At 44.6% G+C, this 143,852-nt stretch overlaps 3 protein-coding genes across 7 annotated transcripts; all 3 read right to left on the bottom strand.

Annotated features, from left to right (window-relative positions):
• Positions 1–69,228: 69,228 nt before the first annotated feature.
• Chst14 (carbohydrate sulfotransferase 14) lies at positions 69,229–71,424 on the bottom strand. The gene has a single exon (XM_046461227.2). It carries the CDS (start codon positions 71,213–71,215, stop codon positions 70,046–70,048), a length of 1,170 nt encoding a protein of 389 aa, XP_046317183.1. The 5' UTR covers positions 71,216–71,424; the 3' UTR covers positions 69,229–70,045.
• Positions 71,425–73,840: 2,416 nt separating this feature from the next.
• Positions 73,841–99,394, bottom strand: Bahd1 (bromo adjacent homology domain containing 1). Of its 5 annotated transcripts, none has more exons than XM_046460758.2 (7): positions 99,254–99,394; positions 81,361–82,803; positions 79,251–79,633; positions 78,283–78,442; positions 77,750–77,826; positions 76,591–76,691; positions 73,841–76,095 (listed from the first exon to the last, which is right to left on the bottom strand). In XM_046460758.2, exons 2-7 carry the CDS (start codon positions 82,787–82,789, stop codon positions 75,906–75,908), a joined length of 2,340 nt encoding a protein of 779 aa, XP_046316714.1. In that variant the 5' UTR covers positions 82,790–82,803; positions 99,254–99,394; the 3' UTR covers positions 73,841–75,905. The 5 variants fall into 5 exon arrangements, with proteins under 5 accessions (XP_046316714.1, XP_046316713.1, XP_046316715.1 ...); XM_046460757.2 differs by lacking the exon at positions 99,254–99,394 and adding an exon at positions 97,934–98,107; XM_046460759.2 differs by lacking the exon at positions 99,254–99,394 and adding an exon at positions 97,934–98,107 and having other exon boundaries at positions 76,591–76,682.
• An 18,910-nt stretch (positions 99,395–118,304) lies between these two features.
• Ivd (isovaleryl-CoA dehydrogenase) lies at positions 118,305–132,185 on the bottom strand. Its single transcript, XM_046460755.2, has 12 exons — positions 131,993–132,185; positions 130,394–130,483; positions 130,163–130,214; positions 126,772–126,941; positions 125,487–125,580; positions 125,173–125,309; positions 123,672–123,768; positions 121,902–121,995; positions 121,301–121,382; positions 120,616–120,720; positions 120,442–120,514; positions 118,305–119,264 (listed from the first exon to the last, which is right to left on the bottom strand). The coding sequence occupies exons 1-12, from the start codon at positions 132,143–132,145 to the stop codon at positions 119,131–119,133; spliced, it is 1,281 nt and encodes a 426-aa protein (XP_046316711.1). The 5' UTR covers positions 132,146–132,185; the 3' UTR covers positions 118,305–119,130.
• Between the last annotated feature and the right edge of the window lie 11,667 nt (positions 132,186–143,852).

Raw genomic sequence — 143,852 nt, 5'->3', positions numbered from 1 at the left:
TCCAATGTGATGGTATTTAGAGCTAAATGAGAGTGGAGTGGAGCCCTTACCAATGGCATTAGTGCCCTTATAAGAAGAGGCTGGAATGCTGGGTGTAGATTACAGTGCACACCTGTAACCTCAGTGGCGCAGGAGGATCACAAGTTCAAGGCCAGCTTCAGCAACTTAGCAAGGCCCAAAGCAATTTAGTAAGACCCGGTCTCAACACACACACACACACACACACACACACACATATGGCTGGGTATGTATCTCAGCAGCTAAGAATTCCTGGGTTCAATCCCTGGTACAAAAAAAAAAAAAAAGGCTGGAGAGCCAGATAGTTCTCCCTCCACTATGTAAGGATACAGTGAGAAACTGACAGTCTGAAACTTGGAAGAGAGCCTTCCCTAGAACTTGACCCCACTGCACCCCTAATCTAGGACTTCCACCTTCCAGAACTGTGAGAAATAAATGCTTATTCTTTAAGCCATCCAGTTTATGGTATTATGATAGAAGATGGCTATGGATGCAGCAAAGATCCTCCAGAGATCTTTTCTCTTTGGGGGGGAAATTTCCTAAGGACAAATTCCTAGGAGTGGGATTACTTGGTCTAAAGAAATTAATTTTTTTTTTTCCCAGACGGGGATCAAACTCAGGGGCACTCACCACTGAGTTACATTTTCAGCCCTTTTCATTTTCTTATTTGAGACTGTGTCTCACTAAGTTGTCAAAGCTGGCCTCAAATTTGTGTTCATCCTGTGTCAGCCTCCCAAGTAGCTGAGATTACAGACTTGTGCTACCATACCAGACTAATACATTAATATTTCTAATGGTTATGTGAATTGACACAATGCTTCACAAAAGGGCTGGGTTGGTTAATGTTTGAGCCAGTGATGTATATAGATACATGTTTCACCAGACCCTCTTCTCCACTAGGGTTTACCTTTGAACAAATTGCTAATTCAATAAGGATTTTCTCTGTTTTCATTCAGATTTCTCTGACGATTGAGGTGGAATATTTTTACTGCCTAAGTATACTCTTGTATGAATATACTCTTGTGTGCCTTATATGAATTTTGTGCTTATATTTCTAATAACAATTGTAAGTATTCATGTTTCAGAAGCTTCAATTTTAAGAAAAGAAAAGGCAATCTTGAAGAACTGATCCAGTAGACTCTGAAATCAGAGCAGAGATCCCTGTCTGACAAAGTCATATATAAAAACTCTATCTCAAGGTAAGTCTTTAAAAAGAACAAGGTCAGCCAGGGGTGTAGCTCAGTGGTAGAGTGTTAGCCTAGTGTGTGTAACTTCCTGGATTCAATCCCCAGCACTGCAAGAAATAAAACAAGAAAAAATGAGGTCAACTAACTTAAAATACTAGTCTAGGCTTAAAGGAAAAACTTTGGAGGAAAGCACCATCCTAGAATCAGACAATACATTTTCTGATCCTGTCAATATTTCCTAACATTAGCATTTGTTACTTCATAGTTGTTTCAGTGACTACATAATTGTACTGAAATAGCAATGCTTTATTTTTTTACATTGTGTTTTAAAATATTTTACTTATTTCTATCTTATCTATTTATTTAATGGTATTGAGAATTGAACCCAGGGGTGCTCTACCACAAAGCTACATCCCCAGACTTTTTTATTTATTGAGACAGGTCTGCTAAGTTGTCAATGGTGGACTCTAACTTATCATCCTTCTGCCTCAGCCTCCGGAGTAGCTAGGTTTGCAGATGTGTATCACCATGCTTGGAAATATTTTACTTTTTGGTACTGGGGATTGAACCCAGGAGTGCTTAACCCCTGAGCCACATCCCCAGCCCTTTTTATTTTTTATTTTGAGACAGGGTCTCACTAAATTGCCTAGGACCTCACTAAATTGCTGAGGCTGGCTTTGAACTTGTGATCCTTCTGTCTCAGCCTCCTGAGTCGCTGGGATTACAGGAGTGCACTGTCATGTGTAGCTCAATAGTTTATTTTTTGACTAAATAATATATGCTTTACAAAAGCCAAAAAATATAAAAGGATAGAAGGTGAATACAATGTCTCCGGCTTTTTATTTTTTTAGTTGTAGATGGATACAATACCTTTATTTTGTTTATTTTTATGTGGTGCCAGGGAATGAACCCAGTGCTTCATGCATGCCAGACAAGCGCTCTACCACTGAGCCACGACCCTAGCCCTCTCTGGCTTTTCTTGTCTTTCAGTTACCTTATTTCTCTTCCTGGAGACAGATGCTATTACCAATTCCTTTTGTGTCTTTCCAGGGATGTTCTATGCATATATAAACCTTCATAGTAGAAATGATAGCACATAATATGTCCTGATCCATACTTTGCTGTTTTGGAGAACACTTCCATTAGTACATAGAAAGCTTAAATACATTTTTAAAAACTGTAGTGCTGTATGAGTGTGTTCTATTCTAGGAAAACTCAATGAACAAAAATGAAGTCCATATGAACAAAACAAATTTTCAAAAAGAAATTTATTTCACAGAGTATTTCTGTAGACATTCTCTAAATATTAAGCCATATTCACATATTGCAGTTAGAATTCACTTTACTGAAATTATGCTTATATATTTATAACAGAAATATTCTATGAAAAGCAAAGGCCATTTAAGCTGGAAATTATTTATTAAGCAAGTTGACTGGTAAAGATTATGCTTCAGTCAAAATGATGTATCCCAGACTGGGAGCGGTGGCGCATGCCTATAATCCCAGCGGCTTGGGAGACTGAGAAAGGAGGATTGAGAGTTCAAAGTCAGCCTCAGAAAGCAATGCACTAAGCAACTGTCTCTAAATAAAATACAAAATGGGTCTGGGGATGTGGGTCAGTGGTTGAGTGCCCCTGAATTCAATCTCCAGTACAAAAAAAAAAAAAAAAGATGTATCCCAGCTTGGTAAGTATCTATATGCTTGAAAAAGTTTATCCTGTGTAATTCTTGTATTTTTAAAAAGCCACAAACCCAATAATTCTGCCAGTTCAGTTTGCATTTTGTTTAACAAGTATCAGAAGTGTGAAGTCTAAAGGAAAGTACTTCCAATATTAGTTGTTTGAAATACATAGCCCAGGGTCATCTGGATCACTGGGTAGAACCTAACCTACCAAGATTGTGCTTCCTCACTTGGCATAAGATGTGTGTTTCTGCAGAGGTGCACCTTTAACTCTAAATTACAACAAAAGGAATAACCTTCAAGTATCCTCCACATCTTTCTATCACTGACCCCAGGAAAAGTTTATTGAATACAGACCTGAGCTTTCAGCCTATGCCATTCTTAGGGGTATGAGTGTCATTCCTTTACTACTGTTGTGTAAGGAAGCAGTTCCTTTCTTTGTCCCCAAATTATTTGGGGGCAATAAATGCTACTATTGTGAAATAAATCATTGTTCACCCCCTCTGCACTTTGGATGATCTTTAAATTCTAATCTCATTTCTCCTTGGAAGTGTCTTTTCAAACTTGAGGTCTTTGACCCTCTCATGCCTTTTAACGACAGCGTTGCAATGTATCATCAAAGCCTTTTTAGTTGGTCATGTGTTACTCATGACTCACTCTCATCTCCTCCAATGCTCAAAAGTTAGTACCTTCAGCCAGGCACAATGGTGCATGCCTGTAATCCCAGCAGCTCAGGAGGCTGAGGCAGGGGGATCGAAAGTTCAAAGCCAGCCTCATAAAAAAAGTGAGGTGCTAAGCAACTCAGTGAGACCTTGTCTCTAAATAAAATACAAAGTAGGGCTGGGTATGTGGCTCAGTGGTCAAGTGCTCCTGAGTTAAATCTCCAGCACCAAAAAAAAAAAAAAAGTTAATACCTTCTACCCAGACTACTCTATGGAAAGTGGAGACATCCCCTCCTCCTGCACCCTCTTAATCTTCTTATCCTGCTCCATTTTTTCATATTATTTGGCACCTTCTAACATTAAATATGCTTTTGATTTATTATGCATATTTTTATTGTACACATACACACACTACTAGAATATAAGATCCACTTTGTTAATTTGCTGATAATTTCCCAAGTTTCTAGGTTATAGCAGGATTATGAGGGTCAAGTAAGTGCCTGTACATAGCCTGCAGTAGGCAGCACCTGGTACAGAGTCTATGATGAACTAATAGCAATTCCCTTCTTCATCTGAATGTCAATCAACAAAACATAAATTATGACAGATAATGGAATATTAGAAATCATTAAAATGATAATTACAAAGAATGAGCAGTATGGAAAACATGTAATAACTAACATTAAGTGCAAAAAGGCAGACTACAAAATTGCCTATAATTAAAACTGGATAAAAATAACTCAATAACGCTATACAAAAAGTGGGAGACAAGATGGTGGGCTCACAGTGAGGAGCTGTTAAGCAGGCATGAAAACTGGTGCACCCAGAAGTAGATTTTAAGAACAGTTTCTCTTCAAAACATCTTTCTTTTTCTATACCGCTTGATAAGTATCTTGCTACATAAATGGCAGTAAAATGGATGATATCAAAGAGAATTATCTTGAAACACTTCTTTATGATTCAAAACAAAACTTTTTTTTTTTCCCAGTGCTGGGGATTCAACCCAGGGATGCCATACCACTGAGCTACACCCCCAGCACTTTTTATTTTTATTTATTTATTTATTTTTGTTGTTGCTTTTTGAAACAAGCTCTTACTGAATTACTCCAACTTTTAATCCTCCTCCTCAGCCTCCCAAGTAATTAGGATTACAGGTGTGTGTGTTAGCTTTTCCTTGCTGGGTCCAAAATGCTGATATAAACATCTTACAGGAGGAAAGATTTATTTCACTTCATGGTCCAGAGGTTTTAGCCCATGTTTGATTGACTCCATTACTCTGGACCCAAGGTGAGACAGAACATCATGGCAGAAGAGAAGAGTATGGCTACTCAGTTCATGGCAGCTGGGAAGGAGAGAGAGAAAGAGAAAGAGAGAGAATCAGGAACAAGATATATTCCCCCCCAGGGCATGCCCCAGTGATCTACTTGCCTATAATTCCACCACTTCCCAGTAGTCCATTCAAATTATTAATCCATCAAATAGAGTCTTCAACTGATGAGGTTAGAGTCTTCATGATCCAATCATTTCCTAAAAGCCCCATCTCTGGGTATTGCTGCACTGGGGACCAAGCTTCTATACATGATCTTAAGGAGTATATTTCAGATCCAAACTATAACAGGTGTATGCCACCATATCTCGATAAAACAAAGCTTGCTTTATACTGTGTCTGTAATAATTCTGCATGTTCTCTTCCAGATTACTATCATTGCAAAGTACAGCTTGCTTTGACATCTGATGGCAAGGTAACAACATGTCACTACCCTTCTGTGGACATTTCCCTTAACATGGAACTTATCCCTTAACCAAATCCTGTGCATCATAATAAAGAAATACATTATCAAGTGCTGTAAAACAGATCAGGGGCTGGGGATGTGGCTCAAGCGGTAGCACGCTTGCCTGGCATGTGCGGGGCGCTGGATTTGATCCTCAACACCACATAAAAATAAAAAATAAAGATATTGTGACCACCTAAAAAAATAAAAAATAAATATTAAAATAAAACAGATCAGAAGGAAAAGGCAAGCACTTTGAGCAATGACCCATGATTGGACAATTTAGCAAATACTCTTCACTATTAAGCTGCATTGGTATCCTCCTGGACAGTATCACAGACATCATAGGAAACCAGATCCTCCAAAAGACAGATGATATTGAGGTTCTTGAGGAATCAAAGAGAAATATTATCTTGTGCCTTCCTTGCCACTGAAGAAATTGCTATCTGGTGTATTCACTAATATGTCAAACTGTAAAATAAAAATAATAAAATGTGGACATTTTTGTATAGACTTTAAAAAGTCTATACAAAAATTAAGCCCATTCTTAGGTTAGTCTGATGGGAATGAGGATTGATTTACCTAAATGCTTCTTCAATTTTTGTAATTCTTTTTTTTTTTTGTCACATTGTATTTCGATACAATTTCAAACTTACAGAAAAGTTGCACAGTTTGAGACAGATTAATCAAGTTTGCCATATATTTTTTTTCTTTCTTTCTCTTTTCTTCATTTTTCAGGCCTCTTACATCTGAAAACACTGACAAACCACCCACCCAGTCATCTTGCCAGTGGACAGCCTCTTTTAAAACATCTGGAGAGGGGAAGTAGTACATTGTGCCCTGAGATTGTGTAGTGAAGGGGTTGAAATGGAGCCACCCTGAGGGGCAGCTGCTTCTACCTTTGGACTGAAATCCTGCATGCATAAGTCCACTGAACTGTCCACGGCTCTGCAAGCCTGTCCCCCTGAGTTGAGTTTCCCTGGGGAACAAACTCAAGGGAAGGCACTTAACTGCCTCCTGGTTCCCCATCCCAAGTCTGTTTAAAATGATCTTTTAAATTGCTGAGTTCTGAGGTGGTTAAACGATAGTCTATTGTGGGAACTCCTAGTCTTAGAGCCACCATTATACAAGGATTGTTTGTGGGGATGCTTTATTTATTGGGAGGGGAACAGGTCTGTGCTGGGGCTCTGGGTAGTGACTGTTACAGTAGCAGCCAGCTAGGAGGATGAAAGAAGTTTCCCATTAGCTTGTAAGCAAGGCCTGCAGGCATACGACCAACTCATACACCACCCCCCCAATGCCACACACACAATCACCAGTGTAACAGCTCTCTCACTCTTCCCTCGCCCTTCTGAGATAGCAGACAACTAGGTTACTTCTCTACTCTTATCTGGGGCTGACCAGGACAAGCCCTGAGGACAGAACAAATTCTACATGTTGCAGCCTATGGGAAGGAATTGGGAATTTCAAGTCATCCTCCTCCCCCACTGGCCTTGAGACCCAGCTATAGCCTCAATCAAGCCCCAGGGTTAAAGATGACCTTGCCCTTGCTACTCTTCCCACTGGACTCCCCTTCCTCCCAGGGTGTTATTTCTTAACTCTGTGATTTGGAGGAGTAAAAATCTTTATAAAAATGAGATAGTGAGCCAGGCATGGTGGGGCACACCGTAATCCCAGCAGTTCAGGAGCTGACACAGGAGGATTGTGGGTTCAAAGCCAGCCTCAGCAAGAGGGAGGTGCTGAGGAACTCAGTGACGCCTTGTCTCTAAATAAAATACAAAATAGGGCTGAGTTCAATTCCCTGTACAAAAAAAAAAAAAAAAGAAAGAAAGAAAAGAAAAAAAGAAAGAAAGAAAGAAATGGTGAAGCTGGGCACGGTGACCCATGCCTGTAATTCCAGGGGCTCAGGTGGCTAAGGCAGGAGGAATGAAAGTTCAAAGCCAGCTTCCACAACTTAGCAAGGCCCTAAGCAACTCAGGGAGACCCTATCTCTAAATAAAATTTAAAAAGACTGGGGATGTGGTTCAGTGGTTAAGCCCCCCTGAGTTCAATCCCTAATACCCCCCCACCAAAAAAAAAAGAAAAAGAGATGATGACTTTCACCTTGAGAGGTGGCACTGAGGAAGAAAAGACACCTTGCATGTGAAACAAAGTACAAAACTACCCACAACAAAGGGAGACAAGTCTGAATCTCACCTATAGGAGCCAAAGTTTTACCTTTCTTTATTTATATTTTAGATGTACCCTGTGTTTAAGGCCATAAGTTGCTCAATCAATACTGACTGCTGAGGCTGATTTCTGTTGAAAAGTTTGTTTCCCATTTTTACCTATCAGATTAACAAAATTACTGAAGATAGGCCACTGTGGAATGGAAGGAAAGTCCCTCTCATGAACTAGTAGCAGTGGGTAAATGGGTACAATCTTGATACTTGGGTACAACAGTTAAGAATATTCAGGGGGCTGGGATGGTAGTTCAGTGGTAGAGTGCTTGCCTAGCATGTGTGAAGCACTATGTTCCATCCTCAGCACTGCATATAAATAAATTAATTAAATAAAGGTCCATCAACAACTAAAAAAATTTTTTTAAAAAAATATTCAGGACTCTTGCTTTGATTAAACAGTTTCCCTTGTAGGAGTCTGTTAGAAATATCCAAAAAGCCAGATGTGGTAGCATGTGCCTGTAATCCCACAGACTCAGGAGGCTAAACCAGCCAGCCTGGAAAACTTAACAAAATTCTATCTCAAAATAAAAATAAAAAGGGACTGGGAGTGTAGCTCAGTGGTAGAGTGCTCCCGTGTCTAATCCCAGTACCACCAAAAAAGAGAAAGAAAGGAAGAAAGAGAGAAAGAAAGAAAGAAGAGGAAAAAGAGAAATAAGCATAATGATAAAAGCATTCATTGTAGCATTATTTGTAATAGAAAAGTACATGGAGGGGCTGGGGTTATGGCTCAGTGGTAGAGCACTCATCTGGCATGTGTGAGGCACTGGGTTCAAACCTCAGCACCACATAAAAATAAAAATAAATAAATAAAATAAAAGTATTGTGTCCATCTACAATTTTAAAATATTAAAGAAAAAAAAGAAAAGAAAAGCACATGGAGATGATCTGACTAGAAATAGCTGGGTATGGTGGCGGCTGCCTATAATCCTACCTACTTGAGATGCTGAGGCAGGAGGCTCTCAAGTTTCAGGCCAGCCTGGAAAACTTAGTGAGACCCTGCTTCAAAAAGAGAGAGAGGGGCTGGGTTTGTAGCTCAGTGGTACAGTGCTTTGCTGGGAGCCATTAGCCAAGTAGGTATGACAATTTCCTTGCCAGCGTACCCCATGTTGCTTAGTGGAAGGACTCGTGGAAATAGGACATTTTGCAGTGACATTGCATCTAAGGTGACCTTGCTCAAGGACCAGGGTGGATCCGGGTTTAGGGCGTTCCTGGTTTAGGACTATCCGGGTTTAGGGTGGTTCCAGGTTTAAGGTTATTCCTGCTGGTTAATCCTGCTGCCTGAGTTCCCCTTGAGTTCTCACCGGATTCAGACAGTATTTTTTGGGAGACAGAAGCCCAGTGGGGGTGGATTTGGGCAGAGAACATGGATTTCCCCAGAACGTGATTGTAGACGGCTGGTGTGAGTTCGGGAATAAAGAGTTGCTGTTTGAATCTACAAGCTGTGTGGTGGCTCGTGATTTTGTGCCCAGCCAGACTGCGGCGGTGCTTGCCTAGCATGTGTGAGGCACTGGGTTCGATTCTCATCACTGTATGTAAATAAATGAATAAAATAAAGGTCCATCAACAACTAAAAAAAATTAAATTAAAAAAAAGAGAGAGAAAAAAGAATGTCTAGAATTAGGAAATTAGTTAAAGAAATTGTACAATTGTAATGTGACCGTGCTGGAGGATACCATGTAATTTCAAAAGTAATGATGATGGAGATTGTAAAATACCAACATGGAAATATTTTATGCTTTTAAGCAAAAAACAGCAAGTAGAAACATTCTTTTCAATGATCTAAAACAGTGCCTAGTGTATATTAGGCAATCAACAATTACTTGATCAGTTGAAGGAGTATGAACCCAGCTTGTTTTTTTAAAAATACCACTGCATACAGACTTATAAACAAGTTCCCTATTTTCATGTACCTAGAAAAAGTTCTAGAAGGCCAGTGGCCATGGTGCTTACCTCTGGGGCATAAATAGTTCTCACTTTCCCTGGTTCTGTTCTACACAGCACACACTGTGTGAGGAGGCTGCACCAGGCAGCTCATAAGAGGTGTTAGAGGATCTTGTGTTCTGCTCTTTCATGGGAAAGCAAAGTAAAGCCCAAACTTCCCCAACCACCAATCAAGGTAACTTGCAGAGTCAGAGAAAGCCAAGAGCAAGATGTGCTATTCTTGAGGACACTGATTAATACCTAAGAAAAGATACCACAACATGAGCTCCCAAGGACCTGGACCTTGGGCAGCAGGCCAGATCTTGGTGGTTTCTAAGGCCTAGAGAATGCAGGCCAGTCCTTTGGGTATAGACCGAGGAGTAGGATAGCTGGGTCAAATGGTAGTTCCATTCCAAATTTTCCAAGGAATCTCCATACTGCTTTCCATATTGGCTACACCATTTTGCAGTCCCACCAAATGGTCTATACCATTTAAAAACAGCATACTACAGGGACACAGCCACATTTATTGCAGCACAATTTACAATAGCTAAATTGTGGAACCCACCTAGATGCCCGTCAGTAGATGAATGGATAAATAAAATGTGGTATATATACACACTGCGGCCCGCCCCGCATCATATACACAATGGATTATAACTCAGCAATAAAATAGAGTAAAATCGTGATTTTTGTGGGTAAATGGATGGAGTTAGAGAATATAATGCCAAGTGAAGTTAGCCAATCCCCAAAAAACAAATGCCAAATGTTTGCTCTGATACAGGGAGGCTGATTCACAGTGAGGTTGGGAGGGGAGCATGGGAAGATTAGACAAACTCTAGATAGGGCAAAGGGGAGGGAGGGGAAGGGAGGGGGCAAGGGGTGTAAAAAAGATGGTGGAATGAGATGGACATCATTACCCTAAGTACATGTATGAAGACATGAAATGAGTGAATATACTTTATATACTTTTCAGAGATATGAAAAATTGTGCTCTGTATATGTAATATGAATTGTAATGCATTCTGCTGTCATATATAACAAATTAGAATAAAAAAATAAAATTTAAAAAAATGAGAATGCAGTCCAGAGCTAGACAGTATTCTCTGAGCTAGGGTTATGGTGCAGCAGCTGAGTCCTGAAATCCCCAGGTCTCTGTGCTCAAAGCTTGAGAAGAAAAAAAAAAAAATCAATGTCTGGCAAGGTTATCTCTGAGGACTTTGTGAGGCCCCAGTGGCCTGCCAGGGTGAGGTCTGAGGAACACTGGGGTCTGGATGAGAGGTTGTAAGGGTCCCGTGAAACGTCGGAGAAAGAGACCACCAAGTGACCACTCATGCAATTGGCAGAAGGGGGGATTTATTGAACCAGCATGCTGGGGCTCCGTGCCCACTCAAGAAGGGAAAGCAGCCCAGAGCCCCGAGCAGGGGCTGAGCACTGCTTAAGTACACTTTTTGGGGAGGGCGGAGGGCTTTGTATACATCAGAACAAATCATCATTAGGCGCGGGAAAATTGAACAACAACTCCTAAACCTGATTAGTTCATTCATTGCCGGGAACAGGTCAGGCTGGAGTGACAGGTCATTCCTAAGGAGGGGGTTACATTTAAACTGATTGGTCCAGGCCCTGCAATGCCTGCGTGCAACCACACAGACCCCTTCAGTTATTAAACAACCAGACAATCAGGGGAAATGTTTACTGGGCGGTTCTAAGCATTGTCTTAACAGCTAACTCAGACCTTGCAGCTTAGAAACTTTTACAACACCCGGTCTTTTACCCTTTAACTTTTACGCTTTAACTTCAATTTCTTTTACCCTTACAAGGTCACTTAAAAATAGCAAAGTCAGTTATAGCAGCTGAGGAGGACTGGCAGGCCTCCCTGAGATTTTGAAAATGGGTACAAACAGTGTGGCTTTGGACTATCCAGAAGGAATTTTTCCAAATGTAGGAGACCTATTTTAGAACGCTTCAAATCACCTGTCATTTGCCAGAATGAGGTCTGTGAGATTGTAGTGTAGTCAAGACAGCACACATGCCCCTAGGTCAGTCAGAGCAAAGAGCACCTGTTGGTGCAGGGTGGGGGGAAGAGGCAAACAAAGGTCAATGTCAACCCCTCCAGGTTTTCAGAGGCAAGACAGATCCCAAGGTGTCACTTTTAGAAGGTAAGGCCTGGAGGTGACTAGAATAAGTCAAGACCCTGCCAGTAGGTCAGGTTAGGAGATTAGGTCAGGATGGCATCGAGGCTGGAAAGCTGGAAGCCTGGGGCATCTCTGACTTACAAGCCAAGAAAGAGTTCTTTGTAAAGCCCATGACATTTGGTCCTCACAACAGTCTTGAGAGGGGTATTGATTGATTGATCAATGTTTTTATTTTCACCATGGAAACCCCATTTCTCACTTTCATTATAATAATTAGCAAAGCATCCAATACCCCAAACAGAGAAAGAGAGATAGCTGAAGCACTTATAATACTCAACTGTAACATATGGACTTTTTTTTTTTTTTTTGGCACCAGGGATTGAAGCCAGGGGTGCTTTACCACTGAGCTACATCCCCAGCTTTTTTTATTTTTTATTTTGAGACAGGGTCCCATTAAATTGCTTAGGACCTCACTAAATGGCTGAGGCTGGAACTAGTGATCCCCCTGCTTCAGCCTCCCAAGTGATATGCAGTACAATACTCTCTTGCAATATGTGGCGGTGGCTGTGAGCTCCAGCTCCCAGTCAGCCAGCTCTCAGATAAGGAGGGCAAACAACCAATACTCTACAGTGTACTGTGTTGCTAAGCTGTGATGTCTAGTGGATTAGGTATATTACATGAATTTTCAGCTTACAGTATTTTCAATTTACTTGGGTTTGTCAAAACAGAACCCCATCATAAGTGGAAAAGCTCCTGTACATTAATTTTATTTTATCATAAATGTATCCAATTTAAGTACATTAATATTAATGTGCATCCAGTACATTAAGAGCAGCATGATATTTCCAAAGGTATACATTGTGTAACCACTATCCCAATAAAGACAGAGCATTTCCATCATTCTAGAAAATTCCCTTCTGCCACTCTGTAGTCAACCCTCCCACCCACACTGGCCTCAGGAAAGCACTGATCTGCTGTCACTATATAACTTACTTTTTGTGACTTTTACAACTTCATGTAAATGTAATTGTAATTTTGAGTCTGGCTTCTTTTCATTCAACATAATGTTTTTAAGAGTCCCACAATTGCAGGTATCAGTAATTTATTTTTTTAATTATTGACTTGTCTTTAATTATATTGGACATATCATGATTTATGAATCTATTCTCTTGTCAATAGATACTTGAATTATTTCCAGTTTGGGGCTATTGTGAATAAAGATGCTATAAACATTCACGTACAAATTTTTCTGTGATAATACATTTAAATTTCCCTTGAGTATATAACAGAGTAGAAATACTGTTATGTAATGCATGCTAACATTGTAAAAATCTGCCAATCTGCCAGGTGCAGTGATACATGCCTGTAATTCCAGCTACTCTAGAAGCTGAGGCAGGAATCTCAGGTTCCACAGCAACCTGGAAAACTTAGTGAAACCCTATCTCTCTCTTTTTTTTTTAATATTTATTTTTTAGTTTTTTTTTCGGCAGACACAACATTGTTGTTTGTATGTGGTGCTGAGGATCGAACCCAGGCTGCACTCATGCCAGGCGAGCGCGCTACCACTTGAGCCACATCCCAGCCCCAATGAAACCCTATCTCAAAATAAAGTTTTAAAAAGGGGTAGGTTTGTAGTCATGGTAGAGTGCTTGCTTAGTATGTACAAGGCCCTGGGTTTGACCCTTAGTACTGCAAAAACAAATCTAAACGAAACAAAAACTGCAAGTCTGTTTTCTAAAGTACTTTTCCCACCAGAAGTGAATAAGAGTTCCAATTATGTCATATCTCCATCAGTACTTGGTATTTTTAGTCTTTTTTTTTTCCTTTTGGTAGTTGTAGATGGACAGCATGCCTTTATTTTATTTGTTTATTTTTATTTGGTGCTGAGGATTGAACCCAGTGCCTCACACATGCTAGGCAAGCACTCAACCACTGAGCCACAACCCTAGTCCCTATTTTCAGTCTTTTTAATTTTAGCCATCCTGGTGTGTATGTATCTCAATGTGGTTTCAATTTGCATTTTTCAGTTGGCTAATATTATTGGGCATGCTTTCATTTGTTTATTGACCATTTGTATATCTTCTTTAATGAACTATCTGTTCAAATTTTATGTGTATTCATTTTTATACTTAAAATTTTTGTATTAAAAATTTTGTGCCAGGTATAGTGGCACATGCCTGTAATCCCAGCAGCTCGGGAGTCTTAGGCAGGAGGATCAAAACCAGCCTCAGCAAAGTCTAGTCACTAAGCAACTTAATGAGACCCTGTCTCTAAATAAAATACAAAATAGGGCTGGGGATGTGGCTCAGTGATTAAGTGCCCCTGAATTCAATTCCCAGTACTCCCCGAAAGAAAGAAAGAAAGAAAGAAAGAAAGAAAGAAAGAAAGAAAGAAAGAAAGAAAGAAAGAAATGGATAAATTGAACTACATAAAAATGTAAAACTTTTGTACTTTAGAGGACACCACCAAGAAAGTAAAAAGACAACTTATGGAATGATAAATGTGTTTGTGAATCAGATATCTGACAATGAACTCCTACCTACAATATGTAAAGAACTCTTATAATTCAATGATAAAATAACAAATTACCCATTAAATTTGGCAAAGAATCTGAAAAGACATCTCTGTAAAGAAGATATGAAAATTACCACTAATCATCAGGGAAATGCAAGCCAAACTATAATGAAATATCCCTTTACACTCACTCAGGATAATTGTGAACAAAAAGACAGATAATAACAAGTGTTGGCTACAACAAGGAAAAGTTGGCACCATTATACATCACTAGTGAGAATGTAAAATGGTGCGGTTACTTTGGAAAATAGCCTGGCAGTTCCTCAAAAGGTTAAATAAACATAGAGTTACTATGTGAACCAGTAATTTGCCTCAGGGATATATACCCAATGTATTAATCTTCTGTCTCTATACCAAAATACTCGAGGCAGTTAAATTATAAAGATAAATGGTTTATTTTGGCTCACAATTTTGGAGATTCAAGTCTGTGATTTAGCGGCCCCATTGCTTTGGGCCTGTGGTGAGGTTGTACATCATGGCTAGAGTACATGGCCCACTTCATTGGCCAAAAAGCAAAGAGAAAGAAAAAGGGCAGAGACCACCACAATCACTTAAAACCTCCCAGAAGTCATCACTTCCTTAGGCCCATAGCACTTCTGAATAGCAGCACACTAGGGACCAAGCCTTCAATGCATGGACCCTTGGGGAATATTCAACATCCAAACTAGAGCACCCAAGAGAAATGAAAACCTCTGTCCAACCACAAAAACTTGTACATCAGCATTCATTGTATTATTCATAATAGTCTAAGCAGGAAACAACTCAAATATCTACTAAAATACATACAATGGAATATTATTTAGCAATAGAAAGGAATGAAGTACTGATTGATATATGCTACAAGATGAACCTTGAGAATATTACACAAGCTGAAAGAAGCCAGTCACAAAAGACTCTGTATCCTACAATTCCATTTACATGCAATGTCCAGAACAGTTAAATATGTAGACACAGAAAATTTGTGTTTGCTTAGGTCTGGGTGGAGGGTTTAGGTAGAAATAAGGGGTGACTGCTAATGGATACAGGATTTCTTTTGGAGGGAGGGTGATAAAGACATTCTACAATTGTGTAAAACTTTGTGAAAATACTAAAAATATTGAATTTTACACTCTTTTAGATTAACTGTTTTTAAAGATGGTACAAATGCCCAGTTTTATAGTTTATTAAACATTTTCTTAATTGGCAAATGACTTTAACATTTTTTATAGACTAAGTAGATTTATTATAAGTCCACAGAACAGAATGCAAGATGATGCCATTTATACAATATGCTTCCTATTGGTTGTTATTTGCTGAAATTAAATCAATGTGGCACATTGATCCTGCTTCAAAGGCAGGGATAGAAAGGATTTCCAATATGAGGAACAATGTATGGATGTAAAAGCAGAAGAAAATAGGCACAGAATTGGATATGAAGTAAATGTGTTTTCCTCAACATTCTGCCCATATTGTTCTAAAATAAAAGAACTTTCTAAACATTAACACACATTTAAAAAAAATAAGGACAATTATACAATAAGTAAAAAAATGCAGAATACATTCCTCAAAACACATTTATGCACATACATGCACACACATGCACACACACACAATCTGGCAACTGATGGAACATATATATAGAGCCAGTTGTTGGGAGAAGCCTTCCTGTTTCCTCTAAGAAAAGGGACATTTCTTGATTTGTCATCTCCACTCTCCTGAACCATTTGCACCCTCAACCCAGGGACAGAGGAGGCAGAGAAGCTGTGGGCACCGGGTTGCCTATTCTCTCAGGGTTGTCTCTGTATGTTGGGGTAGGGGGCTTCTTGGGAAAGGAGGACACTCAGGAATGTGGCACAGGGAGCCAGGCCCAGGAGGGCAGCCTCTGCAAGCAGCACCGCCACCTTGTGGCTAGGGATGGTCTTACCTCTGTCTAAGTGCCCAGTACCCTCAGTGTAGCTCCTTTGTATTCACTAGAAGGAATATTAGATAATTAAATAGCATTCTTTTTTTTTTGGTACCAGGGATTGAACTCAAGGGCACTGGACCACTGAGCCACATCTCCAGCCCTATTTTGTAGTTTATTTAGAGACAGGGTCTCACTGAGTTGCTTTGTGCCTCACAGTGGCTGACAATGGCTTTGACTCTGTGATCCTCCTGCCTCAGCCTCCCAAGCAGCTAGGATTACAGGCATGTACCACCAAGCCTGGCAAATAGCATTCTTTTAAATATTATCTTTATTGTTTTGTTCTTAATATAAAAGTAATTTAGCTGGATGCAGTGATATATGCATACAATCCCAGCTAATCCCAGCTACTCAAGAGACTGAGGCATGAGAATTGCAAGTAGAAGAGTAGCCTGACTGATTTAGTGAGACCCAAAAATGAGGGGAATATAGTTCAGTGATTGCTTACCATGTGGGATGCTCTGAGTTCAATCCGTACTCTCCCTCTCTCTCTCTCTCTCTCTCTCTCTCTCTCTCTCTCTCTCTCTCACACACACACACACACACACACACAAATTCATCTTCATTTTATAAAACTTAAAAAAGTATGATTAAGGAAAAAGAAAATAAGGAAAATTGCCTATAATTCCAAATCCCAGAGATGGCCAAGGTTAGGCACTTTACTGTATATTTCTTCAGTATTTTTCCTAAGTGTTTTTTCTTTTTTTAACAAAAATGGTATTATACAGTACACATTGTTTTTCATAACTAAATATATTGTGTATATGTCTCCCCACTTGTTAAACATTGTTTTGCAACATCTTTTTTAATTTTGGAAAACATTCAAAACATAGTATGATGGGCTCTTACATACAAGTCACCTGGCTTTGACTATTAATAATATAAAGCTGATGTCATTTCATTTTTGATGGCTGCATTATATTCCTTTCTCAGGTGAATAAACCATAGTTTATTTAACCAACTATTATTTGGCTTTTAAATGGCACCTTTGTGGTTTTTTTTTTTAACTTAGATAAACAATGTTAGAATGAACATCCTTGTTGCTGAATCTTTTTTTTTTTTTTTACAGAAATTCATAGTTGTTTGCTTGGTTTAATTCCTAAAACAAAGTAGATACAAAGTTTATAAGGGGCTGCATACAAGATATATGAACAGCACATTCCCATTCCAGAAAGGCTGAACTAGGAATTGTTGTTTTTGGAGACAGGGTCCCTCTAAGCTGTATGTACTCCTAGAAGAACATCTCCCTACATAACTATAAAAACCATTATCACACTTAAGATTAACAATAATCCTATAATATCATCTAATATTTAGTATATATGATGATTTTCCCAACTGTCCCCAATTGTAGCTTTTGGGGGGTACCAGGGATTGAACTCAGGGGCACTCAACCACTGAGCCACATCCCCAATCCTATTTTGTATTTTATTTAGAGACAGAGTCTCACTGAGTTGCTTAGAGCCTTGCTTTTGCTGAGGCAATTCTCCTGTCTCAGCTTCCCGAGCCGCTGGGATTACAGGCGTGCGCCACTGTGCCCAGCATCCAATTGTAGCTTTAAAAAAAAAAAATCAGATTCAACCAAGGATCATGAATTGTTGTATCTTCTCATCTGGAATAATCACTCCTTTCTTTTTCTATGACATTGTCTTTTTCAGGACTCCAGGCCAGTTTTCCTTTAGACTGGTCTGCATCATGGATTTAGCAATTGTTTCCTCTTGGTTTTATTTAACTTACTTCTCTAACCAACCCACCCCGTGTTTTCTATAAAGTGGGAGTTAGTTCAGAGGCCCTCTGTAAAACTGTTGTAGTTGGTATTATTATTATTGGTCCTGATTCTATCCTAGCCTTTCCTGTCAGGTGATTAATACCTCCCCACCTTTTGCTATTTGACTTGCAGAACTTCTTTTTTTACAGATGGAATAAACTTCATTTCTCCATGAACAGCAGGCACTGCTGTATGACTTCATGCTTTGGCCATTGAAATGCGAGTGGCTATGACTCTACTCTTCCCTGCAGAAGCCTAAGAATTGCAGCATGCTTCCACCGCTTTCTTTTTCTCTCTACCATGAGGTTGACATGTTCCAGATGGAGGCTGCGTCTTGTGCCTAGATCCCATGGTGACTGTAATGCAGAGCAGAAACACCAGTGACCACAGCTGACATCCAATGTGCTTGAGAAATAAACCTTTGGGTTGTTTGTTGTATATATATAATTAGGGAAAGCTAATTAAAATATAAACATATATGAGCACTGCTATTTATTTCATCACAGGAAATCCTTGCAGCATCGATGGATTTGAGGACAGGACTTTAACATCTGGGTCCTCTAGATTCACACCAAATGTGTGTCCCTATATACAAACCTGCCTTCAAACATCTCAAGAATTGTCCTTGGGGACCTGAGCCTGGGCCAGTCTGTCTGGGTTGACTAAAGAGGTAATATGGAGAAGATGGGGTCTGGAACAGTGACTGGTACACACAGTGGTCCAGTATTTCATTAGATAAATGAGTGACTTGTTTGCATGTTTGTGTAGGAATTTTCAAGAGCCAGTCTATGGCTTGTTGATGATCTTATAGATATTTCCATTGGTTAAGAGCAAGATGAAGAAAATAAGGATTACATAGTGAATTTTTCAGATTCGATTTTATTTAATTTTAAAGACTTTTACGTGTGGGCATGGGGCATACACCTGTAACCCTAGATACTCAGAAGGCAGAGGCAGGAGGATTGCAAGTTCAAGGCCAGTCTAGGCAATTTAGTGAGAACCTGCCCCAAAATAAAAAATAAGAAGGGTTGGAGATGTAGCTAAGTAGTAGAGTGATGCACCAGGCCCTAGGTTCAATCTCCAGTATAGAAATTTAAAAAAAAGAATTGTTAATTCACTTGACAAATTATTTACTAATTCCAAAGGGAAAAATGATAATTTAACAGTGTAAAGATCCAGTAGCCACCATTTTAACACAAGATGATCAGAGTTAACATCTCTTAAAATAGGACAAATCAATGTCCTGCACCTTCTTATGTTAGGCACTAACAAGGGACATATCATTTTTTGTGGTATTTTTGGCAAAATGCATTACCCAAATATAATCCTGAGAAAATGCCTAACAAACTTCAACAGGGGGACATTCAGCTTTGTAACTGGCTTGCATTTTTCACATCCACACATAATGTCAATATCATGAAAGACAAAGAAAGGCAGAAAGGCAGAACTGTTCTGGATTGAGGGAGACTAAAGAGTCGTGACAACTAAAAGCAATGTGTGATCCCTGAGTAGATCCATGGCAGAGATGAGGAAAAAGAGGAAGAGGGGCTTGAGTTGTGGGTCAGTGGTAGAATGCATGCCATGCATGAAGCCTTGGGTTCAATCCTCAGAGCGTGTGCACGCGCGCGCACACACACGCAAAAAAAAAAAAAAGAGGAAGAGGAGGAGGAGGGAAGGGAGGATGGAGAGATGAGAGAAGACCAAGAAGAAGAAGAGAGGACATTAATAATATGTATATTATTATATTAAAGTGTTAATATGGTACCTAGATTATAATATTGCATAAATAACATTAAATTTCCTGATTTTGATGATAGTACTATAGTACTTTAGGGTAAAGAAGCACAATATCTACAACTTAATCTCAAGTGAATTCTTACAGAATTTTATGTAGGCCTGGGTGTGGTGCAGCATGCCTGTAGTCTCAGATCTCTCTCTCTCTTTTTTTTTTAAGGAGAGAGAGAGAGAGAGAGAGAGAGAGAGAGAGAGAGAGAGAGAGAATCCTTTTTGTAGATGGATACAACACAATGCCTTTATTTTTATGTGGTGCTGAGAATCGAACCCGGGTCCCGCCCATGCTAAGCGAGCGCTCTACCACTGAGCCACAATCCCACCCTTAGATCTCTCTTTTTTAATTGGTATATGTAATTCTAGAGAATAGTGGGTTTCATGGTGGCATATTCATACAAACCTATAACATAATTTAATCAGTTTCACTCCCCAATACCTCCCCTTAACTCCCCTCCTCCCTCCTCCATCCCCGTCCTCTTCCCTAAGGGTCTCCACTCTGCTTTTATGACGTCTTTCCCCACCCATCTCACCCCCAGCTTCTATGTATGAGAGAAAACATATGATACTTGTCTTTCTGAGTCTGGCTTATTTTGCTTAACGGGATACTCTCCAGTTCCATTCATTTTCTTGCAAATGATACAGGAGGATCTCTTGAACCCAGGAGTTTGATGCCAGCCTGGGAACATAGCAAGATTCCGTCTAAAAATAATAATAATGTCTATAGAGACTATTCTTGTATGCATTCTGTGTGTGTGTGTGTATGTGTGTGCATGTGCACATGGAGGGGGGATCATAAACCAAATATAGCAAAATGCTAGTGTAGTTAAGTCTGGGTGAAGAGTATATAGGAGTTCATTTTCCTTTCCTCACAAACTTTCTATAAGTTTGAAATAATTCCAGAGCAAAGGGTGGTGGTGGTGGGGAGAACAAGCCAAAGTTTGTTATTAATCATGAAATGATGTCATTCCCATATTTTTGGAATTAAAATGTTTGTTTATAAATGCAGTGATGATGATTATAAAATGGTAGTTCAATGAACTCACTTGGCAAACTAAAAATATAACCACTCCTGTTGGCCCCTCCCTCAATGTTTTTCCCAGTGCAGGAAATCCTAAAATGCAGTAAGCACAATTTCAAGTGTGTATCCCTGAAAGGATGGACTCCTGCCTTCATCCAGAGTCAGGGCACAGCATATTCCTCAAATTGGCCCAAGAACAGTTCTGTGGAGGCCTCAAGGGGCAGCAGGGACCTATAAGCACACACTTTCTGGGCACCCATCCATAGTGTATATCCGAGTACCCTGGAAAAGTGAGCCCTGTCTCTCTTGGCATATGATTGGTTGTCTAGTTTAAGATGTGGTGGGTGCTCCAGAGGCAACCGGAAGAACAGAGTTGACATCACTGTCTCTTTCTGGAAACAGCAATGACAGGGTGAGAAAACCACAGCAAGTGATAAAGGCAAGCTCTAATTAAGCTCTCAGCTGTGTAGGACTTGGGCCTTTATGGAAGGAGTAGGATTTAGCTAAGCCAGAGGAAAAGGGGATGATCTTCCCTTCTGGGGATTCCTTAATACACGTAGTAGGTACTCAGAATGTGATATTGTCACTATCAATTTCAGGGAACAGGCAGTTTCCAACCTGAAAATCAAATCAGCCCTTGTTTCCTTTACCTATTCTTGGTGGAAATGTTTAATGGATCCAATGGAATCCTTGGGTGTTCTAGAAGGTAGGATGAGGCCAACTCCCCTCCTCCTTCACCATGAAGGCTAGTGTAGCCTTTGAAGAGGATGCAGGACCCTAAATGGCAGGTGAGATTAAGAAACTCCAATCCCCTGGGCAGAAGCAGGAGCCTGAACTTGCTCTGTGAATAGTTGCAGTCCTGCTGTACAGGAAGTAGTGGATCCTGCCAAACCTCTGGACTCTACTGATGGTACACAAGGTCAGGGTGCTGGGGCCTGAGGCCTCACTATGAGGACACCAGCAGAACACACAATCTCCATCAGACTCCATCAGGAGAAGGTTCTCTACTGAGCCTAGATTTGAGGGAGAGTGGGGCCTGCGTTAAAGACAGTGATGATAGCTGGGAAGGCAGCAATTGAGGATGTTAAGGTTGGAGATTAGGGAGGGTGGGGCTTTGGAGCCATAGAACTGTGAACACTGGGAAACGGATGAGAATAAACAGAGTAGAATACTAGAGTCAGAGCTGCTGAAGAAGAGAGGCAAGTTGAACCAAGGCTGGCATCAGGCGGAGCCGTGGGGGCTGATGAAGGGTCTAGGGGAGATTGTGTCACTGCAAAGGAGGGAAGGAAGCTGAAGGATCAAGTCTGCTGGTAAAACTAGAGGCGTAAAAAGAGAGGGTAAGAATTGTGTAGGGCAACCCCAGGTCTGTCCAGACGGACACGCAGCAGGTGTGGGTGTTAGAGCCAGGGAGGCTTATCCCCAGAATAGAGGTTTGGGAAGGGGGGAAGAGGAGCAGGGGCGGGTGGGGTGCACTCGTGGAAACAGGTCAGAAATGCTCTCATCAGAGGGTTTAGAGTGGTGCCCGCCAGATCCTTGCCTACTGAAAGTTTGGCTCTCTTTCACCGCAGAATCACCAGCTTAATGCAAAGAGCCCGTGACCCTGTTTTTGCGCGTGCCTGTCCCCATACGGACACCATCGGGAAAGTCAACTTAAAATTCCATCTAAAACATTCCGTTCCGATCCGGCCAAGCGCAGGCCCCAAGGGCCGTGGTTGACCGCACATACAGCCGGCCGGGAGGTCCACGCGGGCTCCAGTCCCCGCCCCGCCATCGTCCGCAGAACCGGCTGCGCGAGAACAGTGCTAAGCGGTCGGCACGTTCCCGCTGGCTCAGCGCCAGGGGGCGGTGCCGCGAGTTTGACAAGAGCCGAGACCTTGACCCTGACCCGGTCCCAGGAGAGAGAGCTGGGCTGGGGAACAAGCTTTGTGCACTCCGCGGCTCGCACGGGGCTGCTGGCTGGCGTGAGAGCAGAATCACGCACAGAGGGCACGTAATGAGGAAGGACTTCGTGCCACCTACGAGCTCGGGTTAGCGCGGGTGCAAAGCGGAGAATCCAGGTCTTGTCACCCGCGGGGCTATAAGCCACTGTGGCCAGATCCCTAGAGGCGCGCCCTCGACCTATGTGGCTTGGGCGAGGACGCACGCGAGGGATTCACACCAGGCCGCCACAGGGCGGGACAAGTGAGAAGCTGCTTACTGTCCAACGCCTACAGTAGCATAAAGCTGAGTGGAGAGTGTGAAGGAATCATTTGTGACCAAATGAGGAAGATTTGCTAGTCCACAGGCAAGGCAGAACTGGAGCCCACTATAACCACATTCCCACCTCGCGAGCACCCACAGTAAGACGCCACAGACCCCTTTGTTGTTATAGAAACACTTGTGCTGGGTCAGTGACTTGAGCCTACAGCTGGAATGAGACAGGTTCCTTTGCCAGCATGTGTGCACATCTAACGTGACATAAAATGTCTGTCATTTATTAAGCACAGTCCCTGAACCCAGGACATTCATAGGTAAGCCAGATGTGGGTGTTTGTAACCTGCCTTTGCCCCCAGGAAGCAAGACTTAGCAATTCTCCCATTCCTCCTCAGAAACTACTTACACAAGAGTTTTAGTGGATCATATGGATTTTATTGAAGGCTTATAGAGAAGACCAAAGGAAGAGTAGATTTTAAACATGCAGTATAGGGTGCAACATTTCATTTTCCTAGACATCTTTTCTCTTTTTGCCTTTTTGGCTGTTTCTCACATATCCTTCCTCTGAGCACCCTCTGAATCTTGCCTAGCCTTAGGCATTCCCTCCAAGATCTTTCTCTGGGCCTCCTGATATCCCTGCCTTTCCAAAACTGGTACCTTTCTATTCCTGCCTTCCTTCCTTCCTTCCTTTCTTCCTGTCATGATTGGAATTGAACCCAATCACATCCCGCATGCTAGGCAAGCACTCTATCCCACATCCCCAGCCCAATAAATTTTTATTTCCGAAATGTACATCATCTCTTTTTTTTTTTTAAATTTTTATTAGTTATTGACAGACCTCTATTTATTTAATTACTTATATGTGGTGCTGAGAATCGAACCCAGTGCCTCACACATGCTGGGCAAGTGCTCCACCACTGAGCCACAACTCCAGCCCCGGTACATCATCTCTTGACTAAATCATCCAGAAGTCCACATGAGTTATTAGTCCCACTTTGCAGATGAGGAAACTGAGGCTTACAGGGGTTAAGTAACTTCTCCAAAATCACATGTAATAATTGACAGAACCAGCATTCAAATCAGGCAGTCAAGCTCTTTTTCTTCTCTAAGGTGCCTTACAGAGGACCAGTTTGAAGAGTGCAAAACATCTGTTGTGATGTCTATGAGAATCCATGAGAGAATTGTTGCATATATGGCTTCTAAGTCACAAGAATGTGTGATGGCCCTTGCTACATTCTGTGCTGCTTTGGCATCTGGACCTGAAGAATTGTTTCTCAGACGTAGCAGTGTTTGTCAGAAAGTTAAATCAGATGACAACTATCCATACTTGTATTATGTTGCATTAATCAAACAAACATAGCTGAGGCATATGGCCCCATTTGAACCTCACAATTCCCTATGAGGGTGGGTCAGTGGTACATTGATTTCTCTTTCCCCCTTGTAAAATTCTCTTTATGGAAAATTTGGACATATAGTACCTTAAATTATGAGTCTTCCCCACAATGTCTCAGATGTTGGACTAATTATGAATACATATACAAGCACTATATAAATACTACATGTATCTTCTTAGAGTGGTATACAAATACTTGCAGTATCCATGTGCCAGGCACTGCTCTAAATATATATTAACTCACTTAATAATATAACAACCTATGAGGTAGGTACTATTATTTTTCAAAGATTTTTTTTTAGTTGTAGTTGGACAAAATACCTTTATTTATTTATTTATTTTTATGTGTGCTGAGGATTGAACCCAACGCCTCACATGTGCTAGGTGAGCACTCTACTGCTGAGCCACAACCCCAGCCCAAGATATCTTAAAATTGGGATTTAATATATGTGAATTTTGTTTTAGTGTGTGTGTGTGTGTGTGTGTGTGGTGTGAGATACTGGGAATTGAACCCAGGTATGCTCTATCTCTGATCCACATCTCCAGAACTTTTTATTTTTTACCTTAAGTCAGGGTCTTGCTAAGTTGCTGAGACTGGCCTGGAAATTGTGATCCTCCTGCCTCAGCCTCCTGAGTGGCTATAATTTCAGGCATGCACCAACACATACAATTTTTTTTTTCTGATCAATTTCTTAATGATAATTTATTGTTGTCTTTTAGTTTGGTCCTTTTAAAATAAAAATCAATAATTTTTTTTGTAGTTGTAGATGAACAGAATGTCTTTATTTTATTTGTTTATTTTTATGTGGTGCTGAGGATCGAACACAGTGCCTCTCACGTGCCAGGTGAATGCTCTACTACTAAGCCACAACCCCAACCCTGTACATACTATTTTTAAAAAATATTTTTTTAGTTGATGACAGACCTTTATTTTATTTATTTTTATGTGGTGCTGAGAATCAAACCCAGTGCCTCACACATGCCAGGCAAGTGCACTTCCACTGAGCCTGAGCCCCAGCCCCAGCCCCTGTGCATACTATTTTTAAAGTACACTTCTATAAGCTTTGATAAATGTATGTACTCATACAATTACCACCACAACCAAGATACAGAACATTCCCATCACTCCAGAAAGTTTCCCCAGCTCTTCTCAATCCATGCGGTCTAAAGAAACCACTGTTCTGATTTCTAATGCCTTAGTTTTTCTTTTTTTCTAGAACTTTATACGGAATTGTAGACCTGCTTATTTAGTATGAGGCTTTTCAGATTCACTTATTCTGTAGTATGTATCAGTAATTTTTTCCCTCTTGTTACTGAGTAGCATTACTTTGTTTGAATATATCATAATGTGTTATTACCTAACTTGTTGATGGATTGGGTTGTTTCTTGTCTTTGGTTATTTTGAGTAAAGCTGCTATGAACATTTGTGGTCAGGTATTTTGGTGGATGTAGATATTAATTTCTTTGGGGTAAATATTTAGAAGTCGAATTGCCAGGCATAGAATAAACATATATTTAACTTTATAAGATACTACAAATAGTTTTCCAAAGGGATTCTTAAGCATAGTATTATTATACAGCCAGGTTAATTGATTGCCTCCAGAATAATCTGCCTAAGCATATGTGTTCTGGAGTCTTTTTAGTTGGGAATAAATTAGAAAGAGGGGACCCTGGGGCTGGGAGGTGGAAAGGGAGAGACGCTAAACCCAGGGTGGCCAACCTTGTCCTAGGGGAGGGGGCACCATATGCAATAAGGACACAGTGCTGTTCAGGCTGAGCCCTGGGGTTCAGCCACTCCTTGCTGCCTTCTCAAGCCTCCTGGCCTGCTACTTAGCGACCCAAAGAAGCGGCGAGCAGGAGGGCATCCTAGTAAATTGCCCTTTGCTTCGGGCTCCCTGGAAACACGCGGCTGGAAAGCTATGTCCAGAGCAATTCTCCGCGGATCCTGCAGGGGGACCCACTCCCAGCCTCAGAGGCTGTTTCCAGCTCTTGGAGGGGATGTGGGGTGGGGGCTTCTGGCCTTGGCGGGAGTGCCTCAGACGCCTGCTCCTTGCGGCAGACCCCAGCGGACAATATGGCAAGCGCTGGACTCTTAGTCTTTTTTCTTTTTTCTCCTCTTAGTGTTTTTTTAGGAAGCTGCTCACGTGGAGAAACATTTTTGTTGTAAAATCAAACATCTCAGCTGAAGTATCTTTTAGCTTGAATGGATGCACCAACTCGCAGTTTCTAACCATAGAGTGGTCTACATTAAAACAGGAATGGAGGAAATGGATTTTTAAATGTTGGTATTTTACACAGACAACCATTTGAACCAGAAGATACCATCTGACATACAATGGGCAATTGCATAGAAAGTAGACACATTTTCATCAATAAGACAGAAACTGAAAACTGCCTTTTTTTTTTTTTAAGCCTTAAGATATACTCTTTGGTGGCCCAATTTACCTAGCAACTTTGTTTCTTTCTATCTTACTTGTCCTTTTGCTCTAATATTTTTGATTTCTTGAAAGGAAGTAGTGGAAATAATAAGTGCTTATAGTCAAAGAAGATGAAAGCCTAGGAAGCCTAGTCAATCCACCAGTTGTCCTCAGGTATCCACTGTGTTCCCAGGTTAAACACTGTTGAAGCTCCCAAAGAAGCCAGGGCTGGCGATTCCACTGGGGAGACAGGACAGACACAAAAATTTATTAGTGATCCCTAAGGAGACCATCTGTAGCACACAATTATATCACTGGTTATGAAAATTCACTTTCCTAAGACCACCATCATCCTACCAAAGTTGAATTAAAAGTTCAGAAATCTTACTGTTTGAATAGGCAATAAGTAACAAGATTCAAACAGAAAATATATGAAACATTTTCACAAGTCTCCCTCCTTAAGCACATACTATCAGCCACAGGCTCCCATCTGCTTTCCTCCTGTTAGTAGTGTGAGCCTAGACTTTCTTCATGCATCAACAAGCACATAGGACTGTTCTGCATCTTTCTTTTTCCTTTCCTTTTATTTTATTTTAATTTTGGATACTGAGGATGGACCCAGGGCCTTACACATGTGAGACAATCCCTCTACCACTGAGCTACACCCCCAGCCCTTTTCAAAATTTTATTTTGAGACAGGGTCTCACTAAGTTGCAGAAGGTCCTATGTGTTAGCTGGAGATATATATATAAATCCTTCCATATCAGCTCACAGAGAGCTTCCTCATTTATGAATGAACCATAAATTAATTATCCAGGCTCTTATCTATGGATATTTAGGTTGTTTCCACTGTTTTTTTTTTAATTGTAGTTGGATACAATACCTTTATTTTATCTTTTTTTGTGTGTGTGTGGTGCTGAGGATTAAACCCAGGGCCTCGAATATGCTGGTCAAGTACCCTTCTGCTGAGCCACAACCCCAGCCTTCCACTGTTTTTGCTATTATAAACCAAATGCAATGAATAATCTGTTATATGTGTTATTTTCCCAGCAAATTATATCTTTAAGGTAAATTCCTAGAAGTGGAATATTCTGGGTAGGACACGTGTTTTCACTTTTGACAGATACTGCCAAATTACTCTTTGCAGAGGTTGTATCATATTACCCTCCTATTTTCCTCATACTCTCATCAAAGAAATGTTACCAAAGATATAGGTTTTTGCCAAACCCTTAGTGAAAAATATTTTTGGTGTAGTTTTCATTTACTCTTATCTTGTAAATGAGGTTGGACAATTTTTCATATATTCAAAGCTTATTGTGTTTCTTTTCTATGTTTGATTTTTTTAGAGCCTTTGCTCATTTTTTAAATTGTGCTATCAATTTGGAGTTTGGTTTTGTTTATTTCTAAGAATTCTTGATATAAACGGATTAGCTTTCTGTGACAGTTACAAATATTTCCCTAAATTTTACATTGTCTTGTGATTTGCTTTTAGTATTTTTGCTATCTAGGAATATTTTTTCTTTTTTATGTGGTTAAGTGTATCATTCTTTTCTTCTGTGACTGCTGGAACTTAGTTATCGATAGATCTCCCCATTTAGAGGGAGGAGATTGAGCTTATAAAAAACAACAGAATTTACTTTTTTTTTTCTTTTCTTTTTTTGCAGTACTAAGGATTGAACCCAGGGCCTATGCATACCAGATAAGTGCTCTACCACTGAGCTACATTCCCAGCCCCAGAACATATTTTTATAAGATATAAAAATAAGGCATTTATTATATGATGTTGATGTCCCACATTAATACATAATGTAAATAAGTGTTATATGATCAAAATAAGTGGATTGTTTCTTCCCCCTGTAGTGGGGATTGAACCCAGGGGCCCTCTACCATTGAGCTACATCTCTAGCCTTTTTTATTCTTTTGAGACAAAATCTTGCTAAATTGCCTAGGCCGGCCTTGAATTTGTGATCCTCCTGCCTCAGCTTCCTGAGTATCTGGGATTACAGGTATACAGCACAGGGTCTGGCAAAAATTACTGTTATTTTAATCAAATGAATGTCCATATTCAGATATTTTTAGACACTTTTATTTATTATGTTCTAATTAACACAAAGAACCGAAATTTAGTTCTTTGACTAATCACCAAGTTCAGAACTAGATTAGCAGATCTAGAACTAAAGACCTGGGGAAATCTCAACTTAGTATACATTTTTATAGAATGTACCTCTTTCACATCAAAGAAAGAACATTCTTGAAAAGGATTGATGCTTATAATATATATAAGACTATTAAAATACATATTTTAGCACATAATATTCAGGTAAGGCACAATCATAACAAATTCCAGATTCACCTTAATCCATCAAAAATCAATGCATATTTAGCAGGTGCCTGCTGTGGCAAGGCACTGCCAGTCACTGTGAGGAATATAAAGAAATTGAGGGGTCATTGTTCACGTTTACCCTTTAACATTTTACATATTTTTGCACATTTTTATAGGATAGCTTGGGTACTGGGCCATTTTTCCAAGATATTTAGCTGGTAAGTCATCTAGAAACTTTGACTGAGGGAGAGCAATATAAGTAACCAGGTGATTTTTGTTAATAAAATTAAAAGAGGAGAGCTGAGGATATGGCTCAGTAGTAGAGAATTTGCCTAGTATGCACAGGCTCTGAGTTCAATCCACAGTACGGGGGGGGGGGGGGGAAGGGGAAAATAGTTGACACTTAACTTGAAGAGCAATGTGGAGGAGACTAGACTACAGCCTCCCCAACACTGAATCACCATGCCCTCTTCCTGCGTCTACCCCACTCATGGAGCAGAGGTGGATATTGGCCATCTTGGAACTCCCTCTTCATCCCCCTTTTCCCAGCTTACTCCATCTTAGGGGTAGACTTTTTTGAATATTGCTTCTGGTATAATAAGTGATTACACAAATCTTATCACATGCAATGTATTTTTTTAAAATTTTTTTTTAGTTGTAGATGGACAGAACATCTTTATTTTTATGTGGTGCTGAGGATTGAACCCAATGCCTCACATGTGTGAGGCAAGCACTGTACCACAGAGCTACAGCCCCAGCCCACATGCAATGTATTTTTAGTGCTACTTATTTATTTATTTTGGTAGTGGGAATTGAACTCAGGGCCTCATGCATGCTAAGCACATTCTTTACCACTGAGTTATGCATGCCCCCAGCTCTTCAGTGCTATTTTGGGGGTAGTGATAATGGGTAGTGTTGGATGGCTAAGCCTGGAAACATATCTTAACATTTTGCATTCATCCTCCATGAAAATAATTTCCATGTATTTATTGTAGCAGAGGTGGAGAGCTATTTATCAGACCACTTACTCCCCTTTCATAGTAGCGTATGTTGCTGGGAACAGCTTCCCAGGACTTCCCATCCAGCAACTGTATTTGCAGCTTCCCTTATGTCTAGGTTCATTCTTGCAACAAATTCATGTCAATGGAATATAAGTATAAGTAATGGTGTACCTCTTTAAGGCCATTTCAAGAAATGTGAGTGCCTTCTCCAAGTGCTGTCTTTGCTGGTTGGCTCCAGAGGGTGACAAAGCCTTAGGAGATGGCAGAGTCATGTGATGGAGGAATCATCGGAGCCTGGATTACTAGAAGGAGGGAAGACCTACTATCAGGAACGTTAGCAAGGAACTGTTATGGGAGGGAGAAATAAAATTACACTATGAAAAATTTCTGAAATTTTGATTTTTGTGTGATATAACAACTAGTGTTATCCTAACTAAACAAAAATCCTTTCATAACTTGTTGGATTTTTCTGGAATATAACTTTAATGAGATCAGTCCTCTAGTTCAGCTATATAAATTTGATCCCTCTGTCCTTACAGAGGTTTTAATTTAGTTGACTGCTCTGTTTTTAGCCATGTATTCTTTTGGTATTTAATAACCTGAATGAACGATAAGGTCTAAAGAGGAATTTGCAGACAAACTCAAAGCTGAAAGGGATAGCATAAGATTCAATGAGAAAATCAAGATCTGAAATTATCTAAGCTGGAATGATGGGTCAAAAGTAACAAGTTGGGGGCTGGGGATGTGGCTCAAGCAGTAACGTGCTTGCCTGGCACGCGTGGGGCGCTAGGTTCAATCCTCAGCACCACATAAAAATAAAATTAAAATGTTGTGTCCACCAAAAACTAAAAACTAAAAAAAAAAAAGTAACAAGTTGGGCCTGGGCTTGTGGCCCAGCAGTAGAACGCTTACCTAATATGTGAGAGGCACTGGGTTCGATCCTCAGCACAACATAAGAATAAATAAAATAAAGGTATTGTGCCCAACTACAACTAAAAAAATAAATATTTTTTTAAAAGTAACAAAATGAAAAAAAAAGCAATGAAGATGAAATTTGGGCTGGTGTTAAAATGATAGGTTTTCATACACAGTAGTTGGAAACAATTTATAATGATCTAGACATGATTATGAACTGAAATGCAATATCCAATAAGTAATTGAAGGAGGCAAAAGGGTTTTTTTTTTTTGCACTGTGTATTAGGGTAAAGTGATTGCAGTGCTCTGTGGGATGCAGCTTACTCTCTAATTAACGTAATAAGCATCTGGGTCAGGGCAGGGGATGTAGTTTAGTGGTAGAACACTTGCCTACCATGTGTGAGGCCTTGGGCTTGAGGCACAGCATTTCAAAAATAAAAAAGAAGCTGTGGTGGTGTGCACCTGTAGTCTTAGGAGGCTAAGGCAGAGGATCTGCTTGAAACTAGCCTGGGCAACATAGCTTGTCTCAAACAGGAAAAAAAAAAAAAGACTTGAGTCAGGATGTTTTCAATTATCAGGTATATATTTACAGTGGGTTAATTTCTCCAGACATAGAGACTTCCTTTTACTTCTATTTGAATAACAACAGTAAACCACAAATCGTAAAGAATAGATTCAAAAGATGAAAACAAACAGTTTTTTGAAAAATTCATTAAAATTCACATTTATAGAAAAATGAGGACTCATTCTATGTCTGACTCTGTCTCGGTACTGACCTGGGGGCAAAATGGAAAATTGTTCTGAGTGAAATTACCATAACAATAATAAATCATACTTATAGTCCTCTAAGTAGTGCTGTGCAATACAAATACAACGTGAGTCACATATGTAATCTTAAACTTCTAATACTAATAGCCATGTTAAAAGAAAGTAAAGAGAGGAATGGGGGATGTAGCTCTGTTGGTAGAGTGCTTGCCTGGCATGCACAATGCCCTGGGTTCAATCCCCAGCACCACAGGGGGAAAAAAAAAGTTAAGAGAAATACACAAGGGCTGGGGATGTGGCTCAAGCGGTAGAGCGCTTGCCTGGCATGCGTGCGGCCTGAGTTCGATCCCCAGCACCACATACAAACAAAGATGTTGTGTCCGCCAAAAAATAAAATATATATATAAAAAAAGAGAGAAATACACAAAATTAATTTCAGTCATATATAATCCAATATACCAAAAATATTAACATTTCAACATATATTCAATATGAAAAATTGCTGATATTTTACATTCCTTTTTCATCCTAAGTCTTCAAAATCCAATTTATATTTTGCACTTATAGCACATCTCATTCAAACCAGCCACATTCCAAGTTCAGAAACTTCATCCACATGGTCTCATTGAATCATCACAGAAACCCTCTACCATAGGTATTATAAAGTCACATTTGACAGGTAATAAAATTTTTATAGAAGTGACCCCAAGACATACAGCTGCAAAGGAAGAGCCAGAGCTCAAACTTTCCTGATGGCCAATATATCCCAGGGTTAAGTGGGTCCATGTGGAGTTCAATAGAACTGGCTTCAAATCCTGACTCTGACATTTACTAACTGTGTTACCTGGGCACATTTGTTACACTGAACTTGATTTCATTATCTGAAAACTGGTGGTAATAAGAACACTCATGGGCTACTGTGGGATTAGGTGAGGTAATGCTGCAAAAAGCTCTCAGCACAGTGCTCACTGGTAGCAAATGTTCCACTGGAAGGAGTGGTCCCTACCTGGACAACTAGCCCATGTTCTTTCCACCTGACTACTTTGCTGGCCAAAAGTTCCTTATTTTGTATTTTATTTAGAGCTAGGATCTGACTGAGTTGCTTAGTGCCTCGCTTTTTGCTGAGGCTGGCTTTGAACTCACGATCCTCCTGTCTCAGCCTCCCGAGCTGCTGGGATTACAGGCTTGTGCCACCGCACCTACAAGATTTATTCTTTACTAAGAACCAATGACATAGATGATTGTTCCAAGTCCAAGTCCAAGTTTATCCCTCTACATCTCAGGTGTGTTGATTCATCTTTTGGCCCAGCATATTATTGTCATCTTTCAACAGCACAGGGTGTGATGACATAACAAACCACAAAGCAAACCCGGAAATGTTAGAAGTCAAACCACACAGTCCCATTCTGAGACACCTCCCAAGAACCACCTCATGACCTCAGGGATCCTCAGTGGGTTCTGGAACTGTTCACCCCTCTTCTTTAAGCCCTCTGCAGTCTGTCAAACTGAAGGGGGGAAGGTAGGATGTCCCCCAAGCAAGAGCTGGGTGTCCTCAATCCTCCTCCCTGCCTGGAGTCCTCACTTATCTGTAGTGTTGTAATATGATCTCTTCCCTCAGAGCTGGTTTGACTGCCCGCAAGCCAGTAACAGAGTGTTTTTTACCACCTTGAAAGAAATACTTGAATAAAATATGTGGTTGCAGCATCGAACTCCCAAATAGATATACTATGATGCTCTCAGGTGCAATTTTACTGCTGGTTAGTGACTGTCCCCCAAAGCATTTTAAGAAATGGGCTTAGCAAAGACAAGTTCTCAAAAGATTGTCTCAGAATGAAGCGAATCATAGCTCATTCAATCATTCAACAAATATCTATTGGACCAGATGCTGTGCAAGGTGCTGGGGATGCAAGAAAGAGGAAACAAGACAAAATAATAAAAACAAAAAACCGGAATTGCTCCCTTGGATAATCATCTAGAGGGGGATGTAGATTTAAATCAAATATAGAATTATAAACTGCAGTAAGAGCTACAGAGAAGAGGAACACAGTGATCAGGGAGAAAACCACAGAGAGATCTGATCTGGCCTGCAGGTCGGAGGAGGCTGCCCTGAGAAAGTAAGAACAGAGCTGAGGAGACATACCCTGCATGATGAATAGTGGATGGGGGAGAAGTCTGGGCAGAGGGATCATGTCAGAGCCACCAGGATCCAAGACAATGGAGCTTCTTATCAAGAACATCTGAGTTTTGCAGGGCTGGGGACTGAAGCCAGGGCCTCATGCATGCTGGGAGAGTACTCTGCTGTGAGCTGCACCCCTAGCTCAAGAATATCCTTTAAACAAAGAAGTTCCACTCTATGACCTGGGGAAATGGCAGAGAAGATGCTGGTATTCGAGTTGGGCTGTGAAGAGTCTAAAAACAGCTCTCCTATATAATAAAGATGGAAAAATGCCACCCTAAACGCAGAGAAGCAAGCTGGTTGGGCAGCAGATCCTCCTAGGGTAGAGGAAGGCTGGGCAGTGGGAACACCCTCACAGGCTAGACTGTCTGGGGTTGGCCCAGATTCAAAAGAGCTGGGCTTGGTGACAGTGGAGGAGCTATTCCTCCCTCCCCTTGCAGTGACAGGGATGGCAGCTGCAGTTGAATGTCACAAGAGTCAGGGCAGTGGCCCTGGTCTCTTTTTGGCAGTGAGTGGCTAGAGCAATAAGAAAATGTCAGCCACAGAGAATGGTAGAAGCCACGGCCGCTTCAGCTGACAGCAAGTGGAGTCGACCCAGCGCAGAAAGGGCTTGGGGACTGAGATCTCACCCGGTGACTCCAATGTGTTGGGGGCTCGTCATTAGAGATCACTGCCTTCTGTCATACTTACTATCTCACCTCCAGGCTATCAGGTTCTGAAAATATGATGATACATATTGAAAAGTGTCCAGATTGGGAGATATATGTCAACAAGGCTCTAGGGCCTCTCAAACAAGTGGCAAGCTCTTGGAGGACATTTTCAGCAGCACACATGACTAACAAGTGCAATAACCACCTGGCACAATCAAGGTGGAAGAAGGAAGGGACTTTGGTATGTGTAGAGGGGAGTGGGGGAGGGGGTGGGGCTGTGGGGATGGGAAGAAGGATAGAAGGAGAAAGACATTATTACCCTATATACATGTGTGATTACACTAATGGAATGACTCTGCACCTCATACAGCCAGGGGAATGAGCAGTTGTGCTCGATTTGTGTACAATGTATCAAAACACATTCTACTGTAAAGTAAGTAATAAGTAAATTAATTAATTAATTAAAAAGAAAGACTTAAATCATAGGTTACACCTCAGAAGCATCACTTACTTTGGGCTCCAACTCTTTAGGTAACCACCAGTTCCTCCCTTTTGTAGATCTACTGCCCAGTGAAACATCCGTTAAAAGAACATGAGAAGCCAGGAGCAGTGGCTCACACCCGTAATCCCATCAGCTCAGGAGGCTGAGGCAGGAGGATCTCGAGTTCAAGGCCAACCTCAGCAATTTAGCAAGGCCCTAAGCAAGTCAGCAAGACCCTGTCTCTAAATAAAATATTAAAAAGGGCTGGGGATATTGCTCTGTGGTCGAGTACCTCTGGGTTCAATACCTGGTACCAAAAAAAAAAAAAGAACATGTCTGGATGGGGGGCTAAGGCAAGAGGATTACAAGCCCTCGGCAACTTAGTGAGACCCTGCCTGAAAATAAAGTTTAAAAAAAGGGCTGGGGTGTAGCTCAGTAGTAGAGGCTTGCCTAGTACGGGCAGGGCCTTGAGCTCAATCCCCAGTACTGCAAAAAATAATAATGTTAATAATAAATAAATAGAACCCTTTTAAATGTTTATTTATTTATTTTTTAGTTTTTAGTTTTCGGCGGACACAACATCTTTGTTTGTATGTGGTGCTGAGGATCGAACCCGGGCCGCACGCATGCCAGGCAAGCACGCTACTGCTTGAGCCACATCCCCAGCCCCAAATAGAACCCTTTTAAAGAAAAATTTAAAAAGCACTCCTATTGTTAAACAGATAACATTTTAGTGTCTTGCAATAGCTGTCTCCCTAGCTAAACTAAGGATACAAAGGTCAACAGAACTAGAGACTGGGGTTAGAACCCAGGAGCACTCTACAGCTGAACTACATTCTCAGACATTATAATAATGATAATAATAATTATCACTATTATCATTATTATTATTTTGAGACAGGATCTCACTAAATTGCAGAGGCTGGCCTAAAACTTGTGATCCTCCTGTTTCAGCCTCCCCAGTAGCTGGGATTACAGGAGTGCACCACTGTGCCTGGCTACAGCTCCTATCCTCATGAAACTTCTTGGATAATGGAGAAATGACATTAAATAATTATACTTCAGGTATGTAATAACTCACAGACAGAGGGCCATAAAGATGAGGTACATCTCAAGCTGGGGTTGTGGCTCAGTGGCAGAGCACTTGTCTAGCATGTGTGAGGCACTGGGTTAGATCCTCAGCACTAACATATAAATAAAAAAAAAAAAGGTACATCAACAACTAAAAAATATTTTTTTTTTTTTAGAGAGGGAGAGAGAGAGAGAGAGAGAGAATTTTAATATTTATTTTTTAGTTTTCAGCAGACACAACATCTTTCTTTGTATGTGGTGTTGAGGATCGAACCCGGGCCACACGCATGCCAGGCGAGCGCGCTACCGCTTGAGCCACATCCCCAGCCTAAAAAATATTTTTTAAAAAATAAAAGATGGGGTACATCTCATCATGAGCGCTTATGACAGGCCAATAGATGGGCTTACTAGAAAAGGTAAGGGAGGCTCCCTGAGAAAGTAACAACTGAGAAGCTCTGAAGGCCAAGAAGGAGTTAACTAGGCAAAATGAAGAGGCAGGGGAAGGACAGCATTTCAGAGAGAGGGAGCAACTTGTGCAGAGGCCCTGTGGTAGGGAGGGAAGCAGAGGTAGCTGAGGACCAGAAGTATTCAAGAAAGTAGAAAGTATTCCAGAAAATGGAGGTTGGGGAGAAAGATGTGCTGAACCATGTGGGTCTAACTCACCTCATGCATATGCAGGTCTTTATTCCAAGACAGGAAGGAAGCTGTTGAAGGAAGTAAGAAAGTTGGGTTGGAATGTGGACAATAAAGATTTCGGGAGATAGAAAAAAGGCTACTGGAAGCTGGGCCTATAATCCCAGCAGCTTGGAGGCTGAGACAGGAGGATCAAAGCCAGCCTCACCAAAAGTGAGGCATTAAGCAACTCAGGGATACCCTGTCTCTAAACAAAATACAAAATAGAGGTGGGGATGTGGCTCAGTGGTTGAGTGTCCCTGAGTTCAATCCTCAGTACCAAAAAAAAAAAAAAAAAAAGAAGGCTACTGGAGTGTTTGGACAGATGACCTTAGTCATCACCTCAACTGTGTGGCACTAGGGGGATAGAGTAATAGGGAAGTGGAGGCATTCTGGAGACAAAGCAGAAGGATAGATGATTGCCTGGAGAAAAAGGAGTTAAGCAAGATTCCCAGGCCTGTGGCCTATGGAACCAGATAAGTGATGGTCAGTTTCATTCTGACAGATACAGAGCACAAAAAGCAAAATTTCCCAGGTGCAGTGGCACATGCTTGTAATCCCAGCGGCTTGGGAGGAAGAGGTAGGAGGATCACAAGTTTAAAGCCAGCCTCAGCAATTTAGTGAGGCCCTAAGCAATTTAGTGAGACTCTCTCTAAAAATGAAAAGGGCTGGGGATGTGGTTCAATGATTAAGTATCCCTAAGTTCAATTCCTGGAACCAACCAACCAAACAAACAAACAAAAAAGCAAAGCTCCCGTGTTTTTTATTTTCTCCTTCCCTACCTCCTTCCCCTTCCCCTTTCTTCCTTATTTCCCCCGCTTCTCCCACTCCTTCTTTTCCTTGGGGAAAAACAATACATTTGAGACATGTTGAGTTGGCAGTACCTTTGAGACCTCTAAATGGTGATTTAATTAGCAGCTGGATACATGAATCTGCTTGAAGGAAGAGGCCTGGGCTTGAGATCACTGGCATATATGTACTTGAAGCATGAGGTGTGAATGAGATAATGAGATGGCTGAGGGAGAAAGCACGGTGCAAGAAGAGAAAGGGGCTCAGGAAAAAATTTTATTTTGGTACTGGGGTTAGAACCCAGGGGCACTTTGCCACTGAGCTACATCCCCATCCCTTTTTTATTTTATTTTGACTCTGGGACTACAGGCGTGCACCGCCATGCCAGCTCCAAGGAAAGATCTTTCGCCTCAACACCCGGGGACCCAGGTGAGTCCAAAAAAGAGCCAAAGGAGCAGGGATCAGAGTGAGAGGGAACACCAGTAGAGGGGGCTGTTCAGAAAGCTAAGAGAGGTGGGTGATTCAGCAAAGTGTGTGGTCCACAGAATTATGTGCATATGGGAGTTTGAGGGAAGCTTGCAGGTACCCACAGGATCTAGTGAGTCACAGGTCATTGATGACCACAGGGAAAGATGTTTCTAGGAGCAATGGGAGCCAGAGTCAAAGAATGAATAGGAAGTTCGGAAGTGGGGACAATGAGCATAAACAACTCTTTCTGGAAGCTTTGGTTATTCTGTTAGAGCAGGCAATTGTGATGCTGAAACCTTTGCATTAGAATTCACTGAAGCAAGTGTCATATTTCAATGGAAAGAGAGACATCATTTGTCAATGGGAAACCCTACCTACTAAAACAGAATTGGTATCCCCTTAATGAATCTGTGGAGCACTGATTCTGGAGGGATTGCTGCATATATCACCTGCAACAAGACAAATGCTCTCCATTTGGGGTATGCACCTGTAAACCTAAACAGCATGATCAGTATGTGCTGATGGTTCAGTAGACAATGGGAGGGGGGCTTTTTAAGCCCATTGATCTTCTAGGAGCAGGAAGTGGCAGGAAAGTCTCACCACAGTGATGGGTGTACGCATTCCTGATTCACAGAAGGGATCCTATGGGCTCCCAGATCTCTTCAGCATTGCCGTGACACTGCGGACAGCACTGAGGCCACCCTAACGCCAAGAGGAAAGGTCTGCCGTGGAAACACAGGCATGTGGCCTTCGTGCAGTGGACAAATGGAAACTGCAAGGGAAGCAGGGAGTGGGGGACTGAACACACTAAAACCCACAGCTTTGATGCTTGATGTCAGAAGCAGGGTGTCATTTCAGTTATTCTGGATTTCGAACTTCAGACATTTTGACCCAACTGAAGACATTAACAACATTCACTTGGTACTGATTGAGAGTCAGCACATTTTTCTGATGTCTGTGCATATTCTAAAAAATCTAATCCTAATATCTGACACCTGAAGTCTCCGTGTTAGTGGCAGGTTCCCCTCCTTCTATTTTATCCTTTTTACCTGGAAAGAAGCAAGTCCTGAAAAAGTTGAAATACATGTCAGGCGAATAGAGAAGTGTTTGAAACTTTCAAATTGGTGTTCATTAAGGCAAGTACCTGGACGGCACATCACGCTGACAGCAGAGATGCTGCGCAAGGAGAACATTGGTACTTTCTTAAAAACAGCTCCAGGTGCACTTGAAATGGGTTTATTCCTAGACCGCGCATTTGTTAAAGGGAAGAATTTGCAGAGATGGTTATTTGACAGTGACAGTTATCTATCTGGAACTAGATTTTTCCCACTCATGAGCTCCTTCTTGGGTTTAAAAGACACCAGGGCTGCCCAAATATCTGCCTTAGAGTCACTCTAATAAATACCGATGTCTCCAACATACAGCACAGTAACTATAGTTAATAATAACATATTGTACACTTGAAATTTGCTAAGAGAGCAAATCTGAAATGTTCTCACCACATGTGTGTAACTATATGGTGATGAATATGTTAATTAGCTTGATTGTAGTAATCACAGTGTATAAATGTATAAGGTTAGACATATGTACATCAAAATACATTGGTTGGGTGGAGTGGTGCATGAATTGCACCTGTAATCTCAGCAACTCAGGAGCCTGAGAAAAGAGGATCACATGTTCAAGGCCAGCTTCTGCATCTCAGCGAGTCCCTGTCTCAAAACAAAAAAAAAAAATTAAAAGGGTTGGGGTATAGCTCAGTGGTATAGCCACCCTGAGTTCAGTCCCCAGCACCGCGAACCAAAATCATGTTGTACACCTTAAATATATATAATTTTTATTTGTCATCTATATGTCAATACAGCTAGTGGCAGAGATTACCAGTATCTCCCCCAGTCTCTGAAGGAGGATGAAGCAGGTGCGCCAACCCAGGGTATGCCTGTGGATCAGACCAGATGACACTCAACACTGGGAGCAGACTTTAGCCTCCCACCTGGGATGAATGGAGATTAGCAGAAAGGATTCCCTAGCGGCGGGGTGGGGGGGATGGGATTGTAATAAATTACAATCACAAAACTCTCCTGCTGTAAGTCCAGTATCCCTCTAATAGGAGTTACAGATAAAATGTAAATGCTAATGCTCCTAGTCCTCCAGAGGCAATTGGGGGATTTAATTCACTTCCAGGTGTAGACGATGCTTCCAGAAATCTGATTGGGATTGAAAGAGAGTGAGAGAAAAACCTCAAGAGGACAAAGGGTGATGCCAGAGGAGCGGCCCACGCAGACAGAACCCATATTTTTGGCTTTAGCTCAGGGCTGGGTCTGAGAAGGAAGGAGAGGGGGAGAGATTGTGAGGTGGGAGTGGGCTCTTCCTACTCTTGGGGACATGAGCAAAATGGTTGATGATGGAGCTTGCTTGGCTGAAAAACAGACGCATAAAAAAGGTGTCCTGTGGGCAGTGGTGCCCCACATCTGTAATCCAAGTGACTCTAGACTGACAGAGGAGGATTCCAAGTTCGAGGCCAGCCTCAGTGGCTTAGTGAGATCCTGTCTCAAAAATAAAATAAAAAGATCTGGGGATGTAGTTCAGTGGTGAAGTGCATCTGGGTTCAAAACCCTGTACCAGATGGGCGCGGTGGCAAACATCTGTAATCCCAACTGCTAAGGAAGGAGAATTTCAAGTTCAAAGTCAGCCTCAACAATTTAGCGAGGTCCTAAAGCAACTCAGCAAGAACCTGTCTCTAAATAAAATATTTTTTAAAAGGCTGGGGTATGGGCTGGGGATGTGGCTCAAGCGGTAGCGCGCTTGCCTGGCATGCGAGCAGCCCGGATTGGATCCTCAGCACCACATACAAACAAAGATATTGTGTCCGCTGAAAACTAAAAAATAAATATTAAAAAAAATTCTCTCTCTCTCTTAAAAAAAAAAAAGGCTGGGGTATGGCTCAGTGGTTAAGCACCCCTGGGTTCAATCCCTGGTTAAGAAAAAAATGTGGAGCTGGGCGTGGTGGCACATGCCTGTAATCCCAGCGACTCACGAGGCTGAGACTGGAGGATCTTGAGTTAAAAGCCAACCTCAGGGGCTGGGATGTAGCTCAGTGGCAAAGCGTCTGCCTTGCATTTGCAAAGCCTTGGGTTCAACCCCAGTTCCAAAAAAGACAAGAAAAAGAATCCCACCCAAAAAAAAGTAAGATTAAAAAAAAAAAAAAAGCCAACCTCAGCAATGGTGAGAAACTAAGCAACTCAGTAAGACCCTGCCTGTAAAGAAAATACAAAATAGGGCTGGGCATGTGACTTGGTGGTTGAGTGTCCCTGAGTTCAATTCCTGGTTCCAAAAAAAAAAAAAAAAATTGTTGAAAAGTTAACCCGCCATACAATCTTCTACACTGGCTTTCGCAAAGCTTCCTCCAGAGTTTTTTTGTTTATCTTGACAACTTCCATGTCAACACAGGACCTTATAATCATAATCATCCTAGCAAGACACCTCTGTGGAGCATATATGTTAAGGAGTATCAATTCTGTTCATACTGCCTTCATTTTCATAAAGAATAAGAGTGTTAGTTGGTGGAGACCCAAAACAAATTTAGGGGCAGGATCCTACTGAACTCTTCTGACTCATTTCATTCCCCCCTACTGTCTTTTTTTTTTCCCCAATTCTGGGGATCAAACTCAGGGTCTTGTGCATGACAGACAAGCACTTCGCCACTGAGCTACACCCCATCCTATCCCAATTTTAATATTGGGATATAGCATTTATATAGCACATATCTTCTTAAATAACATTTAGGATTTGAAGAGTTTGTGTCTGTGTCTGTGTATGAAAACACTTGCTATTTTTATCTTAGATCTTATACAATTTTTTTAAAGCACACAATTTTTTTTTTTAGAGAGAGAGAGAGAATTTTTAATATTTATTTTTTTAGTTTTCGATGGACACAACATCTTTGTATGTGTTGCTGAGGATCGAACCCGGGCCGCACGCTTGCCAGGCAAGCACGCTACTGCTTGAGCCACATCCCAAGCCCACAATTTTTTTGTTGTTTTTGTTGTTGTTCCAGGGATTGAACCCAGGGGCACTTAATAACATTCCCAGCCCTTATTTTGAATTTTTAAATACTTTTTTTAGTTGTAGATGAATACAATACCTTTATTTTTATTTTTATGTGGTGCTGAGGATCAGACTCAGGGCCTCACGGCGTGCGAGGCAAGCACTCTACCCCTGAGCTACAGCCCTAACCCTTATTTTTTTATTTTAAGACAGGGTCTCACTAAGTTGCTCAGGGCCTTGATAAATTGCTGAGGTTGGTTTTGAATTTTTGATCCTAGCCTAGCAAGCACACAGATTTTAAATAAGGGAGAGGGCCTGGAGCCGGTGGCCAGAATTTTGCTGTGTGTACTTGGACAATTGCTCACCCGCTCTGTGTCTCATTTTCCTCATCTGTAAAATAAGCACGATAGGGGCTGGGGATGTGGCTCAAGTGGTAGCGTGCTCACCTGGCATCCGTGCGGCCCAGGTTCGATCCTCAGCACCACATACAAAGATGTTGTTGTGTCTGCTGAAAAACTGAAAAACAAATATTAAAAAACTCACTCTCTCTCTCTCTCTCTCTCTCTCTCTTTTTTTAAATAAGCATGATAATTGTACCTTCTTCATGGGGTTGTTATGAAAATGAAGTGAGATCTTCATGAAAAGCCAGGACAATGTCTGGCATGTAGTAACACTGAATAAATGGTAGCTACTTCTGTTGGTGGTTCAGGGTTTTACTTCTCACATCTACCCAGCTCTGTGAAATGCATTTCTGGGGCTGGGGATGTGGCTCAAGCGGTAGCGCGCTCGCCTGGCATGCGTGCGACCCGGGTTCAATCCTCAGCACCACATACAAAGATGTTGTGTCAGCCGAAAACTAAAAAGTAAACATTAAAAAAATTCTCACTCTCTCTTTAAAAAAAAAAAAAAAAAAAAAACATGAAATGCATTTCTGTCTTCTGCCCCTCCCTGAAGCTTCAGGTGGTGACATGGAGGAAGACAAAATCTGTCTATTTCAGGTCTTATGATGTCAGTAGCTGCTGATACTCAGTTCCTAGATCCACTGAATTCCACATGAATTCACTGGGCTTGCAAATGGTGATATACTATTCTTCCTCTACCTTCCTTCTTTCTTTCTTTTTTTTTTTTTAACCAAACTGAGGCTTGAACTCAGGGAGTGCATACTAAGCTCTACCACTGAGCTATACTCCCACCCCTTATGGTTGGTTTATTTGTTTTTAATTGGGATACATTATTTAAAAAGGAACCTATCTTCTTTTTGGTTACTTAGAGGTGAAGTTCAACAGAAAGGCAAATGCTTAATTCTTTCCCTAATTAACTGATTTTCAAGATAATGAATATCATTTTCTGAAGATGGCTATTTTTAAATTAACAATATGGACTCACAGATTTGAATGCAGCTCATGGTTTTAAACAGTTACAGTTACTGTGGTTACAATGGTCCCATCTTTGGCTGGTGGAACATTTTAAAGTTGGCTCCAGTGTCTTTGACATGACCCCCAGGGTGGTTGAACACTTTCTTGTTATCTGAAAAAACAAGGTGTCCCAGCTTATCTTGTACACTTCCTGCTGAGACATGGAGTCAACCATTTCTCTAAGAAGCTCTAAGTTCTTTTCTAGGAAATGGAATTTCAAGATTACAATTTGGGTACTTGCTGCTACTGCTTTGGTCATTGTTACTGTGCATCTTGAGTTCAGGTAACTAGGATGGATAGATAGATAGCTCTATATATCACCTAGTAGATACAAAATATCCCATGAGTTCCTACCAATGCTTTTAATTAAAATTCAGGACTAAAGGAGGTTTCTGTGTTGTTGGGGTTGTTGATCTTAGGAAGTTTTGTTAGCCATGTTTATACTTCAGTAAGAATCAGACCCTTTCCAAATTAACAGGTGAAGGGCTAGGGCTGTAGCTCAAGGGTCAAGTATTTACGTGACATGAACAAGGACCTGGGTTTGGTTCCTAGCACTCTCCAAAAAACTGATTTGAGAAACAAGTTTTCAAGCTCGCTTAAGCAGACAAGGGGGATTTAGTGTAAAGACACACAGAGCCCACATACAGAACGCAGCCAGGCCTTGAGAAGAGAGTGGAATCAGGGACAAGAAGGTTGTCAGGAGTTCCTGCAACCCTTTTCTACCAGCATAAACATGGCTACTGGGGTGAGAACTGGGGGTCCCCGAGGAAGGGAAATCCTACAAGGGAATCTCAGTAAAATGGAGCCATGGCATTCTGGATTGAGAGCATAAAGGCTTTCTTGCTTGGGGACTGGGGAAGGAAGCCATAGCTTGTGAGAAGAATGAAAGACTCCTAGGGTTTCACTTAACCTCTCCATCTCTTTTCTGTTTCTTTTTCTCCATCTCTTTTCTTTTTCTTTTTATGGTGCTGGGGATTGAATCCAGGGCCTTCTGTATGCAAGGCAAGCACTCCACCAACTGAGCTCTATCCCCAGCCCTCTTTTCTTTTTTCTTGTTTTGGTTTTGGACATTTAGCCCAGGGGTGCTTTACCACTGAGCTGCATCCCTAGTCCTTTTTGCTTTTTTTTTGTTTTGAGACAGGATCTCACTAAGTTGCTTAGGATCCTGCTAAGTTGCTGAGGCTGGTCTTTTGCCTCAGCCTCCCGAGTCGCTGGAATGACAGGTCTCTGTGCCACTGTACCTGGCTTACATCTCTTTCCTTACATTCCCCAAAACCCTGTTCTCAACTCCAGGGCACAGGGCAAGATAAATCAGAAAATCACTCTGTGTGTGTGTGTGTGTGTGTGTGTGTGTGTGGTACTTGGGATTGAATCCAGGGCCTTATGCATACTAGATAAGTGCTCCATCACTGAGCTGTCTCCCTAGCCTTTTTTTTTTTAATTATTTTGAGACAGGGTCTTGCTAAATTATCCAGGCCTCAAACTTCCATCCTCCTGCTTCAACTTCTATGTAGCTGGGATTATTCTAGTCAGGTGTGTGCCTGACTAGAACATCACTTTTTTGTGTGTTTTTGTCTTGTTTTGCAGTGCTGAATATGGAACCCACAGGCACCTCACCATGGAGCCACATCCCTAACACTTTTTGAGCTTTTCTTCTTCTTCTTCTTCTTTTTTTTTTTTTTTTTCATTTCCTCTTGAGACATGATCTGGCTAAGTTGCAAAACTGGCTTTGAATTTGCAATCCTCCTGCCTCAGCACTCTCTTCCCCGAATACCTGAGATTACAAGCATGCACTACCAAATCCAATTGGAACATCAGGTTGTTAATAATCTACTTTATCCCACATCACACACAAAATAGTTTAAGAATAATGATAAACTACCACCACATTTTCTGACAGCAGTTAAAATTGTTTCTTTTGTATGCTTTCCCTGTTCTCCCCCATTTCTATAGTTATATTATATAAGCATATGGCCCTTACACACATTTTCTTTCTTTCTTTTTCTTTCTCTTTTACCGCACTCAATCTTAGTTCTGAGTAACTATATATTTAATGCTTACAACAACTCCTTAGGTTGTTTCTCTAGCCATCTTGGTTGTCTTGTTTTTGTGGTGCTGGGGATTGAACCCAGTGCTTTTGCATGCTATGCAAGTACTAACACTGAACTACATCCCAGACCTTTTTATTTTGAGACAGTTTCCTTTTTTTTTTTTAAGTTGTGAGTTTTTTTCCCCTGTTATTTTTAGAAATACATGACAGTAGAGTGTATTTTGACATATTATATATTATATATACATGGAGTATAATTTATTATAATTAGGATCCCATTCTTTTGTTTGTTCATGATATGGAGTTTCACTGGTTGTGTATTGAAACAGGTTCTTGCTAAGTTGCTGAGGCTGGTCTCAAATTTGTAATCCTCCTGCTTCAGCCTCTCGAGTCTCTGGGATAACAGGCATATGCCACTCCATTTGGCAAGATTTATTTATTATAATGGATTGGTTTGTGTGATAATAAAGAAAAAAAGAAAAGACAGAATTTCACCATTTGCAACACCCAATGAATGCCAAGATCTATAGTGGACAAACTGGAGACAGGAAAGTAAAAATGTATTTCCAGTTCTAGTCCAAAGGTTTGAGAACCAGGAAAGCTGGTGGTGTGTATTCTAATCTGAAAGCTGGAAGGCTTGAGACCAAAGAATTAATGATTCGGTTGGAGTCGGAAGGCAGGAAAAGAGTCACGTCCCACTCAAGGCAGTCAGGAAAGAAGGAGGAATTTCTTCCTATTTTTGAGGGAGAGTTAGTTTTTTTTTTTTTTTAATGCAGACCTTCAGTTGATTAGAGGAGGCCCACCTATGTTAGGGAAAATAATTTGCTTTACTCTTTATACCAATTCAAATGTTAATCTCTTCAAAAATGTACTCACAGGCATACTCAGAATAATTTTTGTCCCAATATCTGGGCATCTCGTGGCCCAATCAAGTTGACACATAAAATTAACCATCACAAAAACAAAAGGCAGGAAGATTTTTTGCTGCTCCTAAAATAAACAAGTAGTCATTGATTCTGCCTGCTAGTTCACAGTTATTTTCAGTATGGTGATGGTGAGGACTCACAAATGGCTGCAATTTATAGGGCATTACATACACCATCCCATCTGAATCTCCAAACAAATCCCATTCTTAGGATCTAGAACCCGAGGTTGCAAGAAATGAATTACTCAACTCATATAGACAAGTAAGGCATTGGGGATATAAATACAAATTTGATCAATTTCTCACCTGTACTCTTAACTGTTACACAGAAATCTTGGATAGCCAGGTGTGGTGGTGCAGGCCGGTTATCCCAATGGCTCTGGAGGCTGAGGCAGGAGGATTGCAAGTTCAAAGCCAGCCCCAGAAACTTACTGAGGCCCTAAGCAACTTAGCAGTAGCCTATCTATAAATAAAATATATAAAAGGGCTGGGAATGTAGCTCAGTGGTTAAGTGCCCCTGGGTTCAATCCCCAGTATGAAAAGAAAAAAAAATCCTGGAGAGAACACATGCTTACAGGACAAAGGGTAAAGTTTTCTACTCTGTGGTATACAGCTCAACTGCGTGATATTTACAGGCATTCTAAGCCTCCAAATCCCTCTAGGTATACTTGAGAAAGAAAAAAACAAAACAAAACAAAACAAAACAAAACAAAAAAACCCACCAGATTTAAAACACTAGATAAGTGAGAAAAGAATTAACCAATTTTTAGGCTTGTTTATTATAATTTAAAACTTTAGGAATCTCATTTCTCCATTTCTAGAGTCAACAAATAATTATATATGAATTATAAAAGCTTATATACATAGTATTTTGTGGGGGGGCGGTATCAGGGATTGAACTCAGGGGCACTTGACCACTGAGCCACATCCCTAGCCCTATTTTGTACTTTATTAGAGACAGGGTCTCGCTAAGTTGCTCAGCATGTTGCTAAATGGCTGAGGCTTGCTTTGAACTCGTAATCCTCTTGCCTCCGCCTCCCAAGCCGCTGAGAGTACAGGTGTGTGCCACAGCGCCCAGCTTATACATAGTAGAAAAAAACTATTCATACAAAACAGTATGTATGAACTACTTACACATAAGCCAGGCATAGAGGTGCATGCCTGTAATCCTGACTATTCAGAAGGCTGAGGCAGGAAGATCACTTGCGCCCAGGAGTTCAAGGACAGCCTGGGCATCATAGCAAGAGCCCATTTCTCTTAAAACAAACAAACAAACTGGGCCTGTAGTCCCAACTACTTGTGAACCTGAGGCAAGAAGATCACAAGTTCAAGGCCAGACTGAACAGCTTAGTAAGACCCTGTTTCAAAATAAAGTAAAAAGGGTGGGAATATAGTTCAGCTTGTCTAGCATGTGCAACGCCCTGGGTTCAAACCCCGGTATGGGGTGGGAGGAATACACACACACACACAAATACATGAAAAGGTGTGTGTGTGTGCGTGTACAAACCCATGCACAGGGGGAGAGAGGGAGAGATAGGAAAATGTTGATCAATGGGCAATAAATTGCAGTTAAATAGAAGAAAGTAGTTCTGGTGAAATATTATTGTGCAGTAGGGTGATTGTAGATAACACATAAGGTACCTTACATTGCAAAGAACCAATAGAAAGAATTTTGAAAGTTTTTACCATACCTAAATGATAAGTGGGGCATGGTGACATGCACCATAGTACCAGCTATTTAAGAGACTGAGGTAGAACATTATTTGACCCCAGGAATTTGAGGTCAGCCTGGGCAATGTAGCAAGACCTCATCTCTTTCTTTTTATTGTTGTTCTTGCAGTGTGTGTGTGGGGGGACCAAGCTGGGGCCTTGCATATGCTAGGCAAACACCACCACAAAGCTGCATCCCTAGTTTCTAATTTTTTTTTTTTGGTGTGTGTGTGTGGTTCTAGTGATTGAAACCAGGGGTGCCCTATCTCTGAGCTATATCTGCAAACCTCTCCCCCCCCCCGTTTTTTAAAAAAATTTTAATTTTGATACAAGATCTTGATAAGTTGCTAAGGCTGACTTCAAATTTCCTATCCTCCTGCCTTAGCCACCTTGTGTAGCTGGGATGACAGGTGTGTGACAACATGTCTGATTTTTCCTAATCATGATTTTTAAAGAAATTTGTTGTCCCATTAGCGTCTTAAGAATTTAATATGCTGAAGGGCTTGGAATGTAGCTCAGTGGCAGAGTTCTTGTTCAGCATGCACAAGGCCCTGAGTTCTATCCCTGCCCCCAAAATATAAAACAAAAACAAACAAACAAAACCACAAGATTCCAAGGAAAATGTGTCAGCCAATTGTGAAACTGCTCCCAGCCCACTTGGATACCACCAGGGAACATGCATGAAAATAATTCATCACCATAATCCTACACCTAACACAATAAAGGCAGGGGCAGTTAAAAATTATATCATTCTATTCTGAGGGACTGATCATCAAGGATGATATAACACCAGAGACTCAAACAGAAAAGGAGGACAGGTTTTGAGAAAAGCCGACATTTAGGGCAAAACACTGCAATTGCAATAATCTGTTAATGTTCTCTATATGACAAAGTCTTATACAAAGGTATGTATTAAGACAGAAATATTTTCCCCGAGGTGTCAATGATGCTAACTGAAAAATCCAACCGCAGCAATATTAAGTAACAAAAAAGCCCAATTTGTATTCCATGAGCTCCTTTGGATTTTATGTCTATCTGTGATTCCCTCTTGCATCATGACAAATCGACAGCTCAGCTCATGGCCATCACTCTTGACTTTTGTGGAACGTGTGATCAGGAGCTTCATTTGCAGTCTTCTGAGAACCCTCATGTCTAAGCAGGGAGCAGATAAAAATGCAAAATGCTCAGTGGCAGACAGTCAGATTCACAGGGTCCTCAGTGCCCTGAATGCCATCCAAAGACTTTAAGACTATACGTTAAGAAACCCTGGACTATTAATGTCATGTTTTGCAGAAAGAAAAAAAAAAAAACCCTAAAATTCATGTGGAATTTCAAAGGACCCTAAGTAGCCAAGAACCTTCTTGAGAAAGATGAAGAAATTTAGAGGTCTCACACTTTCTCATCTCAAAATATATTACAAGGCTACAATAATCAAAACAGTTTGTTATTGACCCAAAGACAGACTTATAGATCAAGGGAACAAAAGAGCCTATAAACAAGCCCTCACATATATGGCCAAATAATCCTCTACAGAGATAATGACACTACACAATGGGAAAAGGATAGTGATTTCAACAAATGGTGTTGGCACAACTGGATATCCACATACAAAAGAACAAAGCTGGACACTTACTGTACATCATATACAAAAACTAATTTAAAATGGATTACAGTGGGCATGGTGGTGCATGTCTGTAATCCCAGCAGCTCAGGAGGATGAGGTAGGAAGATTGCAAGTTCAAAGCCAGCCTCAGCAATTTAACAAGACACTGAGCAACTCAGTGAGACCCAGTCTCTAGAGAAAATATTTTTTTAAAAAGGGCTGGGGATGTGGCTCAGTGATTAAGTGCCCCTGAGTTCAATGTTTGATAATAAAATAAAACAAAAATTTACATTTAAATTAAAAAAAATTCTTTAAAAAATGGATTATAGGCCTGAATGTAAAATGAAGTCATAAAACTCCTAGAAGTCCACAGAGAAGAAAAGCTTCAGGACACCTGAGTGGGCAGTGGTTTCTTGAATATAAAGCCAGAAGCAAGGGGCTGGGGTTGTATCTCAGCAGGAGAGCACTCACCTAGCATGTATGAGGCCCTAGGTTTGATCCTCAGCACCACATAAAAATGAATAAGTAAAATAAAGGTATTGTGGGGGCTGGGGTTGAGTGGTTGAGCTCTCATGCATGAGGCACTGGGTTTGATCCTCAGCACCACATAAATATAAATAAATAAAAACAAAGATATTAAAAAAATAAAGGTATTGTGTTCCACTACAACTAAAAAATAAATATTAAAAAAAAAACACAGAAGCAGGGAAAAGCAAAAATAAACAAGTGAAACTGTATCAAACTTGAAAACATCTACACAGCACAGGAAGCAATAGAGAGAATGAAAAGACAGCCTACAAATCGGAGAAAACATGTGCATAGCACATAATGGATAATGAAGTAATATCCAGAAAATATTTTTTAAAACTCCTTCCATTCAATAGCAACCAAATAACCTGATTAAAAAGTGGGCAAAAGATGTAAATAGACATTTTTTTCTGTAAGAAGATATACATAGGGTTCAATGAGTTCATGAAAAGATGTTCAATATTATTTATCATCAAAGATATGTAAATCTAAACCACAATGAGATATAACTTCACATGCATTAAGATGGTCACTATTAAAGAGGCAAAAACAAGTATTGGTAAGGATGTGGAAAAATTAGAACCTTTATGCACTATTGGTGGGATTGTAAAATGATGCAGCCACTATGAGATACACTATGAGGTTTCCTTAAAAGATTAAAAATAGAACTGTTCTATGATCCAGTAATCCCATTTTTGGGTGTATATCCAAAAGAATTTAAATAGGGACCTGAAGTATTTGCACACCCATATTCATTGCTTTATGATTCACAGTAGCCAAGATGTGGAAACAACCTAAGAGCCCAGTGTTGGGTGAATGGATAAAGAAAATGTGGTGTATATACACAATGGAAGATGACTCAGCCTTAAGAAAAGAAGGGAAAACTGTCAAATGCACAGTATGGATGAATCTCGAAGACATTATGCTGAGGAAAATAAGCCAGTCATAAAAAGACAAATGCTATATGATTTAATTTATATCAGGCATCTAAAGGAATCAAACTCATAAAATAGAATGGTGGTTGCCAGGGGCTCCAGGGAGGGGGAAATGGAAAGATGTTCAATGGGTACAGAATTTCAATCATGCAAAATGAAAAAATTACGGAGATCTACCATACAACAAGGTGTATATAGTTAACAATACTGTACTGTTTAAAAATTGTTAAGGGTAAATGTATATTTTGTGATTTTATTGTAATTAAAACAACAACAACAACAAAAACTTTCTTGATCCCTGCTCTAGAAACTGCCTCATTGTTGTTCTGGATGATGTTCCTCAAGCAGTGTCTTTCAGCCAGGCCCCAGGAGACTTATTTTCCAAATTCATGATAGAAAAGGAATGTAAAACAGCCTTCTTGATCCTTCAGGAGCTGAATGACAGGAAGAGTCCATCTGACTTCAGAGATTCAGGCTTGGTGGCTCAGGGACTTTCATTTGCAAGTAAGGATGCCACAGCACAATAGTAGAAGCAGGGGGGGGCACACATCCCAGCACGGTGGGAGAAAGTCACCTCAGGAGGGTTTGGGGGGAGGAAGTCACCTCAGGAGGGATTTGGGCCAGATTCCTGAAAGAAAATCCTCAACACCACAATCCTGAATGTTGAAATCCCACGAGATCAATTTTCAGAAAATATAATTCTGAAAAAGATGATTTAAGAATTTTTTTAAAGAAACGTTTATATTTTAAAGGGGAATTTACTTGAGAAACATACAAAAACACAACAGAACACCACAGAGGGCACTTTATACAACAAAATAGGCAATAACAGTATGCATATTTTTTGCCAGTGTAAACACTCAGTTAAACTAGTGATGGCCTTATGGATAATGAGAAGACAAACCATATTTGTAAGGAAGTAGATAAAAAAAAAGCAAACTGAATAAATACATTTTACTATAATTGGTAATCACGTGCATCTGCCTTTATAACTGTGAAAGGCAATCTAGGTGGTTTTTTTTTTAGGTACTGGGGATTGAACCCAGGGCCTTTCCCATGCTAGGCAAGTACTCTACCACTGAGTCACATTCCTAGCCCTTTTAACATTTCCTTTTTTATTTTCAGACAGGGTCTCACTAAATTGCCAAAGCTTGCCTTGAACTTGCAATCCTCCTGCCTTGGCCTCCCAAGTTGCTGGGATTACAGGTGTGTGCTATCACTTCTGGTCAACCTGAGTCTTTTGACAGGGTCAATCAAAATTTATAATGAAGGTCGTGAATGTAACTTAGTAAAAGAATGCTTGTCTAGACCCTGAGTTCATCCCCAGCACCCCGCCCCCACAAAAAAATAGGTCACCATTGCATATTCAGTCACCCAAAAAAGCAGAATTCTCAAGAAATTTTATCTTTCATAAATGCAGATGTTTTAACAAAAAGGACATCTCTTCATTTATTGAGGAAACATTTACATAGACTCACAAGGCTTTCAAAATCAACATTCTGATAATACAGTTTTTCAGCAAAGTCCCCTGTTCTGAAAAAGACAAAAACAAAACAAAATAAACAAACAAATAAAGGAAAAACTCCTGCTCTGCAAGTCTTTACACAATTTATATCCCTGATAATGGAAACAATGTAAAAACGAATTATATGACATAGCTGTGTTATTCAGCTTTCAGTCTCAAGATATCTGAGGTAAAATTTAAAAGGAGAAAGGTTTATTTGAGCTCATGGTTTGGGAAGCTTCTGTCTGTAGTCTCTTGGTTCCATCATTTGGGGCCTGAGGGGAGATAGAACATCATGGTGGGGCTGGGGATGTGGCTCAAGCGGTGGCGCGCTCGCCTGGCATGCGTTCGGCCCGGGTTCGATCCTCAGCACCACATACAAAACGAAGATGTTGTGTCCGCCGATAACTAAAAAATAAATATTAAAATTTAAAAAAAAAAAAAAAAAAAAAAAAAAAAAAAAAACATCATGGTGGGGAAGACATGGTGGAGCCAAGCTGCTTAACTTATGGTCACTGGGAGAGAGAGTAAGAGAGAGGGAGAGAGAAGTGTCAAGGTCCCAGTGTACCCTTCAAGAGCACATTCCCAATGTCCTCTTTTATCCTACTAACCCCAACCTCTACCATCGCCTGTGGACCAAGACTTCCACACGTGAACTTTTGGGGGAAATTTAAGATCCAAACCATAACAACGGAGAATTGTAAAAATGACGCTGATGATTTAAAATAGTGGAGAAAAAAAAAACTAAAAAAATGAAGATAAGAAAAAAAGCTAAAAAGTATTCAACATATAAAAAAGTATATTATGGAGGTAGTCCATAACAGCTACTGACTTCCACAATATTAACTGTATTTTGGAATCTTGTATCATGATGGAATAGCTGCTTTTTTTTTTTTCTTGTAAGGCGTGGTTTTCCTCAGAGAATACATTCATTTTCCATGTGGTGCTCCTCTTTCTGAAATTCTTCTGATTTGATATACACTGACATGAGCATTCCCTATTAAATTTCCCCATCTTCTGTCATCCTTCTATGTTGTTTTGGGTCTGTGGAAATTCATTCCGCATGTACTCATATACAGACCACACATTTGGCAGAAACAAGACTGGAGATGGAACTGCAACTCCATTGCCTAAGTCTCTTCTTATCCTACTGTGTACATAATTATTTTCAAACCATTCAGTAACTTTGCTGGCTTCTTCAGGCAAATGTGGCTTTGATTCATTAAAAGCCCCTGGGACTGGAGCTGCAATTCAGTGGTAGAGCCCTTGCCTAGCAGAGAGAGGCCCTGGGTTCCATCCCAGCACAGCAAAACAAAACAAAACAAAAATTGGAATTTCATCTGTCAGAAGGAATGCCAATACAAAAATATGAAGTTTAATACCAGGTATTGAACCCAGAATGGCTTAACCATTGAGCAACATCCCTAGTACTTTTTTTTTAATATTTTTTTTTAGGTGTAGATGGACACAACACAATGCTTTTATTATTACTATTTTTATGTGGTGCTGAGGATCGAACCTGGGTCCTGCCCATGCTAGGCGAGCACTCTACCGCTGAGCCACAATCCCAGCCCCTCCCCAGTACTTTAAAAAAATTTTTTTTCAAATCAAAACCACCCTAAGATACCATTTCACTCCAGTAAGATTGGCAGCCATTATGAAGTCAAACAACAACAAGTGCTGGCGAGGATGTGGGGAAAAGGGTACACTTGTACATTGCTGGTGGGACTGCAAATTGGTGCAGCCAATTTGGAAAGCAGTATGGAGATTTCTTGGAAAGCTGGGAATGGAGCCACCATTTGACCCAGCTATTCCCCTTCTCGGTCTATTCCCTAAAGACCTAAAAAGAGCATGCTACAGGGACACTGCTACATCGATGTTCATAGCAGCACAATTCACAATAGCAAGACTGTGGAACCAACCTAGATGCCCTTCAATAGACGAATGGATAAAAAAAATGTGGCATTTATACACAATGGAGTATTACTCTGCATTAAAAAATGACAAAATCATAGAATTTGCAGGGAAATGGATGGCATTAGAGCAGATTATGCTAAGTGAAGCTAGCCAATCCCTAAAAAACAAATGCCAAATGTCTTCTTTGATATAAGGAGAGTAACTAAGAACAGAGTAGGGTTGAAGAGCATGAGAAGAAGATTAACATTAAACAGGGATGAGAGGTGGGAGGGAAAGGGAGAGAGAAGGGAAATTGCATGGAAATGGAAGGAGACCCTCAGGGTTATACAAAAATACATATAAGAGGAAGTGAGGGGAAAGGGAAAAATAATACAAGGGGGACAAATGAATGACAGTAGAGGGGGCAGAGAGAGAAGAGGAGAGGGGAGGGGAGGGGAGGGGGGATAGTAGAGGATAGGAAAGGCAGCAGAACACAACAGACACTAGTATGGCAATATGTAAATCAATGGATGTGTAACTGATGTGATTCTGCAATCTGTATATGGGGTAAAAATGGGAGCTCATAACCCACTTGAATCAAAGGGTGAAATATGATATATCAAGAACTATGTAATGTTTTGAATAACCAACAATAAAAAATTAAAAAAAAAATTTTTTTTACTTAGAAACAGAGTCTCACTGAGTTGCTTAGGGCCTCTCCAAGTTGTTGAGGATAGCTTTGAACTCTTGATCCTCCTGCCTCAGCCTCCTGAGAGCTGCTGGGATTATAGGTATGTGCCACCACGCCTGCCCCAAAAAATATGAAGTGTTTTTAAACTGAAGTTTTTCTTGCTGCCTCATCATTTGGTCAAACTACTCATCTGAATTTCTCAAGTGCATTGGGATAAATGGAAAAAACAAACTTCATTGGTAACCTCTAGAAATTCAATTTTAGAAGACTTCATTACTCCTAATTCCAGACCTGCCATGATTTGAGGATTCAAATGAAATTTATTTTCTTCTGCAAAATCCACCAAGTCTTCAAGTAAGCATTTACAATGTGTTTTGCTTTTTCCATTCATTAATACATAAATAAGCTGATAAATTCTAGAGTTTTCAGATCCAACAACAGCTTGAATTATATGTATTTGAAAAAAAGCAGTGGGGGCAGTTTTGAAAGTGTCATCCATTATCCAAAGTGAAACATGAGTTACTTTTTTTCTGTTGGATTTAGAGGTAAATAGTCTTTAGCAGTCAAATTCCTAATCAAGAACCATTTATTGTGCTTTGTTAACACTGGAGGGACCTCTATATCAGCAAGTGTCTTTGGTTCAGAAGATCTCAGAGTTTGTTGAAATTTTTTTTATTCTCTTCAGGGCATTTTTAAAGGTAAATATGGCCCTTTGTGTGAAGGGACAGAAGTATTACACTATTGAGTCTTGGCAGTTATCTTGTACAAAACTGAAGAGGCAGTAATCTCTCCCCAGAATTTGGCTTTCTACCCCTCTTATATATGCCTTCCTTTATTTTCCAGTGGGAGTTGCAGTTTTAGTAATTTTGGCTTTGAGAATTTCAACATTCTGGATTTTAATCTTTGGGGATAGTAATTTTCAGGGTTTTGATCTTTTGGGATTTCAATGTTCAAGGCTCAGTTTTTCAGAATCAGTGCTGGGTCAGGAGGAAACTACCCCCAAAACAGGGCCCAGCCACAGGGCCACTGCACTGGCTACCAAGGCTGGCTACCACCCTGCAGGCTGTTGAGAAGCATAGAAACACACAGTGAGGTCACCAGGACAAATGGAAAAGTCCCACACAGTGAGTAGAAGGGTAATGGAATAGCTGAGATGGGAAAAAGAGGAGTCTGAAGTTCTGGGAATGATGTTGACACACTGAATGGGATTGAGAGTCTGACCAGGGCTGTGCCATTTTAAAACATCAACCCTAATAAATAGTTTGATATTTGATCTTCTACAGGGTCAAAGATAATCACCACTTTTCAACTTCTTTGAGACAGACTTTATAGTTGGACCCTCTGACACATCGTAAGTTTTAAATTTTTCATGCTAAAAATGATAGGCCCTTCTACAGATTAAAATTTTGAGATAACTATGTAACTATAGTAAACATAACTCAATGCTTTCCAGAAGTGGATTAGGAAGGGGAATACTTTGTGTCCACTACTTTCAGCCTGGACCATCCCCTTGACTTCAGGGCAGTATGATCCCCCACCTCATGATTAGTGCTATTCCACCAGGAAGGCATTTCTGGAAAAAGTCAAACAGACCAGTGATGTGAGCCATCAAAAAGCCACCCAGCTTGCTGCAGCCTTTATAATGTGGGAAAGCAACTCTGGACAAACCAGGAGACCACACTTGATGTCATCAGAAATTATCAGGAAATTTGCTACTTGATCCTGTAAAGCTTAGGATATCGTTCTGTAAGTCCTGTGAAAGCTTTGAAGTCATCTAATGCTTGAGACCCTAATGCAGTCATTTTTCAAAAGAAGGAGGGGCCAGGCTTTGGGGAGAGCACCTGTAGTCCCAGCTACTCAGAAGGTGAAGGTGGGAGGGGTGCTCAAATCCAGGAGACCGAGGCCAGCTGGGCAGCATCCTAAGATCTTGTCTCTTAAAAAAAAATAAAAAATGAAAAAGGGGTGAACTACAGAAGGAAATACGAAGTTATCAGTAAATACCAGAGCTCAACATTTCTCACCCTTGAGTGATGTTCCCTGGTTAAAGGGGGAAAATAGCCAAATCTCTTGTGTTGCTTTGTTACTCAAGTAAGTACACATATGAAACTAAGCATACTTATGCTAATCAGTATTATACTACTGTAAAAACAAACAAATTTAAAAATCCAAACACAATTACAAAAAAACAATTTAAGTTAATACCATCATTTTTATGTGACACACAATACTGTGTTTGCTGCAGATGAATTCTGCCCACCTGACTATGGTGCCAACTATAGAGACAGATTCTTTGCATTTAGGCATCAATGGCTTAACTTCTCCACCATTTTTTTATTTTTATTTTTTTAGTATCATTGTCATTTCCACGTCAAGTCTCTCTCTCTTTTTTTCTAATCAGAATTGAGCACTTCTGGGGCTGGGGCTGAGGCTCAGTAGCAGAACGCTCACCTGGCACGTGTGAGGCACAGGGTTTGATCCTCAGCACCACATAAAAATAAAATAAAATAAAGGTATTGTGTCCATCTACAACTAAAAATATATTAAAAAAAAAAGAATTGAGCAATTCTAGTTGGGCTGTTTGGCAATGTGAATTCAGAGACTGAAATGGTGTGTACTCAGTACTCAGTTATAAGTTGTTCAGACTCCTAGGACTACTATGTAATAATTTGTTTAGATACCCTCAGTAGGGGCTGTGGATGTAGCTCAGTGGCCAAGCATACCTTGGTTTAATCTCCAGTACCAAAAGGAAGGAAGGAAGGAAGGAAGAAAGATGCAAAAGATTTCAAAGAAAGTCACTTATATTGAATTTAGTTATGAAAATATTAAAAAATAGAAATGTGATATTGATGTGTACTCCTTTATGAACAGGTTAAGATCTAGCAACAGGTCTGATAATTCCCATAATTTCTAAGTAGTGGTAAGCATAAATGATATTTCAACAATTGTAAAGTGATATAAAAATATCTGTTATTTCTATAGACAAAGTCACAAATTTTACTAATATTTCATAAAACCACATATTTTCTAAAATACCATGATATATTTCATAAATTTCAGAAGAGATTAGTGAAAATGATGTAACTTTCCCTGAATTTCATCCACAGACCCCTAAGAGGAACTGAGGACCTAGGTAAGAACCATTGACCTAACCCAATTAACTAATTAACTTTGACATTAACCTAAGTGAAATGGTTAAAGTTATATACATGCATTCAAGATTAATAGCTTCTTGGCCTTTGGGCTAAGATCCAGGGTAATATCTGTTCTTATCAGCTTGGATGATTAGAACATCAGGCTTGGATGATTAAAGAGTTGCTCAGGCCTTCATAAAGAAGTATGGCTAAGACCCAAACCCAGCACACTTGGCCATCAGTTCTCTGAACCTCTGTGGAACTATTAAGTATGAGAAGCTTCTTTACCCTGGCATGATGAGGCTCTCATCCGGATTTTCACCTTTCTTCTTCGTTTTTTTTTTTTTTTTTTTTCTTTTTGGTACTGGGATTGAACCCAAAGGCATTTAACCACTGAGCCACATCCCCAGCCCTTTTTTATTTTGGTACCAGGGATTGAACTCAGGGGTACTCAACCACCAAACCACATACCCAGACCTATATTGTATTTTATTTAGAGACAGGGTCTCACTGAGTTGCTTAGTGCCTTGCCATTGCTGAGGCTGGCTTTGAACTCTTGATCTACCTGTCTCACCTCCAGAGCTGCTGGGATTATAGGCATGTGTCATAGCAACCAGCTCCCCAGCCCTTTTTATATTTTATTTTGAGGCAGGGTCTCACTAAGTTGAGTCTCACTCAGATGCTTAGGTTGTTTTTTGTTGTTGTTGTTTGTTTAAGTGAGAGTCTTTGTTTTATTTATTTGTTTGTTTGTTTATTTATTTATTTAGTGGTGCTGAGGATCAAACTCAGTGCATGCCTCACACATGCTAGGCAAGTGATCTATCAGAGCCACAACCTCAGCCCCTGAGGCTGACTTTGAAGTCGTGATCCATCCACCTGCCTCAGTGTCCCAAATCGCTAGGATTACAGGTGCTGCTGATGGATCTTCTTTCATTCTTTTCTCTTCACAGTCACTGCAGCAGGCAGAGTGCATCCTCTTCTTAGCTCTTAATCACTCCTCCAGGGGAGAAACCCCACATTCCAGAGAGCATTTTTGTGGCTCCCAGGCCAGGAGGAAGGGCCCTAAAGAGACTGCTCATCCTCTGTGAGGAGGAGAGCGACTGCCCAGACTGCAAGGAGCTAAGGTTGTTAGACCATGAGGAGACCCCCAGAGCAATAAGGGACCAGACAGTCATATGGTTGCCCTCTCCACCCACCCTCTGCCTGGAAAGGGCTAAAATGTCCTAGAGTTGCTAGGCAACGGGACAGAATTCAGTGATGACTGTACCCAGAGGATTGTTACACCCTCAGTAGTGTGTGGCATGTGGTGTGTGTGTGTGTGTGTGTGTGTGTGTGTGATGTGACGCATCACTTCCTTGGAGGTCTAGAAGGGGGCAGAAAAATCAAATTTCTAGAGTGGTCTAAAGGAGTCAGATGGGGCTGACAATGGAGGCCAGGCTCACTGCAGAGAGAAGGTTAAAGGTGTCCTCTCCCCTGGGCAGCCCTCTCCTTATTACACCAGGACCTGACAAAATCTGCTTTTCATTCCAGCCAAGGTGCTAAAAGAGGTTGATAAAAGAATCCTTCAGAAGAAGATGCCAACTGATAAGATTTCACAGCTGCCCCTGCAGCATGGGGTATGAGCACAGGCTTAAGAACCAAGCTCTCTGCATCCAGCCCCCAGGGTAGACTGTGTGACAGGCCTCCTTGAGCCTCGGCCTCCACCTCTGCCAAACTAAGTAATAAAATCTGTCAGAGTCACTGTGAGCATTAATTGTGTAGGTCAACTTGAATCTAACATGAGGAAACCAGCAGAAAATCTAAATTGAGGAATTTTCTGCAAAGCAACTGACTGGAGTACTTTAAAATATTGATGACTTGAAACCACTCCCACCTTCTTAAAAAAAAGTATAGTTTTGTTTTGTTTTGTGTTTGGTTTTTGCTTTTGGTTTGGGAAATTGAAACGAGGGGCACTTTACCACCAAGTTACATCCATAGTCCTTTTTATCTTATTTTGAGGTAGGATCTTACTAAATTGCCAAGGCTGGCCTCAAACTTGTGATCTTCCTGCTTCAGCCTCTTGAGTCAATGGGATTACAGGTGTGTACCAGTTCTCACCTGGCTTAGAATTACATTAAATTAAAGGAGACTAAGAAGCCATGACAATCAAAATGTAGTGCATGATCCTTGATTAAATCCTAGATTTTTTTTTTTTAAGTTATAAAGGACATTTTCAGAAAATTGGAAAAATTTGAATGTGGACTTATAAAATACTGTTGTATTAAGTAAAATGTCTTACTTTTGATGATGGTTTCTGGGTTGCATAGCAGAATGTCTTTTTCCCTAGAAGACACATGCTGAAGTTTTGGGGGTAAAGAATCACAATGTCTCTAATCTATTCTGAAATAGTTTAACAAAACATACATATTCAGGGAGAGGAAACAAATGTGGCGAATGTTAACTGGGGAATCTAGGTCATGGGTATTCATTGTACTATTTTTATAACTTTTATGTAGGTTTGAACATTTCCAAAATAAAATATATATATATATATATATATAAAAAGGTATGCACAGACATCGCTTAGCACAGGGCCTGGCACAAAGAAGCAGTCAGTAGATACTGGCTCCTTATTATGTTAGTTGACTTGTGTGTCCATATGGGGATGATTTTTTACACTAAGAGAACAAGGCTGCAGAATAGTGGAATGACTGGCTTTTGGCGTAAACTGAGGATGCTCGAGCTTCCCTCACTCTGTCTGGCCCTTCAAGAGGTGTGAACAAGGCTCCTGGACAAACAGAGAGGCACGCCCTCACGGATGGCAGCATCATGCTCTCCTCTACTGTCTGGGCTCACTTGGTCCAGCTCATCAGCCAGATCCATCGTCTGGCCTTCAGACTTCTCCAATGAAGATGAGAGATTAGAGCCAGAAAGGATGCTTGAGGGCTGGGGGGAGGCAGCCCCCCAGGTGTGGAACTTGGAGAGCAGATGATTCCTCTGTGAGAATGGGAAGGAGGTGCCCATTCCTCTGGGGGTGCAGCCTCTGTCCTGGTACCAGCCACCCAGCAGCAACCGATACACAGCTGCAATTAATCCTTTCTATTAAATATTGCCTTCTATTTATTGAATGTTAGGCACTTTCAGTGACTTATTTTTGAAATCTTACAATAATAACTCTTCAAATAGATGTTAGGGGATGGGGATATAGCTCAATTGGTAGAGGGCTTGCCTCCCATGCACAATGCCATGGGTCCAATCCCCAGCACCACACAAAGAGACACTGGCAAGATAGATGTTAGTTTTCTCGTTTCACTTGTGGGGAAACAGGCTCAGAAAGGTTTAGCAGCTCAGTTAAGTGCCTGAGCAATACATTAGACTCTGAATCCAGGATTTCCCAACTCCTGAGCTCTCCTACTACTGACAGCTCCATCTTCTGTTTGTGCAATTTGATACTGTACAACTCCCTCCCTTATATGGTCTGCAAGCCCCCCAAAATGATGAAGATGACTTGTGAGAAGACTGAGAAGGGACTTACTCAAGATCATCAGCATGACTCCCTCACTTATGATCATCAGGCTAAGACAAATACACTCTTGTAGAGTGGATGGATTATGAACAAATGAGGTGGCTCTCTTTAACTTCTGCTTTAAGAATCCCCTTGATTGCTGAAAGGTGCTCCCTTGGAGAATTCTTCTGGTCATCTCTTGACTTCTGAGTTCCTCTTTTGATTCCACCACTCATAATATCTGTCTGTCACCTAGTTATGTTCCTGCCAATCCAGGTGTTACCCTCCTGTATCTCAGCAAGGCCAGGACCTAGCCCACTTCTTCCCATCTCAGACCCCAAGCCCCTCCTCTTGCTTCCTTAGTGAAACATCTTCTTCTTTCTAGTGGCTGCCTCCTTTTAAGATGCATTATGACAACTACCATATTCCATTGATTCTTGATTTCTCTTTCTGCAGAAGTTCCTGTACCTTACTACTATCTACCCATCCATCCAATCATTTACCACGTAGCCATCCATCCATTCAGCCATCCAGTTTTCTGATTCAACCTTTATTGAGCACTTACTGTGTACCATAAATAAAGAGAAACAAGGCCTACCTCTTGCCTTTGGGCAAGCCCCAGCCTGTAAGGCAAAGACAAACAAATATTACTGAGGGTTGAAATTTCTAAGGGCTGGAGATATAGCCCAGTTGGTAGAGTGTTTGCCTAGCATACACAAGATCCTGGGTTCAATCCCCAACACTGCCAAAAAAAAAATACTGAAAGTTCTAGAAATATGTATATAGTAGGAAGCATAGGACTTCAGTGGAATAAAGGGCTAACTGGCCAATGGTTGAGAAAGGCCTCAGGGAGGGTCAGCATCTGAGCTATGACTATGAGTCCCCTTCCTTTTCTGTTCCTACTCTATGGCCATCAATCCCCCTGTCCTTCCTCTATCTAGTCACGTTTTTGTTTGTGGATGCCTGGGCTGAGGGTAGTCTCCAGATAAAAATCAAAGATGCCTCCCCAAAAGTTGCAGAGGGGCTGAATTTTCGCTCTTGGGGTTTTCTGCCTTAATTAGACTAACTCACTCTCTCATCTGTCAGAACAGCTCTCTTTTTATTACTAGACACTTGCACTCAGACTGCAGGAGATCTTCCAGGGGACTGGACTGCTACTGTGTCCAGCGGCTTCTGTGGAAGAGTCTCATTAGAACTTCATCAGAGGTGTGCAGATAGAGGAGCCACAACTATGCTGCCAGGGGTCAACTGACTACATAGCCCCTCAGCCAGAAAGCCTTGCCTCCCCCTCTACTCCAAGTGCCTTCCTCCAGGCAATCTGTGGCCCTGCAAGCAGCATGTTCAGGGGCCAGCCTGATCTCTAGCTCACATGGATTTATCTGCTCTGATGGCCCTCTGGCTGCAATGTTTAGACTAGTAAGACCATGCTTCCCCTGGAGTCCAGGGCTAAGAACAGAGAAATAAATAAGGTGGATGGATGCTTGATGGCTTCCTGTTCCTTGGGCTGTTGGGAGGTTAGTATCTGGTTCCCTTCATCTCCAAGCTGGCAGTGAGGCAGCAACCCAGCAGGTGTAGGGACACTGCTGACTCATGCGCAGGAATAGCATCACAGAGGTTTCTCATCTCTTTCTCCCAAAGCTGCACCCCAAGGCCAAGACTGTCACGCTCTCCTGCTGAGGGTTGGAGGACAGTGAGTGACCTGGTCTGAAGTTGGTCTTCTTTATCCCCTCAATGGCAAAATTGGGATTGTGATTCTCTATATCTGTGAGGACTCTTCTGTAGGATTAGCCAGTAAGCAGCTTTAGAGCTGGTAGGAGCATACCATAGTGTGTCTGCCTCTCACTCTCCTATGCATGCAGATCCCTGGGAGCTTCCTTTGGCAAAATTCCCTTCCCTCTCAGCCTCCTTCTGGAGTTTTGGTGAAGCTGGAGGATCATATTGGGAGGAAGCCTGGACTATGTCCCCAGGGAGGTCCACTACACCAGCATCTAGACTCAACCTCTGGGTGAATCTGCCCTCCTCACTCCAGCTGAAAGGTTGTGAGCCTATGAGAAAGGGAAGCTAGATGAAGACCATCATCAATATTGACTAATTAATGACAAAGACAAAAGCCAAACATAACTAAAACCTGCAGTGAGTTGGGTAAACTTGCAGAGAAAACACCTTGAAAATTATCACATGGGCATCCTGGGGAAAACCCAACTGTAAGGCCAGACAATGGTCATGGAAAAATTTAGTTCAGGATCTCTCAGACATCTAGAGGCTCTTGCAAGTTCAACCAATAGCTGTTTTCTGATTGCGCAGGTCCTTATGTCAACAGAACCCAAAGGGGGCCACTGTTCATAAGTCAGCAGCACCTTGGTTCTGTGCGGCAGCCCCGAAGGCATGTTGCTCAGATCTCTCTCTAAGAGAACCTGCAGGGACAATGCAGTGAGCTGAAAGCATCCAAGCAGCTGCTGCGCCTTTCTTCCTGCCTCAGTGTTCTTGTTTCCCTGGCTGCTTCTAGACAAGTGGGAGCATGGCTGGGGTATAGGCTGGGTTGAGCCATTTCTGCCCATGGAGATGGCCTTCTAATAGACTGTTTTCCATGGGATTCCCCACTGGCCTGGCTGAGACTTCCTGGCTGAGAGTCCCACTGGCATCTGATGCTTTTCCCTCCTGATTCTTCCATTCCTCTCTTCTTCCTCAGGTGTAGGTTCTTCCTGCTTCCCCCTGCTTCTTTCCTCTGTATCTTTTTGTTGTTGTTGTTGTTGTTGTAGATGGACACAATATCTTTATTTTGTTTATTTATTTATTTAGTTGTAGTCAGACTCAATACCTTTATTTTATTTATTTATTTTTATGTGGGGCTGAGGGTCGAACCCAGTGCCTCGCACGTGCTAGGTGAATGCTCTTGGCTGAGCCACATCCCCAGCCCCTACTTTGTTTATTTTTAGGTGGTGCCGCGATCAAACCCAGTGCCTCATGAATGCTTGGCAAGTGCACTACCATTGAGCCACAACCCTGGCCCTCCCCTGTATCTTTAACAGTTATTTTCTTGCATGTATAATTGTGTTCACATCTGCTTCTCTAAGGACCCAAACTGACAGTCTAATACATTCATGGTCTAGGTCCAGCAGTACCAAAGGGTTGATTCTTATAGTAGGTAAACCTGGGAAACTTTTTTTTTTTTGGCACCAGGTTGAACTTGAGGGTGCTCAACCACTGAGCCACATCCCCTAAACCTTCGGAACTTTATAATATCTGGAGAGTCTTGTGGATAGAATCATTTTTGTTGGAAAGGAGGCTGGAGGCTGCAAAAATCAGAAAAAATGAACACAATGCTCATCAGCAAATGCAGCGAGCTGGGAAACCTATCATGCATGTTCACTTTTGGGGGAGCACCACATAGGACTGGAGTTTTTTTTGGAGGGTACCAGGGATTGAACTCAGGGGCACTCAACCACTGAGCCACATCCCCAGCCCTATTTTGTATTTTATTTAGAGACAGGATTTATACTGAGTTGTTCAGTGCCTTGCTTTTTGCTGAGGCTGGCTTTGAACTCTTGATCCTCCTGTCTCAGCCTCCTGCTGGGATTACAGGCATGTACCAGTGCACCCGGCTAGGACTGGGTTTTAATTCTAAACCCACCATCTCTTTGGGGAAATTACTGAGGTTTAATTTTCTCATCTATAAAATTGGAATAATTTTACTTACTGTGCTGGTTGTAAGAATGGAGAGGATGGGTTGGGGTTGTGGCTCAGTGATAGAGCACTTGCCTAGCATGTGTGAGGCCCTGGGTTCCGCCCTCAGCACCATATAAAAATAAATAAACAAAACAACAAAAAATTAAAAAAAAGAATGGAGAGAATAATGTATATAAAGCACTGGCACAGGACTCTCAATTCAGAGGAGCTCTTGCTAATTATTAATGTTTCCTTTTGGGAACAGAAAGAACACCATCCCCTTGCTTGAAATCAAGCAATGGCTGGATTGAAAAGAAAGGCAATGGGTCATCCTGGGAGAAATTGGGAGCCTGTCCCCCTCTGGTGATGGGTCCCTGCATTATAGAAGGTGAGTGCTCTTCTTTCACCAGGTGGGGTGAAAGAAGAGCGCTGACTTCTTTCCCCTGACCTTCATGGACCAGTAAGGTGAGGTGTGACCTCCCGAGGGAAGGGCCAGAGGTGGAGAGGAAAGGACCCCAGAATTTAAGGAGCACTAACTACAGACATTATGGGAAATGAATGAGGATTTGAGTCTAGAAGTGGAGGGGCCCCTTGGGGCTCCCCTTCTTTCCCCTGTTCAAGGTCCTGAGCCTTGAGAGAAGTTAAACAATACTAGCCCCATTCCCCTGTGCCCAGGGAAACTGGGCTATCCAGGATGGAATGACTTCTAAATGGGCCTCTTATGCTCTGAGGGGCCAGTCTATAGCATAGGATTTGGCTCTGTGTAGGGGGATCAGAGCACTTAGTGACAAGGAGGAATTCCAAGAGATACAGCTCCAATGTCCAGCCCTGAGAAGGCCCTGTAGCCCACAGCCTGCAACCCCTCCAGCTCTGGCCTGGATGCCCAGTCTAAGGCAAGTCCAGCTGGACCCCACCACTCTCTGCCACCTCCTTGGCAGCTTCTTTTAGTAAGTCCAATTTCTGGAAAGGAAGGGTAGAGAACAAATTAAGTTCCGCAGGGGTTGACCCTATGTAAAATAATGTCCCTGTAGGTCACAGTTTGTCTTGCCAGTCCCTCTTCTTTCCTCTTACTTAAAACCTTCCTGCCCATAACAGAGGTGTCCAGTTCTGGCCATCTGGATACTCTGACCATCACCATTTTTCTGCCTAGGGGAGAATAACCAATAAACTAATCCCATTAAGAGACTTCATTTGTTTTCCACTTTCCCAGGGCAGGAATCAGTTGAGTTGGATTGTATTCTTTGCAAAAGAAAAAGTGGAGGAAGGAAGTTTGTCAGTGCCCCTCCCATTACCCCTTCTACCCTTCATTTAATTTCACTTTCCAAGTCCCTCAGCTCTATTTCCACAAACTCTAGCTCTTTCAGTTTCTGTTTATCTGTGTGTCTATCTCTCCCTTCCTCCTATTTGGGAAGCACACAAACCTGGGTTGGACACTTTGGGCAGGTTACTTACCCTCTGCCAGTCTCCACATTACAAAACAGTATAAAATCTGAGGCATTGGCTTTTCTGAGGATTAAATGGGATGAAACAGGTTCCCCACTGAAGCCCTTGTGAAGGGCCTGATTGGCTGCTATGGATCTGGAGTTGCTATAGTTCTTAGGCAATGAGAATGGAGCAGGGAGTAGGATAGGGCAGAAGGCTCCTGAGGGCCCAAAGTTCATGCACTGGCAAATAAAATCAACTTAGGGGTTAAAGGGGCTCTGTCCAGATGCATCTCCTTTCTCTGGTGCTGGACTGGACAGTCCCCTGGCTTCTATCTGCTCTGTACAGGTCTCTGATGAATCATGTGTTCAACTAGAACATCACTGAGCCATGTCTGGGATGGGCCCTTTTACTCATTTTTTATCTCTTGATTCTCCCAGCAATCATCATAAGATACCAGTTATTCCTGTGATGCAGTGGAAGAAATGAAAACTCAGAATAAGTACTCAGGCACCTTGGAGAAAGACATCTGACCCAGGGAATCAGGTAAGCTCTCCTGGAGAGTCATGGCAGAGTGCTCACAGATACCCCCACCTCCAAATTTGGGGAATGGGGTTAGAGTTCCTCTCCAAAGCCAGGTCAACAGCAAGGCTAGGTACAGATGACATCTACAGGGTGCCCTCCCTCTCTCCCTCTCTTCCTCCTATTCTACCTTTCACAACAGGGTCATCCCAAAAGTACAGCAGTCCCCACAAGGGGTGAGGGAGTTGGGGGGAGTGCATGAAATAGGAAAGATCCATCTCTGACTTTGCACCTCTTGCATGGGCTCTGAAGGCCTAGCCTACTGTTCTTCCTTCTCTGGAGGGCTTGAGATTTCTCCAGGGTAGAGGAGGAATAGGACAGACTGAGGTCTATCCTCTCCTTCTCCAACTGTATTCCTTCTACATTGCCCACAATAACCTCTGAACCAAAATCATCTCCTTGCCCTCCTACCAATTATTTTCAGTGCTGGGGATTGAACTCAGAGCCTCACACATGCTAGGCAAGTGCTTCACCACAGAGCTACACCCCCAGCCCCTTCCTTGTTATTCTCAATGCCAACAAATAACAGTGTTTTTTGTTTTTTTTTTTTTAGTATCAGGGATTGAACCCAGGGTTGCTTAACCACTGCCACATGTCCAACCCTTTCTTATATTTTATTTTGAGACAGGGTCTTGCTAAATTGCTTAGGGCTTCACTAAGTTACTGAAGCTGGTTTTGAATTTGTGATCCTCCTGCCTCAGCCTTCTAAGCTGCTAGGATTGTAGGTATGTGCCACTGCACCTGGCAAACAACCTCTCTTTGCTCACACAGCAATCCCATTTTTGTTTGAAACTGTTCTAGGGCCCTTCTTACTCAAAAAGTAGTTGTAATGCAGCTGGGGTTGTGGCTCAGCAGTAGAGTGCTTGCCTAGCATGTGAAAGGTGATAGGTTCAATCCTCAGCACCACATAAAAATAAATAAAATAAAGGTATTGTGTCCAACTACAACTGAAAAAAATAGTTGTGAGACTGGGGTTGTGGCTCAGTGGTACAGTGCTTGCCTAGCATGTGTGAGGCACTGGGTTTGATGCTCAGCACCACATGTAAATAAATGAATAAGAAAAAAGGCCCATCAACATCTAAAATAAATATTTTTAAAAAAGAGACCTTGAGGGGCTGGGGTTGTGGCTCAGTGGTACAGTGCCTGCATAGCATGCACGAGGCACTGGGTTTGATCCTCAGCACCACCTAAATGTAAAATAAAGATATTGATTGTGTCCACCTAAAACTAAAAAATAAATAGTTTTAAAAAAGAGAGACCTTGAGGGGCTGGGGATGTGGCTCAAGCAGTAGCACGCTTGCCTGGCATGCGTGCGGCCCGGGTTCGATACTCAGCACCACATACAAACAAAGATGTTGTGTCCGCCGAAAACTAAAAAAAATAAATATTAAAAATATTCTCTCTCTATCACACTCTCTCTTTAAAAAATTATTAAAAAAAAGAGAGAGAGACCTTGAAAAAACAAAAAGGAGTTGTGAACCAGACATAGTGACACATATTTATAGTTCCAGCCCAAGAAAGTTACTCCTTGTCTTACTGTCTCTGCCTACAAGCTCTGTCTTCTGACCTGGTTAGACAGACATCTAGGAGATCTACTGGATTCATAGGAGCTCGGAGGGGGAATCGCAGAGAGGCTCACTTTGTATACAAAACAGCTTTATTAAAATTCAGCTATGGGGGTACTTACAAAAATTCTATCAAAAAGTACAAATTTTAAATAAATTCACCAGAAATGTGGCAGCCAGACATACGCCACAGTCACAACTCCAAAAGCCTTGCAGGGAGGGGAGGATTACAGAGGAGGTTCCCAGGGCCCTTGGAAGAGGCTTATCACAGGGGTCTTTGGATGCCTCCAGGGCCTGGTTTTGGAACTAGGAGGCAAGGCTCTGCTTTAGTTTTCCTTTCTGTGGAAAAATGAAAAGAAATCTAGCAGGTGTAGGAACTTCTGGGTTTGGAGCAAAAGGGCACAAAAGCCATTTATAAGGCACAAGTGCTCTCTTTAGTCCTGAGGCACATGGGATGGACAAGTGTGGGGTCAGAGCCACAGGGACCCTGGCTGTGATCATGCTCCTCGCTGGTGTCATATTTGGGGTTGGCCACAGGTAAAATTAAGGTGGACCAGGAACTGTACAATCCCTGGAGGCCTGGGGCCAGTATTTAGATCAGATGTATTTCTTCATGAGCAAACTGGTGTCTGGCTCTGCCAGAGTAAGGATCATTCTGGCCTCCAAGAGTTCCCCCGCTGGGAAGCAGCAGGCTTCCTGTCAAAATCTGCCTTCTGAGCCACTCTAGGCACCCACTCTAGGCAAAGAACTCCTGAGAGCAGCCCCTGACATCCACATATCTAGAGAAGTCCCAAGCCCCAGAGTCAAGGTTTTTCTGAAAGGCAAGCAGAAGCACAAGAAGCTGGAATTGTCAATACCAGCCCCCAAAAGCTGCTGGCCCTGCTTCCAAAGTCATTGGTGACAGGCTTCCCTGGTGACATTAGGCAGTGGGTAGGCAAAGAGAGAGAAATCCAAGATATACTTAGGTAGCACGTCCTGCAGCAGGGACCATGGGGCACTGCACAGGTGATAGTGCAGGCTTTCAGGGCTGGCAGGCCGGTACCAGGCCTGGCGAGCTGGGAATCGGACATGGGGTGGTGCCCGGACCCACTCCAGCACCTGGTTGGCATCCGCCTCCAGCCTCTCATAGGAGCCCACAAAGTCGTAGCGCACTGCACAAGGTTGGCATAGGTGGTACACAGGCATCCAATGCTCATTCATACGCTCAGGATCCTCATCTACCAGGTATCTCAGGAACTCCGGGAAGGTGACATCATCACCTGCTGGGCTGGGTCCAGCTCCAGCCCTGTACCGCTTCACGATCTCGGCTCCATAGCGTTGCTGGTACTCTCGGATCTCGCCAAACTTGTTGCGGTATGCAGAGAGGAGGCGTTCCAAGGGGTCCCGCACAAATAGGAACTTGAAGTAGTGCTGTAGACGGTATCGAATCTCCTCAGGTCGCAAATCTGCCAGGAACACCAGGTCACTGTGGTGGTCCATCTTGAGGCGGACATCTACGCTGTCTAGGACACCTGCCAGTACTTTCAGCACCCGCTTCCAGTTAGAGCAGGCCACTTTAGGGACGTAGCAGTAAAGGAAACGGTAGCGGTCACTTACGAGAATGTGACGCAGCAGGGTGCGACGCTGCCCCACCGGCAAGTCCCAGGGGTCCCGGGGCATGCCAGGTTGTCCACACACTGCCCGCAAGGTCCGGTTCCGGACGTCCTGCCGAACTTGCAAGTCCGAGTCCCCAGAATCCAGGAACAGCCCTCCAGACTTTGGGACTGTCCCGCGCCAGGCCGCGCCCTCGCGGCTGGGAGGGTGCAGGGGAAGGGGCTTCATCTCCGCCAAGATACCCCGCTCGATCATGAGCAGCAGCCCACTGGAGGCCACGATCACGCCAAACATCAGCATGGACGGCAGCAGCAGGGGCGGTCCCCCCAACCCGGCCCGGGCTCTGCCCAAGGGGGCCCGCCTCAGAGCCCGGCCCAGGGGCTCAGCGCCATTTGGGGCCGCCAGAGGGGTCAGTGGGCGGGGGAACATGGTGCTCCCAGTGTGGGGGCCTGCGAAGGCTGGGCCCATCCGAGCGCTGCCGCTGCCGGGGAGGCGAGCTCGGGTGGTTGGGGGCAAGAGGAAGGTTTGGGCCCCAGAGACCCGAAGGCCGGGAAAGGGAAGAGCGGGCGGGTGGCCCCGGCCCACCGGGGTGCCGGCTCCCGGGCTGAGGCACCGGAGCAGGCGGCGGGCGGGCTCAGCAAGGGACCAGGGCCGGATGTCCCGCCCGGCCGCTCTCCGCCCCCGGCCCCGCCGTGACACAGGCGCGAGGGCGGGCCCACGCCAGGGGCGGGGACAGGGGAGAGTGCCCCTGTGGGTAGCAGGCTGGGGAGGGTGCACGCGACCCGACCCGGGAGAGGGCGCCTGAGCCAGGGCCTCCCCAGTCCCCCGGGCTGAGGGACCAAAGCCTGTAAAAACCCCGAAGGCGGAAAAGAGCCAGGTCGCAGTCCCATCCTACAGCGCGTGCCCTCAGGGAGCTGGATCGAGGACCCGCACACTCTGCCTCAAACTCTGGCCTAGCGGAGCCCCTCCTCCAACAGTGGGTCTGGAGGCAGAGGGGCCCGAAGCACTTTCTGCGTGTCCGGACTTGAAGGAGCCTGGCTTTCTAGCTGGAAGGTCTTCAGTGAGCTTACCCACTTAGCCGCCCTCAAGTCCCTCAGCTAGTCAGGTCCTGGCCACTCAAGGAAAGAAAGGCAAGGCTGTCAGGCACTAGCCAACGTCTCCATGGTGACCCTTGGGTTTAGCAATACCTGGGGACTTCAGTGTTTATCCACTACGTAATGCTGAAATGTCTGGAAATGGAACCTCTCCTGTAAGTCTGAAGCAGTGGGATAACTGGGGCACTCTGGGTAAGGGCTAATGACTAATTTGGTGCCTCTGGATACCTAGTATGACCTGTACACATTTTGAAAGGTGAGCTGGAGGGCAGAGAGGAGCAGGGAAACAGCCTCCTTGCCTGGAGCCAAAAGTGTGCTCAATGGCACCAGGCTGTCCCTGCATATTAGACAGATCCTGGAGTGCAGTGAATGTCAGTAGCCAGCCTGTCCCAATCTGAATTGTGAAACTAGATTAAGTATGCCCACTTGACTATCCTACCTATGGGGCACCAGCAAGGTCCTGAAGCAGAGTAGCAATACAATTACACCCTAGTGTAGTGAGGCAGTGCCTGCTAAGTGTATTGTATTCATTATCTCTAGTTGTCACAGCTAGCCTGGCAAGTAGGTACTATGGGCATTCTCTTGTATAGCAAAACAAAGAGGCTCAGATTCCTAATTATGATCCTTCAAAGATTAATGGAGCAAAACATGGAATGGATGGGAGGGGAGGCGAGCAGGGGAAGGGGCTGACCTCAGGACAGGGCAGGGGCTGTTGATGGTAAAGGCATAGAAGATGGAGTATAAAAGAATGAAGTTACTATTGGTCAGATGGATGAGGGGGTTCTGAAGGAGAGCTAGAGAGCTCATGAAAAACCACCCAGTCCTAGCCACTCGAGAGGGCACAAGAGCAAAAATTCAACAAGTCAGGGCAAATAACTGAGAAACTTAGAACACGCTCCCTTCCCCGCCCCACCAGCCTGAATGCTGTCAGGTCACTTTTTAGTCTTCACCACACTGCTTCTGGCTTCAAATGGCAGTAAGTGTATAGAATTCTGGTGGTAGGATTATTTTCTACTGCAATCACCCCCCCATAAGTACATCTTTTATATTAAGGGGGGGAGCCTTTAAAAAGTCTGACAATTTGGCTGCCATGTGCTGACTTCCCTGTTAGAAGGCAGTTTTCTGCGTTAGCAGTCCTTGAGGTAGTCTTATTTACTCTGGGGGGAATCCTTGGGCAAGGTACTTATCTCTATACCAGTTTCCTGCCTGAAAAATGAGGATAGGCTACCACCCATCTCAAGGGACTCTTGTGGGTTAACATACTGATGGTAGTGCTGTAGCCAGTCCATAGTGGTATCCATGCCACTAATAACCTCTAAGGAAAGAGAGCTCGAGGGTTGGGCAGCCTCTGCTAACCAGGAATCTCCACAGCATTACAACTAACTGCCTCACCTTGAGCCAACACTAAGGCTTCAGGGCTATGAATGGGCTGAACCAGGGGTCCAGCAAGTCACGAACCCTTGAGCCCATAATGTGGCCTTTATTCCCCAGCAAGCAAGTAGTGCCTGCTGTAAGACACTGAGCCTAGGTCAGTGTCTGCGAGTCAGTCACCCAAGGTGATGAATGGAGTGTTTTCACCAAACATACTTAGGGACCAGCTCCCATGGCATTGACCAGGTGAAGGTTGGTAACCCAAGGATTTCACACAGACCACAAGTCAGGAAGTCAACTTCATGGGGCTAGGGTTGTAGCTCAGTGGCAGAGCGCTTGCTTAGCATGTGTAAGGCACTGGTTCGATCCTCAGCACCACATAAAATAAATAAAACAAAGGTATCATGTCCATCTACAACTAAAAATATATTTTTTAAAAAGTCAACTTAAAGTTCCTATTCCTGTCTCCTTGCCACAGTCTCCCTTCCCCCTACTTTCCTGCCCTTGTTGCTTACTGGCCTCAGTGAGCATCCATGCTGCAAAGGGTAATTAAGCGGGACTCCAAAATATGAATGGCAAGTCCTTCCATATTTACCCACCAAAAAATGACAGGACACACAGGCGATGATCCTTTTCTAAATCAATACAATTTCTCAAATTTATTTATTTAATTTCTTAAAGAAGTACTTCTAATCTCTGTCAAAAGGGAGGTGAGGAAAGGTTCCCCCACTCCCTTGTAAACACTGAAATACAGATCTGGGAAACCAGGATCGACACACACAAAAAGTGCATTTTACAAAATATCAACTAAAATATATTTTACATGGATTATGTTTCCATTGAAATTCTACCAGCTGCATTTTCAGGTTCGAAAAAATATTTCCACATCTAAGAGATTTCAAAAGCATTTAAGTTCTGGGCAGCAGACCCTGCCTCCTGAGAGGAGGGGCCCTGATCTCCTCTCCTATAGATGAGGCTAGGCTCCTTGGCAGCACCCTGGGAATGGGCAGACTCCAAGGCTGGCTCTCTAGGACCCCCACTGCCACTCTGCAAACTCTTTTATTATCCCACCTTCCTATACCCATGTCTTCCTCCAAACAGCTTATTCAATACAAGGAGACCCAAGTCCCTTCCCTTCAGGTTTGGGATCAGCTTCCCAAGCAAAAATTCACCTCTGAAGCCTCCAGGCCACACCCAGCCCAATGACCAATCAGGACAGGGCCCACAGGGGTTGCCAAGGGTGCCCTCAGAATGCACTTCCACCTCCCTCTGCAGCACCTGTCACATTTGTCCTCACCCAGTGCCACCTCCTAGGCTTGCTGGGCCTGTGTCTGCCACTTCCTGAGAGAGGACCCAGGGTCATCTTCCTTGCCCTCATGGAAGTGCTCAGCTAGCAGGTTGCCAGCACCAGGCCCACGCCACACTGCACCTCATTCCCTCTCCTCACCGTGCTCCTCTTTGGTACAAATAGTAAGTAACTGGGTCTCCAGCCCCCTCAAGAGAGCCCAGTTGTCAGGGTCTGGCCTAGTCCAGGCAAGGACCACAGGGAGCTGAGCCTCCTAATCAATCTACTCTAGGGAGCAGCATGAGTGAGAACAGGGCCTCTGGGCAATAGGAACAAACTGAAAATGCAAGTTCTTAGCTCCTAGGTAAGTGGCTGCAGCTCAGCAGGTCTGTGGACTGATACAGTGTTGATTCTCGCTGGGATGTAAATTAGTGCAATCTACAAAAAGACTAGGGTAAAGGGGTGGCAGGGCGAGGGGAGCCACAGCACTCCTTTGGTTTGATTTCAGGTGGGTGTGGCTTGAAGAGTCATGTGTGAAGTTCTGCAAGAGGTTTCCCAGAACCTCCAAGTGTAAGGCAAGAGGAAAAATCTTTAATAAATCAGGTAGCAATTTTCCTTGCCCCCTGCCCCCCACCCTCTCCCAGCACCCATCCACCCTCCCAGGCATGACAAGCCCCACATTGATTAGTTAACTTTCTGGGAATCTAGACCCACTGGGTGGCCTCAAAGGGAGGGGGACAGGAGGCTGACTCCCACAAGTGGACCACACCTGTGAATGCAAGGGCTGGGTCAGCTTGTCCCAGCACCAGTGGCTACTGCAGGGGGCAAAGGAGGAAAGCCAGGGAAAGGCCCCGAGTCTAGGAAGAGGAAGTCAATGCTCTGGAAGCCAGACTCTGGCTCTTTATGTCTCAAAAGAACAAACTCAGAGCTGTGCTAGAATCTAGAGCCTGGTCCCAGGCGGATGGGGAGGAAGCGGGTCACAGTGGGTGAGGTAAAGCTGGCTCCTGCTCCCCCTTGGAGGGCCTAGGGGAGGCTACAGAAGGGCCTGCTGGGCCTGATTCCCAAAGGACCTTACACCTTCTCTTTGCCCCAACCCCTACTTGGCCTGGGTCCCTCAGGTTTGGCCCAGCCTCAGGGAAGACTGCTTCTTTGTGAGTCTTCACCCAAGGGACCACAGATAGGTACCTAGGCCAAGATGAGGGCTTGATGAGGGCTCTGATGCTTTTCTTATACCCTGGCCTTCCCTTCCCTCCCATGGGGCCCAGAACCCAGAGGGGCCCCTGCCCTCCCCCCACCAAAGAGAATCAGAGGCCCCTGTGTCCCCTTAACCAAGTGCTGTGCTTCAAGCAGTGCTCCCTGCCCTGAGCCCCACTTGCTCATGGGCAGCCCCAGTATGAGCACAAGGAGGCTACTGGGGGTTCTTGAGGATGCGGCCATGGCGGAAGTCATAGACATGGCGGCAAAGGAACACCAGCTCAGGGTCCGTGTCCTCCGGCACTGTGCGGTGTGGTGGGGTGGAGTAGTCTGCAGACGGGGGCACCAGTGCTGTCTTTCGGCTGGGGAGACCCTCGCCTCGTCGCTTGGCCATGGCACAGAATCTGCAGTTATAGACCATTTCCTATCTTTACCACAGCCACTTTCACAGAAGACCAATTCCTTCCCCACCCTGTCCAGAGAGAGCCAGGACAGGCTCTTCCTGCCTGCCAAGGGGTGGTGCTGCCTCCACCCCTATCCTGAGAACTGTGCTCACTTTGCCACTGCTGGTTCATCTTCTTTATTGCTGGGCAGCCACACCTGTCAGGGCCTCCCTCCCAATCTCCTGCCAACTGTAGATTTTCTCGAAGAGCAGTGCTGACACCCCACACCTCTGCTCCAATCACTTTACCTCAATGGGGCAAGAACTTTTATATCTTCTAAAAAAATCAGATGGTGGAGGCAGGTTGTAAGGAAGAAAGTTCTGGGAGATTAGGCCCAGTAAGTGAGACTGGGCTCAGAAAAGAATGCAATCTCCTTGGGGACCCCATTCAGCCACCCAAATAGCCCTGGGAAATCTGAAGGGAGAGGCCAACCAGAGAGTACAGGGCACCACCCACCTGCAGTACTCAGCAAAGGTCAGCACATAGCATTTCTCCTCAATGCAGGCTACACTGTTCTGGTCCTGATGTCGCGATGCAAAAACTTCATTCTGCAAAGGCTCAAGGGGAGACAAGGGGAGATTGGTTATCAAGGTTGGAAAGCACCTAACTCCAGGGGCTGGAATTGTGGTTCAGTGGTAAAGTGCTCGCCTAGCACATGTGAGGCTCTGGGTTTGATCCTCAGCACCACATAAAAATAAAATAAAGGTTATTGTGTACACCTACAACTAAAATTAAAAAAAAAAAAGAAGAAGAAGAAAAAAAAGAAAGAAAGCAAGCACCTAACTCCAGGATCAAGGCAGGCATTATCCCTCTGTTGGGACTGTTGACCTAAATGAACTGCAGTAAGGCAGGGGGCTTCCCTGAAAATTCAGTCTAAGTATACCTTACCTACCACTCCTAGGCATTCCTCCTGTATTCCTTCTAAGTTTTATCCTACTCAGGAGTAGCCAGTCCTGATAGTCCCTGTCACTGACATATTGATCCCTGACCACCCATCCCATGCCCAGAGGAGAAAAGTGAAATTGGTCCCTATCCTTTTCAGTTTGATGAAAAATTCTGCAAGGACTGAAGTTCAAGGCCAGCCTCAACAACTTAGTGAGTCACTAAAGCAACTTAGCAAGACTCTATCTCAAAATAAAAAAATAAAAAGAGCTGCAGATGTGGCTTAGTAGTTAAGTACCCTACAAAGGGAAAGGAAATAAAGGTGAGCCTGTACAAATCCCCAGCTTCAAATCACCTCTCTCCATAGAGGTTTTCTGGAGACCAAGGCGGTGGTGGAAAGAGTCTTGCCTCCTATCTCTCATAATGCAGGTGATACTAGGGATGCTGTGCAGCTTCACCTCACCTTTCCTGTTGCCAGGACCCATTTCCCTGTTCCCATTTTGGCACCCCCTTTCCTTGAAGACTCCCTTTCTGTTATTCCCCTGAAACATGAATTACAACAGTGTTGGGAACAAGTTACAAAACCCCAGGTCTTCCCCAGGTTCTCTAGAGTCCAAGGTGGTAAGCTGACACTTGGTTGCTCACAGCTGGCCTTCCCAAACTATGTCTCAATGGTATGACAACCCCTCACTCTGCCACCTCACCATCCCCACACCCCTGCCAGTCAGCTCACCTCGTGCATGCTAGGGCTGCGACCTCCTTGTAAGTGCTCAGGTCTGTAATACCACAGGAGGCTCATCATCAGTTCTCCTGGGGGAACAGCAGAAGAGGTCATGGCTGGAGTTGGTAATCCTGATTACATAGATAGGCAGAAAGACTGCCTGCCTACCCTAGAGTTTTATCCAGTCTTAATGCCTGGTCCAAATCCTTCAGGCTCCAGCCACCAGTGTCCCCCAGGCCAAGCATTCAGTGGCCTGGAATGCTGTTGGGTATGGAGGGAGAAGGGAGAGAAGGCACTGACAGGTGAGGCAGGGAGACAGGTGCCCAGGCTCTGGTTGCTGGCCAATTTAACACACTGATCCAACCCAAGTCAAAAGGTTGCTGCAGCCTGGGCAGCAGACAGACCCCAGCTGAATGATACTCAGACTCTATGCCAGGAATGGGGGAGATTTCTGGCAGGCCAAACTCTAGGCAAGGGTTGACTAGGTGCCTACAGTGCTGGTGAGGGCAGCTGCCCCTTGGGTCCCTAGCCTGAGGAAGGGGTACCTGACTCTGGGTTCTCCCAGAGGGCAGAGATCTTGGCCACATATGGTGTAGACGTCTTTCTTGGGCCTGACTTGAGGAGGACAGTATCCCGGACCCGGATTGTCTCTCCATGTCGTTCTACCGCCTGATAGCTCTTTCGGATGGCTGGTTCCGGCTCATCCTAGGCAACAAACCAATGACACAAACAGGCTTTCAGGGCAACACTTGAGAGAGTAAGGATGGAAGGAGGGAGAGAATGACATCCTCTCTACAATTTCCTTAGGATAGGCAAATTGTGTTTGCACAGAGTGCTTCTGAGTTGGTTTTCAGGGACAGAATGAGGATGGGGAATTCCCATGCCTAGAGAAGGGCAGAAACAACAGAACAGGGGTGGGAAAGTAGACTGAAGCCTTTGGGGCTGTTCAGACCCCCCACAGCTGGGTCTCTCTGCAAGACCCCCAGCATGGCACAATCTGAATATAAATCCTTAAACCATCATTTTAAGTCGTGGTACTAGATTGTTTAATCTATTACTAAGACTACATTTCCTCATCTATAAAATGGAGATAATTAGAGGACCATGAAGTATATGCCACATAGGATAGTGGTAAGGATTAAAAGGAATAACACATACAAAATACTTAGCTCAATCCTGGCACCAAATTAACAACTGCCCAATACATTTTGGTTGACATTCTTTTCACTATCTCAAATGTTCTTGAATCACTAATTTCCCTTGACCATCCAAACTTCTCCTTTACATACTTATCCCAAAAGTCTCCAGACTGCATCTCCCAACCTCCCCAATCCTGCATCCTGTGATGCAGGATTGGTAGAGGCTGGGGAAATGGGCAGAGCAGCATGATTGGTTCCTGAGGTGTAAGTGAACTAGAGCCCCTCGTCACCTGTCAGAATTGCTAGACCATCTCACTGCAGGTCTTGTATCCCATCAGCCTCTCTTACCCCATCAGCTAACAGTTGGCACTCACCAAGACATACACAGCTTTCTCACAGGCAGCCCCAACAGGCACCCAGCCATTAGTGCGGCGGCGGCGGCGGCGGCGAGGGCGTGGGCGCTGGGCACGAGGCTGCTTGGGGTGGCTGGGCCTTCGGGCAGCCTTGCTCCTCACAGTGTGCCTGCAACCAGAACCTGTGCGCAGACCTGACTTGGAACCACTAGGAGGCTTGGCGCTTTGAGGGCACGCACGGGCCACTGTTTGGGGTTCCGATGTGGGTGTCTGAAGATGGGGAACAGGCTCTGCTGCAGGTGGCACACTGGGCACAGGGCATCCTAGAAGCGGGTGGGCAGGTGAGGCTGGGTGGCCAGCTTCCGGGAGAGGAAATTCCAGCTGGCCCAGGGACCTGCAGCCTTCTAGAAGAAGGAGAGAGTGGATTAGGGCAGGTAATAGCAAGCTGTAACCCCTTATCTGCTTTGGAGCTCCTGTCTTAGTTTCTAAGTGTGCATCCAAAGACCACTGAGGTGGCAGGTGGGGATTGAACTCTTTACAGGGTGCTCATCAGAGTGACTGCTCAAAGGAAAAGGGGGTTTCTTGACCTTACAGAATGGCCAGCAGACATTCCCATTTCCCCTCAAGCTAGAAGGAGAAGGAGCAGAAATGGCTTCATTGGCACTGGCTTGAGATTCTCTAGGGCTCCACAGTGCTCAAGAGCAGCAATTCTGGAGTCAGACAGGCTGGGATATGAGTCCCACACCTGCCACTTAACCAGTCATGTGACCTCAGGCAAGTCACTCTGCCCCTCAGTACAATGTTAGCAGTACTTATAAATATCATAAAGCATTTTCTGACTGTTTTTCTTATCAATGTATTAGCATTGCAACAATCCTATAATAGGTACTATTACTCCCACTTTACATTTAAGGAAACAGAGTAACTACTGACTTATCCCATGGTCACGGAAAAGAATGTGGAGGAGAACATTTAACTCTGGGCAGTCTGGCTCCAGAATCTCTGCCCAATTATATGTCGTGAGAATTCCTATATGTAAAACATTTAGAATGGCAGTGTGTATATGTTTACTGGAGGTCTTGTTATTAGGGTGAAGGGGTAAGGGTCTAGACTTGAGGAATGGCATGAAAGAGATGAAAAAGCCCAAGCAGGCTTCTTTCATTTCTTAGCACTCCAACTCATGCTAGAACCTGACACAACCAGTCTGGCCAGAGCCAAGTGGTCTATAAAGTTGTTTTATAGACCCCTGCAAGAAGGGGCGTGGGGGGAGAGGAGAGCTCTGAGAAGGTCCAGCCCTCACCTCCCTACCAGCTGGGCAGCCTGGCTGATCAGGATGGCTCTAGGTCACTTCAGTTCCACCCAGGAAGTGAAGAGGCAGCCTGGAGGCACATGATAATACCCCCCACTAGCCTGGGGTGTCTCATCAGCTGGGGCATGAGCTTCTAAGGTACTTGGGTCTTGCTAGGAAGGCAGACACCAAAATTTTGGCCCTGATAACACTATAACCATGCCAGGGAAACTCTGCTAGTCTATTCTTGGGATGTGCCTATCCCATCCACATCTTGCTAGGTGATGCCATGTCTGGGCACCTCTTCTCTTTCAAGGTCTGTATGGCCAGTACAAAGCTGTCTTACCATAGCTAGCACCAATTCCTCCCGAACCTGGAACCCACTAACTTTACCATGATTGCTGGATTTGGCCAGTGTACAGATGGTCTGAACTCCAAGCAAATAATTCTAACTTTCCTCAAGGAGAGGTGGGGGGAAAGACCTGGAAATAGGTAAACCCTAATTTTAATACCTAAGGGTCTAAGAATAGAAATCCCAAAAAGGAAGGAGAACAGGTTGGAGAACAGGTCCTTCTATACCCTCCACCAATGTAATGCTGTCAGGCCAAGATACCTCCATTAATAGCCTGGACAGAGTAGGCCACAAGAGCTAAATATGGGGTTCTTTTCATGGGAATGCTCCTAGGCTTGGGGCAGACTAGGTGAGTCCTCCTTTTTCAAAGCTTTCTGCCTTCTAGGTAGTAATTAGATCCAAAGAAGCCCCTGCCTGGAACCACAGCTCAGCCTCCTGGGATGGCACATCCTAGAGACTGCCCAGCATATCCCGCCTCCCAAAGGGCTTACCTGCTGCAAAAGGCATTTTGTAGGGGCAGCCACCACAGGTAGTGCCAATGTGGGTAAGAGACAGGGGCAACACTCCACAAACGCTGTAGCCATTCACTCCAGTGTCCTCGCTGGAGCAGTATCGAGATGAGCTCCAGGGAGGGTGCTGGAAAGGGGTGCCTGAGGGCATTGAGCTAGGGGCCAAGAGAAGCCCCTCACTAGGGGAAGCCACTGGAGAGAGCTTGCCTTCAGGGAGCATGGGGCAGGCAGAGTAGCTCCCACACTGCAGTCCATCCTGGCCACAGTACAGGTAGAAGCTGCCTAGTGCAGTGAGCTCAGGTCCTCCACATAGGCCATTATAGTCAGCGGGGTTGCCAGGCATTGGCAGGGGTGACAGCTGAGGTGCAGGGAAAGAGGGCTGATGCAGTTCCTGCTTGGGGGCAGGTGATTCCTCGCCTGGGCGCCCAGGTTCTGGCTTCAGGGCAGCCTGACCACCCATCAGCAGAGGCAGGTGGGAGCGCAGCCCCAAGGGGCTCTCCAGAGCCTTGCTAAGGGGCTGATAAGGAGGCTGTGCACACGGCCCACGAGGAGTGGCAGATGGCCATGGCTCATCAGGGCGTCCCTGCCAGCCTGGTGGGCCTGCAGGATCCCCCGAGCTGGGCCCCTGCCGGGGCTTGGGATAGTTCTTGCCATTGACCTTGGCCCACTTTGGCCGTAGGACCTTGGGTGCCAGGGGCTCAGTGGAACGCCCATCTGCTTCTGCATGGGCACGAGGAGGTCGAAGGGGTAGCTCCCGTTCCTGGCTCAACTTTAGGAAAGCGGCTGCATTCAGGCTAGCCAGTCTCTTGGGAGCTGGATCTCCATCTCTGCGGGTACTTTCATCTGATGCTGGCTCTGGGGATAAGTCTGGACTTCCCTCTCCTAGGTCTCCCAGCCGAGGCCTCTTCTTGGAGGAGGACCAGCCCCCTGTGGCCCGGTCACGGTCTCGGCTACGGTGGGGGTCTCCCCCTCGACTGCGGCGGGTGCCCGCCAGGCTGCTGGTGTCTTCTCGCTCCAACAGTAGGTTATTGAGGGCCTCTGCATTGAGGGAGGCCAGACGTCTCTTGCGGGGTTGGGCAAGACCAGGGTCCTCACTGGATGGAGCAGGACTGGGGGCCTTGGGCAAGTCAGGGGGCAGATCATCAGCCTCATCTGCACTTCGTGGACCAGCCACATTTTCCAGGCGAGTCAGCAGCACTTTGCAGGCCTTGGGCTTCTCAGGAACCAATGAGCGCTTACGCAGTGGGTAGTTCTTGCGGCGTCCTGTGAGGTGCCCAGGACTCTCAGGTATGCCTGGCTCTGCACCCTCAGCCCCTTGTTCCATACTGTTGTCTTCCATCTGCAGGGGCTCCTGGTGCCCAGTGGGGCCTGAACTCAGCACAGGAAGGGACTTCCTTCGAGTGTGTGTCATGGAGTCCCTCCAACCTGCAGGACATAAGGCAGGCAATGAGAGGAGCCTGCCCTGGCCTGCCCCTGCCTGCTTTCTCTCCCACTGCAGCCCATCCAGATTCACCTGTGGTAATCTGTCCCACCCCTACTCTGTCTCCAACCTGGATTTTCCTAGAACCTGCTCCCCACTTCCAGGTACAAAGATCCAGTGGGAACAAGCAAACAATATCTGTGCAAGGACTGGTTTTTCCCATTATACTTTCAGTTTAGGTTCCCTATGAACTAAGGCCCTGAAGAGCCCAAGGAACACCAAGACCCCAGAGCCAGGGGACAGGATGAAACAGAAGCAAAAAGTCGACCTCTCTATCTGCTCTCCTCGCACTAATTACACACTGCAGGATAGGGGCTCAGGTGGTAGGAGCCCATCTATTCCTTCAAATTATTACCAAAGCATTACCTGCCCCTCCTCCAACTCAGATAGTGAGGGATTCTTCCTGCTGGGCTATAGTGTAGAGGAGGCCAAGTCCAGGCCCTGAGGATTCTGACATAAACCAGGAATACCATAATTGGATCTTGCTAGAAAAGCCTTAAGAAGGGTGAGGCCTAACTTTGAGGAGCCCATGACTAGGGAGGTCTCAGCCAGTCCTAGAAGCCAGAACCATTTCAGTTCAGATTCCAGAGAAGGGCAGCCCAAAGAGTGCCACTGACAGAGGAAGGGTATCATCAACACTAGGATCAGCACACTCCTTGAGGAGAAGAATTAACACAGGAGACAAAGTGGGGCTGCCCTATAGTCTTGCCCTGTCCCTTGGTTCTCCCTCTTGGTAGGCAATCTGCCAGATAGCAGGCAGGAGGGGGGGAGGTGAAATCTCAGGGCTCCTGAGAGATGCCCACAACCAGGGAAGATCCCATAACTTAGCTTAGCTTGGCAAAACACCCCTGGACATACACTTGGGGCAGCCTGAGCCCCAGTTCTGAGTAAAAAAGGCCAGGGGCAGCTTGTACAAATGAGGCAATGCAGAACTGCAGGGGGGTGGGGGCTGGTGGTCAGAACTGCAGGGAGCTGGGGGCTGGTGGTCAGAGCCTACTGCTGTTCACTTCCTATTTACTCTCCAACCCAAAGCACAGAGGCTGCCAAGTGAGGTGCCAGACAATGCTTCCCCCACCCCCAGGCACCCCTTGACCCCTCCCCACCCAGCAGGCCTGGGCTTTTCAGCTTAGTCTCCCCATTGCTATTGTTATTCACACTAACAGAGCTGGGAGCAGTCCCTGCTGGGCCAGGATTTAACCCTGAAAGTCCCAAGCCTGGGGACTCCCCAGTCCTTCCCACTTCCACCTCACTTCAGTGGCCTTGGGCCAATGGTGGGGGCATCTTCTCTCCAGAGACATGTTGCACTAATTGAGGAAAACCTGACTGAAAGCAGTGTGGACAACCTTCACCCCTGAGAGAGGACTTGGAAAACTGGAAAGAAGAGACAGAGTGCCATGTTTTGCTCTGGCCATGTGTGGGGACCTACCACTGTCCAGAGTCTGGGCCCCAGGCAAGAAAGAGTCACAGAAGGCAAATTCATTCATTCCTGAGGCATAGAAAGAGCAAGCTCCTAAAAATCCCCAGCATTTGCTACACTCAATAAGACTCTTTCCTGTCATCAGATCAGGGTAAGCCCTGCCCTTGACCACTCAGCATACTTATTAGCAATGCCTCCTTTCACTCTCAAAAGCACCCCGGTTGCTTAAGACCCAGGGGCCTTTTTAAAAATCAGGACACCCTATGCTGGAGGTGAGGAGCAAGCAAGCAGAAGCAGCAGCAGCAGATCTTATTTTCAAGGAAAGCTGAGGTCCAGCCTCTTTACCTGCAAGGGGCCTAAAGATGGAGGTCGAGTGAACAGAACTGGCAGTGAAGCAGGGGCTAAAGCCCTTCAACAGGTCCTATTTCCAAACAGGCTGGACCCGAAAATGGCTGGGGGATAAGGCTGAGGTCACCTGGGCCTGTGGCCTTTGAGGACATGGACATCAAATACAGAGCAAGGAGTGGGTGGCTGGGAAAGAGAGTCAGTCAGTACAGGCCAGGCTTGAGGAAGAACTCTTAGAAGGGGAGAAATGACTGGCCTGTTCCTCAGCAGTTTGCTGGGTATATGATCACCAGGTCCAGGAATACCTGTCCCCTGTCAAAGGCTTCCTCTCAGCAAACAAAAGGTCCCAAGCAGGGAAAGGTGGGAAGGAGAGACAGTGCCCATTATCTATTTTCCATTATCCACTTTCAAGAGCCTGTCCCCTAAGAAGTGTTCCCTGTAGAGAACATTGCTCTTTAACCTCCCATTCAATGCTCCAGTCCCTGAGGGACACCCCAGGGGACAGACATCTGGGAAGCCTCTAAATCACAGGGTGAAAGTCCCATTTCCAAATCAAGCACAGGAGCCTCCTGCTAGCCTCCTCTGAATCTGACTGCTCAGCATGCAGTCATGGGTGAAAACAGCCATGGCCATCAAAGCATATTGCAAAACAACTCCTAACTTTCATGTGGTGCCTCAGGCGGGAGAAGTCACTATCCTGAGGAGAAGCTGGGGTCTCTGCTATACTCCAACACCAGGAAAGAGAAGAAGAGGAGGGCGAATATGAGTCATGCTTTGATGTGCCTATGAGAATCTCAGCTGCAGCTTTTCCCTGAAGTGGGGCTGGGTGGAGGGGCTCTGGACCTGTTAGGGCCCCTCTAACCTGTAGGTAATGGCTCACTTGGGCTTGATGGGGGAAGAAGATCCCAGGAAAGCAGTAAGATCAGATCCTATTCCAGTCCTATGAATCCTCCTGCTGCCCAGAATACTTCTACTAGATGACCCAGGAATTTTCTGTCACTGCCAATGGACAAGGCCAGAACTCAGCTTGCACTGAGTTCCCTTAGCACTGTCTTCTACCCTTTCACCCAGGCACAGGTAATCCAGGCCCCTTTGAGGAAAGTTCCTAGGAGGGACTCCCCAGGGTATATCACCTCTCACCTAGATGGTATTAAGCAAGCTCTCACTGGAGAAAACCAGTCTGTCTTTGGTTCTGAACAGCTGCTATGAAGAATAGTGGTTGGTCAGTCAGTCTTCGGGCCCCAAATCCAGAGAACCATAGGTTGAATCCAGAATCCCCACAAATGTACTTGAAAGTCAACAAACAGGCCATCTCTACCTGAGGTACACTAGTTTTAGAAGTCATCCCCACAGATGCAGAACAGGTGAGATGTGCTGTTTCTTGTTCTCAAGCTGCAGCAGCACCACACACACCACTACTACCAACGCAGGTAGACATATGCAAGAAGCTGTGTGTCTAACTGAATGAAGGCTCAGGCAAGGGAAGCCAGAGGTCTGAAGCACTGCTGAGGGGAGGGTGGAGGCCTAATGGTCACAGCGCAGATCACTCTCACAAGCAGAGGCTGTATAAGAAGGACAAGGTCATCAGCCTTGGCCCTTGCTCTTCCCTTATATACCTGGCTCTGGGCTACACTTAGCAACACCATTTTCAGGGTCTCAAGACTGGGGTTCTTACCTACCACACTTAAAATTCTGCTTTATTTTTAATGGAGAGGGAGTGTTCTTGATTAAGAACAGACCAGATGTCACCTTTGTGAGACCAGGAAGGGTACTGCCCCAGCAACTTCATTCCAATTAGAGCTGAAGCCAACTGGGCTGAATTAAGCATTGCCCTCCTTCACATTCACTCTTGGTATAACCTCTCCTACTGTGAAAGGAGTAACACTTGTCAGACATACCAAGTTTCTTGAATCTTCTATCAAAAAAGAAAAGCAGCAAGAGCACAAAAATAGGCACTCCTTTTCATTTAAATTTAGTTGATATTACTTTATGGAAAACAGAGCTGAAGCTGCTGTTCTTATAATATAGCCAGTAAAGGTGTTGGTAGCCCTTGAGTCTCTTCAAAGTAAAAAGCAGAAAGCACCAAAGCTCTGAGGTAGGCAGACTTGGATTTAAATGCTGGCTCTAGGGCTGGAAGTGTGGCTCAGTGGTAGAGTGCTTGCCTAGTATGTGTAAGGCTCTGGGATTCATCCCCAGTATGGTAAAAATATAAACATAAAAATAAATCCTTGCTCTTCCCTTCATGATCAACTTACTTTACTTCTCTGAACTTCAGATTCCTCATCTAAAATGGAAACACACCAATCTTACTTCAGGATGGTAATGAGGATGGTCAATCACTGTGCAGGAGGCTAGCAGAGAGCTGGAGTCAGCAGGAGCCCAGGGCAGCTTCAACAGGGAAAACAGTCCCTTGTGCTGCTAAAACTCAAAAACCCAGCCTGCACCTGAAATCTGCTCTGCTACTTATTCCAACAGGAACACCCAAGTATCCAACCTGAAATAAGATGGCAACACTGCTTCCTTTTCCTTGCAGAGCCAGAATGGAGTGAAGTGTGGGGGACTCCACTTACAACACAGAAGATGGGCAGGAGCAGACCCTGAACTACAGCTCACTCTGAAGGTGAATTCCTCAGAGAGCAAGGACAAGGCCAGACCCAGCTTGGTGTTAGAAGGTATGTTTCTGCCTGCTCCAGCATCTAAGGCTTCAGTGCAAGTGCCCAGTTTCAGCATTTCAGAGCTCCTGAAAGCAGTGACCTTGCCCACCAGCCCCACCTCCTTGGTATCTATTCACCATTACTTGCTGCAGGCCCTCAATTCACCCTGTAACCAAGCTGGATCCTAGAAAAACCTGGTCAGGAAGCATGATGTACAATCAAAGGGAACTGGCCTGGCCTTAGGGATTGAACCCAGGTGTGGGGAGCCATTCTCACGCGTGACTGGGTGACTCCCGGTTTGGGTCTGAGGATTCTGGCTGTGTCGGAATTTTCCCCGGCCCTCTCCTGATGAGAGAACCCGTCCGTGTGGGGGTGTGGCTGACCACTGACCCCGGGGGCCCAATCACTGACCCTGACCTTGGAGTGCGGCCCCCCCTCAACCTTCATTGGATGGAATTATCCCCTGAATTTCTTGTTCCCCAATAAAAGGCTACTCCCTGGCGTGCTCCCTCTCTCTCTCCTGCTAGCCCTGAGTAATCCTTGCTGCCCTACCAGTGGTTCGAGGTTGGAGCCAGAGAGGGGAGCCGTCTCGGACCTGGTCATAGAAAAAGGTAACTGATTCTGTGTGTTTTATTTCGATCTCTTCTAGCTAACTTTTATGCCAAGAACCTCATTAATGAAACCATTGCGCTGGCCGCATGGTGGACCCAGGGTCTCCCACATGCTAGGGAAGTGCTCTCAATAATAAGCTATACTCCCAGCCTGCACAGGCTTGTTTTTGAGTGCCTTCAGGTCTGGTGACCATCTAAGGAGCAGGGCTTACCCCCCAACGCCTGAAGGCACCAATCCTATTTATGGTCTGTCAGACTACCTGCTCCTCACATGTCATAGTGGAAGCCCAGAGAGGCAGGAGCACCCAAGCAGGCAAGGTTCAACCCTATCCCATAAAGGATAGGTCTGTGCATCCTACACCTTTGGCTACTCCTGTACACTCTTGACAAGCCCAGCAAGGGAGCCCAGACACAGAGGCTCAGGGTTGTACCCAAACGTCCAGAACCTCCATTTACTTCTTGATCCAGAGCTAAAGCCAGATATTCCCAATCCTGTAATCATAAAGGCAACCGATCCCACTGGGGAGTGGGAGTTCTAACTTAGGCTACGGATCCCTCATTGTATGTGAGAAAGCAAAGTTTAGGAAGGTAATAAGAGCAGAGTTGACAGACTCTTCTCACAGGGTTATGAACTGCCAATGCCCTAGTCTTAAGTCAGGGTCCCTTCCTATAGGTAGAGACAAGAGGGCACCTCTTCAATCTACACATTGTTATATAACACAGATCAGCCAGGGCAGTAGACAGAGAACACTGGTATTTTAGTCATACCAGTGTTCCACTTTAAGAAACTCTGACAAATTGGAAGGTAAATCATGTGCAATACAAACTAGTCTTCAGGAATTTTCTTTTAAGGTCTAAGTCCCTACCTCAGGCAATTTGCCTTCCCCTATCTCTTCCCAGTGTATAGCTCCTGTGATCATGAGGTTGACTATATCTGCAGGCACTAGCTCAGCTAAGCCAGAGCATCCACAACTCATACCCAAGACCCAGCACCTCTTGTGACCTTTGCTCATTCAGCCAACATTTGCTGGCCTCCACAACAGACGTGAGACCCACAGTGGATTAGAAGCCACTCATCTTGGTCAAGGGATTGAACTCTGAGCCTTGGTTTTCTTGTCCACACAGCAAGATTGTTGTGATGATTAAGCTAAATCAGAATGTGTGCAGAGTGCCTAGTATACAGTAGGGGCTCAATTTCTTTTTCCCCTTCCCCTACATGTACCAGGATAAGGGTTAAAAAAAAAAAAGACCGAGAAACTGGAGCATAGGCTTGTAGAAGATAGGGCAAGAAGTGTGACAAGGCTGTGATGGAGGGTTCAGAGCTTGATGAAAGAGTTTTGCAGGGGGAACATCTGTGCTGGGACTTCATTCAAATGTTTACTGAGGGCCTACCTCAAGCCAGGTGGACTGTGGGACAAAAGCCCAGCAGGACAGAGGAAGGGGCAACAGACAAAGGCTAAAGTCTTGCAGCAGCAGATGAACGCAGCTTTTCCTAGCCTCACTCACCCCTGTGGGCTCCACAGAGGATTATTCTAAACTGAGGGAAAAGGAACTCCAGGCTAAGGCTCCTTCAGACTCTTCCACCCAGATGCCACACTGCCCAGGCTGGGTCAGAAGCAAATCCTTGCCTGGGGCAGGACCCATTTGCTCTGAGTAGAAAACAGTATGGGAGAAATAAAACAGAAATGCAGCCAGGCACAGTAACGCGCCGGCCTGTAATCCCAGTGGCTGGGGAGGCTGAGACAGGAGGATCGTGAATTCAAAGCCAGCCTCAAGCAACAGCGAGGTACCTCAAGCAACAGCGAGGTACTACACAACTCAGTGAGACCTTGTTTCTAAACAAAATACGAAATAAGGCTGGGGATGTGGCTCAGTGGTTGAGTGTGCCTGAGTTCAATCCCCAGTACCACACCACACATACACACACACACACACACAAAAAAAAAAAAATCAGGAATGGGAATAGGGTACCCCAAGGCTCAGCATCATGGCCTTAGCAAAATAGGAGGAAACCTCATGCTACCAGTACACCAATACACCATCCTTCAAAAACCTGCCAACAACTCACCAACTCGCTCTATGTACTTGCCTAGCAGCAAAAGGATATGTGTTGATTCAACTACCAGGACAGTGCTGGGGATGTGACTCTGTGGCAAAACACTTACCTAGCATGTGTGAGGCCCTGGATTCAATCCCTAGTGCAAACAAACAAACAAAAACCAATAAAGCCCACAATCACTAGGACACTCCAGGAACCAAAAGTTTAGTTTTCTAAGATGGCTTGCTGAGACTCCTAAACAGAAAAACTGGCTGCCCAGCCCAAGATGGGGGCTCTCCCCCAGATCTTCCCAACAGAACACTAACTTCCTAAATGAGTCAAACATGAAAAACAAGATCCAAGATCAGGCTTTCCCAGCACTTTACTAGCAGGAGCAAATCACAAGGCAGACCCCACCAAAGTGAGGTGACCTAACAGATTACCTCTTACTTAATTTACTAGTGCCACCTACAACGGGATGCAAACTCTGAAGACAGATAAGTTCTGCCCTCCTTACCACTAAATCTCATCCACAGGCTTAATAAGAACTTATTGCATGGATGAAGATCTGGCTGCCTACCAGGTTGATTCCTTATCCAAAATGCTTAGAACTACAAGTTCTTCAGATTTTTTGAGTTTTTAAAAAAATATTATTTTAGATATTGATGAATCTTTATTTTATTCTTTATATGAGGTGCTGAGAATTGAACCCAATGCCTCACACATATTTGACAAGCACTATGCCACTGAGCCACAACTCCAGTCCTGAGTTTTTTGTTTTTTTTTTAATATGTGCATAGACCACTTGAGCATCCCTAATCTGAAAACCTACACTCTGAAATACTTCCAAATCTAAAACTTTTGAGCACCACCTGAGAATTTCAAAATGTTTGCATCAGGGATGCTCAACCTATATAACATTTCTAAACTAGAATAATGGTACTACTTGGGAGTCCAAGAAAAGAGTCCTCTAACCCCCATCCCAGGAGTCCACTGTGCCTCTTCAACTTAATCCATGAGGGTTACCTAATCTAATATAATAGGGTTACTTTGGATAGTTCTTATTTACACAGCAAAACTTTCTTTCACTCCCATCCTTTTCTTTCTCCTAACTTGCCCAGTTACTCAGGAAAATACTCCACTTGTTACCCCAAACCATTAAATGAGTAAGTATAGTGCTAGACACACTTGTGTCTAGACAAAGAATTTTACATATGTGAAGGGAAAATCAGCAACAAAGAACCAGAGTTAGTGCTGTCAGTCCCAAGTCCGTCCTCTAACTGTGCAGAATAGTCTGTTGTAACTGGACAACTAACTTGTTAGGTACTTGCTATGTACCCAGCACCACCCTCAGCACATCACATTCACCATCTCATCTATGGTAGGGATGTAGCTCAGTGGTAAAGTGCTTGCCTAGCAAGTGCTGAGGCCCTGGGTTCAATCCCCAGTACTGCTCCCCACACACACACACCAAAACACTTCATCTATGCTCACTACAGCCTATGACATAGTAGTTTTTTACCATCTCAGTAGTTTTTACCAGTTTGTCCTCTGGTCAAAGATAAACAGGTACAAAGAATTAAAAGAACTTGCCACAACTGCTGTGGTGAAGGAAGGCAAAGTGGGACATCCAGGTAGGTGTCTGTCCCAAAGCCCACATTCCCACTTGCTGTCTCTATCTAGAGCCTCACAGGATAACTGCTGTTTGGCTGACCAACATTCAAGATAACTTGTACATTCAACTTTTTTTCTCTCTTTTGCTTTAATTATTGCCATTATAACATATTATTAATTTTTCCTGAATTTTCAGCAAGATGAAATTGAAGGTGTAACTATTTACATAAATCATCTGTGGGAAACAGAAATATAATTTTAAAAATTGTTTCTACAGAAAAGATTGCTCAAAATTCCCAATGAAGTCTTACATGCACTTTTGAAACAAGCCAATTTAATGTCCTAAAAAGCAGTAATGGCTCCAAAGATATGAGTCTATAAACTTCCCCAAGAATCTATACATGTCTCCTGTTCCAGATGAAATCCTCTTCCTCCAGCTCAGACTGCAATGAAGAGTAAAACCTGGTCATCATACTCTAGACAGCCACTTTAATGTGCAGAGAGACACAGTCACTGCACTTGAGCTACCTCTTTGGGACAAATAAATCCCAATACTTTGAATTTTTTCTAAAGATCACTTCTTGTAACCATTTCACCATTTTTAGAATTCTTTTCTACAGTCTGTCCAAACTGTGAGTCCCTGCAGGCACAAAGCAGGGGACACTTCTCACTACCAAGGAGGGCCCAGCCAACCCTGACCATAGACGAAACATGACTCCATCCTTTATTCTAGCACACTTGTCAGATCTCTTGGCATAAAGTGGCATCCTAATGATAACTTTCCCATGATTCCTACAAAGATCCTCTGAAAACCAAGAATTCACTTCTAAACCACACGGGAATGTAATTAACAATGAAGTTACCCCCAAACTTTAGTCAAGCAGCTACAGTTGGAAAGGATCTAAGTATGGGTCATCCCTCTCCTCTGAAGGAGTAATGAACTGGATGGAGGCAGAGAGCCTGTGAGATCTTTGGGGTCAGAAGAAAGGCAGAAAGACACCAGATCCAATCCCCTTACCCATGGGGGGTCAAACATCTCCCCTCCCCAGCCTACTGGGAAAGGAATTGGGGCAAGAAGAATTAGACTCAAGTCCCTGCCTGGCTAAGAAGTCACTTATTTTTTCATTAGATAACTTGGTCGCAGTTCCTTAGAACAAGTTCCAAATTCCAGGCTGAGACACAAACCCTGATAGATCAGGCCTGTAGGATCTCAAGGACAATGCTATTTTAGTGTGTAGGACACTGAATTGGGTGAATAACCATCCTTGCATATATATTCCACTGGGGAAAGTAGAATCTCATGAGCACCTCCCAGGACACAACACCAAGGCCTGGATGTGATAACAGCCTGAGGCCTGCTTACCAAACCCACAGTCCTGTTTTAGGACTGTCACCTGGGGCAAGAACCCACAGCCCCCACTGGAACCCAAGGGCAGGAAAGTACTTGGTGGTATGGAGAGCCTGAAGCTAACTGGCCTGAGTAGGTTGTCTGCAGCCCACTGCTGCTCTGTTCCTCCATCTCCCTTTTAGTCATTTTACTGCTCATCAGTGGCAATACCAAGAAGTGGGCTTGGGAACCATGAAGGAGCTGAAATTTAAACCAGTCTATTTTACTCCAGTTAGATACTTATAAAATAAGGCAGGATTTCTCATCCAGGACCTCCCATGCCCTGTCCTGGGGAGGTCTAAGGAGTTGCAAAAGTGCGAGCTCCAGGCACATCAAGTGTCTATGCTTCCAATCTTTCTGCATCTTAACTACACATGGTATTTTCCATTTCTTCAGCATTAAAAGGCACTTCAACCTTTAGCTGACCCATCAAGTTAAGGCCAGGAGACCTGCAGAACAGGAGTGCTAGGGTTGCTCTCAGAACCAAAGCACAATCTCCTTGTCCCTCCAAGGTCCCCAGCACAATGTCAAGTTCACAAAGGAAGTGATCTTTGCCAGACTATGCTAGCAAATTCCCATAAATACTTGGGCAGGGGTAATACTGCTTATGTAAAATGCTTCCCCATTGAGAGATGCTGCTTTATTTACATTCTTCACAACCCATTCATAAAAAGAAGGCCCTTTAATGTCCAGGCTGTTCATATAATGCTCCATAAATCCAGCAGCTTCGGCTGGCAGCCTTAGTTCAACACAGGCTACTTCTCAACTCCAGTGATTCTTTTTTCCTTAAGTTTTTTTTTTTTTTTCTTTTTTTTCCCCCTGAACAATTCACCTTGTGATAGGGTGCTGAGGCCAGATGTTGCTAAAGCAGGGCCAAGAGGAATAAGAACATATAAAGTGAACACACATAAGTCCTCTTGGATGCTAGGACAGAGAGGTGGTGAGAAACAAAAATAAATTATTCGCAAATCCCCACAGAACTCCAATTTGAAGTATGTATACTGGGAGGTTGAATTCCTTCCAGGTCTACTGAAATTTCCTTAATGGATAGCAAATGCTCCCCAACTCATACCTCTGATTATCAGAGAAGGTATGGTACACTTTTTCAAACTCAAATGGAAAAGAGAGAAGAGGGTTCTTGCTGTTTTTTAATTTGCATTGCTGATGAATAACTGAACAAGAATTTTCTCTCCTTCTGGACATAAGTGCTCCAAGAGCTGCTGGCTCCAAGAGGGGCACAATTTGCTCAGGGTGAAGAAACTCAGACAATCCCCATGAAGCTAGGACCATGATCTAGGAAACACAAAATAGCATGAGCAGATGAGGAGAATGCCCAGGAGAGGCCTTCTTCCTCCTGCTACAGTGGAAGGAGAGTAAAGCGGTATGATTTTTTTTTTTTTTTAATTAATTGACAGGGAGTGGGTCTGCATTGTCATGGCAACTGTGAGGGGTGGTCTTCTCACTTAGAAAGGAAATGCTGGTCCACTCATCATCAAACTGGAGCAAAAAAGGAGATTGGGGGGGAAAGGGATGGATGAAGAATGTTTTTTCACTGTTTAATCTCAAACAAGTCACCAGACCTTTTTTCCATTTCCTCCATGGTCCACCACAATTGATGGTGAACACAAATTCTGAGAGAGAGCTGAGAGAGCTGGGACCAGAGCTTTCCTTTCTGATAGGTGTAAGGTGGGGTTGATCGTGCCTCCAACATTAGTGATGATCCCCCAAACACCTCCTACAAAATGAACCCTAGAAGTCCTATCCCTGAGCCATAGCCAGGGTTACTTTTCTTTTCTGCTCTCAAAATTGTATTTTTTCCTCATTTACACCCGGATTGAGAAGAGATAAAACATATGGATTCGTTTAGCCTGGACAACAAGGAAAATTGCATAAGAACAGCAAAGCCGGGTTACAGAGAACTATCTGTTGGGGTAGGAGGAAAACAGGATTACAGCTCTTTTCCAATTCATGTCTATATGGTGTCATGTGAGCAATCCACAGGACTGACTCTTCACTAGCAGAAATACCAGAAAAAGATAAATTTCCCACTCTAGAGCCCCCTATACATGCCCTATCTATTTTCCTTTCACAGAAAAGATCAGAAACCCCCCCCCCAAGGACTCCATATTGAACATTTCTTGACAAAGTGGAGGGAAGGTTTCCCTTCTGTTCCCAACTCAGCAGCCAACTGCACTTATTCATTCAACAAAAACTATGTGCACAGCATCCTATGAGAAACACTGGAATATGCACACACATACACAGAAAGGTTTAATATTCAAATTATTCCTATCCTTAATAAATGTTCAACCGATAAAACTACTCAAGAAGATACCATGTTAGAAAATCTTCTGAGCTCTGAGGCAGATGACTACTTTGGCCTAAGAAAAGCAAGACTACAGACAAGTGAGAGGAAAGGAGAGGGTGGGAGCTGCAAGAACAAAGGTACAGGAATGAAAAGAGCAGGGCATAGTTAGGGAAGAGTTTTAAGAATAGTGTTTAGGATCAGACTGCAGGAAAAGGAGAGTCATGGCAATTTTGTAGGTAATGAAATGACTTAAGAAAGGGATGCTTTAGGAAGAATGATCTGGTAGCTGTGTACAGACTGGATCAGAAGAGCCAAAGGAAGCAGGAGAGAAAAGGAAGCCCTGACAATAAAAGGCCTGACATGAGGACAGTCAGGATACAGAAAAGAAAAAAGGGAGTAAGATATTAAAAAGAGAACCTCATTGCTGGTTCAACTTCCCAGAGCCAGCCCTCCTAAGCATGGATCTGATTGGCATGAGTCTTTACCAGGTAAGTGCCCTATTAATGAGGGAAATGCTATTCTATTTTGGCAACTTCCCTTCACATTTCAGCAGCCAAACAGCGCACCCCAAACTGCTACCAAAACAAAACAAAACAAACAAAAAAACCAGACATAGCCCTACAGAAGGCACACAGGACTTGAGATTCTTCAGCCTTCTCTGGGTTTTAGACACACAATTAAGTTCTCTCTGGACAAACTTTAGTCTCCCTTTTCCACAAGTATCAACTCTGCCCAGAGTAGGGTTTAGACCCTCCTGTGGGGAGGATGGGGTAGTCATGAATTAACTTCATGCCCTCCTACCCCTCTGGCATAGCTGACAGGTAGCTTTCTCAGTTTGTGCTTACAGCCAACTCCAGGTGTGTTTCTAACTAGCCCCACTGAGGTATAACTCTGAACACATTCTCAAAGTGCAGGATGTAAACAGCCTGAGTCTCCCTGTCACTGCAACCCCAAATCCCCAAACCCTTAGGTGTGGAATCACATGATCTCTTAGTAGGTTTTTTAAAAAGGAATAAATAGCATTCAGCCTAGCTGCTCACTGGTGGGGTTAGAGACACTCACAGCTCAAGCCAGTGGTTCCCAAGTGTCCTCCAACTGGCCAAGGACTGTGGTATCCCTCCAAGGCCCTTTTCTCCTTTTTGTGGAAAGGCAGGGAATGTTTCAGGTAACTCAAAGAAACAAAAACCTTATTTTATTTCATCTTTAAATTTCTGCCTCGATTTATAAGCTCAGCTTCTCATTTCCTTAAGTGGGTGCCTTCTTGGCTAAAGAAAAGTGCTAAAGAGAGTTGTGAAGGGATCACCGGTGTACTAGTTCTAGTCCTAGTCCCAATCCAACTAGGCTTCTGAGCTCTTAAAACTGCCAACAAATGGGCAACTGAGAGACATCCCAGGTGGAGTTAAACCTCTGCCCATAGAGTGTGCCCGGGTATACTTGGCTAGCTGAAAATTCTTCATAGCTGACAGGCTCTAGAGCGATTCATCGGACTGTCATCTGGGTGTCCCCCAAGCTGGGTCGCCACCGGCCAGGGCGCTCGGGGCACACACTCCCACCCCTGCCCCTCCGCCTTGGCCAAGTCGACCCCACTCTTCCCAGAGCCTCGAGGAGATCAGAGGCTGGAGACTAAAGTCAATGCTACAGCTCCTCCAGGCGGGAGCCCTGGCCCCCGCAGTCCCTGGGGCAGAGTCCGGTCGCGTCGCCTGCCCCTTGGGGTGGATGCCCTGGACATGCTCCCCTCACCGACGCCACTACCTGCGCCCGCTCGGGTGCCGCCTTTGTCCGGCGCTTTACTGCCGAGCGGGCCCCTCGGGCCCGACCTGACCCGGCCCCCGGCCCCAGAGGAGAGGCGGTGGGGCAGGCAGGGCACGGCCAGGCTGGGCCGCGAGCACAGGGTCCCGCTGTCACTTGGAGGCGGTCTGACAACTTCGATTCCCCCCGCCCCACCTCGGACTCGGCCGCCGCCCCGCACGGTCCCGCCGGGCCTCCCGCGGCCCACACTCGCTATTCGAACCGGTCCCCTTCCGTCTTCGGCGCCTCCCTTCCTTCCAGCCGGATCGGATCGGGTCTACCCTACACCCCCCCCCCCGCCCAGCAGAGCCCCCATTCTCTGCCCCCCCCCTCCAGCAATAACCGGTCAGCTCCCAGCGCTGGAGGGCGCCCCCCACCCAGAGCGGGTGATCCCGCGGCGCCGCCCCCGGCCGCGGCCCCTTGCCTCGGGGACCGCGATGGGGGAGGGGGCGCGGCGGGGGCCTCGCCGCCCGCGCACACCCAGGCAGCCGGCTCCGCCGCGGCGAGCAAACGACCGGCGTCCTCCTCCCGCCCTCCGCAGTCCGGGACGCCCGCGCCGCCGGCGCACGGCCGAGCTGCCACCCTGCGGCCACCACCCACCCCGCCCCCGGCCTGCGAGGCGGGCGGCCCCCAGGGGCTGTCACCTCGAAGCGCGCCGCGCTCCCCGATGGCGGGACCGCGGCTCCGGACCCAGGGGAGGGAGGTGGCGCAAGCGGGCTGGCGGCCGCACCTGCTTCGCGTCGTCCGTCCGTCCGTCCGTCCCTTCCCGGGCTGGCGGGGGCGGCGGCGCGGCGCGCTCGGTGGGGCGCGCTGACGGGCGGCCGGTCCTCTCCCCTTCGCTTGTCCGCCTACCTCGCTCGCTCGCTCCCGCCCGCTCGCCCCTTCCCCCTCCTCTACCCGGCCCCTAGCTCACCAGAACGGGCGGCGCGGACGGCGCGGTTCTGGGCGCCCGCAGGCCCCGGCCGGGCTAGAATCCGGCGGCTGGAACCCCCCGGGGGCGCTCAATTCCCGGGCTCCACGCTGCTGCGTCAGCGCCTCCTCCTGGGGGCCGGGGCCGAGCGGGCGGAGCGGGGGCCGCGGCCGGGTGGGGCCGTCGGGGGGGCGGGCGCGCCTGGCCGGGGCGGGCGGACGGCGGAGGCCGGACGGGCGGGGCAGGCAGCCGGACGGGCTGGCGGCGGGGGCCGGGCTCCGGGATCCGCTACGCCGCTCGCGGTTCCCCCACAAACTCCCCGAGAGCAGAGCCTCCGCCGCCCTCCTTCCTGCTTCCTCGTCCCCAGCCAATCAGCGGCGCGCCCCTCGGCCAGCTCCGCCAATCAGCCGCCCCGCCCTGCGCTGGCCCCGCCAGCCAATCCGGCCCTCGGCTCCCCCTCCCGGTCTCCGACCAATCAGAACCGTGGGTCGGTCGTCCCAACGCAGGGGGCAGCACGAGGCGGCCGGGGGAGGCGGTGCGGGGAGTGGTGGGGCCTGGGGGGAGGGGTACGGTGCCAAGGGTGGTGGCGGGGGGTGATTTTCTTTGCCGATTTCTTGGATTTTTCTCTTCTTCTCCAGAGCCTGAACCCGTTTCCCATAGTGACCTGACCCTGGAACCCCAAACCCCCAGCTGCAGCCCCCCATCCTGAGAAATCTTATCTCGCGCACCCCCAGCCCGACCGTAACCCCTCCACATCCCTCTTCCTAATTATCCCGTCTCCAGCCCCCACTGGAGAAAACTGCGGGCGGAGAAACACCCCACCCTCGTCGGAGGCTGCTGCCCCCAGGTCAAAGCTTCGGGAAGACCGGCCGAAAATCAAATGAGAACAAACCCCCTTTCTTGAAGAAAGGGCCCCAGACTCCAGCGAAAGGGCCCCGACTGCTGAGAAGCCCCTCCCGCCCTTGCCTCATCTTTCCGACTTCCCTGCCTGCCACGTCTCCTTTCCTTTCAAGCAAGGTCGGTCCTGGCTCGGTAACCCCTCACCCGCATCTCTTTTTCCTCTTTCTGCCCTTCACCTCCAGCCCCGCTACCCCAGCTCGCAATTCACCCTCTTTAGAAACCGAGTGTGGAACCCTCATCCATTTCTAGCTGACAGCAGAGCCCGGTCTGTGAGTCCTTGACACCCACACACCCTCTTCCACCACCGCGGGGAACATCAGAGCTCTCCCAGGGAGGGGGAAGGGGGCGGGCAGCCTGACAGGCGCGACTGGACTCCCTCCTTCGCGTCCCCAAGCCGGGATGGGACCAAATGCAGGCACTTACCTGGCTTCCCCCTAGTCACCAGATGCTGTGGCTTCGTCTCTCACACCCACAGACGTGCCTTTCCAAGCCTGAGCACGCTCGAGGGGTCACCAGGATGGGTGGGCACAGCAGGCTGAGGTCAGACAGAGGAGTGGGATGTCCCTGTGAGGTGCGGGAAGGGGCTGTGTCCTGGGCACCTTGTAACACCAGAGCCCACGCTGGACTTCACATCAACAAGCAGTGGATATGCACCCAGTAAGTTCTTGAGAAATGCTGGGTCCACCCTTGACAAAGCCTCATTCCCAATTCAGGCGGGGGAGGGGAACTTTGGGAGGTAAAAGGAGCAGCAGCAGAAAGGGCAGTGTCAAGTCACCCAAGCAGTAGGAGCAATCTGGGAAGGCTGGGCCCAGGAACGCCTTAGGCAGAAAAGAGAGAAGTGCCCAGAGTGCTGAAGTTGCCTGGGGAAGCAGGAAAAACCCAGCCCTGGAGTGTGGCTGAGGGGCTTCTCCTGAGAGGCTCCTGCACTATGAAGTGCCCAGCCTTCAGCCTTTCCTAGACCTTGGGACTCAAACTCTCACCCAGGCTGATTAAGACAATGGGCAGCCAGCCACTGTGGCAGAGAAATCCCCCCAAAACAGTTCCTATCTGTTCCCAGAGTGTCAAGGGGACCCAAATGGCATTAGGTGTTTAGGGGGGCATGTTTAAAGTAAGGGCCTATTAAAACTGTGGCACGAAACTTCTCAAAGGGCCAGGTTCTCCTAGGACAACTGCCCTTACTTCCATCTCCTATCCTTAAAAGCACAATCCTCAAACCTATGAAAGTAGAACACTAAAGGTTTTCTTCTATTTCTGAGCCTCCCAGGACAAAGATTTCCAGCACCCACCTCTCCCAGCACATATAACAGGCCAGCCCTATTCCCCTCCTCATAAAATTCACCTTCTCATGTCTATCACCATGTCCTGTGGTAGCACCTATATCTCAGAGATTGGTGGTAGAGGGTAACAGCAGAGGCCACTCACTGGAGCTAAGCCATGCCATAGGCCAAGGCAGAGGAGGGAAACTGGCTCCTATCAGTAATCCAGCCTTTGACCTTGATAGCTGCTTCATCCCTGACAAGGGACCAGCTTTGAGAAATATACCTGGTCACAGTGAAGGAGATGCAAGTGTCGGAAAGCACATGCTCAGCTTGGGAAAGGGCAGGGTAAGCTTGCAAAAGTGGACTTCTCTATGACATCTGGAGGTAAAGATCCAGTGGTCCTGGGGCAGGAGGAAAAGAGGGTGTTACTTGGGATGCAAACGTGGGGGTGGGAATCCTGACTTGAGAGGAGACAGAGCCCACTCTAGCCACCCAGCCTGCCCAGCCGGCTCTACCCTCAGAGCCTCCCATGTGGGTGGCTGTCTCCTTTGCCCCAGGAGGCTTTGGTTCAGTGGGCTATGTTTCAGGGACACTGGCTGGTGAAAGGCACTTGGTGTTCCTCCTATGTCAGCCAACTCATCTACCCCTAGGCCCAGCTTTCTCTTCATGTTGTTTTTAAATCTGGTCAGCAAACCAGCATACAAGACACCAGGGGCTACAAAGCTTGCCTGTCCCTCAAAGGGACCTTTTAGCCTCTTCTGTCCTCCTTCACCTCACTTCCAGGGACCTCTTGCACCTGGGCCTCCTTCCTTCCCAGTCCAGAGCCCTTCACATATGGAAAGGGCTCCACCTCTTCCTGCTTCCCTCAGCTCCTCCAGCCCTTCCTGAGTGGATGCTGCCCCCACTCCACTCCACTGAGCAGCAATGCCAGTCCCTGGGGCCCACCACCTCTCCTCTTCCAGGTGGTCCAACAGCCTTGAGATCCCCCACTGAAAAGGGTTTGCTGCTTGGTCTGGAAAGAGGAAAGGATCTATCAGTCTCCAGGGTCACTCCTCACTGCAGCCAGGCAGGGGCTGGCTCTTCCCAGGCACCTCCAGACCCATCAGGAAGGGTTAACTGGCTTGGAGCAGGAGAGCAGAGAGAGGGCGATGCCGAGAGGAAAACATCCAGGGCCAGAGAGAACACGCTGCACACCCCTCCCCCACCACGTACAACCAGACCGACAGCGGGGACAGACTGGCTGCTCCGTCATCCTCAGTCCAGCCGCCAGGCACCTCCCCCCACTGCCCGCCGCAGTCCCTGCAGACCGCCTGCCCTCAGAATCAGCCACCTGGCACCAGGCAGGACACCCCAGCGGGCAGCGCAGTTCCCGTGGTGGTGGCAGTGACCATTCTCTTTCCCCATTCTATGGCAAAGTCCCACCTTCTTTCCGGGGGAATAGGCAGCTTCTCCCCTACTTCCCACCTCTGAGCGCCTGAATTCTAGGTCCCAGGAACACTCACTGAGCCACCTTGGCCCCTCAACCTTACAGGACTAGCTGAAGGGCACAGTTCTCTAGGGGAGGGACACCAGGCCACCAATTAAATTTGGTTGCAGCATTTGCCCCCTCCCCCATCATAGGAAGCCCCCAGCGGTGGGGAAATAAAGAAAGCTGGACTTTTATAGTCCTTTTTTGTGACCTACTCCCTCTTAAAGGGATCAGATCACCCCTCCTTAAAGGGATCTCTAGAAATTATTTGCCCCCAGGCAAATCCAAGTGTGGAAGTCTGTTCTTCACCTGCTGGGACCCCTTCCCTAGGGATAGGGGAGGAAGAAGTGCTCCCCCTCTGACTCAGCGGGAGGAACAAGGTCCCTTCCTCCACCAAAGAGCCAGCGCATGAGTGTCCAGAACTGGACCTCTCCCTCCAATAAGGGCTCACACTGCCACAGGCTGGGGCTGGGGAATCAAGGTGAGGTGGGGGTTTGTGTTGGACTCAGTCTCTACAACAAAAAGCTACAAGGGGTCTGCAGGCAGTCAGACTTTGGGGAATGCATGTCATAGTGCTGTGTTCAAAACCCCATCTGTCCATATTGCTGGCCCGGGGAAGTCTGCAGTCTGCCTCTCCAAGCAAAGACTGTTTCTGCTTTCTCCTTCCCTCCCTCTGATGCCCTCTTTGGGGCCCCAAGCCTTCCCCTTAGGGTGCAAGCTCTACCCCACACCTAAGTTCCTTCCACTGCAACCCCACCTACTGCTGACTACACCCATTTCAGTCTACTTCCTGCCCTAGTGCCCACTCTCCAGGGTCTCACCCGTCCAACAGTATATCCCCCTCCCCCAAGCCGTCAAGGGATTGGGGGATGGGCACACCTCGGTTCCCAAGAATCCAGCAGAGTAGCATCCTCTCCCCGCCCCTTAATAGGCACCTAGTCTCACCGTGTCCTAGGAGCTGCAGGGTTCGTGGAGGGAGTGGGTATAAATGGAGGGGAGGGGTCCGAGGGCACTCCAGCCTGGGAGAGGGACAAAGTCGAAAGCGAGCCACTCACTAAAGCCACCCCAGCTGTACCTCCTCCCTTCGCCGGTGGAGGGTCAAGGCCGCAGTGGGAGGGCTTCCCTGGTTCTGGGGAACCACTAAGGCCCCCTCCCTGCCACTCCCTGAAGGAGAGAGTCCCCCAGGACTAGAGCAACGAGCCCTCCCACCGGCAGCTGCGGCAGCCTCCGGCTGAGGTCAGGCTCCACCTCCTTTCTCCACTGGGAGAGCGCGGAGGGTTGTTTGTTGTTGGGGTGTGAGAGGGAGAAGGTTCGAGATCACCTGGCGGGGTGGGCACGGCTCAGGGAGTGGGAGCTGGGCCGGGTGGGCTGGTTTCGGCCGGAGCCTGCAGCAGAGAGCGCAGTACTAACCCCACCCCCGAGGTTCTGGAAAAGCAGCCCCATCCGCCGCTCTAGTTCTGCCCTCCAGCCTCGCACTCGCCGGCGCCCCCGCCCCACTCTCCATCTTTGGCGGGGTGACAAGAGTGCCCCAGGCTGAGGGCTCGCCCTAGGATTCCCACTACGAACCAGACTTCCTACTTTCAAGAAGCTTCCAGTCGGGGGTTAGAATGGGTTGTGGGTAAAGGGACAAGGAGACAGAAAATGTATGATCACTTTATGACAGCACCGCGTAATGGCTGCTGGGGAGGGGAATAAGGCTGCCAGAGTTTGCCCGGGTGTGGGGCTGGGGTTAGGTGCGGAGCGTTCAGAGACCCGTCGAGTGGTGGTCAGACTTTCTGAGGGAGCAGGCATTCTTCTTCAGGCAGACCTTCAGATAGGGGAAAGATGGGACACCTCCTGTAGGGATACCGGCTTTAGCAAAGGCACAGAGCTTTGAATCGGTTAGGTGTTGAAGTAGGATTTGAGGCTGGAGCTGTAACCCGGAGGTAGAGCATTTGGGGAGGATTTTAAGAGAAGGAAACTCTTGTTCTGAAATCCTCAAGGACAGATTGAGGGAGCGGCGGGATGTGCGTTTGTGCAGGAGAGGAGGGATGTTTCCTCCCAGCTCAGTCCACGATGTTCAACCTTAGATCTCACCCTTCCACTCAGGAGGGAATTGAGCGGAAAGGGATCATCCTGGGGTAAAGAATCCTCTCAGCGCTGCCGCCGCTCTAGCAGCTCCTGCTCTCCACCAAGCAGGGATTCTATCTTCTTCTCCCCACCCCCACTGGGGAAGGGATGAGGAGGGTCCAAAGTCTACAACTTTAGCTTTCCCAGCTGAAGGCAGCCCTGCCCACCCCAAACCTATATTTCCTGGAGCAGCCACAAGAAAGATGCCCGCAAATGTGAGGACAAGCTTCATCCTGCATGTGCTTTTTCTCCACTTGACTTAAGGCTAAAACTCCCAGGCTGATGAAAAACCATACAGAAATGCTGGCAAATGACTTCAGGAGTTGTTGTTGTTGTTGTTGTCACCTAATCCCAGCTGTCATGCACAATTACTGTCCTGTTTCACAGATTGGGAAATTGAGGCTCAGAGTAATTAATACCTATCCCTAGTGATCCAGGGGGATTTATACCCCAACCTGCTTGACTCCCAGATCAGGACTCAGCCTCCAAATAGAATCATGTCACTCACCCCAGCAGGCAGAACTGCCTTCTTTGAGCTGGGAGGGCCATGCACTGCTTCACCCTCAGTCTGGAGTTGCCAGATCCAATGGGACAGGGTGTCAGGGCATCCATGAAGCTTCATTCTATATTGCCCTGCCTTTCCAGTGGGTCTTTTCCCATGACACATGGAAGCAATGTTTTCTGAGGCTTTTCTTTGGGGTCTCCTTCATAGGTCATGCCTATTCATCTTTGTTCCCAGAACTCCCAGGACTCTATGCCTCTGGAACCATCATCCTCAGAATCAAACCTAACTTTCTGAAAAAACTCCTGAGGCTCACCTTGAGCTCATGTTGCCCTAAGCTCTTGGGGCTCCACACTGTCTTCTGCTCCTGCCTTCCTGGTCATCTGCTGCTTTGCCTAGATCTCTCTAATGTGACTACAAACCCCTGGAGCGCAGGACTATGGCTCTATATCCTCTTTGTGGTTTCCTGTAGACTACCACAGTCCTGGCTCCAAGGAAGGATGACATTTCAGATCCTTAGATACTATTCCTATCTGACAGCCCTCCATGTTTTCTTCCACAGACTCACCTGGGGATCCCTGAATGGCTGCCTCTAAGCTCAACTCAGCAGGCAAATAAGTTCTATTTGGCCCTCATAAGACTTAAAAAAAAAAGAAAGAAAGAAGGAAAGGAAGAAAGAAAAAAGGTTAAGCTTAGGAGCCAATGCTGAAATTTTGGGAGATTTTATATGAAAATTCAGAGTTCCAGTTTCTCTTGAGAAATCATAGGATCTGCTACCTTTGGCCCACATTTTCACTTGCAGCCATAGGCTGGTGCCAAGGAGGAAATGCTATCTTTATGGGATAGGCATGCTCTAGTTTGCCATGGTCCCACCTTCCCCACTTGGGGCACTTATGAGACCTTCTTGAGCCCTGAAGTTTTTCAAGCTTATGATCCTCATCCTGCATTGTGGCCACAGAGTCATGGATGACTATCATGGTTTAGGCATTTGAAATATCCACATCCCTTGGTTCTACTTGGAGAGCCTTGTGCTTTTTCATGCCCATCTCTAATAGTACCTTCATTATCACCCCAGGAGCATGTGTTTGCTCCCTCCAAGACCCAGGCAGGAGATGAAAAGGGAAATTAAACATAATCAGGGTTTGTGAGTGCTTCTGGGTGACCTGGAAAATAGTAGGTGCCTAATAATGTTGGGTGAACTGAATAGTCAGTGATTGGTAAATAGCAACACAATTAATAAATTCATGGAGGGGGAGGGCTATTCCAAGAAACATGAAATGTCTGTGATGATCTAGGTATGTGTTGCTTGGGATCTCAGCCTCCTCAGGGTCTGCTCCTTCACTGTTACCAGGACACTTGTCTGCTCAGGTATCACAGTGGAGTAGATAAAGTGGGACTTCCTCCGGGCCAGAAACTGTCAATGGAAGCCCTGGGTGCACCTCCTGTGGTCCTGTGAGTCCAGTCCTAGGATGATTAGATGCAGTGGCACATGCCTATAATCACAGTGGCTCCTGAGGCTGAGGCAGGAGGACTGCATGTTCAAAGTCAGCCTCAACAGTTTAACAAAATGCTAAGCAACTCAGTGAGACCTTGTCCCTAATAAAATATAAAATAGGGCTAGGGATGTGGCTCACTGGCCGAGTGCTCCTGAGTTCAATCCCCGATACCCCTGCCCCACAAAATAAATGAATATAGCACATAACCAATAAATAAATAAATAAATAAATAAATAGGGCTGGGGATGTGGCTCAGTAGCCAGTAGGCTAGTGCCCCTGAGTTCAATCCCAGTACAAAGAAAGAAAGAAAGAAAGAAAGAAAGAAAGAAAGAAAGAAAATGTATATCTGGAACAGGCTTGAGAGCCTCCAAAACCAGGAATCCTCCAGAAGGCATAGACAAGCACTGAATAGGTTTCATATCCTCAACAATCCTGGTAGGCAAGTATTATTCTCAAATTAACGAATGAGTGTGGAAACTGAAACCTAGAGAGTCTAGTAAGTACTCAAGATCACACGGGCTTGGAGTGGTTCCGGAATTTTTGCTTTTTGTGATATGGCATTTAATACAAAGGTTAAGCAGAGGTCTAACCCTTTGTAGGTCTAAAACTTCTATTCTTTCTACATTTCATACAGTGTGGTGGTTAAGAATGCAAGCTCTAAAACCAGACTTTCTGAATGGGAGTCCTGGCTCTTCAGCTTCTTAAAACATTAAAGTTACTTAGAACAGTGCCTGATCCAAGTGCCAAGTGCTCCTGAAGCATTAGCAATTATGAATCTACTTTGTCATGCCCCAATCTAGACATGCCTGAAGCCTGCCCTGCTTTCATAGAATCTGTTCCTGAGACCTTGTTTGCATTCCCTTTCTCCCATGGATCCTGAACTACATGGTATCTGTAGCTGTCTTCTGTTCACTCAGCTGCAACATGTCCTATTTTGGCTTTAGTCAGGCTGGATGACTTCCTTTGCTGGGTCTGGGAAAGATGCTAGCCCCCCTCTCTACTCCACCCTCCAACACCAGGGCTATCTCTCTGGCCTCGGACATCTTCCTCTACATTTGAGAAGATTTTTGGTGGTATCCCTTATCACATTCCCCAAAGCAAAGTGGCTCTATCTCCTACAGATGTCCTGACATAGCTACTAACCTCCCTAGTTCTCCAAAACCCAAGGGAAGGAGAGTTACCTGTGGCTTTTTTGCCATCTTCCCTCAACTTCAATAAAACTACAGCAAGTGCCAGGACCAGCCCTTTCCAGTGGAGACACTTCAGTCTGTGTCATAAGTATGGTGCTAATCACACATGGTGCCAATCCCGTTCAGCACTGTTTATGCACAAAGGAGACCTGGGAGGCCATGCAGACAGCACTGCTTCTGACTTTGGGAAGCTCCACTCCCTCCAGCAGAAAAGAAACTTCTAGAAACTCATGAACTCGTTAAAAAGCATATGTTCCAGACAAGACTGGGCCAAACAATAAATAGATAAACAAGTAACATGAGACTTGAACAAGAGATTTGACAAACTTTCTTCCTGATTTGTGAATATTATTTTACTTTTTAAAAACTTACAAAAGCATTTGTGAAAATCCAAGTTATATTTATGTAGGCAACAACTCTTCTGTTCTTCTTTCTTTTATTTTTTTATTTTTGGTGCTAAGGATTGAACCCATGTTCTCAAGCATGGTAGGTTAGGGCTTTACCAATACATTGAGCTATATTTCTTGTCTCACCTTCTCTTCCTCTCCTTCTCCTCCCCCTTCTCCCCTTCTCCCCTTCTCCTTCTCCTTTTTTGGTATAGAAGATGGAACCCAGAGGCACTTAACCACTGAGTCACATCCCCAGCTTTTTAAAAATATTTTATTTAGAGACAGGGTCTCACTAAGCCTTGCTAAACTGCTCAGGCTGGCTTTGAACTCCAGATCCTCCTGCCTCAGGCTCCCCAGCTGTTGGGATTATAGTTGTGTGCAATGGCACCTGGCTCCACCTCTTCTTTATTAAAAAACATTGTGAGGAAGCTAGAAGTCCTTTGTTATTTATCTATATCAAGGTATTCTGTAGTGACAGGAAACATCTCTGGATCTGTGAGGGAAGCACTGTGTTAGGATCTTTATACACTCTTTTGAAATCCTCAACCAGTTTTATGAAGTAGATAATTATTTTTCCTATTTTACTGATGAGGAAACTGAGTCATAAAGGGGTTTGCAACTTGCCCAAAGTTACACAGCTAATAAGTAGTGGAGCCAAAGTTCAGACCCAGGCTTCTCATTTTTAATTATTCCTCCATCATTTGTTCCTAAATTTTAGCTTCCCCAAACAATTCTCTATTCTTATCTTTTTCAAATGAAGTTTCTGTGAGCAATATTCATCTTATTATCAGATTGGGGGCACAATGTTACAAGTGAATTATCATATTTCTTTATCAAAAAATATTCCTTGGGCAGTGCCTCATCAAAAGTAAGTACCCTTTCCTTACCCTCTGCACTTTTTGACACTGACTCTTTCAGGAGCATCAGATATGCTTCAACCAACTTCCAACTGCAGGCACACTGGTACACTCTTGCTGGTTTCTGTTTTCTTTCTTTCATTTTTTTTTTTTTAAATGTGCTGCGGGGGGGATTGAATCCAGGGCCTTGTGCATGACTCCTGCTGTTTTGATTTGGGGGAAGGCACCATATCTCACCCAGCTTTTTTTTTTTTTTTAATTTTGAAAAACAGTTTTTTTTTTAAAGAAAGAGAAAGAGAGAGGAGAGAGAGAGAGAGAGAGAGAATTTTTTTTAATATTTATTTTTCAGGTTTCAGTGGACCCAACATCTTTATTTTTATGTGGTGCTGAAGATCAAACTCAGCGCCCAGCGCATGCCAGGCTAGCGCGTTACCGCTTGAGCCACATCCCCAGCCCAATAATTTTGAAAAACACAGTCTTATTGAGCCAGTTGCACATGCCTCCCCTCCCATATTGATGTGCATCAAGCCACAAGACAGTTTGCCCATGTCCTGAACATGGAAAAAATGGTTAACATGAATTTTTCTCATTCGCTGATGCCAGTGATCACCATGCACTTAATGCATGGTTAATTAAATATCTATTTTGTGCCAGATACTGTGCTGAGGGCTTGAAATCTATTTCCCATTCTCATAGAATTTAGTCTTATGTTCACACAATTCAGTGTAACATTGCATCTGGGGTCAACGCTTTGCCCAAACCATACCTCAGTCTCTGAGAGAGAATGAGGACTTGTTGATTGAGTCTCACCCAGATTTGAAAGTAAAAAACCTTCCAGTTATCCTTGGCTCCTCCTTCTCTTCACCAGCTGATACTCATATCTATACCCCATGAGTCAGTTGCGCCTCCTTCCCTCCACTCCAGTGACTAACCACAGTCCTGGCCTCCATTCCCTCTGTCTTAGTTAAGAGGAATCTTAATCAGGAGGATCTTTCCAAAACAGACCCAAAACAGACCCCATCATCTCTGCTTAAACCCTTCAGTGGTTCCCGTTCATTCTCAGGATAATAGGATAACAGATCCAAATCTCTGGAGCTGATCCCATGGTTCCTCAGCGGGACACTGTCTGATCTCATCCCTGGGCTCAGCTACACTCCTAAATCTATGATGCTCCCTCCCCACAAACCATACTAGCCCTGGCTTCTGGGTGCCACCTGTCTCCTCACCTAAGCGAGGGTGAGGATGTTGTCTGCTATTTTTCCTCAGCCTGTAGGGCACCTGAGCACAATGGGTAACTAGTAAGTTACTCAGTGGTAAATAACTAGCAGAGAAACCAAGCTTCTGCCTGTGCAGTCAGACTGCTCAGCTAGGAGGCCACAACACTGAACTTTTGTATTAGCTTAGTAACTACCTTGTACAGCCACACTGTATGTCAGGCCCTGCCCACTGTCCTTCAACTCACTCCTCCTAAACCAGTTTGCCTGTTTTCAGCAGAAATTATTTTAGCCTCTGCATCTCCAGCATTGGTACTTTTTCTGATTCGTGCATATTTCTGCTATAAAGTTTACTGACTTGTTTTACTCGGTGACTGGATTACAATGTTATGGGTTGGACAAGGTAGAGTCATTGAAAACTGAAGGCATAAAAGTTATGGTTTTGGGAGCTGGGATTTAGCTCAATGGTAGAACATGTGCTTAGCATGCTTGAGGCCCTGGGGTTATAGATCTGATTCTTTCAGTCCAGATAGCTTTCCCAAGTTAGGGGCTTTAGTTCCAGGACTCTATTCTTTTAGCTGCTACTGAAAAGATGGGAGAATTTAGTTCAAGGCAAAGCCTTGAGATTTCCCCAGCTTACCCACCCCTCCCCGTTTCAAGGCTACCCTTGATGTTTCAGTTCAATCTGATTTCATTTAGATAAGCTCTGTGGAAGACCAGCAGGAAGAGAAGTGGTCCTCTCACAGACCCCTAGGGCAGGCATTCATTATGCAAGAATTTATTGGGTAGGCACCTTTATTAAGCCAGGTGCCAGGTGCTGGGGATACAACAATAAACTGGACATATGGGTGTTTGGAATAATGCTCATGCTGGTTTTGTTTTTCTTGCACTAGGATTAAACCCAGAGTGCTCAACCACTGAGCTATACCCCCAGCCTTTTTTCATTTTTTATTTTTGAGACAGGATCTTGCTAAGTTGTGGCTTCAGCTTCCTAAATCTCCTGAGTTATAGGTATACACCATCACGCCAGGTTCATGTTGGGTCTTAAAGAATGAATAAAAAGGGCTGGAGTTGTAGCTCAGGGGTAGAATGCTCATCTGGCATGTGTGAGTCACTGGGTTCGCTCCTCAGCACCACATAAAAATAAACAAGTACAATAAAAGTATTGTGTCCACCTATGACCCCCCCCCCAAAAAAAAATTTTAAAAAAAGAATGAATAACAAGGGCTGGGGTTATAGCTTAGTGGTAGAATGCTTGCCTCACACGTATGAGGCACTGGGTTTGATCCTCAGTACCACATAAAAATAAATAAATAAAATAAAGGCATTGTGTTCATCTACAACTAAAAATATTTTTTTAAAATGGATAACAAACTGGGCATCCGTGATGATCACCTTTAATCCCAGCAACTCAAGAGGCTGAGGCAGAAGGATTCAAAGTTCAAAACCAGCCTCAGCAATTTAGTGAGAGACCCTGTCTCAAAATAAAAAATTAAAATGCTGGGATATAGCTCTCAGTGGTAAAGTGTTTGCTTAGCATGTACCAAGGTTCCGGATTCAATTCCCAGTACTGCAAAAAATAAAATGAAATAGATTGGGGTGGTTGAAATGATCTGTTTTTTTTATATCGTTCTCTCCTTAACTTCTAAGCTCTGTTGACCCTATAACTGTTACTTGTCTTTGAATCCCTGGCACATAGTGGCCACTCAGCAAATGCCAGTTGTTCTTAATTGGGCAGAGGATTGGTGGCGGTTGGGACAGATCACTCAAGTGGGCTGAATCTGCATGTGTGTGGGAGGGCAGGGTGTATGAGGCAAGAGACTGTCCAAGTAGGTGCTTCTACTGGCATCTGGATGGGATGGGGTAGGGGCACAGGGAGCACAGCAGATTTTCTGAGGTTCAGTGAAATGAACTGGGTGGCTGTTCCTGGTGAGAGTGGGCTTCCTGTTGGGCCTTGGGGGAAGCTTAAGATGACTGAGCCCACCAGAGTAACCACTGGGGTTCTAGCCTTGGGGAAGAAGGGAATGTGGAAGTTTTCTTGAGAATGCAGAGCATGGGATAGGGAAGGGGAAAGCTGTGAGGGAAATGCTATTGGGATTTATATAATGGTAACTCTCAGGGCAACTATAGATGTCCCAGGCAGGGCTGAAGAACCTGTATTCTTTTTTTTTTTTTTTGGGGGGGGGGGCGGGGAGGGGCGGGTACCAGGGATTGAACTCAGGAGCATGCAACCACTGAATCACACCCCCAGCCTAATTTTTGTATTTTATTTAGAGACAGGGACTCACTGAGTTTCTTAGCACCTCACTGTTGCTGAGGCTGGCTTTGAACTCCTGGTCCTTCTATCTCAGCCTCCTGAGCCTCTGGGATCATAGGTGTGTGCCATCGTGCCTGGCCAAGCTCCACACTCTTGAGGCATGTCCAAGACTCTTGCTGCACACCCATGGCCTCTCCCCAGACTTGGGAGTCCAGAACAGGAGGATCCAGAGCCCTTGGAGGCATGGGTGACCAGATGGGGGAAAGCAGAAAAACCTGAAGATCTCTAATAATCTTCAGGTCAGTGAATAGGCCAAAGGGATGACGGGCAGAGTTCTAGCATCTGCACATCTTGGTCATAGCAGAAGACCAAGGAGGGCCTCACTCACTTTCCAGTGAAGACTTTACTGTCTTTCTCTGGAACCAGGCAGCCCTCCTTGAGGAGCTGGAGACCAAAGGCCAGCCTGCTTACCATTCTTGTCCAGCTTAAAAGGGCCACAGGATGTATTCTGCCCAGGGACATTTGAGAGGTGAAGGATGCTAAGAGAAGCTGGGTCTGATTGTCTATGTGATTCTTGAACTATGACAGATTAAGGTCTTGGAAATAGTCTTAGAATTGGGGGGCAGATCCCAGCTTTCCCAAACAGATGCAGCCATATAAAATTGACATATGTCCAGTCTTAACTAGCAACCTTGCAACAGTCCCGACTCCTACCCTTCTACTCTGGGCCAGGGATGGGAGGAGTCTGGAAAGAAAAGAGGGGCTAGGCAGGCTACAGGCTGATTCTGAAAGACATCAAGTCTCCCTCACTACCCTCATCTTGGTTTAGAGTCCTCCTTCCCCTTCTTTTAAATCTTTTTTTTTTTTTTTAATATTTATTTTTCAGTTCTCGGCGGACACAACATCTTTGTTGGTATGTGGTGCTGAGGATCGAACCCGGGCCGCACGCATGCCAGGCGAGCACGCTACCGCTTGAGCCACATCCCCAGACCATTCTTTTAAATCTTAATTCACCTTATAGAATATTTCATTAAATAATTTTAATTCAACAACTGAAGGAACCTACTGTATACCCAATCCTGACTAACCTGGCAGCATCAGCCCAGGATCCAAATTGAATTATGAGACTTTGCTATCCCATTTTTGGAAACAAAATAAGCACTTGGGGCCAGGGGAGGTAGCCAGGTTATCCTGAAAACCCAGAGCTTTGCAGAGATTGCCTTTTGGGAGCCCAGGCAGATGCACTAGGTGACTCTCCAGGCAGGTCAGGCAGGTGCCCCCCTGTCCTGGGCTTATCTCCCATTGGCAGCTGAGCGTCATGCTCCTTGCCTCTGCTCCTGCAGTGTGTCTGACAGCTTCTCTCAGTATATGCAGTGGTAAATGCATGTCCATGTGTGTGCTCACCCGTGGCTGCTCCTGGACAGGCACAAGTATGCTTGGATGGATCTGCAGTTGTGTCCATCACTGTTGGCACCGGTGTAGACTTCATCTTGTCTTTTTTCTTCCAATCCTCCCTCTACTGCTGGCAAAGGGCAGTCCTCCATACTTCCTCCACTGATACATAGTCCACTTTCCAGGAGGGAGCTAACTATGGCCTGTGCTAAGATATCCCTTAGCCTAGAATAGATTTCTTCTTTTCAAGAAAATTCCCATATGTCCATCCTGTCCTTACTCTCCCCCATGTCTTCCAGGGCAAAGCTGAAGTATCAGGCAGACTGGCAGAATATGTGGAAACATAACTGTCCCTCTCTGGGGTTGGTCTGAGCTAACTATTCACTGTCCCCCAGCCCTTAGCCCAGTGTCTGGCTCTTAGTTACTTGTTTATAAAGGTTTATTGAAGGTGTGGCAAGGCTTGACCAGGGAAGCAGTGATGCACACTCATAAACTCAAGGGGTCGACCTTGGGGACCTTTGCCCTGAGTCATTTCTGGTGGCATCATTCTAAAAAATAGACACATCACTACTCTGGGAAACAGTTTTGAATTTCCTCCTTAAGTTGGTCAGGTACATACCCTACAACAGAGAAATCCCGATCCTTGGAATGTATCTAGAGAAATTTTTGCACACATGTACCAGAGGGTGCCTGTAGGAGCATTCAAGGGTAGCCCCAAACTGGAAACCAGTCAAATGTTCATCAGTAGTAGAATAAAAATTAAATTGTAGTATTTCCATATAATGGAGAACTATACAAGTAAAAATTAAACAAATTATAGTTATGCTCGTTAACTGGAATGCATTTCTTAAAAACTATACAATGATGAACCAAAGAAGCTAGACACATATAGCAAGCAAGAATATATATATAGTATGAGCCCAACTGTAGAATATTTAAAAACAGGCAACTTAAACAATATTGTTTAGGGACACATATAAAGGTAGGAAGCCATAAAGGAAAGTAAGGGGATATGCCAGGTACAGTGGCACACCTATTGTCCCAGCTACTTGGGAGGCTGAGGCAGAGGAATCACTTGAGTCCAGGAGTTCAAGACCAGCCTGAGCAACATATTGAGACCCTGTCTCAAACAAACAACAACAAAAACTTGGGAGCTGGGAGTGTAACTCAGTGGTAGAGTGCTTGCCTAGCATGTATAAGGCCTTGGGTTCTATCCCCAGTGCCAAAAAAAAAAAAAAAAGGGAGGGCACATGATACATGGACTTCAAAGATACTTGGAATATTTTTTCTTTATTGGCCTGGGTACTGGTACTTTATATTTTACCCTGCCTATATGCATGTTACATACTCTTCCATATACTATACATTTTACACAATAGCCCTACTCTGCCCCCCCTTTTCCATTCAGCCCCCATTCTGTCCCCAGCTGGCAGAGGAGGAGTCAGAGTACCTTATAACAGCTCCTTTCTTCAGTTTCTGAGTGGGTCAGAGGATATGGGGGGTGAGGGCCTCTCTTCTGCAGCTGGGCCCTAACTACTCCAGGGTGGGAAGGCCTGAGGAGAGCACCGCCAGGCAAAGCCGGCTGGCCCTGCTGTTTGTGCCAACTCTGGGATTAGGCCAGGGCTCTGGCCCACCTGTTGTTTCACTCATTCAGCATGAACATAGCAACTGAGTACTCACTGAAAGCACTGGGTGCTGTTGAAGGATTCGGAGAAGTGGGAGATGGTCTTTGACCTCAAAAATCCTAAATAACACTAGAGGTGACCACACACCCAAGTACCTATGGTACCAGCAAAATGTGAGCTAATTGTTACATGACTACCTATCTACTCTTTCAATAAACATTTGAGCATCTATTATATGCCAAGAACTGTACTGGATGGTGAAATCAGACCCGTTCCCCAAGTTCATAGCCTAATGCAGGGGAAACAGACAACATAAAATAAGTACAACTGCATGGCAAGCTCAATGATGCAGATATGCTGAGGGGGGATGGGTGAGGTGGGGACAGGATTGGGGAAAGGCTGGGGAACAGAGGTCTTCCTGGAGGAGGCAGGCCCTGGATTGAGGCTTTAGGGACAAGGAAGCAAGAGCATAGGAAAGAGCAGAAAGGATTTCTTGGCTGAAGGATCAGTTAGGGCACAAGCTAAGAAAATACAGCAAGGAGAACTTTCAACAAGAACACAGGCACTCAGTAGGGAGGGAGGGAAGTTAACAGGAGGGGGAGGTCAGAGCCATATTTGCCTTGCAAAACCTTAGGTTTTTTTTTTTTTTTTTTTTTTGAGACTGGGTCTTGCTGTATTGCCCAAGCTGTCCTTGAACTCTTGGTCTCAAGCAATTCTCCGTGCTCAGTTTCTTGAGTACCTAGGATTACAGGCACGTGTCACTATGCCCAGCTTAAAATCTTAGCTCTTAAAGGTGCTGGGAGCTGCTGAAGGATATATGGGTGAGCTTGATAGACCCCACTGGATCAGTATAGAACTAGATTGAGGGTGTAGACTAGAAGTAGGCAGGAAAGTTGGCAGATTGTTGTGGATCCAAGCAATATTTAAGAGATATCAGGCTAGCTTCTGTCAGGGGAGGAGAGAGGTGAATGCAGGAGAGGCCAAATTTCAGAATGGCTTCTTGATAGAATAACCAGGTGGAGCATGGAAGGTGAAAGGCCTCACCCTGCACTAGTGTGGATCTGGGGTCTCGGCAGGAGCAGGGGCCAGCCAAGAATATGGACAGGGCTCTGTACCACCTGATCCCAGGGCTTCCAAATGCTTGCCAATCAACAGGGCTGGTCCCCGGAAGTGGTGGTGGTGGTGGTGGAAGAGCATATAGTGAGATTGTCAGAAATCAAATGTGAGAACTTTAAAGAACTATCCTTACAAGTATATCCAATTAAATCAATCAATCAATAAGCCTATCACTTAGAGGTATGAATTACCAAAAGAAACCCCCTAAAGACTCAAAGTGATTTTGTCCTAGGAATGGCAATGGGGGTGGTAGGGAGAGAAAGGAGACAATCTTTAAAAAAAAAATCCTTTTCAGACTACAATATTTTGAAACCATACACAGAAAGCACATACGAAAATTTAATACAACCCTGGCCTTTGTTCTGAGTTTGTTTTTTCTTTTTGTTACATGTGGCCCTTCTTGTATAAAATTGTGCTAGATGACAGCCACTTATCTCCCCTTTAATGTCCTCGTTTAATAAAATAAAATATCGTTGATCCCTGAGTCGTGTAATTTCTGACTGGAATCCGTGCATCCAAGGCACTCCAGTGAAGGGCGGAGTGCCGCGGGCCCTGCGCGACTGCGACTCCGCGTGCAGCCGGCAGGGGTCAGGCGAGCTCTACGCTGCATCCGAGCTGGTCCGACGAGCCAGTGCAGCGCTCGGTGGCGCCAGGTGCCTAGGCGGAGGGACACACAGGGAAGACCCTGGACCTGACCTAGGTTGCGAGTCCAACAACTGCTACTGGAATCCTGTATTTCAGCTTCCACCAGGCAAGCCCTGGGTCGGCGCCCCTGCACAGCAAGGACACCACCGCTTTACACCAGCTCTGGCTCCACCCCGCGTCTCTAGCGTCTGGGCGTGGCCGGCTCCCCAGCGACCCCCAGGCGACTCACCTTGCTGGCCATTTGCTAGGGTGGCTGTGCAACCTTGTCTTCCGCACCCATGGAAACCGATATATGAAACGAAATTGAGAGTTACATACTTAAGGGTAATTATCCTTGGATTATGGGGCTAAGGATTAGGACTCAGTTCTCTAGGGAAGCCCCCCCCCCAATCCTGATGGGTTGCTATAAAAGTTTGCTACTTCCCAGAGATGTGACTAGGTCTGGGGAGAGATGCAGGGGGGCTGTTAGTTTACAGGTTGCCAAATTCTGATATGGGTGTGCCCAGATCACACTTAAACATTCTGTTACCTTCTGTTAACCTCCCACAGGACAGGCAATGTGGAGGAGGTGCTGCCCTGATAGTGTGGTGGCCTAAAACTGGAATCCACTTGGAGGCAGCCTCGGGAAGGAAAGGTGCCTGTTAACCTATGAGGTAGAGCTGTGCAGTGTGTGGAGAGAACCTGAAAGTCCCACCAGAACCAAAGTGCCCGCTGATCTATTTTTGTGTCAGGCTATGCTGTTTGTTTTGTTTTTTATTTTTAAACATTCCTCTTGTTTCGCATAAAGGATCAGGAGAACAATTGCATTCTTTCTGTCTTGGTTTTCTGATGCTATAACTGTATGCCACTGATGGGGTAATTTATAGAGCTTTATCTAGCTCACTGTTCTGGAGGCCAGAAGTCCAAGAGCATGGCACTGACATCTGGTGAGGGCCTTCTTGCTGCATTGAAACATGGTGGAGGTTCTCACATGAGACATCAAGTATGCTAGTATGGGGCTCCCTCTTATAAAGCCACTAATGCCAATGAGGGTCCCACCTCTAGATACAATTGACATGTGACTTTGGGATTAAGGTTCTAATTTGGGGGACTCACCCAACTTGGCAAGGCTCTACCCAACACTGACTGGAATACACATGACATTCTGCCATTTTGAATGTCTGCAGGCTGGTTATTATAGCTACCTGTTTTTAGATGACCATTAACCATTTTAGCTGAATTCATCAATACAGGACACAGAAGTTAAGGGACAGCCACAAGCCCTGGATTTTCCCCTCAAGTTAAGATTAGACTGGGGTTGCTAAACCCACTCTCAAGCCCCAGGCTGGAAGCAGCACTTTTCTGGAGGTTAGAACCAAATACCAGGGACAGGTGCTGCCAGGCTGGGGGCCAAGAAAATCAGTTCCTCTTTTGGGAACTTAGAGGGGGTAGAATAACATAGACCTATTCCTCTCAGACCAGGTTCCATCTAGGATGCTGTGTAGAAGGGCCCCAGGCTGGAATTCTCAGAACACTCCCATTGTTGCTGCTAGCAATCTGGATCTTAGCTCTAGTTCTGACCTTGAAAAAGTTAAATTATCTTGATCTTAAAAACAAAACAAACAAACAAACCCCAAAACAAAATACCTCAAGGATGGTTTTCAGAAATTTATAAGATACAGTTCCAGGATCCTACTACTCTGGGGTCCCTCCTTTCTTTAAAAAAAAAAAAAGTCACTGAAGTGTTGGGATAGTAGCTTAGTGGTAGAGCACTTGCCTTGCATGGGTTCAATCCCTAGCATCACAAACAAAACAAACACACACATGCACACACACAAAACCAAATCACTGGGAGCAGGTTGGAGGGAAGGAATAGGACTTGGGCCATCCATTCTCCAAGGACATGTGCTGTATCCAGAAAGAAGTCAGGAGCAGTAATTGTTTTTCCTCCAAAACACCATTTAGGAGCGGATGGGTTTGTTTCACAATATGTTTAATACAAAATGGCAGCAGCCACTGTGCAGTTGTAACAAAATTAGCCATAGGGTGTCTCAAGAAATGTATACAGGCAACCCCTGCTGGAGTTGAGCCAGACAACCCAGGCCTGCTTGGGCAGGCAAGGCCTTCACCTGCTGCCCAGTAGATGAGGAAGGTTACTTTACCAGATCTCACTGGTCTCTGTGACAGAGCAGCACAGAACAGCTCAGAGGTGCTGCCAGAGGGGCCAGCATGAGCTAATTCTCCACAATTCTCTTTTGTTCCCCAGGCAGACTCTGTAGCACAGGTGTTCCCAAATGGTTGGGAGCTGCTGACTCAAGAAGCCAGCAAACAAGGATGGATTTTTGGCTTTTCTTTTTCCCCAGAAAAGAGACCAACAAGTTTGAGTAAATGAAGGGGGCAATGATTCTGCTGTACTTGAACAGAGAGGGCTCCCTGCCACAGGCTCACCTAAAAGAAGGGGTGGGTACCTACATACCTCCAGGCTACCTTAGGAGGTGGGAGCATCAGGCTTTGAAGTTGAAGAGCAGAGAGCAAGGGCACAGAGTCACCAAAGCCCTCCTAAAGCTCTCAGAAAAGATAATATGCTTCCTGCTGAGTCCATTTTAGGCTTTCCCTGGCTGGTTGGCCCACAGTGCTTGGCAACCAGTGTAGAAGACTCCCCGTCCAGCAGAGGCTTGAGAGCTGTAGCCAGAAGGGAAGCGGAGCAGCAGGGCCTGCTTCGGGCAGCCAGGAGGCTACCATGTCTGTGCTTCCAAAGAAAGGCCTCTAGGTGCTGGGAGAAAGGGGTGGTGGATCTTGGGGCTAGTGGAAATCTGCGTTGAAGGCTCTGCCAATGACCAACCGTCTCACCTCACTGGTCCCAGCCCCGATCTCATACAGCTTAGCATCTCGAAGAAAGCGGCCCATGGGAAAGTCATTTATATAGCCATTGCCACCTGCAACAGGGTTTGAGAAGAGAAGAAAGGACAACAGAAGCAATGGGCAGTGTAGCAAAGCAAGGAAAACAAACAGAAGGCCAAGTGCAGTCATCCCTCAGTATCTGTGGGGATTGGTTTCTGGACTTCTTATGGCTACCAAAATTATTGATGCTCAAATCCTTTATAAAAAATGACAAAGTATTTTCATATAACCTAAGCATATTCTCCCATATATTTTAAATCATTTCTATGTTACTTACACTATCTAATGCAATATAAATGCCATTTAGATGGTTGTTACACTGTATTATTTATGGAATAACAGCAAGAAGTCTATGCTTAATATAGAAGCAATATTTTTTTCTGAATATTTTCTATCTGAATTTGGTTGGAATCCATGAATATTGAGTGCAGACTGTATAGAGAAATAAGCTATGGGAGGGTCTGATTAAAGAGAAGCAGCAAAAGGTAGTGAGAGGGGAGGGCTTGGAGAGTACCTTGGTGGTAGCAGGGTGGGCAAAGGGATAGAGCTGGAAGGCCACTCAGAGTGCTGATGGCACCAGGCAAAGAAAGTGGAGAATCACTGGCAGACATGGCAAAATGGAGACAAGAGTAGGATGTGGTGGCCCATGCCTGTAATCCCAGGGGCTCAGGAGGCTGAGGCAGGAGGATCTAGAGTTCAAAGCCAGCCTCAGCAACTTAGTGAGGGCCTAAACAACTCAGCAAGACCCTGTCTCTAAATAAAATATAAAAAGGGATTGAGATGTGGCTCAATGGTTAAGAGGCTCTGGGTCCAACCCCTAGTATCCCCCCACCCCCCAAAAAAGAATGGGAGTGGGCAAGAAGAGACTGGCACGGCTGAACTGGGATTCAAACCTAAGCATGAGGCTCAAGTCTATGCCCTCAATCTGAGGGTAATACTGAAATGAGGATGTTCCACCTGAAGCATCTCTCTTCCCATTTTCTAGTATCCACGAGAGCAGGGGGGTGGTTGAGAGGGGGCACTGTTGAAGGCAGTAGCAATTAGTGGTCTCTAGCACTTTCTCATCTACTTTTCCACTTCCTCCTAAAGGGGGCAGAGCCAGGAGGTGGTAGCTCAATTGTGGCTAGCTTAAGCACAAAGTGGGAAGTGGAGAGGAAACCTTTCCAGTTGGCACCAGGCTCTAGGAAGGAGGGGGTGTTGGGGGCCACTCACCGAAACACTGAATGCCATCCAGGGCTACCTGTGTGGCGCACTCAGCTGCGTAAAGAATCACACCGGCACAGTCCTGTGGGAGGAGGTTCTGTCAGCAGGGCCCTGCTAGGCATGCAGGAGCCAGTCCTAGCAGATGACCCATTGCTTACTCCCTGCTCAGGAGCTGTCCCTCACCTTGGCAGTGCAATGGCCCTCATCACAGGCCTTGGCAACGTTGTAGACATACTGCCGACATGCCATGAGGCGGGTGTACATGTCTGCCATCTTCCCCTGCATCAACTGAGCACAAAGAGAGGTCATTGTCAACATGCTGGGACACTCTTTCTAGTCATCAAAAGCAGATCAGCCTCAATGGCAACCTGACAGCAGGAATGAGGAAGCAAAGGCACAGAAGAGATGGGAGTTCTCTAGAATGACAGAGATGGAATTAGATCTGGGGGGTAAGAGAGCTGCTCTTGGACATTGTACCCTGAAATGGCCCTTGCTATGTCTGAAAGGCAGTGTTCCCCAGACACTGACAGCCACAACCTTCATCAACCTCCCACAGCTTCTTTAAACCAGAAAGGCGGACTAGAAATGCCCTTCCTTTTCCCAAGCTCCCCACCACCTGCAAGCTTCACCCTCCAGTTGCATGAAGTCTCGAGTTCATTCATCTCCAAAAGAAATGGATGGGAGAATGTGCTAAATTTACTAAAAATTTCTGAAGCCAGGCTGCATGCTAAAGCAGCCCGCATTCCAAGCATTCAAGCTCATTTTGCTAGATGATAGTCAACATCCCACAGTGCATGGTCTGCTTCCTCATTCATCACAGAAAACATGAACCCAATAAAAGTACATTTCAGCAAAATATTCCACTCACCTGGAAGTGGCCAATTTTCTGGCCAAAGGCTTCCCTCACGTGCAGGTAGGGAATGGTGTGATCAAGGACTGCTTGCATGAGCCTGCCAGAAAGGAGAAAGACAGAGGTGTCTCATAGTCCCACCCCTGCCAAGAGGAGCGGTAGAATGACAGAGGGAAAGACCTTGAGGAAAGCTTGGCAAGATAAGGATCTGGAACCCCAGATAGGAGGTAAAAGAGCTTGAGAAGCTCTTGTCATCCAGAGGCAGTTACAGCACCAACTGTACAGCCCTTGTGTCCCTCCTCTAAAGCCAGAGGTGGGAGTGGCTGCACCTTTGCAGTAGACAGGCACCAGAGCCAGGGCCTCTCATTTCATATCCATACCACCCAAGCATTTCTGAGTTGCTCCTCAGGCCTCCATCTATCCACCTAATGACATTTTCCTTCTGTGTGAAAAAACTGAATGCAGGAGGAGTAAGTTCTTATTGTCTCTAAGAGAGATTGCAGGGGCCAGGAATCAGCTCCCTTTGGCCCTCCTGCGGGAAGGCTGCTGCTGCTTAGGATAGTTCCATCTGCCACCCAGAGGCTAAAAGAGCGCAGGTCCCCAGGAGCCTCATACTTACCCAAGGGGCCCGCCAGCTAGCACCAGGCGCTCCAGGTCCAGCCCACTCATCAGGACGTAGACACCCTTGCTCTCATGACCCAGGATGTTGGCAGCTGCCAGGATAAATGCTGGTCAGAGGGAGAGGGCTGTCTACAGCCTCTTAACTTTTCATAAAGGGTACGAGGTTGATAACATGCTCTCACACAAGGCACTAAAATATGTTCCTTGAGGTTCAACTAAGGTTCCAGGTGAGAGAAAAGGACTGGATTTACCATTTCCAGTCAGAAGTTGAGCTTCTAGGACCCCCACACCATCCACTGGACACAAAGCCTTGAGTTATTGGCTGTTTCCCTTCTCTCTCTGGACCCACTTGGATGGGAAAGAAGAAGTTAATTGGTCTATCTACAAGTCACCTACCTCTGCCTGGTTCTTCCCACACCTGTACCTATATAGGAACCAGAGAATTTCTCTCTCCCAGCTTGTCTGCTCTAGTCTAGTGTCACCTCCTTGCATTGGGTCCATGAAAGCTGCTTTGTCCAGGAGATGGGCCATTCAGTGCTAGTGAGAGAAGCTGCTAAGCCTTGTCCTTCAGGTAAGCTAGGGCTATGGATAGCCTTGGGATGAGCAGGCAGGAAACTGAATATAGAAATTTGACACCAATGATCTGCCTTTAATGCTGACTGAATTTTTTTTTTTTTAAGCAGGGATTGAACCCAGGGGTGCTTTACCACTGGGTCACATCCTCAGCCCTTTTTATTTTTTAGTTTGAATCAGGGTCTTGGTAAGTTGCTTAGGGCCTCATTAAGCTGCTAAGGCTGGTCTCAAACTTGTGATCCTCCTGCTTCAGTTCCCTAGTTGCTAGATTATAGACAAGTGCCACCGTGCCTGGCTGATTTTTTTTCTTCTGCACAAAGAAGGATCAGCATAAATCCCCCTCCCTAGATGCTCCTTCTAACCACATCATACTTTTCTGGGATAGCAGATTTGGGGGGAGAGGGATGGTTTGTGGCTGAGGCACAGAGACAGCCTAATTGTTGAGCAGATCTATGCCTTTGGTCCTATCAGCACATGATAGAGGTGCTGGTTCTCCCTGAGTGATGCATGGTGTCACATTTTCAGCTGCAGCTCAGGGGAGAAAATACTTCTACTGAAACCAAATCACTTCCTCTTCATTGAATCTGGCTTCCAACAGTTTATTTAGTTGGCTTTTTTTTTTTTTTTGGTGGGGGGGGGGTACCAGGGATTGAACTCAGGGGCACTCAACCACTGAGCCACATCCTCAGCCCAATTTTGTAGTTTATTAGAGACAGGGTCTCACTAAGTTGCTTAGCACCTTGCCGTTGCTGAGGCCGACTTTGAACTTGTGATCCTCCTGTCTCAACCTTTTAAGTTGCTGGGATTACAGGAGTGCGCCACCATGCCCAGCAATTCTTTATTAGCATTTTTAATAAGTAACTCACACAGGTTATCCAGGCAAATGTACAGGATATCTGAAGGACAACAGCAAGCTAGGGGATGTCTTATCTTTCTCTTTCAGCTACTGGAAACAAAGCCCAGGCAGAATGTGTTATCCACAGAGGAAGCACCACCCTTCACCTCAGCCAGTCAGGCATACAGATGCAGGGGATGTGGCCAGGAGGGACAGCTGTCCAGCAGCCCCAGGCCCACAGTCTAACTGCATGTCATCAAGGAGCTAATAATGGTGAGTCTCTCTAGCCAAGGGATGGGCTTTCTCAGCTTGGGAACAGCCAGATCAACTTGTGAGGGGGTCAGGACAGGAGACTCTTACCAGGAACCTTACAGTCTTCAAAGATGAGCTCACAGGTGTTAGAGCCCCTCATGCCCAGCTTGTCCAACTTCTTGGAGGTGCTAAAGCCAGGCATACCCTTTACAGGAAACAAGAGAAGGCTCTGGTTAAAATTGGCACAAGGGGGCTGGTAAAGGGAAGACCCACCTTAACATCAGGTCCCTGTACCTGCCTGGCATTCCAGCACCCCACTCATGTTCGACTGTTACATCCTGACACCCTACCCTGTTCCCAGTCTCTACTGTTGCCAGCTATGTTCTCATGAGAGCAGTTCTTTCCTGGTGAAATGTTCAGTCCTGAACCCTCCGGACTCTCTCTGGCTGTGCGTCCCTTCCCCCAGGGGACATCACTCTCAAGGTACTCTCAACAGCCCACTCAATTCCTTTGTTCTTCTGCTATTTGTCCCTAAGGGAGTTCCACCTGGGATGAATGCACCCAGCTGTGTGCTTTGACCTCGACTACTCAGTTGCGTATGTACTGGCAAGTGCCCAGTATTGGTAAAGTCCTAGTCCACTCCCCTCCTGGCTCATGAGAGGGTATTTTACAACCTGGAGGTTTCCAATCTTTGTCAGGCCCTATTCGCTCGAATTCTAATAGCTACTTTCCCTATGAGGGCTACTGTAAACCTTTGCAAGTCTCATTTGTTAAATTTTCTACCATCTCCCCCACAGCTGTGATCTCCAGCCCTTACAGGTGCCCCACATGCACCTGGCTTCCTACAGTTATCAGGCAGATGGTTCATCCATCGTCACCTGTAACCCATCCTTCCTTCTACCCAACAAGCCATTGTGTTTTGCTCACTTACCCTACACTTCAATTTCTGCCTCTCCAATTGTCCTTTCTCCTTACTAAAAATTTTGGTCAATCTCCCCACTTTGAGCTACATACCAGTCATCCCTTGTTGTTTTTTTTTTTGTTGTTGTTTGTTTTTTTAGTTGTTGATGGATCTTTATTTTATTTAGCTATTTTGTATGCTGAGAATTGAACCCAGGGCCTCACACATGCTAGGCAAGCCCTCTACCACTGAGCGACAACTCAGCCCCCGCCCCTCATTTTTAAAACCAAAGCCAAACTCCGAAGTTTTAATTCATGCTCCTGATCTAACTCCCTTTTGCTTCTGTGTCAAGACTGTGGAGGTGAAATCTTCTCCACTTGTATTCCCAGCTATACCTCAGCCTCCCCTACTGTTCTTGCCCAGCTCACCAAGGACATCCTAACTGTCAGATCTAGTGGCCTCCTTTCAGTCTTCCTCTTCCTGAACCTCTTTGTATGGTCAGGCTCTGTGCATGGCTTCACTGTCTTCAGACTTGACCCATCCTCCCTGGACTCGACTCTTTGGCCACCCTCCTGTCAGTCTCCTTCAGTTTCCTCTCTATCTCCCCCAACCCCTGGAAGCAGAGCATACATGATCAGCTGAAGGAAGCAGCCTCTGGCCACTGTCAAGAGACTAAAGCCTCCCCAACTACACACTCACTACCCTCACCTTCTCCACAATGAAGGCCGTGATGCCCCGAGAAGCTGGCACAGCAGTTAGATCTGTCTTGGCGTAGACAATGAGAACATCAGCATCGGGGCCATTGGTGATCCAGAACTTGTTGCCATTCAGGATGTAGTAATCTCCTAAGGGCAGGATATTACGTTCTTGCTTAGGCTGGCTTGGCTTTTCTTATCTTGTCAGTCCACAGAACTAATGAGCAGTTGAGAAATAATTCTGGAGCCACTCCCAGCTCTTGCTCCCTCATTCTGGTAAGGTTTGTCCCTCTGCGCATTAAACTCCATAATTGAGAATGATCTCACCTTTCTTTTCTGCCTTTAGCTTCATGGAGACAACATCAGAGCCAGCATTGGGCTCACTCATGGCCAGGGCTCCAATGTACTCACCGCTGATCAGCTGCAAGGAAAACCAATAGGCCTTTTTATGACTTCAGAAGCAACCTATAACAGCTCAGTGATCTGCCTCTTCCTGTTCACATTATGCCCTTTCAAACTGCTTTTTTAGAGCAGGGTATTGGTAAAGTCCTAGAAGGGAAGCTCAATATCCATAAAACTGAAAGTGTTTCTTCTATTTCCCTTTCTTCCTTATTTCAGTCTTTTCTTTTTCTGCAGTGCTGGGGATGGAACCCAGGGCCTTGTGCATGTTCAGCAAGTGCTTTACCACTGAGCAACATCCTCAGCCCTTTTTATTTTAATTTTGAGACAGGGTCTCACTATGCTGTCCAGGCTGGCCTCAAACTTGCCATCCTTCTGCTTCAGTCTCAGCTTCCCCAGTAGCTGGATTGCAAGTGTGCACTACAGAAGTTCTCTCTCTCTCTCTCTCTCTCTCTCTCTGAGATGGGGGTCTCACCATTTTTCCAAGGCTGATATCAAATGCCTGGGTTCAAATGAGCCTCCTGCCTCTACCTCCTGTGCAGCTGGTACCCCAGGCATATGCCACCATGATACTGGTTTTCTGTTTCTTAAAGTGTTCTTCAAATGCTGATATATATATATGTACACACACACACACACACACACACAAAGAGATATATAGATATAGTTGTAGATGGATACAATAACTTTATTTAATTTATTTTTTTTAATGTGGTGCTGAGAATCGAACCCAGTGCCTTACATGTGCCAGGTGAGTGCTCTACCACTGAGCCACAACCCCAGCCCCTCAAATGCTGTCTTTTATCCAATCAGGAATTCTGGCCCTATTTTCATTTTTTTCCCCCAGATACTAGCGTTTGAACACGGGGTCACTTAACCACTAAGGCACATCCCCAGTTCTTTTTTTGTATTTTATTTAGAGACAGGATCTCGCTGAGTTGCTAAGTGGCTCAATAAGTTGCCAAGGCTGGCTTTGAACTCACAATTCTCCTACCTCAATCCCCCAGGTCGCTGAGATTATAAGTGTGCACCACTGTATCTAGCCCTATTTTCAATTTTTGACTCAAATGTTTTAAAACAACCATGGGATCCTTCCTAACTGTATTTGTGGCAGCAAAGTACAGAAACCAAGTCTGACTGGCCCCTACCAATGGAAAAGAGCCCCCTGTTGTGGGTGGTTGCAGAATGGCTTTCTTCATTCCCATTTCCTTACTTTGGGGAGGTATTTCTCCTTCTGGGTCTCATTCCCATTGCGCACAATCTGGTTGATGCACAGGTTGGAGTGGGCACCATAGCTGAGACCCACTGCTCCAGAAGCTCGGGATATCTCCTCCATCACCAGCACATGTTCCAGGTAACCCAAGCCAGAGCCACCATACTGAACTGCGAGAGGGACAGTGCAGGAGAGGAGAAAGGCAGTCAGATAAAATTGAGATATTGACAGAATCTTAAATTAATTGGCAGAAAAGAGACACCCTTGTAGCATCTATTCTAAGTTCCCCTAACAGTGTTATCAGGTTGATATCAAGGACTCACAGAACTTGTTCATTTGCTCTTGCTGGATGGCTGAGCTGCAGTTCAGAAGTCAATCATTGCCAAATCTGTCTTTATTTCAGACACTTACGTGGAGACAAGCAAAAACCCCAAGCACCCACTAACTATTACAAAAGTTACAGAAAGACAGAGGCAGATGAAGAAAGAGAGCCAGTCTGATGAACACAAAAATGAGCACAGGACTGTGTCTGAAGCACCAAAACCAGATATAAATCCAAGTCTGTCTGTTTAACAGCCTTAAGAAAGTAATATTTAATGGTGTGGCTTTGGACCCAAAGAAGTAGGGCTGGTAACAGCCAGGACAGCCAGAGCCTGAGAGGAACTCTAGAGGTAAGCTGTACAGCAAAGGGCAGAAGAGATACTAGCAGGACATTTCAGAACTCTCCATAAAAATGATGTTTGTCTTTGATAGAAAATCCCAAATCAAAGAGGCAAGGTCATCTAGTACTATCCCCTATCCCACTGTTTAGGTAAAGCCTGGCAAATCTCTGCGCACATGTTCACTATGACTAGGAAACCAGGGAAAGGCTCTAGGGAAAGCTTGGCCTGATCACAACTCCATGAAGGAAAGCAAAAAGGAAGGGGACGTTAGAAACAGCCACCAGGACTATCATGTAGGAACAGGATTCATATGGAGATTTTTAAATTTTGTGGGACTGGGCATTGAACCCCAGAGCCTTATGCAGGCTAGTAAGTGCTGTACCACTGACCTATAGCCCCAGCCCTAGCTTTTTCTTTTCTTTTCCTTTTTTTTTTTTTTTTAATATTTTTAGTTGTATATGGACACAATATCTTTATTTTGTTTATTTAGTTTTTTTATGTGGTGCTGGGGATTGAACCCAGAGCCTCATGCATGCTAGGCAAGAGCTCTACCGCTGAGCCCACAACCCCAGCCCCCTGGCTTTCTTTTAAAAGTTTTCCCTTGAAGGTGGGCGTGGTAGTACATGCCTGAGTCAGATGCTGAGGTAGGAGGATAGCAAATTCAAAACCAGCCTTGGCAACTTAGTGAGACCCTGTCTTAAAATAAAAAATTGAAAAGGGCTGTGGATAAATCTCAGTGGTAGAGTGCCACTGGATTCACTGGGTTCAATCTCTGGTAATATAAATAAATAAATAAATAAATACTTCCCCACAAAGGATTTTATCTGATTTCTTTCTTTTATGATTTTTAAAGAATACTTCTATTTTGTTCATTTATTTTTATGTGGTGCTGAGGATGGTTTGAACCCGGTGCCTCATACATGCTAATCGAGTGCTCTACTAATGAGCCGCAAACCCAGCCATTCTTTTTTTCTTTCTTTCCTTCTTTCTTTCTTTTTTTGGTAATGGGGATTGAACCCAGGGGTACTTCATCACTGAGCTATTTCTCTAGACTTTTTTATGATCCTCCTGTCTCAGTCTCTAGGATTATAAGAGTCAGCCATCGTGCCTGTCCTTTCTTTCCTTTTAAATGTGGTCCTAGGGATCAAGCCCAGAGCCTCATAAATGTTAAACACACACTCTACCACTGAGCTACACCCCCAGCTCATGGTTTCTAATTGCCTCTTTTTTCCTTTAAGATACATTCTGATTCACATATTCTTGGAGTAGGTGAATAGGGTTCATAAATTTCCAAAATATAATGGAAGAGTCTGGTTTAGAAGCCCCTAGCAACCTTCCCCCCAGTTATTTTACATTAAGATGATCTAAATCTTTAAATGGTTTTATTTTATCATTATTCATGTTATAACTTTATTTATTTGTTACCGGGAATTGAACCCAGGGGTACTTAACCACTGAGCCACAGTCCCAGCCTTTTTATATTCTATTTAGAGACAGGGTCTCTCACTAAGTCACTTAGGGCCTCACTAAGTTGCTGAAGCCAGTTTTGAACTTGCAACCCTCCTGCCTCAGACTCCTGAGCCACTGGGTTCAGGTGTGCACCACCGTGCCCAGACCATGTTGTAAATATCTAACTTTCTATAATCAGCTCAAAATCAAGGAATTAACCTACTCTGAGTACTGAAGAGGAGACAAGGTGAAACATACAGTTGACCCTTAATATCAGGGCATTGGTTCAGGACCTGTCATAGATATCCAAATCCAAGGATGTTTAAGTATCTTATGCAAAATGTTGTCACATTGCCTAAAACTGAAGCACATCCTCCCATATCCTTTAAATCATCTCTAGATTACTTATTATATAAATTATTATATAAGTAAATATATTACTTATTATATAAATAGTTGCTATTCTTTATTGTGTAGGGACTAATGAGAAGAAAAAGTTGACTATATTGTGTTCCACCCTTACTCTCATATCCACAGTAAATATAGGCCTGAGTATGGTGGGCTCTTCAGGCTTGGTTGAGGTGGTCAAAGGCTCAGTTCTTTGCAGAGCACAGCAAGCCAGGCTGGGCCTCTCCTTAGAAGCCAATACTTGAACCAGAGGCCACCAGCTCCCTGTCCTCTCCCCCTAAAAACAAGTAGTAAGACCCACAGTGGGCAATGGGCAGACCATAGAGAACCTATTAAACATATCCTCTGGCCACTTTACCTGAAGGCCCAAACAGACATCCCTCTCATCCCAATGATTTCCAGGGACAAGACTCAGGCAGTCCTTCTAGGGATATACCTGCCCTGACTATTCCTGTCTAGAAGCAGTTCTTTGAATAGAACTTAGAAATTATGATAGTAAAATAGATACACTAGGACAACTGTTTGACCCAGAGAATTTTTATTTGGGGGTACCAGGGATTTAACTTAGGGGCACTCAACCACTGAGCCACATCCTCACCCCTATTTTGTATTTTATTTAGAGACAGGGTCTCACTGAGTTGCCTGGCTTTTGCTGAGGCTGGCTTTGAACTTGTGATCCTCCTGCCTCAGCCTCCTTCTGGGATTACAGGTGTGCACCACCATACCCAGCTGACCCACAGAATTTTGAAAAAAAAAAAAAAATGTTGTCGGTGTCTTTGGGCACAATCTTTCCCTTCCTTCCTGCTTCCTTTGGGAATTGTGTAAGTATGCACACAAGGAAAGTTATCTTTAGGGAAAGAAGCTATACTTACCAGGGACTGTGATGCCCAATACTCCCAGGCTCCCCAGCTGTTTCCAAAACTCCTATCAACAGAAGGGAGTAGAGGGAATTGTGAGAAGGCAGCCAGCTACCTGTGGCTGCAATAAGACCAAATGCTTCTTAGGGAGGCTTCTTTTTACCAAGAGATAGTGTGAGCCCTTCCAGGCAGCAGTGCAACTCAGCCTAGCTCCCAACTGCCCCCTGTCCCAACCTTCTGACTCACTCGCAGGTTCTTGAACTCGTTGCTATGATCAATTTCCTGGGCCTTGGGAGCCAGATGCTCCTGAAGGAACTTAGCCATGGTCTGTCGAAGCTAGAGGGAGAAAAGCGGACAGATGCAGCTGAAACCAAAATATTATTGCATTGAAAGCAGCATCTCCAGTACTGAGAGCACATTCTGAGAGCCAAGCCAATAGTAACCTCACCAAATAGCATTAGATTGAAACTTAGAAGCCTCACTAGTTAATGTTTCCTCAGAGATGATCTTCAACTTTTTCTTAAGATCCTCAGTTTAGATAGCTTGAAGATGATTTTTAGCTTGTATTATCTTACTTTCACTTTATTTATGCTATTATTTTTTGTGTATGTATGTGTGTGGTACTGGAGGTCAAACATTGGGCTTTGCACATGCTAGGCAAGCACTTTGTCACTGAGTCACACCCCCAGGCGTTAGCTGGGATTGCAGGCATGTACCACCATACCTGGGCTTTTTAATTTATTTCTGAGACTGGGTTTGCTATGTTGCCCACACTGGCCTTGAACTTCTGGGTTCAAGTGATCTACCTACCTCAGCTTCCCAAGTACTGCAGATGTATAACCACTGAGCCACATCCCCAGCCCTTTTTTATATTTTATTTTGAGACAGGAACTTGCTAAGTTGCTAAGGCGCCTTTGAGCTTATGATCCTCCTGCCTCAACCTTCAGAGCTGCTGGGATTTACAATATGCACCACTGCACCAAGATTGAAGATAAAAAAAAAAATGCTGCTCCCCTACATAAAATCGTTCCATGCCTTTGCATTACACTCAGAATAAAGCACAGGCTCCTTTCCTAGGCCTACAGGTCCTGCATAAACTGTACCAGCTGGCCTTCCAACCTTCCCCAATACTTTTCTATCCCCCACTCACTGTGCTCCAGCCATACCCACTTCAGTTCTTGGCTTGTGTCAGGCTTTTTACTGCCCCTGAGCCTTTGGCCAAAAGAGATTACTGAAAGGAATCAGAAATTCCTCTTGGTAGAAAGGTTTGACACCTAGGACTGAAGTCTTCAGAGAAGCCCTAAACCACCTAGGGCCCTTGGAGAATCACATTCCCTTGCACTCCATCTACCTCCAAGTGATCATAGCCTCCTTCCTGCAAGAAAGGCTCTGGTCTAGTCCCATTTGTAATCACATTTTTTTTTTTGAGTTCTTTCTTTGTGCTTTGGATCTAATAAGCTGAAAAATGATAGCAAACCTCACCGGCACTTCAAAATGCCTTGTTTATCCAAAGAGAATCCCTGGTGATTATGATGATCAACCAGGAACTACATGTAGATGCAGGACCCTTTTGCCACAAGCGGTAGTCCCAGTCAATCTATCAAAACACCACCATTCTCCCAGGAGCTTTCTTCCTTTGCATCCCTCTGGCTGCCCTGCTTTGGTGTCTCAAATCTTCTCTCCACAGAGGTGAAGATGAGACTAAAGGACAGGGCCCAAAAGGAGAGGGCCAGTTTCCCGCCCTCGCTCCCAAGTGACATTCTCATCGTCCAAAGAGCACAAGCCGCTGCTGAGCGGGTGCTAAACAGAAGGCCTTGCAGCCGGGAAGGGAGTCTGTCTCTCTACCTGCTTCTGCTCTTCGCTTAGCCCGTTGATCACATCGTCCACAGGCAACAGCGAATGGGCGCGCTGGGAAACGAGGCCGGCCAGGGGCGACAGCTGCGGCTGCAGCCTCCAGCTCCGCACACGCCGTCCCAGCAGCCGAGTCGCAGTCGCCATCTCTTCCAGAACCGAGATCCAGAACTGCAACTGAAGAATCTCTTCCTGCTCTACCAATCGGGCTTCACCGCCCCATCCAATCGGCGAAGGGGTGGGTCTCCAGCAGCCAATCACCCTCACCGGTCCGCTGAAGGCCGCGCTCTCCTTTGGTGGCCAATGAGCCCTGACATTTTGTGGCCAGCCCTCCACCGCCCCACGAGTGAGCAAGAGGGATCTGTTGCTAGCGTCCTCCCTGGGTTAGTGTGTGTGTGTGTGTGTGTGTGTGTGTGTGTTAGGGGAGGCTGGTAGAGAGCAAGGAAATTGCCTTTTCTTTTGAGTTGGTCTCCTTGCATTGAAATAGCAACCCCTAACTGCAGGAAATCTCTGTGGGAAAGCAAAGCATTAAAACAGAAAACTTCCCAAATGCTCAATATTTGGGAATAAATTGGTAAAGCAAATCTGGGATAGTTAAGATTTTTAAAGTAGCGCATGTTCTAGTGTGCACGTTAACTCGGTAAAATTTGCTTTCTTATATATGAGGATTTGTTGCTTTTGATTCCTGTTTCCTCCAAATTACATAATGAATGTGCTGTAAGAACGTCAGTCAGGATTTTTTTTTTTTTTAATGCCGGTGGGAGGGTAAAGGGTGGGAAGGAAGGAATTTCAGCCTCTTATCCTCTTTCCCCTTTTGCAGCTTTTCCTCCTACGTGTTGGGTCAATGCCCTTAAACAGCTCATCTCAGGTGGTGTAGCACCCTTAGTTCAGGAATGGGGCTTTACAGTCCGGTTACCTAGCTGTGGGACTTTGGGCAATTTTCTTGGATCTTTTCAGTCTCTAATCATCTGTAAAATAAAAACAATACCACCAACTTCCAAGCTATTATGAAGAATAAGAGATTGCATTCTTGGGCTGGGAGTATAGTTCAGGGATAAAGCATGTGCTTAATATGCATAAGGCCCTGGGTTCATTCCCCAGCACAGAAAATAAATAAGGTTGCATACTCAATTATTCAGCCTATTACTTAGCACATTGTTCTCATTTTTAGTCATTTTTACCACACCTGACTTCTCCCACTTCCGTTTCCCCACTTCCAACTTACCCTACATTCTGGGACTTCATAGTGAGATGTCAGTGACCAAAATGACCAATCACACAGCATTGCATCTCCTTTTTTCAAATTCTGATTGAAATTAATCATTTAGGTGTTTTAAGTTTGTCCTTAATGCTAGAGAGCTCAGGGAGTATGTGTATAAAGGTTATGATTATAAAGCTAAGCGTATTGGTAGCTTTTTTGTGTGTGTGGAGGGGGTCATTGAACCTAGGGAAACTCTGCATCCCCATTCTCAGGCCTTTTTATTTTTATTTTTCAAGACAGGGTTTCATTACATTACCCAGGCTAGTCTTGAATTTGTGATCCTCCTGTCTCAGCTTCCAGAGTAGAGGTATTACAGACATATACCACCACACCTGGCTATTTGGTGGCTTTTTCGAAGACTTCCCTCTGCTAAAATGAGCAAACCAGCTGGGTGTGGTGGGGAGCACCTGTAATCCCAGTGGTTTGGGAGGCCACGGCAGGGGGATTGCAAGTTCAAAGCCAGCTTCGGCAATTTAGGGAGGCTCTAAGCAAGTCAGTGAGACCCTGTCTCAAAATTTAAAAAAAAGGCTGGGGATATGACTCAGTAGTTAAGTACCCCTGGGTTTAATCCCCAGTTCAAAGGAAACAAAACAAGAAAACGAAAACACCCTCACTCACAAAATGAGCAAACCTTGAGTCTTCACCATTAATCCCTGCACAATGCTGGCATCATTTTGTAGGAAATAGGGATGAGAAGCTCAAACATCTATGAATATTGCTAGTAAAAGATGGCAATACATGGGGCTGGGGATTTAGCTAAAATGGTAGAGTGCTTGACTCACATGCACAAAGCCCTGGGTTCAATCCCTAGTACCACAAAAAAAAAAAAAAAGGTGAGACTCTAGACAAACACCCCAATTAAATAGCTTCCACACCAGTCTATTCAATTTTTTTTTTGTACCAGAGATTGAACTGAGGGGCACTCGACTACTGAACCACATCCCCAGCCCTTTTTTGTATTTTATTTAGAGACAGGGTCTCACTGCATTGTTTAGCGCCTCGATTTTGCTGAGGCTGGCTTTGAACTCACAATCCTTCTGTCTCAGCCCCCGCCCCGAGTGCCTGGCTCAATTTTTATTTTTAAAAAGTGACAATCATTCATGTGCTCAAAAAGCTGTAAGAGGGGGCTGGGGATGTGGCTCAAGCGGTAGCGCGCTCGCCTGGCATGCGGCGGCCCGGTTGGATCCTCAGCACCACATAAAAACAAAGATGTTGTGTCTGCCGAAAACTAAAAAATAAATATTAAAATTCTCTCTCTCTCTCTCTCTCTCTCTCTCTCTCTCTCTCTCTCCTCTCTTAAAAAAAAAAAAAAAAAGCTGTAAGAGGGCTGGCGTTATGGCTCAGTGGTAGAACTTCACATGTGGGAGGTCCTGGGTTTGATCCTCAGGACCATATAAAAATAAATAAATAAATAAATAAAGTTATTGTATCCAATTATATCTAAAAAATAAATATTTTTTAAAAAGAAAGAAAAAAGAAAAGACAAGTCCAGCTAAGACTCTTTCTCAAAACAAAAAAATAAATAAAATAAAATAGGCTGAGATATAGCTCAGTAGTAAAGCATAAACTTAGCATGCAAGAGGCCCCAGGCTCAGTCCCTAGCATGCAGAAAAAGAGAGAGGAAGAAATCTAAGAGTTGAAATTATGAAATAGAAAATAAATAAAACAAAAAATTGTTTAAAAATTACTAAAATTGATGAATCACTGCCAAAAGTGATAAAGAAAAATAAATTAGAATTGCAAATTATTGATATCAAGAATGAAAAGTGGGGACTAGGGATGTAGAGCAGTGGTAGAGTGCTTGCCTAGCATGTGCAAAGCCCTGGGTTAGAGCCGTGGTACCCCCCCCCCCCCCACAGAATTGAAAAGGGGGACAGCTCTCAGATCCTATGATATGAAAAAGATAACAAAGATATTTGAGCAAAATATGCCAATAAATATGACAATGTAGATGAAATGGACAGATCCTCTAAAAATAGGTTATCAAAAACTGACATAAAGCCAGGAGTGGTGGTACACATTTGTAATCTCACTGATTTGGAGGACTGAGGCTGGAGGATTACAAGTTTAAGGCCAATCTGGGCAACTTAATGAAAACCTGTCTTAAAATAAAAAATAAAAAGGTCTGGAAATGTGACTTAATGATAAGAATGGACCTGGGTTCAATCTCCAGTACCAAACAAGACCAAAAACTGACACAATAAGAAAATCTGAATAGTCCTATATCTGCTAAAGAAGTTAAAATTCACAATTAAAAACCTCCCCTCAAAGAAAACTCCTGCGGCAGGGTGGAGTGGTGCATGTCTGCAATCGAGTGACTCAGGAGGCTGAGGCAGGAGTATTGCAAGTTTGAAACCAGCCTCAACAAATTAGTGAGGCTGTAAGTAACTTAGTGAGACTTAGTAAGACTCTGTCCAAAATAAAAAAGGCTGGGGATGTGACTCAGTGGTTAAGTTCCCCTGGGTTCAATCCCTGGTATCAAAACCAAAATAAGCAAACGAACAAAAAGCCCATGAAACTCCAGGCCTGGGTAGCTAATAAATTCTTCCAAATAATTAAAGAAGAAATATTACCAACTCATTTTATGAGGTCAATAATACCTCTGACAAGAAACATTACAAGAAAAAAAAATGCATGTTGGTATTTCTCATAAACACAAAAGTAGTAAAAAATAATTAGAAAAGTAAATCCAATGTTATAAAAAAAATGCAGTCTGCCCTAACAACAACAAAAAAAAACTCTGAGATGTCAAAAATTTAATTTCAAAGGCCAGAGGGTAGAAGAGGAAGAGATATTAGTTAATCAGTTAACAACTGCAAAAAAAAAAAAAAAAAAAAACCAATAAAAAGGCCAGTTATATTGAAACCATGACACCTACCATTGAGCTACTTCCCAGCCTTTTTTAAAAAAAATCTTGAGAGTCTCACTAAGTTAGTGAGGGCCTCACTAAGTTGTCCATGCTCCAACTTGTGATCCTCCTGCCCCAGTTTCCCAAGTAGCTTGGACTACTGGGGTGCACCACCAAATTTGGCCCTATTGTGTGTGTGGTTTTTTTTTAGTACTGGGGCACTTAACCACTGAGCCACATCCCCAGCCCTTTTTTGTATTTTATTTAGAGACAGGGTCTCACTGAATTGCTTAAGACCTCACTAAGTTGCTGAGGCTGGCTTTGAATTTGCAGTCCTCCTGCCTTAGCCTCCTGAGCCACTGGAATTACAGGCATGCGCCACCATACCTGGCTGGCCCTATAATTTTTATTTAAGAATTCCTTGGACTGGGCTAGGGCTCAGTGGTAGAGCACTTTCCTGGCATGTATGAGGCACTGGGTTTGATCCTCAGCACCACATAAAAATAAATAAATAAGTAAATAAAGGTATTGTGTCCATTCTATAATGAAAAAAAATATATATATATATATAAAGAAGTGACTTTTTAAAAAAAATATATATACATTTTTTAAAAAGAGGGTACTCAGTTGGTAGAGTGCTTGCCTCACATGCACAAGGCCCTGGGTTCAATCCCCAGCACCACAAAAAATAAAAAAAGAATTTCCTGACTTAGGGCATTAGCACTACTCTCAGTTACCATCATTTTGGGCTTCTTGTCTCAACACATCATTTATGGATTATAGTGTGCTAATAATCATGTATTCCTTTGAGTTTTTGTCATTCCCACTAAAGAGAGATCATTTTACTTTAACAGATGGCTGTATGCAAACATTTAAAACTTTTTGAGAGGTAACAGCATACCAAGAAGAGTACTAATTGTGACTGTCACAGGATGATACCAAGAGTATGGAGCATGCTCTTGCTATAGTTTGGATCTTGAAAATTTTCCAAAGGCCCATGTGTTAAATGTCATGAAGTGAACAGGACTTTTCTGCCACAAACACAATCCTGCTATGATGGGCTGTATTGCCACCAGCCCAAAGCAACAGGGCCAATAAAACATGGACTAAAGCTTCTCAAACCATGAGTCAAAGTAAGTTTCCTTTAAATTATTATCTCAAATATTTTTTATAGTAATAGCAAAAAACTGACTTACACAGTTCCTTGGTGGCCGTGAATCTAACCAACTAAAATCAAGTAGATCAGGAAATAAAACAGATAAGGAGTCTGCCTGTTTTAATAAGTAACCTGTCCATTAATTTTACACGCATCTTCACCAAACCCATTGTATTTATTTATGTGCAAAAAGAAGTACCAGCAACTACCAAATTCCCCTAGTTTAGGTGACAATTAAAAATATCATCTAATATTGAAGGACTAGATTAAATTTAGTGGTTAAAAAAAAAACACTAGTGGGGCTGGGGTTGTGGCTCAGTGGTAGAGCATTTGCCTAGTATGTGTGAGGCACTGGGTTCGATCCTCAGCACCACATAAATATAAATAAATAAAATAAAGGTATCGTGCTATCTACAACTAAAAGTATTAAAAAAAAACACTAGCACAATTTGAACAGTTGCAGCAGGGATGTTGCTAAAGTCATGTACTAGCTAGACTAAAAGATCTCTTAGGGCCTATAAATATTTGAGTTTGACACATAGTTAACACAGTTAAGTGAGCCACAGAAGTTATTGTTTGTGAAATTCTGGTCACAGTATTATCCTGTCAAGTGCAAGAAGGAAGCATAAACAAAAATCTTATTACAAGGGGTGCTAGAATCTTGTTTCGAGAACGGGAGTCTTACTATGAAAATCTTGGGTGGGAAAAGCTGCACACAGTGTGAAGATAACTTCTGGTTTTGACTTTCAGTCTGTTTCTGGTTGTGGCATTAGGTGTTCTGGTGATCATATCAGACAAGGCTTGTTTTAGTTAGCTTTTTTGTTTCTGTGACCGAGACAAGCACTTAGAGAAGGGAAATTTTATTTAAGACATTATAAGTCAGGATTCTCCTATGAGAACAGAATCAACAGGAAGCATAATTATAAAAAGGGGATTTATTAGGTTGGTTTACAGAACAGAAGATGGATAGTCCACAATGGCCGTCTGCAGGCTGGAGAGCTGGAAGAACCAGTACCTGTGCAGTCCAAGAGGATGAAGCAATGGCGCTACCCCAGTCCAAGACAGAAGGCTTCTGGAGAATTGCTGGAAGAGGCTGCTTTGGAAGAGTGAAGAGGCAAGAGTCTGATATCCTCAGATGATAGCAGCAGCAATCAAGAACCTGTCCAAGAAGAATTAACTTGCATCTGCTGCTGCTGCCTCTTTCTTCCAATTTTAATTCCATCCAAACCATCATCCTATTGGACAGTGCTGCCCATGCTTAGGGCGGGTCTCCATTTCAGTTGGCTATCCCACATGCCAATCATTCCTAGACACACCTTCATCAACACACCCATGAGGCTCTTAATCCTTGTTATCTCTTAATCCGATCAAGTTGATAATTCAAACTAACCATTACAGGATTCATGGTTTAGCAATTTCATTGCTCTAGGCCTAAGGAGATGTAGCACATTATGGAGGAAGGGCCCAGTGAAGGAAAGCTGCTCAGGTCAGGGAAGGATCAGGGAAAAAGAAGGAAGAAGGGACTCCAGGGAAGTTGCACCCTTCCAGGCATGCCCCCAAGACCCATGTCCTCCAGGCACACCCCACCTGCCTACAGTTACCACCCAGTCCATCCATTCAAACTAGGGTAGAATATTACAGCTCTCATAATCGAATCATTTCATCTTTGAATGTTCTTTCATTAAGAGGAGATTTTTTTGGGGGGATACCATATATCCAAACCATATCAAGGCTGTCTGTAATTTCTCTTGAAATTTACATGAAATTGTCCAGTTTTGTCTTATTGAGTTTTTATTTTTAGTTGGAGAGTTGTAATCAGATGTTATAGAAAACTAGAATTCAGAATCCAATCCAGTCTACAGGTACATCATAGAAACTCAAAAGCAATGATCAGGGTTACAATATAATAACAGGTATACTACAATTTTCTTCTGCAATGTGATTTTTCTCTCTATAATCACTTCCATTTCCATCAAGATAATTGTTGTAAGATCAATTTGTTTGCAAAATAGGTCTAGTCTCCTGATTATTTGCATAAGTGTAGCCATAATAACTACACAGGCTCTTTTCAAATTTGTTTTGTTGGAAGTTTGACAAGGAATCTCAGATTGGCCTTTTATAAAATCTCAATGCTAGGAAGTCAAACTGAGGCTGACTTCAGATAACATTCTGTTGATTGGGGCTGGGGATGTGGCTCAAGCGGTAGCGCGCTCGCCTGGCATGCGTGCAGCCCGGGTTCGATCCTCAGCACCACATACAAACAAAGATGTTGTATCCCCCGATAACTAAAAAATAAATATTTAAAAAAAAAAAAACAAAAAAAAACATTCTGTTGAGAGCCACAGCCAAGTCAGAATGGCCCCTAGCATTTTGCCAGAAGTAATGGTTGCGAGGTGAACCATTAAGATGATGCTGGATTGAAACAGGTTGTGTATTCAATTGTATATAGACCCCTGCTGTCCAACTCAGGTGCCCGCTACTTTGGAGTTCCCCGTTGAGTTCTCTCAGGTTCCAAAAGAGTGGGGGCGGAGCCTGGTGGAGAGCTGGGAGAGTTCCCTGGGAAGTGTGCGTGGAGTGCTGGTGGAGTTCGGGCAATAAAGTTTCCTGTTTGAACATACAAGTGCTTTGTGGCGGCTTGGTGATTTGTGCCCAGCCAGACTGCAGCAACATTCCAGTCAAAGCCTTGGTAATATATATACCCAATGTTTCCAATTATATCTTTCTTATTGAATTTATGCAAATAAAGTAATAACCACAAAAATAAGAATATTCACATAGCTTCCAAATTCTAGAGGTACCAGGTAGGAAGAAAAGTGTTTCAATTTTTGTTTACAAAATATACTTTACTAGATTGCTATAAATATAGATAACTTATGTGGGAGACCAACCTTACACGTGACTGAGTCACATTTCCCAGCTGGGTGCTGAGGCGCTCAGTCGAAGAAATGTGGCAGAGCTTTCCCCACCCTTCTTGGGTCTGAGGGTCAGTGTCTTGTTCATGGATGTGTCTTGCTACAGCCCCATGAGTGAAGCTATGCTCACCTGTTACTTTGTAATATAACCCCTTGCCCTGTTTAGGATAGAATCTTCCATGGAAGTGCCTTGTGTGTGTCCCCTTCTCTTACTCTGCCCTTGGGTGTGGCCTACCCAGGTGACAGTCAACCTGCTGACAGTGGACATCATGAAGATAGACTCAGCCCCCTGCAACCTGACCCCTTGCCTCATTTAAATAACTTCTCCTCAATAAAAGGGGTCAGCGCGTGCTCTCTCTCTCTCTCTTCCTGCGGACCCTTAAGGTCAGAGGGGCCGTCACAGCGACCCCAAAGAAAAAGGTATTTGTGTCTCTTATGTGGTTTTATTTCGTGCAGCCCAGTTAGCCCAGTTTAATTGGAGTTACTCCTGAGCCTTTTAGTCATGAGAACAGAAACCCAGCAAACTTAAAATAAAAATATTTCCTTAAGACTGGAAAACAAACATTAAATGGAGGCTGGGGATGTACCTAAGTGTTAGAGTGCTAGCTTAGTATGCATGAAGCAATGGGTTTGATTTCCAGCACTGGTAAAATAAAAAACAAAAACATTAGTTGGGCTTGGTGACCTGGCCTATAATCCCAGTGATTCAGGAAGCTAAAACAGGAGGATTACAAGTTCCAGGGCAACCTCAGCAACTTAGTGAGACCTTGTCTCAAAATAAAAAAGGGCTAGGATGTAGCTCAAGAGTAGAGTTCCCCTGGGTTCAATACTCAGTACCACAAAAACAAACAAAAAACCCAAAACATTAAAAAATCAGCAATGTTTCAAATAAAAAGACATAACAGTCCATAACTATTTTCATCAGTTCCTTCAGCATCATGTAACTAATTCTTGTTTTGCCTGATCTTGGTTAGACATTGTATCATCCCCAAAGAAAAGGGGGACAGTAAAACACCATGTCTGAATGCTTCCTTTCTGTTCCCAAAAATAACCTAGCTAAGTTAAGAGAGCAAGCCTGGGCTGGAAAGTCCAGATACTTATTATCTTAAAGGACACTGGCTTTCTCTTATGCACACTAGAAACTAAGGCAAGTTAGTGTATTCTGTAGAAAGCTACTTTCTTGCATTTATATCAGGACAATTGCTCCTTGGGATGTTGGTCATACAAGCAAGCTAATGTTGATTATGTCACTGCTTCTGCAGCCTAAATAGAAAACTCTTCTGTGAGTGGATACAGGCATAAAATTGAGGGTACTCTGGAAAGGATACCTGTGACTCCTGCAATCAGATACCTCTGGACAGAGGCTGTGCTTATTGAAGCACCCTGAGGGATGGAGGTGCTATCTGTTCAGCCTGTTTCCCCTGAACTCTTGGAGCAGTCTCTGATCTCTTGTAAACTTTCCCCAATAAATCATAAGTCTTGCGCACTGACTCTGGGCACTTTGTTTTGACCTGTTTGCAACCTACCCCTGATGCCCTGGCAAAACTGGGCTTATAGATAAGACAAACATTTATAAAACAACCACTTTTGTCCCAAGAGTTTTGGAGACTTCTTACCCAGTTCAAAGTTATTAGAAACCTGTATTTGTCCGAGCCTCCCCTTCCCATCCTTCCCATCCATGACCTCCCTAAAGACAAACACTTTAGGATTGTAGTTGCATAGCCTCCAGAAATGTATCAGAACAAAAAAACTTAATAGTTATGATTAAAGATCTGGTGAGGGCTGGTACTCTGGCTCAGGTAGAGTATATGCTTTGACATTCATGAGGTTTTGAGTGCATGTGTACACACAAAAGAGCTGGTGAAAAATTGTTATGGGGCTGGTGTTGTGGCTCAGCGGTAGAGCACTCGCCTAGCATGTGCAAGGCCCTGGGTTCAATCCTCAGCACCATATAAAAATAAATAAATAAAATAAAGGTCTTGTGTCCAACTACAACTAAAAAATTTAAAAAGAAAACATAAAAATTGTTATTTGTGACATACTGCTGTGCCCCTCCCCTGACTCAGGCAATGGCAAGGCCCTACTGAGGTGGATGGCGTAAGGTGTCCATCCTCTGGAGGAGCACAGTATATTTCTGGGAATGGGCTGGTTTGTTTTTGTATTCCTTTAATAAGTATAGTTGCAACTTCTCATATGACCCTTAAGTATGAAGGAAAAAAACATGACTTTCCCAATTAATGCAACAACTTCTAAAGAATAGATCTGTTTGCTCTAAATGCAATGATTCAGCTGTGGAGGGTAAATTTGTTAATGTTTAATGAAAAACTCCCTGTATTCCTGTCAAGGAAGTTTTTGAGAAATTAAATTAAAATCTAGAGAAGAAGAATTAATGTTAAGAAGACAGATTAGTGCCTAGTACTGGGCAACTTGTTCTTGTTCCTGTGCACAATGGTTTGTGCTCTTACTCTTGTTTGATTAAAATTAATAACAAGTTAACCACAAGTTAAATACACTCTAACTTGCTGTAACCATGGCACCGGTTCCAGTCAGTAAGTCAAGAAAGAATAGTCAAGGTATAGGCCAATAGTTTGGGACATTTCTAACTATTATTAAAAGTTAACTAAGCAGAAACAGTTCAAAGCAAAACGTGAACTGAAAGTAAAAATGCTTGCTTATGCCTAAGCTAAGAGACATTCTTCTATTCTAATTGTAGCTACGTAATATTTTGTTTCTTTGAATAATGATTCCTGTTTTGTAACCACAAAGTTCTGTGAGCCTGCCAAAATGAAAAGTATATATGATCAACTTCACAAGTAAAGATTGGGATCAGCACCTTCTCTTTGGTGTCTGTGTTGTTTCTCCACCCCCCTTTTTGCCAACTCCTCACCATCTGTTCGTCTCCTGAGACCCCCTGTTGGAGCTGGACTCCAACAACATACAATAACTTACCATAATAACTGAAGAGTCATGACTAGTAATACCACTCCAAAATATGTCAGATTCCTAGGATCTCATATGATTTTTGGATTACATATTAACAAGCATATCCATATAAATAGAACTCAAAGAAGGTTAAACAATATATTTTTATTTGACAATGCTTCCCAATTCATTTAACAAATGAAAATAAAACTCTCTTTCAGACTTCCAAAAACCCTCTGAAAATCCTAAAGTTTATTCAAGGTCAAAAATATTCAATTTTATGGGCTGGGAATGTAGATAATAATAATAATAGAGTGCTTGTCTAGCATGTGTGAGGCCCTGGGTTTGATCCCTAGCATCCAAAAATAAATAAATAAATAAATAAAGACTTAATTTTAGAATTTGATTTTGGGAAGTTTGTCAAAAATATCAAAAGGCTTATTGTGCCTACCTATAACTAGGGGATAAATATTTAAAACAAAAATCAAAAGGCTCAAAACAATTAAATAGGATCAAAGATCATTATGAAATAAAACCAAGGTGATAAATGGTCTCAAGGGCACCAAGCACAAGAAATTACAGAATCATTTGTTTTCTAGACCTGTTACCTAGAAGGTGAAGACAAAAAGTCTTGCTTTTTAAGAGCAGATGAACATTTTAGAAAAATTTATTAGTAATTCCCTTCTAATTTCAGTTAACTTCATCCCACATATGATTTCTTTCACAAGACTCATCCTCCACAAACCTTCTACAAC

Source organism: Marmota monax, unplaced genomic scaffold (assembly GCF_021218885.2).
Source record: "Marmota monax isolate L192 unplaced genomic scaffold, Marmota_monax_Labrador192_F-V1.1 WCK01_AAM20220418_F8-fsc00001, whole genome shotgun sequence".
NCBI lineage: Eukaryota > Metazoa > Chordata > Mammalia > Rodentia > Sciuridae > Marmota > Marmota monax.
The sequence above is the reverse complement of the archived record's forward strand: the minus strand, read 5'-3'. Positions and strand labels throughout refer to the sequence as shown.

Coding starts and splice junctions, on each gene's coding strand:
- Chst14 (XM_046461227.2), bottom strand. CDS start 71,215: ATGGGCCCAGCCTTCGCAGGCCCCCACACTGGGAGCACCATGTTCCCC.
- Bahd1 (XM_046460758.2), bottom strand. CDS start 82,789: ATGACACACACTCGAAGGAAGTCCCTTCCTGTGCTGAGTTCAGGCCCC. Junction 77,827..78,282: donor CTGGGAGAACCCAGAGTCAG/GTACCCCTTCCT, acceptor CTGTTCCCCCAG/GAGAACTGATGATGAGCCTC. Junction 76,692..77,749: donor GCAGCCCTAGCATGCACGAG/GTGAGCTGACTG, acceptor TCTCCCCTTGAG/CCTTTGCAGAATGAAGTTTT.
- Ivd (XM_046460755.2), bottom strand. CDS start 132,145: ATGGCGACTGCGACTCGGCTGCTGGGACGGCGTGTGCGGAGCTGGAGG. Junction 126,942..130,162: donor ATTGGGCATCACAGTCCCTG/GTAAGTATAGCT, acceptor TCCCTCTCGCAG/TTCAGTATGGTGGCTCTGGC. Junction 120,721..121,300: donor AGAAAATTGGCCACTTCCAG/GTGAGTGGAATA, acceptor CTTTGTGCTCAG/TTGATGCAGGGGAAGATGGC.